Below are 121,896 nucleotides of genomic sequence, written 5' to 3'. Positions count from 1 at the left end.
TGTCACGTTCTAAGAGTGATCAGACGTGCTCTGCAGTGGGGCTAGCTAGGGGCACGCCTATGACAGAAGCGCTTCCCCTATGCTGTCAGTGCAGCCACTGTTCGATTTGCAGAGGCTCCCTCTAGTCACCCCAGGGCTCCTGGGCTCGCGATGGAACCGGGCCTCGCGGAGTTGTTCTTCTGCTCCTCATTGGCGGGATCGAGAGGCGTGGCGCACGGCCCCGACCAATGGGAAGTGGTCTGCGGTGGCACGTGTGCGGGGGGCTGGCCCGGGAGCTGGTGGACCAGGATTGTTGTGTGCAAGGACTCAGGTAGAGCAGCTGCCCAGAGCTGCACTTCTGCCGGGCGAAACGACTCTCAGCGGGCCGCCCTCGCTCTCCTCGCTCTCTCGGTGCTCGCCGCCGCCATGTGGGGCGCGCTGAGGTCATCTCTGCGGCCCTGCGCTCGGGCCGCTATCTCCCGGTCGCGCGCCTATCACGGGGACTCGGTGGCCCGACTAGGCACCCAGCCTGACTCGGGCTCCTCCACCTACCAGGTAGGTTGCGAGAGCATCCAGGTGGCCCTGCTTGCTCGTCTGGCCCCGAGTCGCCTGCGGCCGGAGGGTGGGCACGCTTGGATCTCTGCTTTTCTTTCCTTTACAGCTCAATGCATCATTCTGGGAGGCAATGGGGTCTTATGAAGTTTGCAGAAGAAAATCGTCCTGGTGAGATATTAGTTCACTCTTAGAACCGGCACTGGCCTTTTGTGTCCCTAAAATCAGTGATTCTAAAAACCCCTCTCAGCATTGCCTCTTGGGAAGCTTGCAGATGCTTGAGCCCGGTTTGGCAACTTCGGGGTCTCGAAGGTGGAGTCCTCATGTTTGCATAACCAACATATTCCTTAGGGGTCTTGCGGCAGCCACCTTTTCGCTGGGCCTTGTTCACACGCATTTGTTAAATAAGTATGTTAACAATAAATACATATCCTACCTACCTTTAAATAGCTTTTCTTGGACTTGGGAGGCTTCCTCAGACCAAAGACGCAACTCGTAACTTGTGAAATATCAAAGCTGGAAAATTTCAGTCTGTTCCATGGCTTCTAAGCCTTTAAAGATAACATCTAAATTCTTCGCAGAACCAGCAGTTTTTGTCAGGAAAGAAGTTAACTTAGAAACACCAAATTGTTTGCGCAGTTTTTAAGTATTTGACATGAATGTGTAGGAACGGAACTCATTTTGGGCTGGGAGATGTGAAAAAGAAGTCAGATCACTGTGAGGCTATGCGGTAACTAGTTTCCTACCCTGAAAGGCTGAACGCACATGAAGTTATGGGTGAAACGGAGTTAGGTTAGGAAAGACCTGGCAGTACAAGTTGAAAGATGGAGGCTAGACTGAAAACCAAGAGAATGTGGATACCTTTGCCCTTTAAAATTAACATGAATTAGCTGGGATTAAAGGTGTGCATCACCACTGCTCAGCTCTCACCATTTTCTTGAATACACTTATTTTACTATTTTTAGGAATCTTATTTATTTTTGACAGTTTCATACACAAATACAGTATATATATTTTGTTTGTTTGTTTAAATTTTTGAAACAAAGTTTTTCTTTGTAGTTCCTGGGTGTCCTGGAACTGACTTGGTCAATGAAGCTGGAACTTGGTGGTCACCCATCTTTGCCTTTGGGATTAAAGACTTGTGTGCTACCATGCCCTGCTGGTGTTTCTAAATGTTATCTGTTCCCAGCTTCGCCTCCCAATCTCCGTAGACACTTCCCAATGTGCCCTGCCCTCCCATATTCCTGTCCCTTCAGTTACCGCCCCTCTTAAAAAGACTCACTGAGACCTACTGTTGATGGATCTCGTTGGCTTGACCTGGTGTGGGTCTTGTTTGGGTAGCCACAATTGCATTGAGCTTCTGAGCACAATAGCTGTGTTGGATCCAGAAGGCAGCACTCCTTACAGTCCTTCCACCCCCTCCTGTATGCTGGTCCCTGAGTCTTGTGTGCTGTTGTGGGTGATGTAGATGACTCGTTTAAGGCTGAGCACTTCACAGTTACTTATCCTCCGCGCTTTGACAGTTAGGAGTCTCTGCAGTAACTGCTGCCCACTCTACAGAAGATTCTTTGACCGAGGTTGAGAGCAGTGCTCATATGTGTGTATAGACATAAATGTTTAGAAACAGACAGTTAATTTGACAACATGTCCGTTCAGCAGGGCAGCAGTAGTACTTTCCTCCCCTAGAGCCCATGACTTCCCAAGCCAAGGACTTTTGACCAGGTTCACAGTGCCAGGCGTGAATTCCATTTTGTGGAATAGACATCAAACTCCAACCAGAATGTGGTTGGTTATCTCCTACCAGTTATGCCACTATTGCACCAGTGGGGACATCTTGCCTAGGAGATTGGTCTTGCAATGTGCAGGGCCCAGCAATGAGTAAGATCATTGATTTTTTTTTTCTCTCCCTGTGACCTGCACAACACTTCTGGGACTATCCAGTGGGTCAATTCCAGCTTGATTTTCTATCAAAGTATTGGATATAGGTACGCTAAACTTAGGATATTAAAGTGTAAACCAGGCATGGTGTTGCACACATAATTCTAGCAGTCTGGAGCCTTGAGTGGGAGCACCTCTTAAGAGTAGGGGTCTGAGGTCAGCCAAGGCAATACATGACCCTGTTTCAAAACAAGTGCCAGTGCTAGAGAGATAGCTCAGTGGTTTGGTGGATGAGAGAGATGGTATTTGCTAGTGGGTTTGTATGAACCATCTGCATTAGGGTGTGTGTTAGGACAATTATCAGCCACTCAAAACAGCAAATATGACTTCTTTTTCCCATCATCCATTAATGGCTTTGTTAAACGGCAAAGTTACATTAGTTTAATTTAAATATCTTTATGACTTCATTTACTTGTGATTCTTGAGTCAGGACATTTTAGGGTATTTTTTTTTTGTCTACTTTTGCATAGACAGTTTTTCCTTCTTTTCCACTTCTAACTTCTACATGTCCTTAGATATAAAATGAGTCATAGACAGTGTAAATTGAGATGTTTCAACATTTTATTTTTTATTTTAAAGATACAAGTGTTTGCCTGCCTGTTTTCATATGTACCGTGTCTGTGCTTGGTGTCTTTGGAAACCATAAGAGGGCGTTAGATCCCCTGGAACTGGAGTTATGAATTAGCTGTGGGTATCTGTGTCAGCCTTCCTAATGCTGCCACCCTTTGCCACAGCTCCTCCTGTTGTGCTGACCCCAACCAGAAAGGTATTTGTATTGCTACTTCATAACTAATTATTGTACTGTTATGAAACATAATATCTGATATGCAGGGTATCTGATACGCAGCCCTGTGAAAGGGTTGTTCATTCCCAAAGGGGACGAGACTCACAGGTTGAGAACTATTGCTCTATGTGGTTTCTGAGAACTGAACCAATGTCCTTGCAAGAGCAGCAAGTGCTCTTGACTACTGAGCTGACTCTCTAGCCCCCCCCCCCCCCTTTTTAAATGTAGTTTCACAGTATGGCCACACTTGGCCTCAAACGTTCATTTCTCCTGAAGAACTTTCATTCTCCTCTGAGTACTAAGGTTATAGACACGTGCCATCATACCCAGCTCTGAGTCATGTTTTTTAAATTTTATTTATTTTGCTCTGTAACTCTTTTGTGAGAGGTGGAGTCTTGTCATGCTGCTCCCCAGACTGATCCTGAACCCCTAGACTCCCGAAATCCTCCTGCCTTGGTTGTTAGCCTCCTGAGCAGGAACTGCAGGATTGGGCCGCCACACAAGGCCTAACAAAGCCCTCTGAAGTGAACTGAATCATCCAACTGGAGTCATCCGCATGCAGCAACTCTAATGCTTTCTGAAAATTTGTTTTATGTTTTAAGTGTGTGTGTGTGTGTGTGTGTGTGTGTGTGCGCGCGCGCATGCGCGCATGTACGAGAGTGGATGCCCAAAGAGTCCAGAAAAGTGTCATTTTTGGCTATAGAAGTCTTTGACAGATTTATTAAACCTTCCCTTTCTTTCCTCCAATTCTTCTCATGTTACCCTACTCCCTCTCAAATTCATGACTTTTTAACTGTTGTTATACACACATGTGCACGCTTGCGCACACGTGTGCACACACACACACTTAAATACAGCCTCATAAATCCATTTAGTGTTGGTTGTATGTGTTGGGCTCACCTCCAGACTGATTCTCCCTCTCTCGGTAGCTATTAATTGCCTATAGCTCTTCATCTAGGGGTAGACCCTTGTGAGATTTCCCCATCCATGTTGGCATGTCATCTAGTGTTGTCATTATGTGGATCTTATTTAGGGGACCCTATTGTTAAGACTTTGTGGGTGCAGCCTCGGTGTCATGTGTGGGAGACAGTATCCCTGCAGCAGACGCCCTGGTCCTCTGATCCTTGCGCCCCTTCTGTCCACCCTGCCTGCCTTCCCTTTCTAGCCTTACCCTCAGGACTTATTCTCAGATTGTCCCTATGATCCTGATTTTTCTTTAAATCTGTTTTCCTGTTTTTCTTTGGCTCTTGAGACATTTTACAAGTAGTTTTACGGTGTTTGTCTGATAAATCTTATGGGTGTGTTTTCTCGGGGGCATTTTCTACCACATTATTTACCATGTGGGCTGTCTTCTGGTTCCTTCAGGCACTTTGTTGGTTTTATTGTTGACAACTGAACATTTGAAATCATAGCCATCTCTTTCATCTTTCAGCCTTCCCCTGACTCCCTAAGTCTGTGGTCATGTTTTGTGATTTGGAATGGTCCCTTCGGTCTTTTCTCACCATGCATTTTACCTGGGCTTATACATGGCTGTTCAGTTCCCCTGGATACACACTGCCTTCCTTAAATGTCTTCATTTTCCCAAGAATTGTCCAGCCAGTTGGGTCTTGATCTCTTCCTTCTTCCTTTCCCTTCCTTCCCCTTCCCTTCTCTTCTCCCCTCCTCTTCTTCAGATCTGTGGTTTCAGGTATGCCAAATTGGGAGACCTGATGCTTTCTTAAGCCAAGCTCCTAGTTTCTATATATCTGGTTTCGAGTTAAGCAAAGCAAAGGTCTGCCATTCATGCAGCCTTTAGCCAGACTACATTATAAAGAAAGTCTAAGTGTTTTTAAATAAATACTTTATACATATTATATATGTTTATATTTATATACATACATATATGTGTCTATAATTTTTATTTTATGTGTATGAGTGGTATGTTGGTACCATGTGCTTGCCTGATGCCAGAGGAGGCCCAGCAGGGAGTGTTGAGTCCCCTAAGACTGGAGTTACAGACCCTCGTGAGCCACCATATGGGTGCTGGGAATTGAACTCAGGTCTTCTGGAAGAGTGATCAGTTAACTGCTGAACCATCTCTCCAGCCCAGAAGGTCTGTTTTCCCTCTAGGTTGGGAGCAGGAACTGAGAGCTGAGAGTGCTACCTCCTTCAGCCCCACAGTGTATGTGGGGCCTGGACAAAAGTGAGCAGAGGCTCCCCAAGGCTCCCTACTGTGTGAGTGGCTTTTCCGTGATTCAGTGGTTTTCAGACCTGCTGCCCTCCTTCCTCAGCCCTGTGTGCTGGGCAGGCATTGTGTCACTGTGCCCTGTGCCGTGGTTTTAAAGCTAGTTTTCTTTCTCGCTGGGCAGTGGTGGCGCACGCTTTTAATCCCAGCACTTGGGAGGCAGAGGCGGGCGGATCTCTGTGAGTTCAAGGCCAGCCTGGTCTGCAAGAGCTGGTTCCAGGACCCAGGAGAGACTCCAAAGCTACAGAGAAACCCTCTCGAAAAACCAAAAACAAAGCTAGTTTTCGTTCTTATTTTTCCCTTTGGTGTATGTGTGTATGTCAGTAGCAGGATGAGCCCACTGTGTTGCTGATATCAGCCTCAAACTGCTGATTTATTTATTTAAAATGGCCATTATTATTTGTGGTGTGTGTGTGTGTGTGTGTGTGTGTGTGTGTGTGTGTGGTGTGTGCTTGTGCAGGTCAGAGGACAGCTGTGTGGAGTTAGTGCTCACTACCCACCTTTAGGAGGGTCCCGTGCATAGAACTCAGGTCATCAAGCTTGCACAGAAAGCCCCTTTACCTGTTGGGCCTTATCACTCACCCTGAACTGCTGTTTTTGATGGGCGTGATTAAATAGGTAGAAGCTAGAATGGTCCTGAGAATTACTTTCTTCTCTATGGTTTATTTGCTAATTCCTAGTCTAGTGTGTGTGGCTGTAATTAGAGCAGGGAAGTCGCTGGGGTGTGGAGGCCAAGTGGGAGCCTAGCATGTCATGTGTGCTTAAACTGACATAGCACATTTCCATGGGGGACGCCGGAGGGAAGTCCGCTAAAATGTTAACAGTCACCCTGGCAGTGATGGGGAGAGGCAATAGTGTGTTGACCGTTTAGAACAGTATCAGGGATGTATCTTGGGAAACGTTAGCTTTGCTTCTGCAGGAGGCCCGTGAATCACTGCCAGTGCTATAGCCTTATCTGTGGTCCCCGAGAACTTCCGGCGTTTTCAGGTACTTAGGATCAATAAGAACGGGCTTTGCCGACACTTCTGTAGCATCCTAGCTGTGTGGAGGAAAGCACACACGGACTTCTCCAGGAGTGAGACGGAATGTGTGGATCTTTGCTTTGCAGCACCCTCGCCAGTATAAGGCTCCAGATGGTTCTTGGGACAGCAGACATGAAGGATGGGATGTGCGCCCGAGTTCTGACTGCGAAGGGCCTGGCCCCTAGAGAGCTGGCTGCCTCAGGGGCCTTCATGTTTGAGGACAGCACGCAAAGACCACTGGTGACTTGTCTGACTGCGTACATCCAAGAAGAAACAAGCCTTCAGGCCTTCCCAGTCATAAATAGTTTGTACACCTCAGAAAACCATAGTTGTTGCCGCTCTTTGTCTCCTCGAGGTCATCTCAAGGTCATCTCACTGTGGCTGACCAGTAATGTGTTTCTGGCGACCCCATATCTCAAGGCCACATGAACTAGTATGTATTTACTTGGGCTCCTGGTTCTGTGGGTGGGTATGGCAGTTTTGTGGGAAGCGACAACGGGTCTGCTTGCTTTTCTTTTGCTCCAAGACCAGGTTGAAGGGGCACCGGCTCCAGGGACAGTCTAGAATATTCAGTCCTGTTAAAGCCTTTGCTTGGAAATGGCACAGTGACTTTGCCTACATCCCCTGGATGGATTCAAAGACCATAGGATGCTGTTAGTGTCCATGACTTTTTTTTAAGGGGCCTTGGTAGAAATCGGACCTAACAACTTTAGTTTGGTTAAAGTTAGTAACATGCTCTCACCTGTCTACAAAAGGAAGTTAGGCTTTGTTACCATTTCATGAGGCTTATTGTCATCTGGGATATATTAGGATTCAAACATCGAGGAAGAAGGAGAGAATGGATGTGGGCAAATGGCTGGCAGGGTGTGTCTACCTTGGTAGTAAGTATGGAAATCATGGTGGCCACTGCTTAAGATGTGTTAGCGGGCCAAGAGATTGGACAGAGTTCTTAAAAGAAGAAAGACAGATGGCCAATAATATTTTTTAAATGTTCAACATCCTTAGCTATCAGGGACATGAAAATCAAAAATGCTTTGAGACTCTTTCTCACATTGCCAGGATGGCTGTTGTCAAGAACACCTGTAACAGCAAAGTCTGATGAGATTGTGGGGAAGGGGAGCCTTCTTTATTGATGGTGGGCTGTGGAAATCGGTGTGGAGGATCCTCAAATTGATAAAAATGGAACTTCCATATGATGTGGCTACATCACTCCTGGTCACATACCTGAAGGGAACTCCATAACCTGGTCTACAAGAGCTAGTTCCAGGACAGGCTCCAAAGCTACAGAGAAACCCTGTCTCGAGAAACAAAACAAAAACTTGCTGTTCAGTTCTGAGCACCTACACGGTGGTCCACAGCCAGGCCATAAGTAACTCCAGTTCTGGGAGCTCTTACACCCTCTTCTGATCTACGAGGATACCAGGCAGGCCTATGGGTCATGTGCCTGCATGCGTCTCACACAAAAGAAATAAGCACATAAATCTAAAAGAAACCAAAACAACAGCAAAACAATGAGCAATGTCTTATCTCCTGGGACCTCCACTTAGAAGCAGCAACTCTGATGCAAACACACCCATGAAAGGGAGACAATAGAGGCCTGCCGAGGGCAAGAGATGCACACACGTTGCATAATATTTCCACGCTCTGGCCTCGGTCCACACTCTGGCCTCGGTCCATGCTCTCTGCCCCGTTTTCTTCACACAGCAGACGTCTGTCCTTCCTGCTTTCACGTCCCTCACTACCAAGCACTTCAGAAGGCCCTGGCAAAGAATGAGTTTCCCTTATTCTTTAAACTGAGATTTTTTTTTCCAGGCAAGTTTTCATGATGTAGCCCAGGCTGGCCCTGAATTTATCTTGCCTCAGCATCCCCAGCACCATGTGCCACTATGCCTGCCCCCTTCCCTGTTTCTTAATGAGAGACTGACTGAGCTTGGGTCAAGATGGAGAACGGTGGTTTTCAACTTTCCTAATACCGTGACCCTTTAATACAGTTCCTAATGTTGTGGTGACCCCAACCATAAAATTATTTCCATTGCTACTTCATAACTTTAACTTTTCTACTGTTATGAACCCTATCTGTGTATAAATATCTGTGTTTTCCGATGGTGTTAGGTAACCCCCGTGAAAGGGTCATTCGACCCCCAAAGGAGTCATGACTCAGAGACTGAGAGCCTCTGATTTAAAGGCTATCTACCTTTAGTGTCGATTGACTCTGCTCTAGATTGGCAGCATGTTGGTACAGAGATTGTGCCTCAGGTCTGGGGCTCTCTGGCGGAGGACACGTGGTTTCTCTGGACGTGTGTGAGCTGTTCTCATCAGCTCTGCACTCTAGTGTTTGTGGTTTGCAAGAAGCCTGAGAGATCAGGAGTTAGCTGGGCGGTGGTGGTGCACACCTTTAATCCCAGCATTCAGGAAGCAGAGGCGGGTGGATCTCTGTGGGTTCGAGGCCAGCCTGGTCTACAGAGCAAGTTCCAGGACAGCTAGGACCGTTATACAGAGAAACCCTGTCTTGAAAAACAAGTCAGGATCAGGAGTATGTATATGGAGCAGGGCAGGGTGGTCAACTAAATCTCTCTTTGATGGGACAAACAATTACAGACAACAACAGAACCCCAGTAACCCTGAAGGCACAGCAGAGTTTCTACAGGAAGAAGAGCAAGTTCAAGGACCCCAGGATTCATTCATGGAAACATCTACAAGCAGAACATCCGAGAAAATGATGGGAAGAGATTACAACAACACACCGAACAATTGGAAACATAGAACTTGCTACCTGTGGTAGGTTTTCTTCAGGATAAATAAAATACAGAATCTGAAAACAAAAAAACAAACTAAAAAAAGAAGACGAAAGAAACAACTTTGGCCATGTGTGGGTTCCTCTAGTCTTAACTGTTGCGTCTGAAGATCTCCACCAAAGTTAAGTTAGCAACAATGGGGACAAACTACAGGGGTGCCAGAACTGCTCGTGGGATCCCGATGGTGTGATCTGTGGAGATGTGTCTCTTCTGCTCCCCCAGAACTGCTGGCTAAGCGGGACTGGACAGGACTGAATCTCATCATCCTCCACTGCCCACTGACGTGCCTTCTACAGTTTGTCTCCTGAAATCATTGGGTGAAAAAGTCGAGGAAAAAAGCTTATATTTTAAATAACTGCCATGTCCCATGAGTTATAATTTTCACTTTATTATTGTTATTGTCTACTGTGCCTAACTTAAAAGATTAAACTTCATTTTAGGCATGTGTGTGGGGGAACATTTCGTTACTGCCCGTGGCCTCAGGTGTCTGTGGACTGAATGAGACACAGCCCCTGAGGTTACGGGGTCACTGCTGCGGATGTACTGAGTGGAGAAATCATGTTACATATGGCAGCTGGAAAGACCCTTTCTCCTTTCTCCCTATCAACTCTAATATATATGCATATTAACTTTTGTTTATTACTGTTATGTGTGTCGACACACGGGGTAGGGAGCGTGTTGTGGTGCGTGTGTGGCGGTCAGAGGACAACTTTGTGGAGTCGGCTCCTTTCTTTCTCCCCTGGGATTGAACTTGGGGTGTCAGCAATACTTTACCCACTGAGCCATCCCCCCACCCCAGTTCTTCAATTTTAAACAGATAGAGGAGTGTTCTTTGGTGTACGTGCCCCTTGCCAAGGTATGTAGTGTGTGGGTTTTATGCAGAGTACTGTTCCTTTTGTTGAACTTGGGGAACGAATTCAACCCTAAACTTGGAAACACCCAACGTCTTTTCCAGTAGTACATGTTTTCAGGGCGCCTTTTTACCCCAACTGTTTGAAGCTGAACAGACACAAGGGTTGATGGTTTGAGCGAAACTTCTTCCTAGAACTTCCTTAAACTCAGAGTGAGTGTGTGGATTGCAGAAACTGCTATCTTGAGAGTGGCAGAGAGGGAAAGTGGAATCTCAAACCCTGGGCTGTTGAAGACGACTTGCTACCCTCATGATGCCCATTTCCGACTCATAGGACGTCATCCTCTCTTCGGTTAACTTTTGAAATCTACACAGAAATCACTGTTCGTAGGATGCCATGTGGCGTTTCAGTCCATGCCTGTACTACGAGGTGCTCTATCCAAGTAGCGCTCCTCGGACATTTATTTTGGTTTGCTTGTTTGTGACCAAGTGTTCCTGGGTAGCCCAGCTTGGCCTCCAACTGCCTAGCCTTTTGTTTCTGCCTCTGGAACGCCGGGAGTATAGGTGTGCACCGTGATCTATCCAGCCTAATATTTACAATTTGTGGTGAAAATATATTAAATTCATCTTCTGTTTCAGAATATGCAGCACAATGTTTTTGTGTCATCACTGCATCAGAACTATTTCTCTCATCTAATTACAAATGACTGTTGGCATACCTTTCCCATCCCACCCTCTCCACGTGAGAAAGAAACCTTAAGATGAAGTTGTGTTTTGTTTTTGTTTAATATTTCGGCACTAATTAGGTGGGTTTAGCCCTGTAGTGGAAGAGAAATAAGAATGGTTCATAGGTGCCAGCAAGGTGGTTCGGTGTGTAAAGAAGCTGATAATGGAGAGAACTGGCCTCCATACTTGTGCTGTGATGTGTGAATGTGTATGTGTGTCACACGCTCAAATAAATAAATGTAAGGAAAAAATGAAACAGAATGGACCTTAGGTGCACAACTGAACCAAAGTGTGTCTGCGCCTCTGCAGTGAAGCAGTTTCCTCCACCTAGCAGCATGCTGAGCTGGCGAACAGGAGCAGTGCAGGGCCGCGCAGGGGCTGAGCTGGGCTGGTGCTTCAGTCCCTGAGCTGCTCTCTGGTGGATGCAGCCTGAGACTGTGATGAGAGCTTTCAGGGGAGAAATGAGACTCCACAACCGATGTGGAGACTGCCTTTGGCAGCACTGCCCCAAGCCCCTGTCTGCCACTGTCTGGTTTATGCACACGAGGCTTGTCCTATGCCAGGGCTCTCTCGGATGACAGAGGAGCCCAGGACAGTTCCAGACAGTTCCTGACTCAGGAGCTTCTGAAAAGCTTCATGCATGTCCGGTGACACTGCTCTGGTGCCACCTCCTGGCCACTGGTGGAACAGACATGCTCTGGGGATTCAGTTTCTTGCCAGGCAGCAGCTTCCGTCTTGCTGGTGTGGGAATAAAGGCAATCTCCTGGGTTTAATAGTAGCAGAGCAGCCAGGCAGTGGTGGTGCGTGCCTTTAATCCTAGCACCCGAGGGGGATCACTGCGAGTTTGAGGCCAGTCTGGTCTACAGAGTGAGTTTCAGAACAATCAGAGCTGTTACACAGAGAAACTCTTCTCTAAAAACCAAAGCCAGTAAAAATAAATATAATAATAGTGGAGCTTCTGCTTGGATTTCCCTGCCTCGTATTACTGCCAGCATGTACTAGACAGTCAAGAGTCCTATGGGAAAGAGGATTTGCCACACACTAACCTCCCAGTAGCCTCCGTGAGTCAAACCTCAGAACTGTGATATTGTCAGTGTTTCTTCCATTCGAGTTGCCGGTTAGGATCACCCGAGGAACTTCAAAGTTCTGAACACTCAGACTAGACTTGTAACCCCCATCAGACTGTGGGAGCAGGACCAGGCATCAGTATTCATCGTCTGTCCGTCCATCCATCCATCCACCCATCTACCCATCTATCCATTTTCTAGAAGCTTTCCAATAAGCCCACAGTAGGAGTCAGGGGAGGAGACTATGTTCCAGATAGCTTCTTCAGCGAAGTTCCCACAGGCCTGTAGGGTGCAGGGCGTGGGCTTGGAAGGGAGACAGTGTTCAGGGCTGTTGGGTAGAGAAGGCCCTGGGCTTACATCCTACCCGCTGTAAAGCTGGGAAGCCAGCTAGCATTCTAGCACTATGAAGAACTGACCAGACATGGAAATCGCATCATGGGGAGCAAAACAACTAGCTGTGTAAATATTGTCCTAAAGTAGTATGTTGAATGAACAAAATTTGAAAATTCAGGAGGCTGAAAAATGTCCTGTTGGGGAATATTACTTTAACTAGGCAAAGATGTGTTACATTTGTTTATGCTGCATTTGTTTAATTATGAAAAGATGTGTTGCTATTGCACCTTGCCTGCCTAAGGCACCTGATTGGTCTAATAAAGAGCTGAATGGGCAATAGGTAGGCAGTGGAGGGACAGGCAGAGCTGGTGGGCAGACAGTAAACGGGAGCAGGAATCTAGGCTCGGGAGAGAAGAGTGAAGAGAATCAGGGAGAAAGAGAGAGACAAGCCCAGGGCCAGCAGCCACGCAGCAGTCAGCCAGACACAGAAGAAACAGGAAAATCAGACATACAGAATGAGAGCAAGGTAAAAAGGCCTGAGGTAAAACACAGATAAAGAGAAACAAGAGCTAAGATAAGGACAAGCATCCATAATAAGTCTGTCATGATTTTGGAGCTGGTTGGTGCCCCCACCAGCTTATTAATGTCTCTTTTACCTTTTCCTGCTTTTAAGATTAATGTTTTCATCTGAGCCACACAAGAGGATATGTAAGCTTGGACAAGCATATAGTTTTGTTCTTATTGTTACTTTTTTAGAACTTTTCAATTTAATTTTTTGTTTTTTGCGACAAGATCTCATATAGCTCAGGATGGCTTCAAACTGACTGTAGCTGAGGAAGACTTAAACTCTGGATTCTCTTCTACCCCTCAGATTGTTCTTAGAATGTAAGACATGACATCCCTTCCTCCTGCTTCTCCTACCTCTTCCTGGTTTCTCCTCCCTCCCAGCCCACCCTCCTCCTCCCCACTCCTGCCATTGAACTTTATTTTTAAGTCCCCTTATCAACAATCAACTATTTTTGCATTGGTTAGAATCTCAGGATAGTGACTGATGATGGTACAGACAAGATAGGTGGTCAACAAGACAGATGGCTTCTGATCCTTCAAAAGTAGTTATCAAAGCACGGTGTGGTGGACACAGCTGCAATATTTGCCTTTGGGTGGTAGAGGTTGGAGGGTCTGAAACTGAGTGTCATTCTCAGCACATAATGAGTTTAGGCCGGCCTGGGCTATGTGAGACTCTGTCCAAAACAACAACAACAAAACCAGTTCCTTAAATGGGAAAGTAACCCCTCCTGAGAGTTGGGAAAGTGTGGGCGGCGGTGGCACACGCCTTTAATCTCTGCACTTGGGAGGCAGAAGCAGGTAGATCTCTGAGTTTCAGGCCAGCCAGGGCTACACAGAGGAAACACTGTTTTGAAAATAACAAATAAGGGGGAGGGGGACAGCAAGTTTTTACCAGTTAAATTCAATAGCTGTTTAAAGAAGAGAGTATGGGTGGCCCAGACTGGCGCTGAAATGAAATAACGTGATTAGGACTTAAAACGGGGCCCAGACTCGGAGAGGGTGAGTCAGAGGGGCTGGTGGGCCTAAAACAGCTGTACAAGTGGGCAGAAATTGATCTTTCTACAAGATCAATAAAGAGTGGCCACATAGATGGGGTGATGGTGGCCCTGTGTGGAGTTCACACACAGCTGGCATATGTTGGTCCTTTTCTTTCCTGTTTTGCAGTATGCGATTGCATCACATGTACTAGGCAGGTTCTCCACCTCTGCCACACTCTCAGACTTTGATTGTTTTTTTTAATATGTATACATTTATTATTGTTATGTGTATAGGTGTGTGCTTGACTAAATTTATATGCCCTGTGCTTGTAGGTACCTATTGAGGCCAGAAGATAGTGTTGGCTCTTCTGGAGTTACAGGTGGTTGTGAGCTGCCTGTGGGTGCTGGGAACTGAGGCTGAGTCCTCTGCGAGAGTGTTGGTGCTCTAAACATCTGCGCCACCTCTCCAGCTCCCCTTCTGTGTTTCCTGACTCTGGCTTTGGCCTAAGGATAAAGACTTTCTAACATTCCGGTCTCCCTCCCTCTGTGCTTCTGTTTCAGGAGAACTATGAGCAGATGAAAGATCTAGTGAGTCAACTTCATGAACGAGCCCAGTACATAAGACTAGGTAAGGCCCGTGTCTGTCTGTCTGTCTGTCTAATAGCCTGCTACGTACCCCAGGCTGGTCTTGAACTCCTGATTCTCTTGCCACAATCTCCAAAACACTGAGATTACAGTCATGTGCTACTACTCCCAGCTACAAAGTAAGATTCTCAGTCTATTGCAGGTCCCTACTGTGGGAGGAGCAATGTGAATTCTCTAGTGAAAAACTGTTCCCCCCAATGTCATCATTGGTAGAGTCTGCTTCACTGTACCTGTGCTCAGAAAGTATTGTTGCATTCTTAGGTAGTGCTGTGTTTAGAAGACAGCTTTCCTCTGTTGGAGTAATTAGAGAAGTAGAAATATAAGAAACATTCTATGTATTTGTTTTCTTTAAGGAGTTTATTCAAGGTGTGGCATGCAAACAGAGAGGCCACCTAAAGGTACTGTGTTAGGGAAGAAAGGACCTCAATGTTGGTCCCGGAGAAAGTTTGGAGAAGTGTGCCAGAGGTTAGTTTTATTGCTAAGCACTTTGGTTATATTGTTTGTTTATTTCTGAGATTAGGCATCTTATAGCCAGGCTGGACTTGGACAATGACCCTGGACTTCTGATCCTCGCTGTTTCCACCTCCAAAGTGCTGAGATTACAGGCGTACCATCGTGCCCAGTTGATGTGGGGTGGGGGGGATGAAGCCAGTGTTCCGCTAACTCCACTACATCCTGCTCCCTTTAAATCACTTAACTCTTCTAAAAAAAAAGCCTTTTGTTTTCTAGTTTATATCTAAGTTTTATATGTAACCTTAGGAGTGAGTCTGTGAATTATAAGTACTTATAACTACACATTTCCATCTTCTTTTAAATTAATAGATTATACAGAATTGGCAAAAGGGAACCGACAATAGAAGCAAATAAAATAGAGGTATTTAAATGTATTGATCTCTCTCTTTTTACTGTAGCAGTGTAGTCAAAATGAGTAAAATTTTTTTTCCGCAAAGATAGCTGTAATTCACACTCTTGAGAAGCTACGGAAATGAGCCAACCTCAGCCTTCTATGGACCACGACAGCCACAAGTGTGGCCCATCACAAATTATAATAAACTTACTTAAAATATGAGGGAAGTTTTGGTGACTCAGTTTACATATTGTCGAGTAACTCTGTGGATGATAGCTTTGTGCCACAATGTCAAAAACACTTTGAAAGAAGCAGGGCTGTGGCTCAGTGGTGCTGCGCATGCCTTAGCATAGCACTCGCTCTGAGTTCAGTTCCCAGCATATCCACCTCTCTACCTGGTGTGGGAGAATTGTCTGTATCTGTCAATCATATTTTAATAAAATGCTGATTGGCCAGGCAGACAGTATAGGCAGGAAAGCCAGACAGGAAGTAGGGATGGAGCAATGAGAACAGGAGAATTCTGGGAAGCAGGGAGGTTCCTAAGCCATTCCTGCGCAGACCACCGAAGAGGCAACATGTAAGCTGTCACACTGAGAAAGGTACTGAGCCCATGTGGCTAACATAGATAAGGATAATGGGGTAACATAAGTTATAAGAGCTAATAAGTAGCCTGACCTAATAGACCAATCAGCTTTATAACTTATAGAGATCTCTGTGTGATTGATTTTCCTTGGGAGTTGCCGGCTGCGGGGTACTGGGTGGGGCAGAACCCCAACAAGCCGGCCCCTCGTGTTACATCTACCTCCAAAGAATAAACAAATGCATAGGTTAGTACACTGTCTCTAGAAGAAGAACCCACACACTTGCCAAAATAAGAGCCTGTTTTGTTGGAAGAGGTAACTCCATGGTTATGCTGATCATCAGTTTGGTTTGATCAGTGGAGGGTTTTATGTTAATTATTAAACCATATTAAAATAGACTTACGAAAAATTTGGGAAAATGAAAAAGTATCAAGAAAAAAATCACCCATGTAATCCCTCTAAACATACATTTTTAGCGCATCTTTGGATGACTCCTCTATCACGTTAGTCGCAAAATGTATTTGTGTTTTTGTGCTGTTTGGGGCTTTTGTGCACGTGAGTCTGGACATTTCCCCAGAGTTTGACTCTGGAGTTTGACTCGGTCTGTTAGAGCAGCTAGTGATATTCTGGTTTCACAGGTGAGTCATTTATGAAGCTCTCCTTGTGTGCAATTCATTAAATCACATTGGTTCTACAATTCGCAAATGTTCACACGTTAGCATCCCTGAAACCGGGAAACCAGGATTCCAGCATCTTCCAAAGGCTGTATGCCAGAGACCAGTCAGGACCTGCTCACTGTCCACTGATGTCTCATTGCTGTCACTTCAACCATGGGATACTCATTGCTCATCACCGTGAATGGAGTTTGTCTTCCATTTTTGAATGCATTAAAAAACAAAACAACAGAAACAAGCCCCCACCTCAACCACCAAAGCCATCTGTAGATGTTTACTTCATGAAGATATCCCCCAGGATAAAAACAAATCACTTCTAAATTTATCAAAACACTCGCAGCCCTACGATTAACGTGTGTTAATCAAAATACTTGGTTCTGGCTATTGTGAAAGCACCGCGGGGATAATCCATTCTCTGTCTACAGAAGGGAGTCGCTGTGATCAGCTTGGCTGAGCAGGTTTAAAAAAGTTGGGTAGGGGCGGGAGGTGGGGGAGTGTTGAGGAGGGGACAGGGACGGGGTCAGAGACAGCAAAGCCAGAGAAGAAACCTTCGAGGATGGGAGCAGAGGTGAGAAAATGGGAAAGAGGCCAAGAGTCACCCAATGCCCAGTCTCGTAAGTGTCACATTCTCAATAACGTAAAACTTCAAGGGGTACCTTAGAGAAACGCCAAACACCTGCCCCTCCTCCTGTCTGAAAACTCTATCAGAAACTGCATTCATTTAAAAATCAGAAGTCTCAATTCTACAATGAGGAAAAAAAGAAAAGAAAAGAAAAAAGTACAATGGACAAGTAACTATCTATCAACTAGACTGTCCTAAGTTCCCTTTCTGTCTCCCTCTCTGTCACCGTCCTCCCACCTGTGGCTCTTAAACTGCTGGCCCCTTAATGAGCGCTTGGGTCTCCTCCTCTCCAAAGCCCTTTGCCCCAGCCTTGCTCTATTTAAAAATCACATGGACAGTCCTTTTGTTTGTTTTTAGATACTGAAGTAAATTAGTGTACAGGAATCTGCACTAAAGTGTGTTGTTGCATGCATTTTGACCCATTTACCAACACCGGAATGAAGGCAGCATCCTCTAGATGATGGTAGCATCCTGTAGAAGTTCTGCTCATCATAACGCCTCATCCCTTTTCCCCACCCCTAAACACACCTCGTTAGGAACTTGGCCAGGAGTGGGGAGGAGGGAGAAGACAATTTTAACCATACTGTCTTGCAGCTAACTCATTTTGAAAGAAGAAATAATTTATGATATAGTTTTCTTGGTGGCCTAAAAGTAGATTTACTCTTAAGAATTTCCTGGGTACCTCTTAAGAAAAAAATATTCCTCTTGCAGCCAAGATCCCTGACTTGAAAAATAATGCTGTATTTAGAAGCTTGTTTAAATGAGTATGAACATAATTTCTTATCTTTATCAACAAAGAAATGTCGCTCTTAAATTGATAACTACTTTGTTAGGCAGAGGCTCTGTTAAGATATATTTATGGGCAACAGTTAAAAGCATTTTCTGGTAGCTTGATGCGTCTCCCACTCCTGCTGTGACTTCCTCAGAGCCGTGGGTGGATGGACACTCGAGTCCCCGAGTGTTTGCAGGTTGGGTGGTAAGGCCTGGGTACTCCTTTGGCCTCAAGAAGCCTAACTGGAGTAGCTGACCTGCCCTTGGCTAGTGTAATTTTTGTCAAGATTTGGGTAACGTTGCAAACCACAGAAGACCATCTCTTCTGTCCACATATTACCAAGGGGGGCCTGCTAATCACTATGGAAGGATTTCGGCTTTCTCATGTGCGGACCTAATGGCACCTTTCGGCAAGATTGCACGTGCCAAGCACGGAGGGGATTTCCAAAGCTAGACTTTTACCTGTTACAGATACAGAGTAGGGCTGTTCCCATGTGCAGGGTGGTGCATGTACATGTGATAGTGTTCGGTACATGTGGGGCAATGAGATGCTATTGTAGTGTGAGAATTTTAATGGAAACAGCATGCCATCTCTTTAGACAGCTATTGGTGAATTCAGAACATGTATGATTAGATAGTCTAGGATAAGGGATAGATTAGTGTTTGTATGTGTGTGTATCACTTGTACATGTGGTGTCTGTGTGTGTAGGGAGGAGCACATGCATATCTGTGTGTGGAGGCCAGAGGCTAACATCGTCTCTATCTCTGACACTCTCCACCTTAGCTTTGAGACAGGGTTTCACCCCGGACCTGGAGTTCATAGTTCAGATAGGTTCTCTTGCCAGTGAACTCCGAGGTGTGTCGGCCTGATGGTGCTGGGATTAGAGGTCATGCTACTGTGCCTGGCTTTTAGACACGTGCTGGGGATCCAAACTCGGGTCCTCACGTCTGCACGACAGGAACTTACTGATTGAACCATCTCCCCAGACCCGAGTGTGTGTGTGCGTGCGTGCATGTGTGTATGTGTGTGTGTGTGTTTGTGTATTTATGCATATGCCAGTTAAAAAAAGCCTCAGTTTATTTACTGTAGAAAACTGAGATCTGATATATCAAGCGATTAAAAAAAATAATAGCCCTTTTTCACGGGGAACACTGAAACTTTTATTTTTCTTTTTGTTAATTATACATTTAATTGGCTTTTTGAGACAGGGTTTCTCTGGGTAGCTCTGACTGTCCTGGAACTCACTCTGTAGACCAGGATGGCCCCAAACTCAGAGGTCCAACTGCTTCTACCTCTCAAATGCAGGGATAAAAGGAGTGCGCCACCGCCTGGCCCACTGAACCTTTTCTAAAGCACCATGTTTGGGGTAGAGCCCTGTATGTGAGTGCATTAAGTGAGAGAGAAGCCTAGTGCATGTCTATCTGCTCTAATCTAATCATGCCTTTATTGCAGGAGGCAGCGAGAAAGCCCGGGCCCGGCACACGTCAAGAGGAAAGCTGTTACCCAGAGACAGAATCGACAATCTCATAGACCCAGGGTTGGTACTAGCGCCTGTTGCCTCAGCGTGTCCTGTTCTGCTGGGCAGTCCATCACCAAATGCTTTTAAATTCTATTTATTTATTTATTGAAAGAAAACAAACTATCTTTATTTCAGCATACATACCACATCTAAGTTCCCACTCCCTCCTCTCCTCCCATTTCTTCTATCTACCTTTCCACCCCACCTCCCATCCACTTTCCAAAGAAGGTTAGGTACACTGCCCTGGGGAAGGGAAGGTCCAAGGCCCTCCCCACTATATCTAGGCTGAACAAGGTATCCATCCAAAGAGCACAGGCTCCTAAAAAGCCAGCACAAGCAGCAGGGACAAATCCTGGTGTCCATTCCAGTGGTTCCCTCAGTCTGCCCCAGCCAGGCAACTGTCAACCACATTCTGAGGGACTGGTTTCATCCCATGTTGGTTCCTTCGCTGTCTGGCTGGTGTTGGTGAACCCCCATTAGCTCAGGTAGGCAGTTTCAGGAGGTGTCCCCATCATGGCCTTGACCACTTTGCCCATATTCTCTCATTCTTCGACCGGACGTTGGGAGCTCAAGAGCACCACACATTTAATAGGAATGGGACGAATGGAACAGGGAATGACATGGGCAGACTCCAGACTCCTCTGCCCTGCTGGAGTTCCCGTAAGGCCAGAGGGAGACAGGAAATAAGCGGCAAGCGTCTTGAACTGTGTAACGTACTAGAATGAGGCCAGGGTTGAGGGGAGCAGAAACACCAGAGCCAAAGCTCTGCAGCGGAGTGCCAGGTGTGTTTGAGCAGTGTCCAGGGACCAGTGGAGCTGAAGGGGGCAGTGTGGAGGGGAGGACAGTAGGGGTGGGCTCTGAGTCTGAGGACCTGTGGGCTGTTGGTTCTGACTCTCAGAAGAAGAGCGAGCTGCTGTCGGGATTCAACAGGACTTGTTGAGTTTCCAAGTCACGTGTCGCGTGATGACAGTTACTGTACTAGACCCATAAGATTGGACTCCTGGTGACACTGCACTCTCTTAGTTTGTGTTCATACAGTTTTGTTACTTTTCGTGGAAGTGACAGAGTCTCCCCACAGCATCTACTCTCTGGATTATATCTTGAAGTGTGACATTTGACTGTTTTTAAAGACACTGCTCTTCTGGCTGCTGTGCTGGGCATGGACTGAGCGGCGGGTGTGGCTTAGGTGTAAGGATGGAGGGGCAAGGGTGTCAATCTTTAGATGTTTTATAAACAGTAGAGCATTGACCTGGTATATCTCCCGAAGGATGGGGTACAAGGGAAAAGGTGGGTGTACGTATGGGGTATTTTTTTTCTTTCTTTTCCTTTTTGACTTTTGTGTTTTAAGATAGAGTCTCATGTAGCTGCCTTCAAAATCACTGTATGGCTGAGAACCTTGAGGCCCCTTCCCTATTTTGAAAGCACTGCAGATTAAACCTAGGGCTTCTCTCAAGTTAGGCAAGAACACTGTCACTGAGATACAACCTCAGCCCATCCATGAACTTCTGACCCTCCTGCCCCTATCTCCCTCGGAATGGGACGACATAAAGGTGTGCACCACCACACTTGATTTGCGTGGTGCTGGGCATTGGCCCTAGGGCTTTGTGCCTGCAAGGTAAGACCTGCCACAGCTGGGCTGTGCCTCTTGCCCACCATGTTCTTCTGACATCCATATTTGTATGAGAACACGCATGGGTGAGCGTGGTGGCCTGCGTGTCATGGCACATGTGTGGGGGTCAGGAGTCAGTTTTCTACTACCTTATATGATCCAGGGATCAACCCCAAGTTGCCAGGCCTGTATGCAAGTGTCGACGGACCTTCTTACAGCCCCTAGCACACATTCCTTTAGCCCATTTTTGTGCAGATGTGTATGGGGCACCTGCATCAGAAAAGCAAAACAAAAGGCAGTCATACCAGCTCGAGCATTCTAGGCCTCCCCCCACACACCAGGTGTGTCTCGAGCACACCTGTGAGTGAAGGTGGACAGTACGGTGAGCGCTGGAGAAGAGCCTGGCACGGGGACAGCCTGCTTCTGGAAATCCGCAACTGGGTTCTGATTTCCCCGTTAACAAAGTGTTTATGAAGCCCACAGAAGAGAGCCAGGCACATGGTAAACACTCCCTGCTGTCCCCTTTCTCTGGTATATATACATTTGCATTGCACTTGACCAGTAAGTTCCAGTATTCTGCTGTAGCCCGCTACCTGGTTATACCACGTAAATTCTTGTGGTATGTTTGTCAGGTCTTATTTTAGAAGTCTTTTTGTAGATTTTTATGCTCAACATGCATATTTGAAATGCTTCTCTGTTTTAAAAAAATCTTTCTATTCTTATGTGTAACTTTTTAAATACAGATATTTAACTTCGACAACATCCTTTCTTCCTCTTAGGTCTCCCTTTCTGGAATTCTCCCAGTTTGCAGGTTACCAGTTATATGGTGACGAGGAAGTCCCTGCAGGTGGCATCATTACGGGCATTGGACGAGTGTCAGGGTGAGTATTCTGCCTGTGCTCAGTTGTGACGGGCAGGAATTGTGAATGCAGGCGCCTGCCACCCACCCTGCATGTTGGCAGGCAAGCTTTGTGCTCGTAAGACTTGAGCATCTCAGATATGTATCAGGCTCCTCTCTGGAGCTCTAGAGACCACAAACTGAAGGGAGAAAAATAAAAATTAGCCAGTTTCTGGATCTAGTTTAGACTTCCCCATTTCTCCCAGGTGTGGGCTTTTTAATTTTTTATTAAAAGTTTTTTTCCACAATATATTTTGATCGTATTCTTTCCCCTTCCTCCAGTCCCACCCAGGTTCTCCCCACTTCTCTATCTATACAACTTCATGGTTTTTTCTCTCTCTCTCTAAAAAAAAAAGAGAGAGAAAAGAAAAAGAAAAGAGGAGAAAATAAACAGATAAACTAAAACAAAAAACAAAAACACAATCATTAAAGCCATGTGGTGAGGCACACCTTTAATCCCAGCACTCAGGAGGCAGAGACAGGCAGATCTCTTGAGTTGAGTTCCAGGACAGCCTGGGCTATGTAGAGAAACCCCTTCTCAAAAATCAAAAAGAAAAGAGAAGAAAAAGAAAATCAGTAGCACAAAAATCTATTTGGAAGGGAGGCAGAAAAGATTGTGTGAGCCAGAGGTGGTGGATGAGTCCAAGGAAACAGCTTCTTCCAGGCACAACGGAACTGATCCACATAGGAACTCACAGAGACTGGCAGCATGCACAAGACCTACACATGTTTAAACCAAATAAAACCCCAGCACTGAGAATGTCCTGCCCCTAACCAAGAAACTATTTGCAATTGATACCTGCTAAAAAAAAATAAAATAAAACAAGTCTTCTCCGTTGGCATGCTGAGTTTTAGGAGCTCTCCGTCTAAACTCTTGCACAGCTGGTGACCACAGCTGTTTTAGGAGCAGGTGTCCGTTGTGTCCCCAGGCAGCCTCGCTATGACCTTCTTTTCTGCCCAGTTTGGGCGTGGCTAGGGCTCAGAGCTCAGACAGTTAGCACAGCTCTTCCTGGCTTTGCCCGGCTGTGTTGGCTCTCACATCAGAGGCTGAGGTGGATGCAGGTAGATGCAGGTGACTGCTGGCTTATGGGCAATGAACTTTCAAGCTGCAGCCAGCAGAGGGCTTGGGGTTTGTGCTAGCCTGCTGGCTGCTCTGCTGCAGGAGGATCACTGAGGAGGGAGGCCCGGTTTGTGTGCTCACTCGCTTCTTACTCTGTGGGGTGCTCTGTTTGAACCAAGTGGCTTAAAAACAAAAGCAGGCTCTTTTACCCGTCAGCGTGGACCACGCTTGCACCAAGACTATGAAGAAGGTGACACATGTCATCCTCGAGAAGCACTGCACGTACCTGGGTAATGACTTCCACGCCAGCAAGCTGCAAGGAGAGCGCCATTATCTCCAGCGAGAAACTCCGCAACAAGATAGCCGGCTGTGTCCCGCATCTGATGAAGAGGATTCAGAGAGATCCTGTGAGAAGGAGCCTTTATCAAGCTGCAGGACGAAGAGAGAGAAAGGAGAGAGAATTATGTTCCTGAGGTCTCAGCCCTGGATCAGGAGACCATTGAGGTCGTTCCTGACACCAAGGAAATGCCGGAGCTTCTGGACCTCTGCACTCTCTCCAACCTGAAGGTCATTCAGTCTAAAGTTGGGCTTAATTTAAAAACACCACATGGAGCTGTCTGAGTCTATTCTGTCATATTTTCAATAAATCTGAACATAACTTTGAGAAAAAAAACCCAGAAGCAGTTATTGAAAGAAAGTTTATGGTATTGGCATAAGAACAGACAGGAGGACCAATGGAACCGAATAGAAGACCGGGATATCAATCCACACATCTTCGAACATCTGATTTTTTTTATAAAGAAGCAAAAAATATCAAATGGAAAAAAGAAAGCATATTTAACAAGTGGTGCTGGCATAACTGGATATCAATATGTAGAAGAATGAAAATAGACCCATATCTATCACCATGCACAAAACTCAAGTCTAAATGAATAAAAGACCTCAGCATAAAACCAGCCACACTGAACCTTATAGAAGAGAAAGTGGGAAGTACACTTGAACGCATTGGCACAGGGAACAATTTCCTAAATATAACCCCAGCAGCACAGACACTGAGAGAAACAATTAATAAATGGGACCTCCTGAAACTGAAAAGCTTCTGTAAAGCAAAGGACACGGTCAACAAGACAAAACGACAGCCTACAGAATGGGAAAAGATCTTCACTAACCCCACATCAGACAGAGGTCTGATCTTCAAAATATACAAAAAAACTCAAGAAATTGGACACCAAAAGATCACATAATCCAATAAAAAAATGGAGTATAGACCTAAACAGAGAACTCTCAACAGAGGAATCTAAAATGGCTAAAAGACATTTAAGGAAATGTTCAACATCCTTAGTCATCAGAGAAATGCAACTCAAAACAACTCTGAGATTCCATCTTACACCTGAAAAATGGCCAAGATCAAAAACATGATGACAACTTATTCTGGAGAGGTTGTGGGGTAAAGGGAACACTTCTGCATTGCTGGTGGGAATGCAAGCTGGTACAACTCCTTTGGATGTCAGTGTGGCGATTTCTCAGAAAATTAGGAAACAACCTTCCTCAAGACCCAGCAATACCACTTTTGGGTATATATCCAAAGGATGCTCAATCATGCCACAAGGACATGTGCTCAAGTATATTCATAGCAGCATTGTTTGTCATAGCCAGAACCTTTAAACAACCTAAATGCCCCTCTACCAAAGAATGGATAAGGAAAATGTGGTACATTTACACAATAGAGTACTACACAGCAGAAAAAAATAACAGCTTGAATTTTGCAGGCAAATGGATGGAGCTAGAAAATATTATTTAGAGTGAGGTAACCCAGAAACAGAAAGACAATTATCACATGTACTCATAGGTGGTTTTTAAATATAAAGCAAAGAAAGCCAGCCTATAAACCACAATCCCAGAGAACTTAGACAACAATGCGGACACTAAGAGAGACTTACTTAGATCTAATCTACATGGGAAGTAGAAAGTAGAAAAAGACAAGATTTCCTGAGTAAACTGGGAGCATGGGGACCTTGAGGGAGGGCTGAAGGTGGGAGGGAAGAGGCATTGAGGGGAGCAGAGAAAAATGTAGAGCTCAATAAATTTCAATAAAAAAAGAAAGAAAAGAAAGTTTAGTTCTTTAACTAAATAATGGGTGATGATGGGCAAAGTCATGCAAATGCGCATCACAGTATTTTTGTAAACTGAGTTGATTTCTCTTTCTATAGCATGTCTGTGGGGGATTGATTATGGACATATGCCACTATGCCAGGTGTATGTGACACTGGAAATTGAACGTAGGCCTTCAAGTGTAACATGCGATACTCTCCTAGCTGATCTATATACACAGCCCTTTATGCTGTGCTGTTTAACATTTGTATTTATTGTGGCTTCAAATAACACAAATTTATTTTAGAAAGTGTGTGTGTGTGTGTGTGTGTGTGTGTGTGTGTGTGTGTGTGTGGTTTGTTTGTTTCCTATGGATGAAGTAGTAAAAAACATTGTTTTTCTTTTTTCTTGTGGTACTGGAATTTGAACTCTGTGATGTGTGTATTCAGGGCAAGTGTCTACTGAGTTCTGTCCTCAGACCTTGTTTTTTAAAGACAGGGTCTTACTCTTTTGCCCAGGCTGGCCTTGAACTCACTGTATAATTGATTTCAAACTTTGGATCCTTCTGCCCCTACTTCTTAAGTGCTAGGATTATAAATACCACTCCATACAGCTATTAAATCACTTTTGAGAATCTGAAAAACATATCTTAGTACGACTTGCAGTTTATTCTCATTTTTTCTACTTTTTAAAATTTTACTTTTTGATTAAAGACGTGAGTGTTTTTGTCTGAATGTATGTCTGTGCACTATGTGTGTGCCAGTGCCTAGGGAGGTCAGATAAAGATGATGGATTCCTTGAAACTGGAGTTACAGATGCTTGTGAGCCGCCATGTGGGTGCTGGAATCAAACCTGAGTCCTCTCAGACAGCAGGCAGTGTTCTTAATTGCTGAGCCATTTCTCTAGCCCCATTTAGTTTCTTTCTTTAAAGGACACTTTATAATTTATTTATTTTTGTTTTATGTGCATTGGTATTTTACCTGCATGTATGTCTTTCCGAGGTGTCAGGTCTTCTGGGGCTGGAGTTCCAGACAGGTGTGAGCTGCCATGTGGGCTGGGAATTGACTGCTTTCTACAAAAACTGTCAGTGCTCTTAACCACTGAGCCATCTCTCCACCTCCTTAAAAGGACACCTTAAAGATTTATCATAAGAGAGCTCCTTGCCCTAGAGAGTTGAATTTTCAGAAAGACATCATCGTCTTTTTCGGATCCTTTCATTTTAAGAACCATACATAGCGAGTGCTGGAGAGATGGCTCAGTGGTTAGAACACTGCCTGCTCTTCCAGAGGACTGGGATTCAGTTCCCAGCACCTGTGTGCAGCTAATAATTGTCTGTAACCCCAGTTCCAGAGGACCCAGCACTTTCTTCTGACCTCCCTTTGTCCTACACATATGTGGTGCACAGATATACATGTAGGCAAATGTCTCTCTCTCTCTCTCTCTGTGTATAAAATCCATATAATAAAAATACATACAATCTTTAAAAAAACGAACCTGAAGAACTTTACAGAACAGTGGTTTAGGTTAACGCCTCAAAACTAATAAAGGACTAATGACTCTTTCAAAATCAAATGTGAGTGTGTAATCTTATTAAAAGTAATTATTTTCTGTTGGATTAGTGAATGTGAACCTTGATTAAAGCTTGCGTTTACAGCGTGAGGTCATTGACTAGTGCATGGCCGTAGTGACTTGCACCAGAAGTTGAAGACTGCCTTGCAAGCTCTCGTTATAATGAGCTGAGCTGCCCTTAATTTTGCAGAAATCTCATAGTCTCTTTCAATGGAACTTCTGCCTTTCAGAGTAGAATGCATGATCGTGGCCAACGATGCCACTGTCAAAGGAGGCACCTACTACCCAGTGACGGTGAAGAAGCACTTGCGGGCCCAAGAGATCGCCCTGCAGAACAGGCTCCCGTGCATCTACCTGGGCAAGTCACAGTGCGCTGGGAACTGTTTTAGCTGGGAAAATGGGAGACTGTGGAAGGCTGTGTGGGTGACGTCATTACTGGGTGTTTGAAAATACTGCTGGCTCCTCCTGCAGTTAGAAAGGAATACAGTGTTTGCTGAAGACTGTGGGCGAAGGTAACTAAGGACTGCCCGTAGTACCACACAGGGAAATTAGCGGTTTGTTGTGTGCTGGCTTTTCCCCTGGGCATCTTATTTTTCTGTTAACTATAATTACTCCAACTATTAAAAAATAGCTAGTATTTATGGATCTCTTGAGAGTCAGGCACTGTATTAAGTCCTTGGCTATTACATAATTTGAATAGGTTGTAATTTAAGATACAGTTGATTTCCAAAGAAAGCCAGTCTTCCTTTGAAAGTAAACTACATTTGCATTAAAGGCTATTTTGAACAGAATCTTAAAGCAGAGCAATTTAGAACTGGCGGCTTCTGGATAGTGGTGTAGCTTGCCAAAACGCTCGCCTACGTTATTCATTTGTAAACATTGGAACAGGTCGTAATAGAGATGTTTTTTTCTTTTTCTGGAAAAGTGCATTTGCCTGGTTGACTCAGTCTTTTGAACGTCTTTGAACATAGAAAACAGCAAATGCAGCCGAACTGCCTGCAGGCTCCTGCCAGTCTCTAGAGGGCCAGCTCTACTGAAGAATATTGGCGTTGTCTCTCTTCAGAGAGGTCATCTTTAATGGCAGACAGGATGCAGACTATTAAATAATAAAAGACAGTGGTTGTAGGCAATAGTAGTAGGTGTAGGATTAATTTCTAATTCTTTCTCTCTTTTTTTTTTTGAGACATGGTCTATGTAGCCTTGGCTAGCTTCGAGCTCACAGAGCTCCTCCACCTTCCCAAGTGCTAGGATTATAAAGATGGGCACTGTCACACACAGCTCTTATTTTTCTTTTTAACATATTCATAATTTTATGTCCTCATAACCCCATGAAATCATTCATTTTATAGCTAAGGAAGTTTGAGGTGTTTAGAATGGCCTGGAAACACGTTTGATCTTATCATCACACCCCTATGAAGTGAGGAGCTCTGTTTTCAGACAAAAATCTCCCGGTGTAGCCCAAGCTGGCTTCACACGCTTGGTCATCCCGAGTGGGCAGGCACGGCCGCCCGTTTTGTCGGTTTGTAGTAAATCTTGGTGCTTAGGAAGCCGAGGCAGGAGGATCACAGCATCAGCCATACAGCCAAACCACTTAAACAGAATAAGAACTGTATAATAGTTTGAACATGTAAAATAAAATGACTTTGAAACAATGTAAAAAAAAAAATAAATAAAATAAAATAAAAATAAAAACAAGAGAGCTATTACAAGAAAGCAACACCCAAATTACCCATTAATCCTTTAGTGGTTCTTGTATTGGTCTAGGAAGATGCAGCTTCAGTTCTCCTGGCGAATTCATGGTGTTTCTGGGTCTTTGGCTGCTCTGTAAGGGACAGTGTCCTGAGAAGTTTATGTGGAGTTTTGACTGAAGGTTGGAAAGCCTAATGTGTTGGGAGGAAAGCTTTGGTTGTGTTTGGGGGTCTGGGACTCTGGATTCTACACACTGGTGGGGGGTGGGAGGAGTGTTTGTGACTGAGGTGAAGACCTAGTTATCCTAGGCCCTAATGGATCTGATTAACTGTGGCCATTTGCTGAGCTGTGCCCATTTCTCTCCCTTTCCTCATACAGTTGACTCAGGCGGGGCCAACTTACCGCGGCAAGCAGACACCTTTCCAGATCGAGACCACTTTGGCCGCATATTCTATAATCAGGCTGTTATGTCTTCTAAAAATATCACACAGGTAATTTCTCATTAGTCAAATATGGGTTTTGTTTGTCTGTTTAGAAAACAACTCCAAATGTCATTTCTATCATGAAATCCCGATGAATTAAAAATAAAGCCGAATTTAGTCGGGCGAGGTGGCTCAGAGAAGTAAATACTCCTGCCACCAAGCCTGTGACTTGAGTCTCACCTCTGGGATCTGCAGGTAGAAGGGAGAGCAGACTCTTTCTTGAGGGTTCATCTCTGACCTGCACATGCACAGGGTGGAAGCTTACCCCCTGTTGCACACGAAATAAGTAAATAGACATAATAAAAGCCAGAATTGAATATGTAATGTAAGAAAGTTTTGTATTCTGTCTTCAGTGTGAACTTTTACTAATGGCAGGCATGTTCCTGGATTATAACAAATGTTTGTTGCTGAAGGAAAACCAGTTTGAAACGAAAATCTTTTAAGGACTGATCTATTAGTGCAGAGGAAACTTTAGTGTACAGGTAAAGAGCTACATAGAGATAAGTGTATACTACCATTGCTTATTAGAGCAAAGGATGATGAACTGATGGGTATCATTAGAAGATTCATAATGGTGTTTGGCTGTTCAAACCGATGAACTAGAATGCATGCGCCAATAAATAAACCCCAAAGCTGTGTTGAGAATAAGCTGTTAGGCAAATGTAGAGCCAGTGCCCATGGTTGTGACAGTTGGGTGCTTGAAACCTTATTGTGCTTGTGTGTAAGCGTGCTTGGAGAAGGGCACACTCAGCTGTGAACAGTGTAGCCACTGAGGAAGGAAGGAGGAAGATGCAGTCATTCAAGAGGATTATGGGTACTTAAGTTATAAATCTGAAATATTTCACTTCCTTGACATTCTCAGAGTCTGTGACTAGAAAGCCATGTTAAAGGTCTTGTTAGACGTAACAGCCCTAAGGACTGTGAGGTGAGCTGGGTTGCTGCTAGACTCCCTAGATGGGCCTGAAATCAGTGGTAAGTGTCCTGTAGAGACAGGATAGACACAGACAGCCAGCGAACTGCTCACGATACCCTCATACATCAGCGCACACAGCCTTCTTAGGGGTGGCCAGAGACCGGGGGGTTTCATTCCTGGCCCCACTCCCTGCTAAGCTTTCTCACCCCAGAGGCCTCTCACTGTGTAGCTCCTTTTGTGTCACCTCTTGTTTCTTTCCCCAAATTCTTCAGACTCTCACTGAGTTCTCTTATTCCTCCTCCTTTTATTCTGTCCTCCTGATCCCACCAAGAACCTGTCCTCAGTGACTGAATAAAGTTTCAAGTCATTGCTTGTCCCTGGTCCACATCTCTGTCTCCAAGCATCAGGGTTCTTCTATCTCTGTAGGTTTTCTGCTAATGCCTCAGTGTGAAATAGAAATGTGTGTGTGGTTCCTGCCGCTGGTTCCTGGTTAGGAAAAGCCTGGGTTCCCGTGTTTGGTATCCGTTCCTAAGACAGAACTCCTAAGACCTTGGTAGATAGGGATGCCAAGAACATCCTTTATTTTAACGTTTGGCCTTTGATTCCTGGTGCAAAGCTGCTAAATCCTTTCCTGGGCAATTGGAACATCCTTTCTTCTAATGAGGCAACTCCTGATAGAGGTTGGCAACCAGAAAGACCAAGCCGTGATGAGAAGCTTGGCACCTCCAGCACCGCCTGCCTCTGACCTTCTAGAGGAGAGGGGCTGGGAATAAAAATGGTCTCTCATGCTTGTGTGATTCTGCCGCCATGTAAATCCCCCCTGCAAAGCCCTAGGGGGCTTTCAAGAGTCCTGGGAGGGCGGCAGATCCTAGCTCCATAGAGACGGAGGCTCCTGCACTCAGTGCCCTCCCAGGCCCTGTCTGTGTACCATCCCTAAGCTGTTTTCTGTGGCCTTTTTAACCAGCAGGTAGAAGGGAAGCATTTGCTTGAGTTCTGCGGGCCATTCTAGCATATTAAATGCAAGGAGAGGGGGTGGTGAGAGCTCCAGATTATGGCTAGGCGGCCTAAATTAAAGCTGGTACTTCTGCCTGTGTTTGGCATTTGAAGTGGGGGCAGTCTGGCAGGGCCTGGTGCTCTCTCCAACTAGTGTCAAAACTGAATTGGATAAGGGGACACCCAGCTGGTATCCAGGTGAGGACTGATTACTTGGTGTGGGAAGAACACCCTCCTTCATCTAATGACAGGAGCGGACAACTCTATGAGAGAGCAGGCGAAATAGTTTTCTGGGCTCTCTTGGCTCAACCAGACCTGAGCACATTACCATCCCCTGCTTGCCTGCTTGGTGCTGTCTTCCAGTTATATTATGTGTGTGAGTGCCTGCATGTGTCTGTGTGTACCACCTGTGTGTCTGGTGCCTGTGGAGGTTAGAGAAAGGTGTCGAATCTCTAGGAACTAGTGTTACAGGTGGCTGTGGGCTGCCATCTGAGTGCCAGGAACCAAACGCAGGCTCTCCTCAAGAGCAGCATGTGTTCTTACCCTGGAGCCGTCTCTCAGGTTCCGATCTTCCTTTCCTGTTGTGGGATTGGTTCTTTGGTGTCAGCCTTGAGTCTTTGCTTTTCCCCTTACTTAAACTTTTTTAGGTTCAAAATATTTACCTTTTTCATTCTTTGAATTTCCATGGCTATTCTTATCTCTTCTTTCTAGGCAGGTCCTGACTGATTTCTTGTACCTTATTGTTGGTCCTTGGTGATTAAAGCAATAACAGATGAATTTTTTGTTTTGTTTATTTTTTTGTTTTTATTTTTGAGCGGGGGCCATTGAGGCAGGGTTTCTCTGCAGCTTTGGAACCTGTCCTGAAACTAATTTTTGTAGACCAGGCTGCCCTCGAACTCACAGAGATAAGCCTGCCTCTGCCTCCCGAGTGTTGAGATTAAAGGCATGCGGCCACCCCTGCCTGTCATCATATGAATTTTTGTATCTTCACAAATTTCCCTGAGGTAGGACATGTTAATATTTATTTTAAAAAAATGGTCTTTCTGTAACTGTTAAAGCAAATGCTAACACATTAACTGATTTTATTTTCTCTCCCCATCTCTTTCCATCTCACCTTTCCCAGTACTAAGGAGCAAAACCACATCCTCAGGCCGGACCACTGAACCACATCCCTAGCCCCTTTCTTATATTTTGTCATTTAAAATTAGAGTGATTAAAAGCATCTTTAATCATGTATTATATAAGTCAGCCATCTGCAATGCTATGCCTTGGATATGGCTTGTCCACTGAAGGATTTTTCTGGAAGCCTAGTCTTCGAAGTAACAGTACTGGAGTGGTGGCTCTTTAAGAGGTGGGTCTAGTGAAGGTGGGGCGGCCGTGGAGCGCTGCCCCCAAAAGGGTCGATTCCTTCAAGAAGGAGTTTTATATTTTATATTATTAAAGTACGAGTGTGGATCCCTCTGATCTCTTGTGTCCTAGCTTGTCATGTGACCTTTCTTCCTGTCACATGTTTCTGCCATGTTGCCACCTGACATACTGTGATGTAGTTAGAAGGTCCTCACCAGGTGCTGGAGAGATGGCTCGGAAGTTAAGAGCACTGATTGCTCTTCCAGAGGACCTGGGTTCGGTTCCCAGCACCCACATGGCAGCTCACAACTGTCTGTAACTCCAGTTCCAGGGAACCCAACACCCTCACACAGACATGCATACAGGCAAAAGACTAATGCACATAAAATAAATAAAGATTGTAAAAGAGGGTGCCTGATCTTTCACCCTCTGAAACTTTGACTCAAATAAACCATTTTTTTTTTTTTCTGTGTAAAATTTTCAGTCTCAGGCATTGTGTTTGAACAGCACAGAACAGACTAAGATATAACTCTGGCTATGTTGTTTATGCATTTTGACAATGATCGATAGTTACCTCACTCCTATTTTCTACCCCAATATTGTATTTTACTTAACGTCACTAACCTTGCCCATTGTAGATCTATTTATCCACTTAGCTCTAAGAATGTATCTCTTACAATCTTATCTTTGTAATTTCTGTATATTTTCAGAAGTAAAACTGATGTTGACAGATATCTAGACCTTTCATTTGAACTTTGCTTCGAAAGGAAAGAGACTTTTTTAGGTCAAAATGTTTATCTTTTTTATTCTTGGAATTTCCACGGCTGTTCTTCACTCTTCTTTCTAGACAGGTCCTGGCTGATTTCTCATACTCTATTGTTGGTTCTTTGTGATTAGAGGACTATTAGATGAACTTTTATAGCTTTACATATTTCCCTGAGATGAGACATGTTATCGTGGTCTCCTGTAACTGTTAAGGCAAATGCCCACACACTGACAGGGTGCAATAGGCCCTCACCCTCATAGCCTCTTGCTTCCTTATCGCATGGTGGGCCGGGGGACCCCCTCATCTACTTGAGTTTAAAGACCTCAGAGATTGGGGTCCAACCTTCCTGAGCTCCTGTCTGAGGCCTCCCCGCAGCCTTGTACACACTCAGGCTGGCCCCTGCTGGCCCATGCAGTCTGCTTTCTTCTCATGTATGGGCTTCATAATCTTCAGCCTCACTCCCCTGCTACCTTTTGTTGCCAGCTGTAGTCCCCTGCCGCATCTTGCTCTTTGTTTTTTTTTTCTTTTTTTTTTTGGTTTTTCTTTTTTTTTTTAATATTTATTTATTTATTATGTATACAATATTCTGTCTACGTACATGCCTAAAGAGGGCACAAGGCCTCATTACAGATGGTTGTGAACCACCATGTGGTTGCTGGGAATTGAACTCCAGACCTTTGGAAGAGCAGGCAATGCTCTTAACCTCTGAGCCATCTCTCCAGCCCCCGCATCTTGCTCTTTGAAAGCCTCTTCTTTCACCCGAGTGCCTCAACAGCCAGCAAGGTGTTTTTGCTTTGACTAGAAGCTAGTCTCTGTTGAAAGAGGCTTTATTTACTAGCTGTGTGAAAGTGCATTTTCTTGGCTGTCCCATTTCCCTCCTCCCAATTTGCTCTAAATTTCGAAGATGTTTAGATGATTACCAGCGGTCCCTCTTGTATCTTCCCTCCACCATCTGTTCTCCTTGACTTAGCTCAGTATTTTTTTTAAGTTTTTATCGATCTATATAATTTTATATGCTCTCCTCCATACCTCCCCTCTCTCTTTCTACTCTCTCCCATGATCCCCACACTCCCAATTTACTCAGGAGATCTTGTCTTTTTCTATTTCCCATGTAGATTAGACCAATGTATATCTCTCTTAGGGTCCTCTTTGTTGTCTAGGTTCTCTGGGATTGTGTATCATTATTTTTGAAGTTGACCTCATTGACTGCCTTTGTTTCAAGCATCTATGATCATCCTGAGTGGGTTAAATGAGCTGATGTCATTGTTTTTAAAATGGATTTCAATAAAGATGAGTAGAAGCTGGGAGAGACGAAAGCGATGTATCTGGTGACATCAGGCTCTCGGGTGAAAAGGTTGAGGAGGAGGCATTCTGGGGAAGATGGACTTCTTGCATTCTGTGTGCCCTTCAACCCTGTTGGTGCAGGGGAGCCTGAGTACCTCAGAGTTAACAGTGTTGATCCAGCAATGTGAGTGACAGTGATCTGAACTTCTGGCCAGCCATTCAGCTGGGATGCACCTTGTGACTTTTATTTCTAATGGAGGTTCTTCATGTAAAGACAGGACCAATACGATACAGACAGTGTCTGCTTTTCACAATTACTTTGAAAAAGGAAGCAAGATGCGAGGCTGGAAAGGAAACACATTTTGAGTGGTTTTTCTATCCAGCCCTAGGACTCTTCCCTTCTCTGTTGCATTTATCCCCAGTCTCTGTTGCACTATCCCAGTCTCTGTTGCATTTATCCTGGTCTCTGTTGCATTTATCCCCGATCTCTGTTGCATTATCGCGATCTCTGTTGTATTTATCCTGGTCTCTGTTATATTATCCTGGTCTCTGTTGCATTTATCCTGGTCTCTGTTATATTATCCTGGTCTCTGTTGTATTTATCCCGGTCTCTGTTATATTATTCTGGTCTCTGTTGCAGTTATCCCCAGTCTCTGTTGTATTTATCCCGGTCTCTGTTGCATTATCCCGGTCTTTGTTGCATTATCCTGGTCTCTGTTGTATTTATCTTAGAATGTGTTGAAGTGGAAAATGGTCTCCAGCTCTGTGATGTGTGTGTGTGTGTGTGTGTGTGTGTGTGTGTGTGTGTGTGTATGTATGTGTGGGTGGGCATGGGGTACAGGAGGTCCAGAGTTCATACCATCTTTCAGAATGAGGCATACGACCTCCCTGGCAAGTCTTCCCCTTTCCACTGAATGGCCTATTGGTCTATGTTTGTAATTCATTTTGCTATAATGAGAACCAGTTTCTGTTGGCCCGGGCAAGACCTGGAGGGTAATGGATTTATCTGCTGAGTCCCATGTGGTTGTCTGTGGTTTGCAGTACCTTATTTCTATTACACAGAAACCATGCTGTGGAAGAGACAACAGTAGTCATTTCAGTGGGTTACATGTCACCCGTGGGTCATCTGTGGCCTCCTCCTCCTTTCTTGCTTGTAAGTCATACAATCATGCCTGGCTTCCTTCTTTCCTTTATCTCTGCCACACAGCAGGTTCCCTCTCCTGTGGTGGGGGGATTGGTGCCTCTCGGAGTTTGTGGAGTTCATCTTTGTTCTTCATGTCCCTTTCGGCATAGTACTGAAGATGTGCTTACAACCCAAGCCAAGTCTACTCCTCATGGTGTAGCCATGCATTTGATGGCATTTTAGTTCTTCGTGGAGAGTGGAGCAGAATTCTCTACAGTTTCAATACTTTGGATCCCAGAGTGGCCTTGCATAGGATTTGCACAAGGGCACACTTTGGGCCAGGAACACTTGTCAGTGTCATTACATCCCTGGGTCCTGTGAGCAGAAGACGCAGAGAAGATGCAGTGGCAGGATGCTTCTGTACGTCCTCCCATGTCCTGTTGTGGGTGACAAGCAACTCAGAATTGAATGATGAGATGAGACTGTGTGATGCTGACTGGTTTAGCTGATGACTTCTCTGTGTTGTGTTCTTTTCATCTTTATTGCTATTATCAGCATCTCTCTGCTTGCATAGCATTAAAATCTTATTTCAATACTTGTGATTAGGCGGCTGGAAAGATGGGTCAGCCATCTCTCACCACCAGTAACATCTGTTCCAGGGGCTCTAGTCCTCTTTTCTGGTCTCCTTAGACTCTTGCGTACACACGGTGCACATAAAACTCACACCAGCACACACATACGCATAAATATAAATAAATGAGTGGGTGGTTCACACCTTTAATCTCAGCCTTTGATTCAAAGGCAGAGACAGGTGGGAAGTCCATGAGTTTGAGACTAGCCTGATCTATATATTGAATTTTTATCCAGCTAGGGCTGCATAGTAAGAGCCCATCTCAATAAATAAATAACTATCTCTTAAAAGTAAATAAAAAATACTTGTGACTAGAAAGGCTTTCTGGGGGCTGGAGAGATGGCTCAGTGGTTAAGAGCATTGCCTGCTCTTCCAAAGGTCCTGAGTTCAATTCCCAGCAACCACATGGTGGCTCACAACCATCTGTAATGAGGTCTGGTGCCCTTTTCTGGCCTTCAGGCATACACACGGGGAGAATTATATATATATAATAAATAAATATTAAAAAAAGAAAGGCTTTCTTTGTTATTGATGAAAGATTTGAGAATTTTGATTCCTATGGACATAGTAACTACACCTCTTTTTTTTTTTTTTTTTTTTGCAAATCTGACTGACTAGCCAGCAGAAAATTTCTTTATTTAGACAGATTTCGAAGACATTTATGGTTATCTCAGGAGATATAGATCACATCATTTTGTCCTGGGCATACTTCTTTTTTTTTTTTTTTTGAAAGTAATTTTATTAAATTATAAAAGTTTCTATTTCCGCCCCTCTTCCCACCACCCTCCCTCCTCCTCCCTCTCCATCCCTAAGAGCAGTCAGGGTTTCCTGCCCTGTGGAAAGTTCAAGTTCCTCCCCCCTCCCTCCAGGTCCAGGAAGGTGAGTGTCCAGACAGACTGGATCCGCAAAATCCAGTATATGCAGAGGAAACAAGTCCCGGTGTCATTGTCAATGGCTTTTCAGAAAGACTCCGGGCCAGCCACATTCAGAGAATCCAGCCACATTCAGAGAATCTGGTTGGATCATGTCCTCGTTCAGTCCCAGTCCAACTGGCCTTGGTAAACTCTCATTAGATCCGTCCCCTTGTATCAGTGGGTGATCGCATCCCTCGCAGTCCTTATTTCCTTTATCATTTTCTTCCTCCTTCTGCTCCTCATTTGGACCTTGGGGGGCTCAGTCCGGTGCTCCAATGTGGGTCTCCGTCTGTATGGCCATCCATCGTCGGATGAAGGTTCTCTCTGGTCTTGCCTTCTTTGCTCACGTTCTCTTTCCTTCTGCTTCTCGTTTGGACCTAGGGAGTTAAGTCCAGTGTTCCAATGTGGGTCTCTGTCTCTATCTCCATCCATCGCCCGATGAAGGTTCTATGGTGATAAGCAAAATATTCATCAGTATGGTTATGGGCCTAGGCCGTTTCAGGCACCCTCTCTTCTGTCCAGAGAACAATCTGGGGATCTCTCCTTGGACCTGGAATCCCATTTATAATCAAGTCTCCTGTAAACCCTAAAATGACTCCCTTAGTTGAAATATATTCTTCCCTGATCCCATATCCATCCTTCCTCCCTCCCCCCCATCCCAGTCCACCGAGCTTTCCCCATTCCTGCCCTACTCCATTCTCTCTAACCCTCTCCCCTTCCAACAACCCTCCCACCCCCCCCCCCCCATGCACCGGAGGTTACCTGGGACTCTTGTCTATTTCCAATCTCCAGGCAGATAACTACATGATTTTCATCAGGTTCACCTTCTTATTTAGCTTCTCTAGGATCACGAATAATAGGCTCAAAGACCTTTAATTATGGTTAGAATCCACATATGAGTAAATACATACCATATTCCTCTTTTTGGGTCTGGCTTACCTCACTCAGTAAAGCGTTTTCTATTTCCATCCATTTGCATGCAAAATTCAAGATGTCATTGTTTTTTACCGCTGAGTAAAACTCTAATGTGTATATGTTCCACACCTTTTTTAACCATTCTTCTATTGAGGGGCACCTAGGTTGTTTCCAGGTTCTGGCTATTACAAATAGTGCTGCTATGAACATAGTTGAACAAATGCTTTTGTAGTATGATAGGGTATCTCTTGGGTATATTCCCAAGAGTGGAATTGCTGGGTCCTGAGGGAGGTTGACTCCCAGTTTCCTGAGAAACCGCCACACTGATTTCCACAGTGGCTGCACAAGTTTGCATTCCCACCAACAATGGATGAGTGTTCCCCTCATTCCACATCCTCTCCAGCATAGGCTATCATTGGTGTTTTTGAGTTTGGCTATTCTGACAGGTGTAAGATTATATCTCAAAGTTGTTTTGATTTGCATTTCCCTGATCGCTAAGGAGGTTGAGCATGACCTTAAGTGCCTTTTGGCCATTCGAAGTTCATCTGTTGTGAATTCTCTGTTCAGTTCAGTATCCCATTTTTTAATTGGGTTAATTAGAGTTTTAGTGTCTAATTTCTTGAGTTCTTTGTATATTTTGGAGATCAGACCTTTGTCTGATGAGGGGTTTGTGAAGATCTTCTCCCAGTCGGAAGGTAGCCTTTTTGTCTTAGTGACAGTGTCCTTTGCTTTACAGAAGCTTCTCAGTTTCAGTAGGTCCCATTTATTCATTGATTCTCTTATTGTCTGCGCTCCTGGGGTTCTGCTTAGGAAGTGGTCTCCTGTGCCTATACCTTGTAGACTACTTCCCACTTTCTCTTCTATCAGGTTCAAAGTGGTCGGATTAATGTTGATGTCTTTAATCCATTTGGACCTGAGTTTTGTGCATGGTGATAGATATGGATCTATTTTCATTCTTCTACAGGTTGACATCCAGTTATGCCAGCACCATTTGTTAAAGATGCTTTCCTTCTTCCATTGTATACCTTTAGTTCCCTTGTCAAATATCAGGTGTTCATACGTTTGTGGGTTAATACCCGGGTCTTCTATTCAATTCCATAGGTCGACTTCTCTGTTGTTATGCCAATACCAAGCTGTTTTCAATACTGTTGTTCTGTAATAGAGTTTGACGTCAGGGATGGTAATGCCTCCAGAAGTTCCTTTATTGTATAAGATTGTTTTGGCTATCCTGGGTTTTTTTGTTTTTCCATATAAACTTGATTATTGTTCTCTCAAGGTCTGTGAAGAAGTTTGATGGGAATTGCATTGAATCTATAGATTGCTTTTGGTAGAATTGCCATTTTTACTATGTTGATTCTCCCAATCCAAGAGCAAGGGAGGTCTTTTCATTTTCTGGTATCCTCCTCAATTTCTTTCCTCAAGGACTTAAAGTTCTTGTCAAATAAGTCTTTCACTTCCTTGGTTAGAGTAACCCCAGGATATTTTATGCTATTTGTGGCTATCATGAAAGGTGATGTTTCTCTGTTTTCCCTCTCTGCTTCTTTATCCTTTGTGTATAGGAGGGCAACCGATTTTTTGGAGTTGATCTTGCATCCTGCCACATTACTAAAGGTGTTTATCAACTGTAGGAGTTCTTTGGTAGAGTTTTTGGGGTCGCTTATGTACACTATCATATCGTCTGCAAATAACGAAAGTTTAACTTCATCCTTTCCAATTCGAATCCCCTTGATCCCCTTATGTTGTCTTATTGCTATTGCTAGAACTTCAAGCACTATATTGAAGAGGTATGGAGAGAGTGGACAGCCTTGTCGTGTTCCTGATTTTAGTGGAATGGCTTTGAGTTTCTCTCCGTTCAATTTGATGTTAGCTGTCGGCTTACTATATATTGCTTTTATTATATTTAGGTATGATCCTCGTATACCCAATCTTTCCAACACCTTTATCATAGAGGGGTGTTGAATTTTGTCAAATGCTTTTTCAGCATCCAATGAAATGATCATATGTTTTTTTCTTTCATTTTATTTCTATGATGGATTACATTGATAGATTTGCGTATGTTGAACCAGCCCTGCATCTCTGGGATGAAGCCCACTTGATCATATGGATAATTTTTCTAATGTATTCTTGGATTCGGTTTGCCAGTATTTTATTGAGTATTTTAGCGTCAATGTTCATGAGTGAGATTGGTCTGTAATTCTCTTTCTTGGTTGTATCTTTGTGTGGTTTTGGTATCAGGGTAACTGTAGCTTCATAAAAAGAATTTGGCAATGATTCTTCTGTTTCTATATTGTGAAATACATTAAAGAGTATAGGTATTAGCTCTTCCTGGAAGTTCTGGTAGAATTCTGCATTGGAACCATCTGGTCCTGGGCTTTTTTTGGTAGGGAAATTTTTGATAACAGCTTCTAATTCTTCGCGACTGACAGGTCTATTTAGATTGTTCACCTGGTCTTGGTTCAACTTTGGTATATGGTACTTATCTAAAAAAAATGTCCATTTCTTTAATATTTTCCAACTTTGTGGAATATAAACTTTCGTAGTAAGATCTAATGATTCTCTGAATTTCCTCTGTGTCTGTGGTTATGTCCGCCTTTTCATTTCTGATCTTATTAATTTGCATGTTCTCTCTCTGCCGTTTGATTAATTTGGATAGGGGTTTGTCAATCTTGTTGATTTTCTCCAAGAACCAGGTTTTTGATTCATTGATTCTTTGGATTGTTTTCTCTGTTTCTATTTTGTTGATATCAGCCCTCAGTTTGATTATTTCCAGTCTTCTAGACCTCCTGGGTGAATCAGCTTCTTTTTTTTCTAGGGCTTTCAAGTGTGCTGTTAAGTCTCCAATGTGTGCTTTCTCCGTTTTCTTTAATTGGGCACTTAGTGCTATGAACTTTCCTCTTAGCACCTTTTTCATAGTGTCCCATAGGTTTGAGTATGTTGTGTCTTTATTTTCATTAAATTCAAGGAAGACTTTAATTTCTCTCTTTATTTCTTCCTTGACCCAGGGGTGATTCAGTAGTTGACTGTTCAACTTCCATGAGTTTGTTGGTTTCCTGGGGGTAGCACTGTTGTTGAATTCTAACTTTAATCCATGGTGGTCTGACAAGACACAGGTGGTTACTAATATTTTTTTGTATCTGTGGAAGTTTGCTTTGTTACCGAGTATGTGGTCAATTTTCGAGAAGGTTCCATGAGCTGCAGAGAAGAAGGTATATTCTTTCCTATTTGGGTGGAATGTTCTATAGATGTCTGTTAAGTCCATTTGATTCAATACCTCCAATAATTCTCTTATTTCTCTGTTAGGTTTCTGTCTGATTGGTGACACCTGTCCATTGGTGAGAGAGGAGTGTTGAAGTCTCCTACTATTAGTGTCTGTGGTTTGATGACTGCCTTGAGTTTTAGAAGTGTTTCTTTTACATAAGTAGGAGGCTTTATATTAGGGGCATAGATATTCAGGATTGAGACTTCCTCCTTTTGAATTGTTCCTGTTATGAGTATAAAATGTCCGTCTCCATCTCTTCTGATTGATTTTAGTTTGAAGTCAATTTTGTTGGAAATTAGAATGGTCACACCTGCTTGTTTCTTAGGTCCGTTTGCTTGAAAAACCTTTTCCCAATCCTTTACTCTGAGTAGATGTCTGTCTTTGTGGTCGAGGTGTGTTTCTTGTAAACAGCAGAGTGTTGGATCCTGTTTTCGTATCCAATCTCTTAGTCTGTGCCTTTTTATAGGTGAATTGAGTCCATTAATATTAAGTGATATTAATGACCAGTGGTTGTTGACTCCGGTTATTATTATTTTTTGTTTGTTTGTTTAATAGAGTTTGTATGTGTCCCTTCTTTGAGTTGTGCTTGTGAAGGGTCGCTAGATGTCTGAGTTATTGTAGGCAGTGTTGGCAATGTTGAATTCCTTGGGTTGCGATTTTCCTTCTATTACTTTCTGTAAGGCTGGGTTTGTGGCTACGAATTGTTTAAATTTGTTCTTATCCTGGAATATTTTGTTTTCTCCATTGATAGTGAATGATAGCTTGGCTGGGTATAGTAGTCTGGGTTTGCATCCACGGTCTCTTAGTTTCTGCAGTACCTCTATCCAGGACCTTCTGGCTTTCATGGTTTCCATAGAGAAGTCCGGTGTAAGTCTGATAGGTTTACCTTTATAAGTTACTTGACCTTTTTCCTTTGCAGCTCTTAATATTCTTTCTTTAATCTGTATGTTTTGTGTTTTGATTATTATATGGCGAGGGGATTTTTTTTTTGATCAAGTCTATTCGGTGTTCTGTATGCTTCTTGAACCTTCATAGGAATATCATTCTTTAGGTTGAGAAAGTTTTCTTCTATAATTTTGTTGAATATATATTCTGGGCCTTTGATCTGCAGTTCTTCTCCTTCTTCAATCCCTATTATTCTTAGATTTGTTTTTTTTATTGTGTCCCAAATTTCTTGAATGTTTTGTGATGAGAATTTGTTGGATTTGCTGTTTTCTTTTATCAGAGCGTTTATTTTCTCTATGGTATCTTCAGACTCTGAGATTCGTTCTTCCATCTCTTTTATCCTATTGGTTATGCTTGATTCTGTAGTCTCTGTTCGTTTACCTAGATTTTCCATATCCAGCCGGCCCTCGTTTTGTGTTTTCTTCATTGCCTCCATTTCAGTTTTCAATTCTTGAACTGTTTCCATTACCTGTTTGATTGATTTTTCTTGGTTTCCCAGTGTATCATTCACGGATTTACTCATTTCTTCAAACATTTTGTTATACTTCTCATCCATTTCTTTACTCATTTCTTCAATCTTTTTGTTGTATTTCTCATCCAGTTCTTTAAGGGAGTTATTCATATCCTGTTTAAGGGACTCTATTGCTTTCATAATGGCACTTTTTTCCAATTCTTCTGAATTAAGAGGTTCAGGTCCTTCTATTGTAGGGTCGTTGGGATCTGGTGATTTCATGTTGTTTTTTAGATTGTTGGAGGAGTTCTTGCCTTGGCGTCTGCCCATCTCTTCCTTCAAATGCTCTATATTGGATCTTCTGGTACCAGGTCAGGTTCCCTTATTGGTCAGGGACTTCACTGACAGAAGGTCTACCTTTCCTCAGGCAGTCTATTGAAACACAGGGACTCCCTCCTGCCGGGTTGCACTCACAGCCCAGGCCCAGCGCGCAAGGGAGCTGCTCTGGGGAGATCTTGTGACCCCAGGGGGAAAGGGGGAAGAGAGGAAGGTGTACCTGGATGAAGGCTGGGATGGGATTCGGGAGAGCTCCGCAGGGTGGATCCACCACTGCAGGGTGACCAGAAAGTCGAGGGGGGCGGGGAAAGTCTGAATTCCTCCTAGCCGAAGCCCTCGGGCCAGGAGCAAACTCAGCCCTCCTCCAATGGATGTCTGCTAGATGTTCACTGTCCCTTGCTGACCAGGAATGTGGCTGAGCTGACATAGAGCCTGCCTGTACTCAGGCAGGCTCTCAAAGCATAGGAACTGCCCCTGCTGGGCTGAGCCCACAACCCAGGCTCAGCGTGCAAGGGAGCAGCTCTGGGGAGATCTTGTGACCCCAGGGGGATGGGGGGAAGAGAGGGTAACTACACCTCTTACAGGGGTTTTTGCGCTTTTAAAATTTTTATTTATTTACCTAATTATTTATTTTATATACATGAGTGTTTTGTCTGCGTGTGTGTCTGTATCATGTATGTGCCTAGTACTCTCAGAGGCCAGAAGTGGGTGTCTGACACCCCTCCCAAACCCGTGTTTTTAAATTATGTAGCAGCATTACGAAAATACAGCTCATCCATTAACTGAAACTTTTCTTGTGTTTTGGGTATCACTGAATTGGATCAAGCTTATTATATCTTTATCTTCTCATTAGCAATCACTCTCTGTTCCTGCCCAGTCCTCCCAGCCACAGATCTCCTTTGACTCTATGGGCTGGTCTGTTGTGAACATAGTCTGTAACTTTGTCTCCTTCATTTACTATGGTGGCTGCATCACTCTCTGGGGCAGAGCAGAATTCTACTTGGCCTTCATCCTCCATGTCTACCGTAGATTAATAGTTTAGAGGTGGATGGAGTCTTTGAAGAGTGGAATAGAAAGTTCTAGTCATTCTCTCCATCATGACGTTTTGGTTAATGGTAAACTTCACAGATGAAGGTGGTCCTGAGGTTGTATTACAGACGGCTTAGCCTTCTGTTTGTGGAATTCTACTCTTTACTATTTGCCCTATGATGAAATTGTCTAACTTTGCATTTTCCATAATTTGTCCATGCTGTTAACCAACACTCAGCTATACTACTAAAGTCAGTTGTGCCTCCATTGTATTTACGTGAGACAGAGGGTTGTTTTGTTGTTATTGTTGTTTGTTTGTTTTCAGTGCTGGGATTGAAACTAGAGTCTGTTTCATAGTAGACAAGTCACTACCATAGAGCCACATGCCTTGACCAAGGTAAATGGTTTATCTATTGCTCTAGAACATACTATCTGCAAACTTGGCAATGTAGAACAATGTATGTTTATTATCTTGTTCTGAGGGTTGGAGTCGAGGCCTACCTTGGGGTCTCACCGGTCCAGTGGCCTGAGAGTTTGATGTGAAGGCTCACTTCCTAGCGCCCTCATGTGGTTGTTGACTGAACTGGTTCTTTCCAGGATTCCCTCAGTTCATCTTGGCTTTTGGCTGGAGGTCCATCCTTCGTCCCTTGCCACGTGAAATCCCAGAGCATTTCACAGCTTGCTACTTGGCTCCATCAGAGCAAGAAAGGGAGACAAAAGAGGGACCGCAAGTGAGAGGGTTACAAGGAGTGGTTTCAGTCTACCGTACTCCCAGGGCTGGCACTGGGGACACCAGGAGCAGTGTTTACTAATTCAAAGTTTGCCACGCCAACCTGCCTTTCCCCGAGCATGTGCTAGCTGGTGTTGGGAGGGTGCACTGTTGATTTCCTTGGTTGCAGAGGAACTGTCGAGAAGATGCATCTGCAATGCCCTAGGAAATATGGCGGAAGTCCCTGAGCTCAGGTGCTCGTACTTGGTCAGTTACTCACTTTGCTGTGAGTCCTCTCCTTCCTCCGTAGCTCTGCTCCCTCGGTAGCTCTCCTCACCCACCCTTCCACCAGGATGGTGGACGTAGCAATTAGGATAGACTGGGTAGTGTGAGCATTTCTTTCTAACGACTCTGGAGGCTGTAGGGCCCCACAGATCTGAGTGCATGGTTGGTTTGGGCTCAGGACTTGGGAAGGGCCTCCTCTTGGCTTTGTCCTCACTTGTTGGATAGAGAGATTTTTGTGTCTATTTACAGAGACCCTGATGACATCGTGGGCTCCACCCTCATGACCGTATAACCTTAGTTGCAGCTCCGAGGCTTCACCTCCAGATCACACTGGGGATTAAAACTTTACCATGAGTTTAGGAGGGGACGCAAGCACTCCTTCCATAGCAGATGTCTCCTCCCGCCTCCCGCCCCCACCCTCATCCTCGTACCCAGCCCTTGCTGACAGTTGCTATTCTTTCCTCTCCTCTTTCCTCTCCTCTGTTCTCTAGTTGTTTTCCTGGAACTCCGCTCTGCCTGCTGGGTTTTTTTTAGGTCTTATTTTTGAAAACTGTTCTCTTTTTGAATCTTACATCACCGCCGCGACTCTGCTCTAAGTTCCTTAAGCCTTTTCCTTCTGGAGCGCGCAGATAGTTTGAGCTGAACCAGTGTTGTCATGGAGAATACAGGGGTCTGAGGTAAAACTATCTTCTGTTCGCTTAGAAGAATGGTTCTCCACCTCCCTGCTGCTGCGACCCTTTAATACCTCGTGCTGTGCTGACCCCACCATAATAAAATTGTTGTTGCTACTTCCTAACTGTAATTTTGCTAACGTTATGAATCATGATGTAAATACCTGTGTTTTCCCAGGGTTTTAAGTGACCCCCATGGAAGAGTTGTTGAACTCCAAAGGGGTCATGACCCACATATTGAACTTCACAAAAGGCCCAGAGTTTTTCAGATATTCATAAAGTGCAGAGATAGTTAAATACTCAGGCATACCACACAGATTTAGGACGTTGGTATCTTATTTTATTATTATTTTGCCTCACTGTAAAGGAAGGCATTTAGATAGTAACAATGAATCTATCCACGGTTCATTTATCCCTCAGACCTGGTAGGCCACTGGGGTCTGTCTGCTGTTGTAAACTTGGATACAATGGGTGTTGCCTTGTGTGTATGAGGGAGGATTTTTGAAGCTGTAGATGTCTTGAAAGCATACTTCTGGGTGATTGTTAAACCAAACGATAAGGAAAGCCACTGCTTTATTAGGTTAACAGTTAAATGCTGAAGACAGTTTAATAACAAACAGAAAGCGTTTAGTAAGTGGAAAAAGCCTTTTTGTGCTGGCCACGTAGTTGGGAAATTGTTAGCTCACAGTACAACCCTTTGAGCTTAATATTAGTGTGGTGTACGGTTCACCGAAGCAGCGTCTGTGCGGATATAAGACAAGTTGATGGAACGCTGGGATCAGAAACACAAGCTGTTTTCATGTGGTACCTTAAAAAATTCAAGATATTCTATTTTTCTTTGGTAATATTTTTCTTACTGTTAATGGGCATTTAGCTAAACTCTTATGTGTTATTCTTTATGGCATGTTCATCTTCAAACAAGGATTTTATTAAGCTTTTTCTAAAATGGGAAGCTTTTGAACACTCACATGTAAAATTATTGTTGACTTCTTGTATCACCCAGCTTCAACATAATTCACTTTCGTCTTTAGATTTTAAAAGTTGTATTTATTATTTGTGTGTGTGTGTGTGCGCGCGCGCGCATGCTTGTGTGCGCGCGCATGCTTGTGTGCGCGCGCATGCTTGTGTGCGCTACAAGGTCAGCTTTCAACAGGTCAGAGAAACAGAGAGGAGGCGTGGCATCAGCACAACTGCATATGTACACAGGAGATGGTTTTTCTGAGGGCCAAAACTGAATTCTTCATTTTATTTTTCTTTCTGTTGCTTGTTCTTACTCTCATCTTTTTCTGTTCTGTTCTTCTACCCTGACATTTTCTTCATTTCTGACCTCTCCTTCTTTTTCCTTCTTTCTTTTCTTCCTTCCTCCTTTACTTCCTTTCTTCCCAGTTATTCTCCTTCTATGTCTTTCCTGCAGTTTTCCTTCTATTATGTCTCTCATTTCTCTCTTATCCCTTTTATACCTCCTAAGACAAAAACTTCTTTGCAAGAAAGGATTACCTCACAACCACAAGTTACATATTTTCCTTTCAAGTCCACAGTCATTAAACATTTCTCTTCACCCAAGAGCAATGATTCTTTTATAATTGATTAACAAAATTTTAAACAAGCTAAATGTATTTCAGCCCGTTCCTTTTGCACTGGGGGGCAGCAGTCTGCAGTTTTAGCATAGCAGATTCATGTCCTGCTTCTGCTCTGCAAAACCTTTAAACAAGTGGTCTAACTAACCATCTATTTTTCTTTACACACAATAGGGTCATTTAATTTTCTTGTACAACTTTGTTTTTCAAGGTGCGTACCGGAGCCTGTGATTAATTCTGTAAATTACATGACCAAGGAACTCAGGCCTAACCTCAGGTGTAGGGACGTAATTGCTTTCTTTAATCATTGGCCTGGTTTCCCACAGGCAGAATTCATGGGTCTATAATACATGAAACTTCCTTGTTCTTATTTTCCATCTTCTGCAGTTCTCACAGGGGAAGGTGACTTCTACCTAATTTTACCCTTGAATAACCTAAAGCATTTCCCTGATCATCTTTACTGCCTTAACCACCTTTGTCTTTTAGGCCGACCCTGAAAGTCCGGTTAAATCGCAGATCTAACTAAGCACCATTGTTCATAAAACTTGTCTCCATTATTATCTGTAGGATGCCCAGTGCGGAGTGGAATTTTCCTATGAAACAATCACACGATACTAGATACAGTGGGGTCCTTGCACATAGTAACCACACCATGCCAAGCACAGCAGGAACACAGCAACAGCAAGCAGGAGGGAGCACAGCCGACGCAAGGGACCTTCTGGAAACAATCTCCCTCCAGGGCGGGGCTTTCGAGAACAGAGCCATCATAACTTTTGTATCTGCTGGGTGTGTTCCATCAGCTCCATTGCTGACTGCAGGTCCCTGATGGCTACTGATATTCATGTGTGGTGTGTGGGTGTCCACTCATGTACGCAAGAGTGCTTGAATGTGTAGAGGCCAGAGGTTAATATTAGGTCATTCTCCATCCACCTTATTTATTTCTTTCTATTTATTTACTATTTGTGTGTGTGTGTGTGTGTGTGTGTGTGTGTGTGGTGTCTTGAGACAGGATCTTTTACTTACTAACTGGGAAACTGCCAAGCACACCATTTTAGCTACGCTCTCTGGCCAGCAAGTTCTTGGGATCCACTTCTCTATGCTGGGGTTATACACATCTGTAGCTATGCCTGGCTGTTCACATGGTGCTGAGAATTCAGTTTTAGCAGCGAGCGCTCTCAACAGCGGACCATCTCCCTAATCCTTCCACCTTATTTTCTTGAGGCAAAGTGTTTTGCTTTCATTGAATTTACCAATTTGACTAGACCAGGGAGCCGTGAAATCCAGGGACCCAGCTTTCTCTGCCTCTCTAGCACTAGGATTACAGGTATTCAGACTGTGCCCAACTGTTTTACATGGTTATTGGGGATCACTTTGCCAACTCAGCCATTTGAGGAACTTTTTCAATGCAAATGTTAGCATTAGTTTTGAAGTTAGAAGATTATATTTGTGCTAGCACAAAATATTAATAACATTCATTCAAAGAATTATTTCAATGCCCCCAAGAGCTATTTATTTATATAAAGTGATTATTTAGAGGGTGCAGTATTATCAGTTCCCCTCTGAGGAAGTTTTATTGAAGTGAGTATATGGTAGGTTTCTTTTCGCAGACTAGTGGTTTACCAGACCAGTATTGTCCTAATAGACTCTTCATCTACATGTTCTGTAAGAGTGAAACATAAGCCCTGCAAAATAGTTTCATACAAGAGGTCAAGACACGATTCCAGGAGACAGGAGAGCTAGCTCAGTGGTTAAGAGCACTTGCCGCTCTTCCAGAGAACCTGAGTCCGGCTCCTTGCACTCGTACCAGGGTGCTCACAAATTTTAAGTACAGTTCCTAGGGGTCAGATCAGACGCCCTCTTCCTATCTCTGTGGGTATGTGCTCACAAACTTTGGATATATACAGACAGACACATACATATAAGTTAAAACAATAACAAAAGAGATTTTTTTTTTTCCTAGTCACAAGGATGGTATATGCCTAGAGGCTCTGTCTTCAGGAGTTGGGAGGATCATGGGTCCTAGGCTAGTCTAGGCTACACAATAAGAACCATCATCTCAGGACTCCATTTCTAAAGTGAGGTCCAGGGATCAGCCCTTAGTATCAGCTAGGCACTGCAGTGTTTGTAGGGACGTTATGCCACTGCCATGTGTTTCCTGTTGGAGTCTCACCTCCTGGCTTGCCTGTGCCTTCTTTGCAGATAGCTGTGGTCATGGGCTCCTGTACAGCGGGAGGTGCATATGTGCCTGCAATGGCGGATGAAAACATCATCGTACAAAAGCAGGGTACTATCTTCTTAGGTGGACCACCCTTGGTAAGAATATTATCTTGGTTGAATGATTTTTGATTCATTAGAGTTAAATATAGACACATAAGCTATTATAAGCTTTAAAAATGTGGTAAGTATAATGCATCACAGAAATTTACTGTCTAATAAATCTGAATTATTTGTTTCAATGGCATTAAACATATTTGTATTATCATGTAGATGTTGCCATATCAAGCCCTAGAACTTTTTATCTTCTGTTGTTGCCTTGACAACCACCCTTCTATTTTTCTCTTTTCTTCCTTCCTTTCTTTCTTTCTTTCTTTTTTTCTTTCTTTCTTTTTTTTTTTTATTTGAGAGACGGGGATACACTGTTTAGCTCTGGCTGGCCTAGAATTCACTATGTAGATCAATCAGGCCTTGAACTCACAGAGATCCTCCTGTCTCTGCTAGTATTAAAGGTATGTGCCATGTCTAGTGCCACCATTCTCTTTGTTGAGTCTTGAGTCTTAAGAATTTGGCCACTCTAGGTTATATATAGTATTAATTTTGGGTAAAATGTTGGGAAATATGCTTTTTGTATCTCCATGTACATAATGAAATTTTGGAAAAGACAGAATAAATGTAGAGTGTAAGAAACATGAAATACTTTTGGCTTTTTGAGAATTTTGGAATGCCTAGCATATTCTAGAAGGTGTTTTGAGCTGGATATCATAGTACACACTGTATTCCTAACAGTTAGAAAGTAGAGGCAGGATGATCAGAAGCGATAAAACGTTATTCAAACATAGAAAGGAATGAAGTTCTTCACAATATGGATGGGAAACATGTGAAGCACACACAGAAATATGATTCCATGTTTGTGAATATTTAAGGGAGCCAAATTCATGGCGATAGAAAGTAGAATAGTGGCTGTCAGGATCTAGGAGGGAGAGTAATGGGAATGGCCACAGCTGAGTGGGAGTTTCCCCTGGGAGTGATGGAATGTTCTGGAATGATGATGACTGCACAATTTTGTGATTACCAGAAAAACCTCTGAAATGTATGGTTTAAAATGGCAGACCTCAAGGCGTGTCAGTTGCTAGTAAGAACTCATGCAAAGTAAATGTTTCCCATGTGATTTCTAACAAGTATGGAAGATGAGGTAGATCAGAAGGAGCTTGTGCTATAACTGTGGCAACTCTCCAGTGCTGTTTAGGGTGCTAGTGTTCTCGGGATGTTTGTGATACGCTCTCATCGGCTCACGCGCAGAAAATGTGCTCCACTTTTACCTGTGCACTGTGAGAGTACAAACTTTCACAGATAAAGGTATGAGTGACATTTGAAAAGATCTGTGGGGAGAATTTGTGGCACGTAGTGCTGGGATAACACCTGGTGTTTTAGAAGCATTCATCTAGGTTGACTCATGGATTCAGATTTAACTTACCCAGCAAACCCGAAGTCCTCCAGATCTGACCGCTGTCAGTGGTCCATGAGAGACGACTGTGTTTAGGGAGGGAGGAAGAATCTGAAGCTTCATAGATCATCTGAGCATCCAGTGTCCTCACCCTTGTTTGTTGGCAGTTGAGAAAAGGCTTTGAAGAAGGAGATTCAGGTGCTGTTAGTTCACGTAGCTTACTGTGGTTGAAGCAAATGGGGGTTTGAGGGACTTTTTGTTCTCCTGGCTCCTTTCCCACCCTAACTTGCTGTTTGCTACAATGACAACCTTTCACTGTTCTTACTTTGGTCATCTTTGCACCTGTCAGGGCATCAAACATGTTGTGGGTGTTCAATAAATATTAACTGATGACAGCCATATCCCCCTCCCCCGGAAATTAGTCAGATCCTTGAGAGTAAATATAGTATATCTGTTGTTTATCTTTCTTTATGACTTTAAATATTCAGACGCTTCTTATAATTAGTTATTGTCTGGAGTGAAAGCTGTTTAGCACTGATTTTTTTTTTTTTTGGAAAGAGAAACAATAATTGACTTCTGAGGGTGGAATAATTGGAGGTGAAATTTTTAATTGCCTCTCTGTGGAAAGATATTTTATTTAAAGCAGAGGTTTCGATACAGTGAAAAATAACCATCTCTGTGCTGTATTTTAGATTAATTCTCGTTATTTTAATAAAGTCTTTTTATTTCTATCTCAAGAAACAAATTAGTCAACCCGGTGAAATAGGACTCAGCAAACAGTTCCTACTAGATGAGGTTGGCGTTTAGTCCTAAGGGATTTTTTAAAAAAAATTTTCTTGTTGTAGTTAATTGGGCTGTAATTAAGTCATTCTTGATTTATTATCTGATTTTTTTTCTTTCTGTTTTGGCTCCATCCTGTTAAACCTTAGATTTGAGTAACTTCTACAAGCAATTTTTTTTAACACCTTAAAATAACTGGATTTTATAGCCTTGGTTATTGAATATTTGAAAATGAATGAATCACAGCCTCACCCCTGAGGAACCCATAATATAGAGCTGGTAAGAGAAACATGTACAGATTGCTGAAATACAGATTGGAGAGTAGCATGTAAACGTGTAAGTGGAATTCTTATCATGGATAGGCCAGTATCTTAGTTAGGGTTTCCATTGCTCTGAAGAGGCACTATGACCACAGCAACTCTTATAAAGGAAAATATTTAATTGGGTGACTTGCTTCCAGTTCAGAGGTTGAGCCCATTATCATCATGGTGGGGAGCTTGGCAGCGTGCAGGCAGACATGATGCTGGAGCTGATAGTGCTACATCTTGCAGGCAACAGGAAATGGTCTGAGTGTCACTCTGAGCAAAGCTTGAGCACAGGAGACCTCCGAGCCTGCCCCCTCAGTGACACACTTCCTCCCACAAGGCTGTACCTCCTTCAACAAAACCATATCTAAAAGTGCCACTCCCTTTGGGGGACATTTTCTTTCCAACCACCACCACCAGCATTGCTTGGTTAATATCCTAGGGTGTCATCACCAAGAGGACTCCTGCAGGCCAATGTGAACTCTGTTGGGTGAAAGAAGGGATCCCAGGCAGTCAGGGACGTGCTCACAACTCCAAGGCTTTAAGGTGTGTTGGGTAGCATCACAAAGAGCAGGGTGAACATCCAGGCTGCATCATTTGTCCAGGAGCTGTGAGTAACTCTTAGTGGGTTAGATTTCCCATCTGTAGACTGGGATAATATTCGCCCAGTTTGCCTGGAGGTGGAATGAGAAAGTACAGTCATCTTCAGCTCTGTGGAAGGAAGAGCGCAGTGGAGTCAGGCTAGGCGATATGCTTGTTAGTACCGCAGTTCATGTCTTCAGTGAACCAGTCTCACCGTGGTTTTATCCTCGTAGGTGAAGGCAGCTACCGGAGAGGAGGTGTCTGCTGAGGATCTTGGAGGTGCTGACCTTCACTGCAGGTAAGGCAGGAGCCGTATTTCCCTTCCAGGATCAATGATCATTTTGTTTGTTTAAAGGAAATTTTACATTATTATTATTATTATTATTATTATTATTATTATTTTACCTTGGGTTTAGTTCTCTGGACTATAGAATTGTGTTTCAAGTGAGAGTGTCAGCTGCTGAAAAGAAAGAGAGAGAGGGAGAGAGGGAGGGAGAGAGGGAGGGAAGAAGGAAAACTTCATGTGTGTTTGTGCACCTGCTTATGTGGATACACTCGTGCATGTGGCTGTGCACATGCCATGGGGGATATACGGAAGTCTGAGGACAGCCCGTGAGAGTCAAGTCTCCCCCTCTGCCATGTGGGTTCTGGAAATTGATTCAAGGGTTTAGGCTCAGCAGCAGGCATCCTTATCTTCTGAGCCACCTTATCAGCCCCAGTGTCAGCACAGGGGCCATGCTAACCTCCTCTGGATTGTTCCATTTTTAGTATACGTGTTGCCAAAGCGAGCACAGTACCTCGGCTTTTCAGTGAAGCCTGAGAGGCAGTTTCTCATTAACCCCACAAACCTTGCTTGGATGCCTGTTATACTCCAGGCATGGTTTTATTTTCCAGGTACGACTGAGGTTCTTGATAGATGGCCTGTAAAGGGTGCAGAGAGGAGATGGTGAAGACGATGGCAGGAAATGATTTCATCCCCTGACATTGAGACAGTGGAGTGGAGGGAGGAGATCTGAAACCGGAGTAAGAGGAATCAAACGTTCTTGTAGGCCTGAGGAGTTAGGCGTGTTTGGGAGCTTGCTCAGCAGCAGGCTGTGAGGGGTCAGAATCTTGTGGGAAGGAGCTGCATAGAGGTGGCACTTAATTCAAACTGCACAGTTCACCGTACCCTGAATGCATACAGAGAAGGTCTGCACAGGGTCTAGCTCTGGCTTCTAAAGAGCGGGTAGACCTGACCATCTGACACAGGAAGCCCTCTGCTCTGTGCCTTCATAACCCCAAGGAGCCCTGAGACTATGGAAGGAGTCCGGGGCAAGAGACAAGATGGGTTCTTTCCTGCCATACCTGTTGGCTAGCTTAAGGAGCCTTCATCTCTGTTTTTCACTCATTCCTCCCTCGCTCAGCACTTGTTGAGGGTTGATTGATTGTATTGTTATTAGTGATACAGAAAAAAAACTCAGACTAGTTCTTGCACTCAAGAATGTACCGTTTAATTAAGCAGGTAAGAGAAATCAACGAATTAAACATTTACAAAGTAAGTGTGCAGACAAGCGTTCAGTCTTATCTAAAGGTTGAAAGAAAGATGGTTTTAGACAACCTAGGGTGGATTGGCGTTGTCAGCAGTGTTTAGAGACCTGCGCTGCCTGAGTTGGGGCAGACACTCAGAGCTTCAGGGAGCTCAGCTTTCGGAGCTCAGGGTGGTGCTGCAGACCCTCTGCCCAATTTCTGACTCTTGCATGAGACTGACTGGTGATCTGCTTGGTTGGGTGATGCTCCTATCTGGAGAGACCTGGCCGAAGGAAGAATAAGGGTGAGTTAGGGCATATGACAAAATGGATTTCTGTTTGTTGGCAGGAGAAAGAGAGAAAGATAGTATTCAGGGATCATTAATTTTTGTAAAATTTTGGCAGTTTTAAAGGGGAGAAACTGTAGGTAGTCTATCGAGTTTCAGGGTATGGACCCTGGAACTGAGCTTCTGTTTGTCTCTCTGACCACTCTGTGACTTAAACGAGGTGACTAACCTGTTTGAGGCCCGACTTCTCGTGTGTAAGGTAAAGATTGGAATAGAACCTTCGCTAGCATTACTTTTTGATGGCTCAGCAAGTGTTAGAGCTTGTCTTGCAAGCCTGACAGCCTCAGTTCGAGCCCTAGAACTATCGTGGAGAAAGAACAGACTCCCGAAAGTTAAAATTGTTTTCTGGTCTCTGCTTTTGGGCCTTGGCATAAGTGCTTTTGTGTACACACACACACACACACGCGCACACACACGCACACACACACACGCGCGCACACACACACACACACACGCACGCACACACACACACACACACGCACACACACACACACACACACACACTAATAATAATGAATAAATAAATAAAATCCACAAGACCAGTGTTAAATCTGTGCGCACCTGTAATCCCAGGACTTAGGAGGCTAAGGAGGATTAATTGCCTGTCTCAATTTAAGAAGAAACACAAGGCCAGTCACAAACTGCTTTGAGTTCTCTGCCGTCTTAAATGCACATTCATACCTGCTTAGTCATCATTAAGAGTTAATTTTAAACAAAGATTTATGTAGTGTCTCATCCAAAATGTCTCTTTCCTGTTAGGGCAAATTTCAGGCATTTTTTTTTATAGGAAAGCATTGCATTTTAAAGTTGGGCTAAATTAGAATCTTCCTGCTGCTTCCGTTTCTACTGAATCACGGAGCAGCTAGAAGCCAGCCGCTACAGCTGCCGTTATCTGTGAAGCGCTGTCAACAAATTAGGGTTGTAAAATATGTGTAGGAGCTGAAGGGGCTGCTGTGTGTGCTCTAGAGGAGTAAGCGCTGTCTCTGCTCTTATTTAGGACACCAGAATGACTCCCGAAAGTGGGACAGATTCTCTAGGCAAGACATCAAAACAGTTGTAGTGGTTTACACATAAAATGAACCAAAATTCTGTGGGCTTTTGTATATTTTTTGTCTGTCTTTACTGTTTTTGGCTTTTGGGTTTTTTTTGGTTTTGGTTTTTTTGAGACAAGGTCTCTCCATTATGTAGCCCTGGCTTGTCCTGGCACTCACTGTATAGAACAGGTTGGCCTCAGACTCAGAGATCCACCTGCCTCTGCCATTAAGGTGTGTGCCACCACACCCAGCTATTTTTAAAAGTGTTTTATTAACAAGTCTCTATTCCTCCTTTGAATGCATGTTTTCCCACATGTATGTGTGTGAATGCCGTCACGTGTGCATGATGAATATGTAGGGCCGAGAGAACAACTTTGAGTGCTGATCCTCGCCTTCTGACATGTTTACGGGTCCCTTTGTTGTTTTTCTCTTTATCTGCCAGGCTGGCCGGTATATTCTTCCAGGGATTCTCCTGTCTCTGCCCCCTGAGTCTCTTAGTAGGAGCATTGGGAATATAGATGTTTGTACTGTATGCCTTGATTTTATGTGCCTGCTGGAGATTTGAACTCAGGTCCTTACGCTTGTATGGCAAGCGCTTTTACGCACTGACCCATCTCTTCAGCCTGCAACTGTCTTTTGGGAAACCCCCACCCACACTTAGTGTATTCAAGCCTTTTTGTTTACTGGAAGAGGGAGCTGACTCTCGTGTCTGACTTGAAGGAAGTCTCCGAGAGAGATAATTGAGACTTCTCACAGCCTTCCTTGTTAAGTGGAGGCCATGGTGGTCCTCCAAAGCCTAGTGGTCAGTGACGCAGTCTCCGAGAGGAGAGACCACTGTGGGCACCTGCACCAAAGGCTCAGCGGGCTCCCACTGTGTCGCGTAACTACACCGTGAAAGCATGCTAGCTGTGGTTGGGCGTCACATATAATTCTGTTCAAGGGACACAGACTGAGCCTTAGTAGTCCTGAGAACAAGCCATGGAGTGCTGAAGAAGGCCAGAGTGAGAAGTCCAAGGCGTGAGCCTTCCCGTGCAGCTTTCTCTGGTCCTAGGGCAGGGCACTTAGTCTCTGCACCTCTGACTTTCCTCTCTGTAAGACGAGGTTGATGCTCTTTTACCAGGGACACTATGAAAATCAAGTAAGATGGCGTTAATTAAGGCGTTTAAGCAGTTAAGGTGCCTAGTCATTCTTAGACTGGGGGTATGTGGGACTTAGGGTATTTAATGACTCCGTTTCCAGCCTTTGCTCACTAGCGTGTGCTTCACTCTGCAGGAAGTCTGGCGTCACTGACCACTACGCTTTGGATGACCACCATGCCCTCCACTTAACAAGGAAGGTTGTGAGGAGTCTCAATTATCAGAAGAAACTGGATGTGAGTAGGAAATCTTCCATCTTTCCTTTCCCCGTGGAGAGCTTCGGCCTGTACTCCCGAATCCTGTCTTTAAACAGTCTATTTGTCCTGTCTGTAGGTTACCGTCGAGCCTTCTGAGGAGCCTTTGTTCCCGGCCGATGAACTGTACGGGATAGTCGGTGCAAACCTTAAGAGAAGCTTTGATGTCCGGGAGGTGTGTGGGGAGCGAGATCCAAGCCCTGAGTCCAGCAGCCACCCTTAGGGTTTGTGTTCGTGCAGAGGGACACGTGTGGGTCTCAGTAAGGAGCCATGTCATCCAGGAGCACTGTCTTGGTGTAGTACCTGGTCTCTGGTCTGCAGTAAATGTAAGGGAGGAAGGCCTCTCTGTGACTGGGGCGGTCTCACTGTACCGCAAGGATGCTAGGTTTGTTCACGGATGGGACTTGATGGTACTGTGCGCCGTGAGGAAGATTGAGGGCAATCGCGCCATTTCCAACTGTTTTTCCTCAGTGTTCTTATTTTGAAAAATAGACAAAATGTCAGTAAGTTGTTGGAAGAGAAAAACATGCCTTTTCAGATCAGCATGACATTAGCAGAGTAGACGATTATAGTTGGAGACGTTGCTATGGTGACAGGTTGTGACACAGCCTTCTGTAATCCAGAGTGACAGTTTTCAGTGTTTGCTTAGAGTGTGTAGGCTTTGATTTTCTTCAGGTCTCCATAGCTGGCAGAATAAATTTTAAATTTAGGAAATCATCTTAATGAGATTCTATGCCAGCGGTTTAATATCTTAAAGTACTTCCCCCTTGACTATAAGACTATTTAGTATTTTTTATGGGGCAGGGGGAGGGTAGCAAGCACGGAAAATAAAATAGAATTGCTTGTTCTATCATTCAGAAAGAACAGCTAATATTTTGATATTTGCCTTGATCTGTTTATATAGTTTATTTAACTCTTTATGTCTGGGGGTTCTGTGTACACGAACTCCACCAACCACACCTCAGAAACCCTTGAAAGGGGTATTTTGTCTGCACTGCCCACATACGGTTGTTTTTCTTCTTGTCATTATCCCCTAAACAGCACAGTACGGCAGCTGTTCAGGTGAAGCGTTTGTCTTCTGTTACTTTGTATAAGTAATCTAGAGATGACTCAGAGTTTACAGGAATATGTACCTAAGTTATGTGCAAATAGTAAGGCATTCAGTACAAGGGACTTCAGCATCTATGGATTTGGGTACGGGACATAGAACAAGTCCTCATGGATGAGGCCTAGCTATATACATTTATATATATAGTCTACATGATGTATTTTTGGTGTATGTATGTGGTGTACACATATGTTTAATTTCCCCTGTGCATATAATCCTTTTAAAATTCTACTTTTTCTCATGTAAATTACATATATCGTTCCTTATCCTTAAAAAATCTCTCCAGTAACCACTACTCTATGGCTAACTCCCCGTTCTCACAATGGTGTCTGGCCACATGGTAGGCAGACTGTTTTTCTTTTCTTTTTGCGTGAGTTGTTGAGGGTGTTGTGCTGTAGAGATATCTACAGGTAGTTAAGCAATAGTTTGTTACTACCGCTAAGTCTTGGATTCCAGAGAAATTCCTCTGGTTCTTCACTTTGGCAACATGACTTTAGAATTAGCTTTTAGCCCGGCTTTCAGTTAAATGCAGACAAAGCAAAGCATGGCACTCACCATCCGCCGAGATGGCTGAGAACCATCTTTTTAGAATAGCCACTTCTTCACTTAGCATTTCCTGTGTACATATTCCAAACACCAGAGGTGTGGAAGTGAATAGCAGGCACCAGCCCCTGCCTCATGTACTTTTTATTGCGTTTTAGTGGAATTTTGTAGCTTTTGCTGCTTCTTGCTGGTCATTTGGTCTGTTTTCATTTTTCCTATAGTAAATAAGCCTCACAGAGGCCTCGATAGCCCGTGGAGATGCTGTGATGCCGGATTTTGAGCTGCAAAAGCTGGGCTTTGGGTCTTATTCTCTCAGTCAGATGCAGTGGGGACCTGACCTTTCTGAGTGTTGCTTTCTCCTGCTAGAATTGAGAATATTATCCTATTAATTCTGTTCCTGATGTTTGAGTTCTTAAGTTCTTGAAGGTAATTAATGTACTTTATGGATAAGAGTGGTATTAATTATAAAGCCAGTCAGAGGTGGTTTTATACTGTGACCCAGAAGAACGGCTGTGATGTGTTGATTGCTTGTCAAAAGGTTCCCTTGAAGAGATTTGCAGCACCAAAAGTTGTTTTGCTCCCATATTTAGGAAAATAACTAACAAGTAATTTAAAGTAAGCTTTTGCTGTCTGCAGAGAGAAAGATGCTGGGATGAGCCCCTCTTTTTCAGGGAAGGAAGCTTGAATGTTAGGGGGTAATACACACCCTCTCACATGGGTTCTGGGGAAGTGTGGAGTAGGCTTTGTGTCTAAGAGTCTTCTATTTTGGTACTAGGATTGAAGTCAGAGCCTCAAGCGTGCTGAGCACAGCTCTACTGAAAGACTTGTGTGGCGGAGGCTCAAGGATAAACTCTCTAGAAATTTCTGCTCCTTTCAGATGAGCAATATATGTAGCTAGTCCATCAACTGACTCATATTAAGAATAAATGTCTATTGAGGCTTAATAGTAATAAGTTATTTTTTAATCAGACGGTGTGCTTTAGCTGTGACTTTAAAAGTTATCCTCTGCGGAGAGTGGGGTCACGAGCAGACGCAGGGGATGTTATAGACTATTTGGAGGAGGGAGGCAATGCTAAGGGTAGAACCCAGGGCTTTGAACATGCTCATCAAGTACCGTGCCCCTGAGCTGCATCCCCAGGTCTCTCATGGTTTCGTGATTAGTTTCCTTGTGGTAGAGCTGGAGTCAGAGCCCCTGCTTGTCTCAGCATCGTTTTCACAGGTCCCTTTCCTACCAGTTCATCTCTTTCCCAGCTGTCAGACCCCTTCTTCATCTAGTTGTTTTTTTAATAAGTAACTTACCCTGGAACCAACCAATATTCTGCGCTCCAAGCCCTTAGCTATGCTCTGGGTTTTTATGGACCCTTTGAATCCCTGCCAAGGCACTGAACCAGCCGCTTCAGAGCTCTCGGCCTAGCTGCCAGCCTCCAGATCTCTGCAGTTCTCTTATGTGCAGTCTCACTGTGGAGTTTATTCTGTATCACAGTGAGGGGTGACTTGGGGCACTAACCATGCATGTCAAGAGAAATTCAAGAGGTTTTCTATGTGGCAGGGGATTGGAAGTGACATCACTGTGAATTGCCTTCCTTATGAATAACTTCAACTGCACCCTCTGAGTGTGGCTGACAATGGGGGCCGACTGAGAAGCCAACGATAATGGCACTGGGATTTGTCTCTACTGCATGTACTGGCTTTTTGAGATCCTATTGTCTTTGGATGCACTGGGATTTGTCTCTACTGCATGTACTGGCTTTTTGAGATCCTATTGTCTTTGGATGCATACCTTCCTAAGCCTAAGTGGCGGCAGGGGGGTGGGGGAGGCTTGGACCTCCCACAGGGCAGGGTGCCTTGCCTTCTCTTAGGACTGGAGGGGGATGAGGAGGAGGGTGTGGGGGGGAGTGGGAGGGAAGTGGGAGGAGGGGAGGAAGTGGGAGTTTTGATTGGTATTATTTATAAAGTAATAAAAAGAGGAAAAATGAAATAAACACGGTACATTCAGTATTCACTGGGTTGCCCTCCCGGCACGAAAATAAATAAATAAACTAATTAATTAATTAATTAATAATAACTTCAATGCAGAAATGCTTTCGTGATGTGATTTCTCAGTAGCCTTGTTACTTTTCCTCTTAGGTCATTGCTAGAATTGTGGATGGAAGCAGATTCAATGAGTTCAAGGCCTTATATGGAGACACACTAGTTACAGGTACTAAAGCGAAGCGGTGAAAACACGAACGTTTTCTGTTGCTTCTGAGTAAGTCGTCACTCGTCTCAAGGCTCCGTGCACCTGGCATGAGCTTTGTTATCCTGAAAGGCATAGATGTGTGAGTCAGCGGTCACAGACGCTGCTTCAGACGGATGGTTTGTACCTGAATGGTTTCCAGCATCCAAAGAGCTTAAAATGACGGTGGCCAGATGCTGTTGCGTGGACTCTGTGCTCTGTGACTTTGTGGCCTCGCAGTAACAGGACCAGAGAGCCTTTGTCATGCTTTTGTTCTCTGAGTAGCAGGTATTTCCACGTATTCAGCCTTGTCTCCTTGCTGTTTTACGCTGGTGCAGCTGGGGTTTGTGAAATGGGTGGCTTCACAGAAGGCTGTAGAGTGAGTTCAGTTTTTCCACAGCCTCCTTGTGGATAATTTTTGTTTTCTAAGTTTTATTTATTTTTTAATGGTGTGAACGTTTGCCTACATATGTTTCTGTATACCATGTACGTGCCTGGTGACCGTGGAGGCATAGGGCATCGGTTGTGAGCAACCTGATGTGGGTGCTTGGAATTGAACCCATGTCCTCTGCAAGAGCAGTAAGCATTCTTAACCTCAGAGCCAGCTCTCTCTTAAGGGATGCAGTCAAACACTAGATTGAGAACGCAGGACAGTGTGCCCTGTCAGGAAGAACAGTGTGTGTGTACAAGTTAGTTCTGTAGTTTAAGGTGTTGACCCTTTGAAGGTCAGCATTTGAAGGAAACTGTTCCAAACAGGTGCTAGACTAGGAGTAACCTTCCAGTGGAAATGGCAGAACAATTATTTTTTTGTGAATTTTATTAGACTGTAAAAAGCCTGAAAATGCAGTAGTCACTCTGAATAAAACTTACCAGAACAGGAAAAGAGAAGCTACAAAAATCCAAACTGCAGCTGTACGTGGAGGCTTAGCCCTAAATCTTGGCAATTTCTCCTAGCTCAATTTATGAGTGAGAGAAAGGTTCACGCGGAAGGGGAATTTATGCTTTTCTCTTTAGGTATTTAAGTGATTAAGAGCTTTTTGTTTGATAGATAGACGGGATTTGTCCGCCGATGGTGCAGGATGTAGTCCTGAAACAAGCCAGGGCTTCTCTACTTCCCCCAAGATGGATGGGTTGTCGCTGTCACCTCCTTTAATGTGTCTGCCTGGTCCCTGCTGAAAGACTGACCCTCTTGTATCCCTGCCTCAGTGACACAGCCAGTTCACCCATCTCTGCTCCACTGTACGGAATCCAAGTGAGGTTGGGGTCCGGGAGGGAAGGTTGAGTCGGCTTGAAGCGGGAGAGTGGGCACCAGATGTCAAGATGCTCAGGTGTCTCTGCAAGCGCTTTAAGTTTCCTCCAGCCTCCATACTCATGTGGAGGCCCAGAAGGTTTCTATGACATCTTGCTTTTTGGTTTGGGTCAGTAGTAAAGGCTCTTCCTCCATGGAGAGGCTGGAACAAGTGGGAGTGTGTGCCCTACTTAGCCCGTGTACCTGTGCCTCGGCCCCCACTCCCAACCCCACAGGATGTAGGGAGGGCTGAGCATGGAAGTGTTGGAGAGCCTGCAGGGATAGCGTCGGGGGCTAGATTTCCATCCCTTTGTTGGCAGGGCAGGACTCAGGGTGGATCGCTACACAAACCATTCGGGAGCTTATCCCTCTTCCAGTGCTTCTAAAGAGTCAATACACTCAGAACGTTTTTCATACGTAGGCCTCCGGCTGGGCCTTTAGGCCTGAAAGCACAGAGAATCCTACTATGTGGCCATCAAAGCTATACATATCGTATTGTGTTCTATCACAATAAAAAAAAATGGCAATTAAAAAAAAAATCCAGGCAAGCCTAGAGTAAAGAACAAGAGCCTTTCATTCAAAATTCAGCATTCTGACCCAGTTTATATGCAGACATTATGTATCTATCTGTCTGTCTGTCTATCTATCTACCTATCTCCGCTATCTGTCCATCCATCCATCCATCCATCCATCCATCCATCCATCCATCCATCCATCTATCTATCTATCTATCTATCTATCTATCTATCTATCTATCTATCGTGTGTGTGTGTGTGTGTGTGTGTGTGAGAGAGAGAGAGAGAGAGAGAGAGAGAGAGAGAGAGAGAGATGAGATATGAGATGAGATGAGATATGCTTGGAGTTCCTGCTTTGTGGTGGGTAGCCTAGCTGTGTACTGGAGCCTAGAGGCTGGTCCAGGTGGAGGGCTTTGTCTTAAGATGCCTTTGACTCACTGTCCATGTATAGCCAGTAAGTTCCTGGGCTCTGAGCACTTGATACCTATTTCCAGATAGACTCAGACTTGATGGAAAGGGGAAAGAATTTATCTCTAATCAAGTTTGTCTGGTTTGCAAAATAATTAGCTTTTTCTGAAATCATCTTAAGCACCTGTCTCACAAAATGACAGGGTATGTTTTCCCCCTTCCCCGTATGTGCATGCATATGGTGTATGTGTGTGTGTGTATGGGGGGGTTGGTATTCTAATGGAAGCGTTGTCGGTGATAGAGAGATGGTGCCCAGGAACAAAGAAGAAAAGATCAAAATATTCTTTTTAAAGAATCAAACTTTAAATAAGTATTAAAATATTTAATTTTATTTAATTTAAATTTAAATATTTAAATAAATATTTAAAAAGAAATCTGTCGGAACACCCTGGTCTCTGGTACATTGGGGGCATTCACATGTGTGTTACATGCATATTTTGAATGAGTCATTTAATCAGACTGAGTAAACATAGATAACCCTACCTAGAGCAAGGGTTTTCAAGAAGCATAAACGAAACAAGAAAGCTTTGGAATAAAGAACTGTGACATGCGTTGCTTTATACTACAGGCGACCCCTTTTCCCATTCCCTCGTTGATCTCAAATTAAAGAGTGTGTAGTATGTCTCTGTTGCAAACAAAAAAACCCCTGAAAAGCGTAACTTTTGTGTGTGTGTTTTCTCTTGAGGATTTGCACGAATATTTGGATACCCCGTAGGCATCATTGGAAACAATGGAGTTTTGTTTTCTGAATCTGCAAAAAAGGCAAGTGCTGTTAAATGCAGGAAGACGTTATGCCTTAACATAGTTAATTTTGAGGGTCACATAATAAATGAAAATGTCCTTTATGAGAGCTTTATCGTGTTACCCAGATTTCTTAGCAAGCAGAATACCCGTGTATGCTTGTTCACGAGTGCTAGCGCTGGACACGGTTTCTATGGTAGCTTACGTCAACGAGGTGTGAGGAGCTGGGTGCAGCAACCCCAGGAGGGAGGTACGCTAAGAAGGCAGGGAATTCTTGCCCTGAGAGCATCTCATTCTACAGGCCCTCCATGCTGGAGAGGTACTGATATCCTATGTAGGTGGTTCTGAGATGTGACCTCTTGGGCCACCCTTTAACTTTATTTTTCTTTTGGGGAATGTTCAGGTAGTCGGTAATTGTCACTGCAGTTGCGGCATTGAATGGTGAACTCCCTAGTGCTCAGTTTAGGGTTTGGTTTCACGTTGATTGTCTCAGATTCGCCTAAGCTTGTGGAAATGTAACTCGTGCACTGAACATTGTAACAGCAACAAAAAAGGTTTGTCTTCCCTTTTCAGTAAACAAAGCAGTTTCCCTTATTGATAGAGGAACAGGCTTGCAAGGTCTTAGGTTAATTGGGGATGAATTTGCCTTTAAAGAAATGCTTTAGCAATAAAACTAATTTTTATATTCTGCTATTTATATAGTTTCCTCAACTCAATAATAAAATGAAAACAAGCTCAAAAGAAAATAGAAATTAGCCAAGCCAAGTAAACAGTAGTTTACTCTTGTAATCCTACATGTGGGAGGCCGAGGTAAGAGAGTAGGTAGTTCAAGGCCAGCCTGAGCTATGTGGAGAGACCCTGCCTCAAAAAATTACCCATAATCACATTACAAAGGACCCTTAAGAGGTATTTTGGTGTTTTAAAAGATACCAAATATTCTTGAAATATCAGCTTAAAGAACACACACACACATACATGTGCGCGCAGTATGTAGTGTCTCCGAGTAGCGTGGTAGGATACCTGGTAGGAGTTCGTTTGTTTTAAAGAAAGGGTGTTTTTATGCTGTGATTACAGGGCGCTCACTTTGTCCAGCTGTGCTGCCAGAGAAATATCCCCCTGCTGTTCCTGCAGAACATCACCGGTGAGGAGACGTTCTTTTGCTCATGTGCATCTGGTCCAGAACTGCCCTGTCCACTGGGGCTCATGTGTTAATGTAGAGAGTATTCACGAATACGGAGTCGTCTGGGATCATCGTATGAGTCCTGAGTGAAGCAGTTTCCGAATTTTGTGTATCACAAACTTTCAAATGGCTTCTCTTGACTCCTGTCCACCTCTCAACCAGGGAGCAGCAGGGTGCCTCCTGTCTTATCTGACACACTGTCTCAGTATCCTAGTGATTCCAAGCACATGCTATGGGCTTCTCTTTACCTTTGGCCATACAGTTAATTCTGTCTGAAATAACATCAATCATCTATTCTTGGGGGGGGGGGTGTGCATGTACACATTAGAAGGCAGTGGTCAGCTTCAATTGTTGTCCCTTAGGAGCTGTCCACCTTGTTTTTTGAGATAGGGTCTCTAGACTGACTGACTGGTGATCTCTTTGGATCCTCCTATCCTGTCGTCCCAACACTGGGAATACACATGTACCCCATGCCACCGGGCATTCTATGAGAGTGCCGGGATGAAAATCTGGTCCTTGTGCCTCATGGAAAGCCCTTTATTGGCTGAACCATCTCCCCAGTCTTGAAGAGATGTCTTTTGAAAATATTTGTTTGCATTGAAGCCTGGGGGTTTGCATTCTTTTAAAGAGTGGCGTGACCTGTGTCCAGAGTGAGCTCCTCTATGCCTCTGAACGTTCCGTTCCGTAGATGATTGTAAGCTGGAGTGGGTTGATTTCAGGGGCCTCTTGCTGTAGGGTTTCGAGCTTCTGTGCTCTGCCATTTTGTGTGTTGTATGGTGTTAATGTAGACACGCATCTCAGATACACTGGCTACTAAAGAACTGCCTTTCTTTGGGACAAAGAGACTTTATTTTTTTAGACTGGGTTTTACTGGGTAGCCTAGGCTGGCCTTGAACAGACTAACTAGACCAGATTAGCCTCGAACTCACAGAGATCCGCCTGGCTCCTCTGCCTTCTGGGTTCTAGGATAAAAGACATGCCCCACCACACCCAGCACCAGAGAGCCCTTTAATTAGTTGTCACCATGTATACCATCCAGGCCGCTCAACTTTGAGCAGGTCCTTTTATTGTAATGGTGCAAAATTCATTCGGTGTTATGCTCAAGTTCAAGGTAGATTAAATGGTGTGTGTGTGTGTGTCTGTGTGTGTGTCTGTGTGTCTGCGTGTGTGTATGTTGTTTTGTTTTCCAGTGTTGGGGGTAAAACCCAGGGCCTTAAGCATGCTAGATAAGTGCCTGTCCTGACCTCATCCCCAGCCCTTGATGAACTTCAACAGGAATTAGTTCCGGATGGTGGCCTCAGAGTTCCCTGCATGGTGACCTGCTAAGAACGGACAGAAATGTCTCTGAAGTTCACTGCTTTCAGGGACCTCATTTCCGACAGTGACTCATCACCAGGAAGTTAAACATTTGCTTAGACAATTTTCTCATTTTCGTTTAGTTTTGCTTTGCTTGTGCTGTTTTTGGAGCAAAAGCTGAGTTTTGTTTTGTGGCATTGCATTTAAGGGACCTGTGAGATGCTGGCGTGCGGCTGGATGGATGCTGTGCCCCTGAATAAATCTGGGGCTCGAGAGAGGCATCTTAGCTAGGGATGGAAGTGTAAGTTTGGTCAGACTGAATAGAGAAGGCTCAGCACAGCCTTCAAGTAGCTCTGGTTTTTCTCTCCCAGTCCCCCTCCTTTTTCTGTCAAGCAAACAGATTTTTTTTTATGGGGGGGAATCTAAGAACTCCCAAGAGTGGGAAGGGCTCTTAGGGAAGAATTCTACCATTTTATTTTGTTTTTGTTTTTGTTTTCTACAGAGTTAAGATATGAGGAGATAGAAAGCATGGCTGTACAGTTTTTTTTTTGTGTTTGTGTGTTTGTTTGGTTTGTGTGTGTGCATGTATGAGTGCATGCATGCCTGTGTGTGCATGTTTACATGGTAGGAAGGAAGATTTGAGAAAACCAGATGAAGTGGCTTTTTCTCTTCTTTTGGAGGCAGATTGTATGCAGAGTTGGTAAGGTGAGGGCTTGAAGAGAGCTGATTCATGGGGGCAGCTGTGATAAAATGTTCTGGAGAGTCCAGATGCATCTATAAAGCAGTTCTGAACTGCTCCAAAGAGAGGCTGGAGTGAAAGACCTCAGCAAAGGCAAGGGGCCTGCTGTGGTACCTCCAGTGTTCCAGCACATCCCGCTGTGGTCTTCCCAGTGTCCCAACGCATCCTGCTATGGTCTCCCCAATGTCCCAGAGCATCCCGCTGTGGTCCCTTCAGTGTCCCAGTGCATCCCGCTGTGGTCTCCCCTGTGTCCCAGTGCATCCTGCTGTGGTCTCCCCAGTGTCCCAGCGCATCCCACTGTGGTCCCTCCCTCAGGATGTTGGACTGAATTTGATGACACGATGCCGGGGGTGCACCCACCAAGGACAGAGTCAGTCAGACAAGGAAGTCTACTTATGTAGGGGAAAGAACTGCCTCCCCCAGAGCCTCAGGCTGGGAGGAAGAAAGACTGAAACCTGTCTTCGTGGTTCTCAGAGAGAAGAATGGCCCCTGTCGTGGAATGCACGCTATAGCTGCAGAGCGCTTTCCTCTGAGCTGGAGCTTGAGGAAACAGAGGAATTCTGTAATTACCAAGGAAAACCATTTTTAAAATTTTGCTGTTGAGCCCCTGGCAGGGACTCGGCCTCCCCATGAAACATTAATCTTCATTTCATCAAAGTTTTAAGCAGTACTGCCAAAGGAGCAGTCTTTGTTTTAAACCAGGTCAGTGGATATGGAAACCTTCCAGGCTGGCTGGCCGGGTGGGACCTTTCCTGTGGCCATGTCATGGTCTCTCCTGTCAAGCCTCAGCTTTGAGATGCGTTCCGGATGACGGATTGCTTCCGTCTGTTGCTCGAAGATCTGTGTGTATTAAAACAAAGTGTCTTAAGGACATCTGAGAAGTGAGGGGAGGAATTTCTATTTCCACCCTTTCAAGCACACGTTGGGTATGTACTTCTCACATGACTATTTTGTTAGTGTCAGAAGCTTCATAGTATCGTTGGTTTAAGCCAGGACTTGACCATGCCGTGGTGGAATTGATTCCTGCGTGTGCACCCATTGCTCAAGGCTGTGTTTTTGTTCTCTCTCCTAGGTTTCATGGTTGGTAGAGACTATGAAGCTGAAGGGATTGCTAAAGATGGTGCCAAGATGGTGGCTGCTGTGGCCTGTGCCAAAGTGCCTAAGATAACTGTCATTATTGGGGGATCCTATGGGGCTGGAAACTACGGCATGTGTGGCAGAGCATATAGGTGGGTGGGCAACACAGCCTTCTTTGAAAGAAAGAGATTTGTTTCATGTGTAATCGCAAAGGGTCATGCTAATGCCAGGCAGTGGTGGCACATGCCTGTAATCCTAGCTCTTAGCGGGTGGAGGTAGGGGGATCGAGAGTTCAAGGCCAGCCTTGCTATATAGCAAATTCGACTCCTGCTTGGGCTACAGAAGACCCTGTATGAAAACAAAACAAAAATAAACGATCAGTTTATTTTTCAGACCTGGGGTCTGAAATGACACTCGGCACACTCAGCCTTTAATCTGGAGTGTGCTCGGCTTACAGGCCTTTGCCACCATGCCTGACTGCACTGGACAAGCATAATGATTCCCTTTTTTCCCCCCAGCCCAAGATTTCTCTACATGTGGCCAAATGCACGTATCTCGGTGATGGGCGGAGAGCAGGCAGCCACCGTGCTAGCCACCGTGGCAAGAGACCAGAAGGCACGGGAAGGAAAGCAGGTGGGTGACTCCCTTCCTCGTGTGAGTCTGGCTGTCACCGGCAGAGCACCCAGGCTACCTGTGCATTCTCCGGGAGGGTGTTGAGGCTCCACTCCCCAGTCTTAAGCGTGCAGGGCAAGCACGGGACCACCAGCCTGTACCTGCAGCCCGAGAAATTCCCCAGTACCGGACACAGACACACTGGCTTCTTACTCTTTTGCGGGTGAGATCTCAGGAAATCCATTTACTCTTTTTTGGCCCAAAGCAGCAGACCTCTCTGTTTGCTGCTTTAGTTTTGCATTGTTGGTGAGGGTCCCGATGGAGATTCAGTTACCTGCGGAGAGCTGAATAGCATTGGTGTTAGTAGGAAAATGGAAGTGGGAAACGGGAGGCTGGAAAGAAGAGAGTGCAGTGTGGTGAAAGGCCGATCAGGATGGCGGTGTTAAGACCGGCTCTTTGTGTTAGAGTCTTCAGAACTTTTGTTTGAGCATTTCGTTCTGACTTTTAATGGCTTTGTTTGAGCACCAGGGCCTGAAACGTAAGCCATGTGTTCTTGCTGTGGCTTATGTGCACCATTGTCTCATCAGAGGAAAGGAATGGGACACCTCTTGTGAGCCTTCAGGGAGTCTCCTGTCTCCCCTCTCATCTCCCCAGAGAAGTGCTGGGATTGCAATTTGTGCTGCATGTCCAGCTGTTACATGGGATTCTAGGGATTGAATTCAGGTCCTCGTGGTTTTTGCGGCATGAACTCTCTCCCCAGCCTGCCTCTTTGTTTTGACCTGGCAGCAGGAATTCTGTAGACTTAAGTTGGTGTCTTAAATTCACTTTAGTGCCAGCTAAAGCAAAGTGGTAGCTTTGCTTTGTGCCTGTGCCTAGGTGGAGGAGGCCAAAGTGGGTGCTGTTGCTACTGTGTAAGTCCGCCTGATGTTTTGAAGGAATGTTTGAACTTGAGCAAACAAAACAGTCCCTTGCTAAGTAACCAGTCTTTGGCTCATGTGATGTTTAGATATTTAAATCATTCCTTTTCATATATGCAAATGCAGTGTCAGAGGGTCTCCCTCCAGTGGCTATTCACATCTACACTTAAGTGTGTGTGTGAGAAAGGGTGAGGTTTGCGTGAAATTTAAGTATAACTGTTTATTTGCTTATTTATTTTGGTACCGGGGTTGAAGCCAAATGCTAGGCAAGTGGTGTACCACCCTACATTCCTAACCCAAGAATATTTCAAAGTTGAAAAATGTATTCTCCTATAAAGATCTAGAATTAAAGGTGTGCTCTACTATGCCTGGTCTTCTCCATCTTGTTGGTTTCTCTGTGTTGCCCTGGCTGTTCTGGAACTTGCTCTGTAGATCACAGAGATCCACCTGCCTCTGCCTCCCAAGTGTGCCATACTTAAAGGCATGCACCACCACACCGGCCCTTCTTTTTAGGTTGAGATTGTTAAAGCGTTTTAATTCTATAATATGACTCACATCCACCATTGTACCCTGGAGGAACAGAGTGATGTGGTACATCTTGGTTTTAGCTTTGTGTTGTATGGCCTCAGTGTGCTGTCTTTGATGACAGTTAAACCTTGTCCTAGGAAAGATCATGTATGTTAAAGCATCATTTACTGTCTATCTCTGTGCAAACGTAAGTTGCACCCTAATGGTTCACAGAGCGCATCTTTACCCAGAGGAGTCAGTCCCATGGACGCTGACTTCCTGTCTCTTTTCTTTCAGTTCTCCAGTGCTGAGGAGGCAGCTTTGAAAGAGCCTATCATTAAGAGGTTTGAAGAGGAAGGAAACCCTTACTACTCCAGTGCAAGGTGGGCACAGACCTTCTCTCTGCCCCTGAGGGGACTCCTGGCATCCGGGGCAGCAGCTTCACAGAGACCTGAGCTCTTGGGATGGTTGACCTTCAGAGGGCATTAATGTAGTGTCTGGGTAGGCGTGATGGTGCAAACCAGATATCCTAGCATTTGGGCATCTCTGGCAGGAGAATTGAGGCTTGAAGTCTGCCTGTGCTGCAAAAAAGACCTTGTTTAAATAACAAAACTATTGCCTGGACAAACAGGTTACTCTTATGCTATCATTCGTTCATACTAAACTGCCACCCCCCTCCCAGGCTTCCTTGCGCTATAGCTCCACCCCACAGCCCACCCCAGTTAGGGTATCTACAGAGTGGTGTGGCCCTGTAGCCAGAGGTGGACCTTGTAAGGAGCTGAGACTAAGGGTCCCGGTCCTTACATATTCCGGAGCTGCTCCTAATCTCTGCTTAAGCACATGGATTTCTGTGTGGCCCTCCTTCTGGTTGTTTGGCTGCCCTCTTGCTTTAAGCAGGAGACGGACTGATCACCTATTGGTACTGGTTAACAAGTGTGATTGCATGCTCAGAAGGTGATTAGTCACAGCCTGGGTCCACATGGCAGTGCCAAGTAATTACCTCAGACACCACTGTGGCGGCTGTTGGCTGTTTGTTTTCTGCGTGGCATAATCATAATGAGGTAATAAATTCTCGCTGTCTGTCCCAGCTGGAGACTGCTGCTACGTGCTTTCAGATGGTTTTTCCAATAACTGTAATGTTCAGCGTTATGAAGACTAATCTAAGCCATGTCTTCTGTCTTCCCTTGGGCAGAAGGAGAAAAGAATAAATACCAGTGTCTTCTAAAATTAGGTTATGCCTTGAATCATGCCCTTTACTGGTAAGGGCAGACTGGAGAGAAGGGAGGAAGAAAATAAGAAGCTTAGAATCCATTTCAGTCATTGGAATTCATCCCCGTGGCCAGCATTGCTCTTGGCCGTAGAGTACAAAGACGAAAGTGTATTGTTAATCAGTTTGAGTTCAAATAATAACATCTGAGATTTTATTGTTTGGCAAAAGGATTTCATTACCGCCCAGACTGGCTGAATAAGAACTGGCTAAGTGTCAGGATGATCTTGAACTCCTGAGCCCCCTCCCTGCCTCCACCTCTGGAATATTGGGATGACAGGTGTCGCTCAGGTGTCCCCAGCACCGTTTCTGCAGTGCTGGCCGTGGGGTCGAACCCAGGGCCTCTAGCATGGTAGATCAGCACTCTACCGTCTGAGCTACGCCCTGAGCATATTTGTGAATTCCCAAAAAGCCTATTTGTCTTCATGCTATTTGTGTGTATGTGTTTTCTCCCCCACAGGCAGATATTGTGAAGGTCATTGGTTCATTTAATTAGCAACAAAGTACTTCATAATCTTTGGTTTGAGCAACAAAGATGCACCTCACTTTGCCATAGTGCAAACAGACATTCAGTGATAGCAGCCAGTAGAGGCAGAGGAGCTATAGGGAGCCATGTAAGAGATCTAAAATAAACACAAAGCACTTAGATAGGCTCACTGGCAGTGCTTCCCAGGAAGGTTTGGCTGAAATGCTCAGGGGTGGTTGAACTTGAAAGACAGAGACTTTTATATGAGCCACGAACTTGTTTTTTGATGCCTAAGATAAGTCATCTTTTGGGAAGGATTGCGCCCATTATTATTGTCATGCTAACATAAATATTTGTTTATGGATTACATTGAAGGCATCAGTGAGCATGGCTAAATAGATATATCTTTGGGAATAAATTAGAAAGTCGGGAGGGTTTGTCTATTAATCGTGCTGTTGAAACAGCTGTTGGTCTGGAGACAGCAACCGTCTCCTAAAGGTCATCTCCAAGCTGCTTGGAATGTTCTCGTGTTTGGTCAATCCCAGATTAACAGTTGTTCCCTGGCTTCCTTAGACTTGAGCATGGTAGAAGCCAGCTGTCTGGTTTATCTTCTATTATTAGAACCTCTGTTCATTGCCTGTTTTTCTGGGGCGCTTCTTTGCTCAGCGCCAGCCCTGGTGCTCACTTTACGGCACACAGGACATTGCTCAAGTGTTGCACTCCAACTTTCCCAGGCCTTTGATTGAACCTCTTCCTTGGGCAGTCCTTAGTGGCTGTCACTCCCAAGGCCTTCCCGCATTGCTTGGAGGATTCTGTTACTCTCATGCTCCCAAGGGATAACCAGTCTACCTACCTGTTCACAGTCCCCAAAAACAGCCTTCTGTTCGTTGGCCATTGATACACAGGGTCCCTGTGATGAATGTTTTATGAGCAAAGATGCAGTTCCTGGCTGCCTGTGTTTAATAATCGCTGTGACATCCAGACGCTAGAAATGTCTGTGTAGAGAAGGGAAAACTGCCGCTCACTAATAACCCCCACAAGGTGGCATTCCTCACTTGGCCAGGGCCTCACATCTACAGAAGGCTGAGGCAGGAGGATCACCACAAGTTCCAGGCAAACCTGACCTATAGAGTGAGACCTATCTTTTCAAAAAAAAAATTTTTAACAAAGAACTAAAAAAAAAGTCAAAAAAGTATTATTTTTCATTTGTTTTTCTTTATACATTTGAGAATGCCAATGAGAACAAACTAAAGTTTTTACTCAATCGTTTTTCTTTCAGGCAGCTTAAGGGTTTTTAAAAATTTTTTTCTGTTGTAACACAAAAATGAAGAATGGCATTTTAAATTATTTATTAAATTAATAAGATGTAGCAAGGCTTATGCAGTGATTTTTCGAATTGCTAAGAGTTTTGGGTAATGTGCTTTTTGCTGTAAGGTCACTGGGTTGTGTTTATGGGACTCTCCACGTTAAAGACAAAAGTAGATCAGCATGATTGCTACATTTCTGTGAGTAGCAAAGGAACAGGAAGTTTATAAAGAAAAGCCTGAAGCTCCGCCTGGCATCCCTGGATGTGAGTGAGCACTGTCTTTCTTAGTTCCGTGCTCAAACTTGACTTCTGGTTGGCGACTCCAATAAGCAGGCGCTAGTCAAGGGCTCTCTCTCTGTATGTGTGTGTGTGTGTGGGGGGGGATCCTCTCAGTGATTCTGAGCATGACAAGGAGGGATGGCTGAGTCACAGTGACCCTTCTCCTCTTTCCACAGGCTGTGGGATGATGGGATTATTGATCCTGTGGACACCAGGCTGGTTCTGGGACTTAGCATCAGTGCAGCCCTCAACGCGCCCATCCAGAAGACTGACTTCGGCATCTTCAGAATGTAACACAGATACAGAACGTGTTGCCACAATGTACACGTGCCACACGTGCAAAAATTAACACATGTAACTAAGCCTTAAAACTTGGGATTTACTGGACATGTAACTGTCACAGGAATTCTTTTCTTAACAGTATGTTGCACTTTTTAATTGTAAAAATCAATGAGAACATGTACTTGATGAGCTTTGATTTTTTTAAGATTTTCCTTGAAGATATTTTCCGTGGCTCATTTTTATCACCCATGAAATGAAGAGAGTAATTTGCAATTATCCTCGAGTACCACAGATATGAAAATAAAACTCTAATCTATCTATTCCAGGGTTGTTGAGATGATTAATATAAAATTGTATTACCCCTGAAGTGATTGTTCTATTAATTATATTTGATATTTCATCTCCCTTGTGTGTATGTGCACGTGTGTGTTTGTGTGTGTGTGTGTGCACGTGTGTGTTTGTGGTTGTGTGTACATGTAGTCATCAAAGACCAACTTTAGGCATTGTGGCATTGTTTCTTGGAAGCTATCCGTACTGTTTTTAAGATTCATTTTATTTTTGTTCATGTGTATATATTCTAAGTGTGTGTTTTGGGGTAGGAGGACAGCAGCATGGGTTGTCCTGGAGCTGCAGTCACAGGGAGCTCTGAACCTCTTAGTGTGGGTGCTGGGGACCGAACTCAGGTCCCTAGGATGATGAGAAGCAAGTACTCTTAACCTCTGAGCCGCCTCTCCAGCCCCACGCACCTCGTTCTTTGAAACAGGTTCTCACTGAGTCTGGAGTTAACTGCTTCAGAGAGGCTGACTTGCCAGGGAACCCCTGGATTCCTCCTGCCTCTGCTCCCTGCTGCTGCAAGTGTGCCTCACCACACCTGGCTTTGTGGGTTCTAGAGGTAAAATTGGGTTCCCATTCTTGCGTGGCAAACACAGTATCTACTGAGCCATCTCCTCAGCCTTCAACACACTCACTTTGAAGAAGCCACCATCCCATCTCCTGTAGGAGTCAAACCTGCCACTGCATGCACCCCAGGCTGCTTTCCATTCCATTCTCCCCTTGGTCATTTCCAGGTCTACTGCCCACAGCCTTCCCCAAGGTCACCTGACCTCCATGTTGCCGACACACAGCAGTAGGTTCTTTTTCCTGCCCTCACCAGATGATGGGACTCGGTAGCATCCCAGTTGGTTGAACACTGCCCTCTGAAATGCTGTCCTTAGCCTTGATGGTGACCCTGAGTTTTCTACCAACCTCATTAGCTCCCTTTGTAAGGTGTTTCCCCTTGAGATCCATTCTCCCTCATTTTATCTTGATTTTCATTCTTATGCTAAACTATACAAACAGCACAAATATTCTTTTTGATTATGATAAGATAAAGTGTATAACTTTGGCTACTTTTCTTTGGTGAATAGTTTGGTGGCATTAAGTGCCTTTACTTTACCGCGCAACCATTCCCATCATCCATCTCTAGGACCTCATCGTCTCCAGCCGACTGCCTGTACTAAGTAAACAGTGGGCTCCCATTTCCCTCTCCCCTCAGCTTCCGGCTGATCTTGTTTTTTTGAAGTGTTTTTTTTTTTTTAATTTTATGTGCATTGCTGTTTTGTCAGCATTCATGTCTGTGTGAGGGTGTTGGATCCTCTGGAACTGGAGTTACAGACAGGTGTGAGCTGCCATGTGGGTGTTGGGAACTGAACCCTGGTCCTCTGGAAGAGCAGCCAGTGCTGAGCCATCTCACCAGCCCTCATCTTATCTTTAAACAGATTTGTTTCTCGTGTCTATGGATCCTACTGGTCTCTTCCAGTCTCGTGATGCTATCTAGGAACCACCTGCAGTTCTTACCCCACCTGTCCTCTGAGTTCGGATTTGCACATATCCAGCAGTTTACTGGGTATCGAGGGAGGCCGTGTACTCATCACTAAGTCTTGGGTTTTGCCTCCTCCCCTGGCTCTTGGACCAGCCCAGTCATTTCTGCCTTGAGCCACCATTGGCCTTAGAAGTGGTCCTGCCACTTCTGGTCCTTTGTCCAGCCTGTCTGCTGTGGAGTGAGAATGGCCATCCTTACCAGGCCATGTAGGAGATTGAGTCTTTACAAGGGAGCAGTGGCTGAGGAGCCCGTACTCCAGGGCTACCCATGAGCCTGCTAATCACATTCTAGCCTCATCTTTCAATCTCCTCATGGGGGAATGGCTACCCCAATTTCAGACATCTGGTTCTTTGAACCTACTCAGTCCTTCCCACCTATGGTTTACAAGGCTCCATCTGACTATATCATTCTACTCTTAGTTTTCCAGTGTTTAACCATTTAGCATAAACTGTTGATTCTTCCTGATGTCTGTTACTTTCCCAGGCTAGACTGGCATTGTACTGTATGCACTTATGGAATATGATGTAACTGGGGGTTTCTCTCCTGCCCGCCAGTTCCTGAATAACCACTCTGAGGCTTAATAGTAATTACAAACTGTTTGACCTATTAGCTCAGGCTTGTTATTAACTAGCTTTTACAACTTAAATTAGCTCATTTTTATTATTTTGTATTTTTACCATGATTCCCGTGGCTTGTTACCTCACATCTTGCTTCTCCGGAGGCCACTGGCATCTCTGCTCTTTCTCTCCCTGTATCTCTGTTTGGATTCCCCACCTGGCTCTATTCTGCCTGACTATTGGCCAAGTCCGCTTCTTTATTAACCAGTGGTAATAAAACATACTCATAGCATATGGAGAAACACTCCACATCAATATAACCTAGTTCCTTTCCCACAAATTAATCAGTTAACCATAAATATTCTTTTGTTTTGTCCACCTGCTAGAATGTAAACTCTATGAGAGCAAGGATCCCATTTACCTGTGTCTCCAATTGCCTGGCACTTGAAAGTACTCAGTATTTGTTGAAAGAATGGGGGAAAATAAATCCGTCCTGTAATGATGTCATCAGGCCACATAGTTTTCACGTCAAGTGACTGATTATATGACCAATTGCAATTATCAAGCATTTTCCTAATAAAATTTCAGAAGGAAAGTTCAGGAAGTCAAATTAATTTGGGGGAGAGAGGCATAGAAATAGAAGATCATAATCCTGAGATAGCTTGCATTTTCACATTAAAGATGTGTAGGTGGCACCAGCCTTTAATCCCACGGCTTGGGAGGCAGAGGCAGGTGGATCTCTGTGAGTTCGAGACCAGCTGGTCTACAAAGTAAGTTCTCATACAGGCACCAAAGCTACACAGAGAACCCCTGTCTCAACAAAGAAAAAGTGTATGTGCACATATGTATGTTTGCGTATGATATGTATGGTGCAGGTGTGTGCATGCTAATAGACATGGGTGGGCAGAAGACAACTATTATGAAGTTGGTTCTCTCCTTCTATCATGGGATCTGGGGTCCAACTCGGGGTGTCAGTTGTGTGGTTTGTGCTTTTACATGCCGAGCCATGTAACTGGCCTGGGAACACAATTTTTAAAAGTAAGAGCACAGATCTGTTTTTATCACTGTCCATTAAATTCTCGAGGGGACAGCATCAAAAAGATTCGGTGTCCGGTGTCCTCAAGTAAGGCTGCCTTGGAATTTGGCACGAGCCGTTCCTAGGTCACAGATCATCTCTCTCAGATGACTGCTTCTGCTAGCTGCTGTCAGGAGTTGCTGATTATCTGGTTTCCTGTGCAATCTGCGAATCTCTCAACAAAGGAGCATCCACTTTCATCTTGGGTATCAGCATCTTCAACTTTAGGAAGAGATGTGTGCTCCAGAGACCTACATCCAGCCGGCAGAAACAACCGTGCTCTCCAGCCTTCCAGACATTTCTGCCTTTCGGGGTGGTGGGTAAACTGTATTAAGCTTTTTCAAATTAGTTAATAAAATAAGTGAACTTGCATTTAGATCAGAAAGCAAAATGGATTTCCTGTCAGGGCTGTGCAGTGGTCCCTTGTAAGAGCTGTCAATAGCGAAGTTTTCCGGGTGTTCATGGGTGTGTTTGCCTTTGAGGCAAACTCAAAATCACTAAACCCACATCTAAAAGATCTAACTGGGGAGATGGCCATCCAACTGTGAGGACCTGAGTTTGTTCCCCACATAGAGCCTGACACAGCAGTGTGTGTCTGCAATTGCTGGATAGATGAGAGATGGAGCCCACAGAAGCTCCTGGACCAGCCAGTCTGGTGTGAGCAGGACTGAACAACAAAGACCTTGTCCCAAGCAAAGTGGAAGATGGCATCCAAAGATACCTCAGGATGTTCTCTGACCTCCATGTCTATGACATGGCACACATGCAAACTATAATTTAACGAGTATAATTTTTATCAAAATTTATATTTTATTTTTGCAGTGTGACTTATAAATTTTGGTAACGGTATGAACTGTGTGAACCATGAAATACAGAGTTAATTAGTCTCCGAATCTGCCTCTCAGTTCTTAGAGAATAGACGGACTCAAGATTATCTCCCCCCGCCCCAGTTCCAAGAAATATGTTTTCTAATTAGAATATGTCTAAATACAGCAAACTAATCATAGCCTGGTGTTCTTTATAACAGCTCTCTAAAAATGTTACAAATGAAGTCCACGTACTATGTAATGATGACATGTGGGTTTGCATTGTTCTAACAAAAGTCTTTTCCCACAAAATGCAGTTAGCTCATCTTTATTTCGGGGATCTAGACCAGAACACGGAGGACACAGTGCTTTTCTCTAGTTTTACCTTTAGGTAAATGTGTATTCCATACGCCAGCCTTGTGTCAAAGGCAGAGATGTGATTCATCATCCACCTGGCACACTCGGAGAGTGGCAGGTCCTTACTAATCTCACCGGGAACATGATCTTGAGACTGGGATGTGTGGTCACTCTGCAGCTCGTCCTTGTGGATCAGGTACCATGGCTTCAAGTTAGCTTTGCATACTTCTCACAAGCCAGTATTCAGGGGATCTGCTTTGTGATTTCAAATGTAGATTTCAGTAGACTGGGAATTTTATTTATTTATTTTAAAAAAGTATCCCCATACTAGAGACAGACCAAGGGAAGGGTTACCAAGGGGCAGAGGTGATGTTAGGTTTCCAAACTGGTGGTCAATGGTCTAGTTTCTGAGGTCTCTCTGTCGTAGAGAGGACCTGAATCACAGGTTCACATTTATTTTAAGGGAGAGAAGGGAGTATCTCTGTGAGAGAACAAGAGTTTAGGGGGTGAGGATCTCAGAGTGAAGCTGCTTGAGAGAAAGCATGCCACGTCCACCTACAAGTCAGCTGGAGAAGGAAATCTCAGGGGAGCATTCAGTGAGAAGAGAGCTCAGAAGCAAAGCAGGTGGCATTTTGGGGTGCTGAGACCTAAAAGGCAAGAGGTCTCTGTAGGAAACCAGTAAACACTTTTAAATCACAGCTCTGTCAACTACATTCCCATATCTATAGGATTATGAGAAATAACCAGGTCGAGGGGCTAGAGAGAAAAGTGGTGGAGAACGCTCCCTGCTCTTCTAGAGGATCCAACTGATGGGCTCACAACGACCTGTGTTTCTAGCCCCAGGGCATCTGATGCCCTCTTGTGGCGTCTGAGGGCACCTTCACGCACTTGGCAAACAGTCGAACATACACAAAGCAAAAATAAATAACTTTTTCTGAAGTTGTTTGTCATTTAAAATCTACGAAGGTCAAAAACTTGGGAAGTCAAAAGTAGAGTGGGAAAAAACTCCACAATCCACTTTCCTGGAAATGATTGCTGCTGTTATTATTTTTTGCATGCTCTTTTATTCTCTCTGCAAGATTTGTTTTGCAAAAAGGGCTGGAGAGATGGTTCAGTGGTTAAGAGCATTGCCTGTTCTTCCAAAGGTCCTGAGTTCAATTCCCAGCAACCACATGGTGGCTCACAACCATCTGTAATGAGGTCTGGTGCCCTCTTAGGGCCTGCAGGCATACATGTAGACAGAATATTGTGTACAGAATAAATAAATATTTTAAAAAACTACATAAATATTTTAAAAAAAGATTTGTTTTGCAAAAATGATGCCTTTCCTCTTACTCTGTGACCTGTGCCTTGCCCTGATGTGATGTAACTATTCTGATATGTTTACAAGTAGCTAATTTCTTCTGTTGCAGTTTCGATATGTGAAATTGTACAGATGCTGTTGGATGTATTGGCTCCCCCGCTGTTAGACTTGAAGTATTTCTGAGTTTCTACTATGGTAATGCTACAATGAGCAGCTGTTTAAGTCTCTGTGCATACACATGATTGTTTTCTATAATAAATCCCTCGAAGTGCTCAGACTCACAGGACATGTTGCTCAACTTTGTTCTGGACGTGTGTTTTTATTGTATCTCATTTTTTATTGTCCTGGCATGATGACAGCCAGAAACTTATTCCCAATAGAATTAAATTGTTCGGTGTGAGGTTATGTTTGCTTTCATTGGTTAACAGTTGTGTCTGAATGACCGTGTCCTACCAGCAAGTTAAGAAGACTCAGCGTGAGTGCGGGGCAGTCGTGGTCGGGGAAAGAACACGGCTGAGAAGCCCAAGCTGGTCCTGTGCTGGCGCTGGCAGGTCGTGGGCACCAGAAGAAAGCAGGAGAGGACCAGAATGAGCCAGCCAAGAAGTTATTTCCCTTCCTTCTTTCTAGACACTCAAGTCTCCATCCTCCAGATCCCCCTTCTCTCTCCTAACCAGTGACTTTGGGTTGAGTGGGCTGAGTTGGGGACCTGGGGGGTGGGGTACATGTGAAGAACTTTGTAATGTCACACACAGATTTACCAGAGGGTTTGGTGGACTCGTGGTGGAAAACACACGAGTTTATTTCGTTCTAATGAGCAAACTTTTAGCAAGGCAGACTTTGTGCCAGACTTTGGGGCTAAGACAAGTATGGAGTGGTACCTGCCCTTTCACAACATATAATTAGTAACTTCTGAAGGTGTTCACTTGCTCGGTATCCTCCATCTTTTGATGAGTGTGTCCTCATCCCTTGGGTGGTACCTTTCTCTTGTTCTGTGCAGTCTTGGTGACTGTGTCCTGGTCTTTCACTCCCACTTACTGAGTCTCCATCAGGTGGACTGTCCCCAACACCTTGACCTGCACTAAAGGCAAAGATGGAAGACTGGTCTGGAATCGTTCCAGTGGCCCCCAGGTTTACTCTGGGCTCCCTAGAACTGCTCTGGCTACTATGACTATACAAGTCTGAGACACCTTCCATTACCCCAGTACTACTCACAGAATTCGCCAGCATCAGGTTTCGATTCTTTAACAACAAACTCTAAATGGTAGGGTGTCTTGTAAGTCAAAGATTCCAGTGACTCTTGTTTCTAAACTTGATGAAACGTTTTCTGTCTTCATACCTGCCCCCATCCCAAGCTTGGCATCAAACTCTTGATGGACCTGCCTTCCGTTCCTAAGTGCTGGGATTGCAGGCTGTGGGCACATACCACCATGCCCAGCTCCCTGGCATCTGCATGAACCTTTTCAAAAAGAAACCACTAGAACTAAGTTTGTGTGCTTTGTTTTGTCTTTTAATGATGCAGACAGCGGTAGACTGTGGGTGTTGATCTTCAGCACAGGAAGCATTCACAAAAGGAGGCTCAGCCATCACCAGTGAGGGCCAATAGGGTGCTCAGCTTGTCACCAAGGAAACAGTTTGCTGTCCTGTCACTGAAGTATATCACTGGACAAGGATTTAGTTACCTTTAATTGGAAATGAGGCTTTAAAGATTCCGAATGTCTCCCATTGGGGATAATTTAAAGACGGTTAAGAGACAGAGGGTAGGACCAAGTGAATTCTCAGGTAGATTTTAGTGATCTCCGAAGAGCTTTAAGGCCTCAGGGAAGGTCTTAGATGAAGGGTAAAAGGTTACCCACAATTCCTTTGGAATGGATGTGTTGCTTTCATTGTGTAGCTGTTGGGAATCATTTAGGAGACCTTCTGCTTTTGTTTTGGTGTTACTGGTATTTTTAACTTTCTTTTTTTTTTTCTTTTTTTGTCTTGGTTTTAAACACAGCCCATCTTCCATTCCTCTCTCTCTTGAAACCATAAACAACAGAATTAGCTTCCTGGAACTGGACACTGAAAATAAAGACACAATGAAGTCTTCGACAAGAATTATGTTAAATCTCCACTAGAGCAGATTTAGCATCTTATTAGAGTTAACGATTAGAAGTGCTTACTAGAAAGAGAACTCAATATGGAGTCAAGAGATCTGGGTTCTTTGCTAGGACAGGGATCTAACCATGGGAAGGGCCCCTTTCTCACTATTATTGTTATTATTATTATTATTATGTGTGTGAGAGAGAGAGGAGGGAGTGAGGGAGAACGTGCTCACACGGGTTCCGTGTGGATGTGTGACCATCTCTCCCTTTACCTTGGGTAGGTATCACACTCAGGTGTTCAGGCTACCCCACTGGGCCAGCTCTCTGCCCTCCTTATCTCTTCAATGTAAAGGTGAGACTAGTTTAGAGGTCTCCCGTCTTGGTTTCTCATTAAAATCAGCTATGGAGGTTTAAAACTATGCTTGAAGAAGAATCTTTGTGGTGTAATGGAATATTTTTTTAAAACTCTTAACTGTTTAAGAATAATGAATCTCAAACTTCAACTTAGATCAGTACTAAAGGCCTCCAACAGGCCCAAGTATGGCAAACACAGGCCTGAGCATAGCAAACATGGCAGACAGGCTTTGCCCTTTCACTCCTTTTCCCTCTCCCTGCCTAAAAATAAGTTACATTCCTAAAACTATTTCCTTATTGGTCATTCCCTTATTTGACCACTGACTCATTCCTGAGACAAAACACTGAGGTCCAACAATCAAAATCCATTATTTAGCTAATATGTCCAATCAGGATTTATCAACTCACCCTAGCACAGATTCCAGATCCTCCTGACCCCTCTTTTCCCCTGAAAACCCCATTCCTGCAGAAACACCCCTCTCTTGCTTCTCTTGTCTTTCTTGCTTCCTTGTTTGCTTGTGTTTGCTGCTTCTGCCGCCTTTGCAGCTCTTCCCCCACACCCCCTTTCTGCACTAAATCTTTGTGCTGAAAATTTGGTGTCTTGGTGTGTCCTGTATGGATTCAGGGCGGGAGGAAGGGAGAAGGGTCTCTTTCAAGTATCATCTTAAAATTGTTTTATTTTTTTGTCCTTGTTATTTATTTATTTAGAAAGATAGATAGATAGATAGATAGATAGATAGATAGATAGATAGATAGATAGATAGATAGATAGATAGAGGCTCACTACATAGCCACCATTGACCCAGACCCTCTATGCTGGTCTAGAACTTGCTTCAGTGTCCTGAGAACTGGGATAGCAGGCAGGCCTGTGTGTGGCCAAGCCTAGCGGGAAGGCTTCTTAACATGCAGGTTGCTAGGCGACAGGCAGGTTTCTTAATCCTAGGTCTGCAGAGGGCCCCAGCGTGTTCATCCCTGGCATGCTTCCTGATCGCATTGATTCTGCTGGACAGAAGGAGCAGATAACTTTAATCCCCTTTCTAGTACTTCATTTTCGGACTCCAGGAGACTTTTGCCATGGGAAAATCACTCCCATATTCTTCCTGTTACATAATTGTGCATTTCTCTCCTTGAGTTATGGGACAGGTTAAATTTGTCTTAACATCTCTGCAAATATTAATTAAAATCAGACACTTGGGCCTGTGAAGGTGTTGGCTGCATAAACCTAATTACCCAAGTTTGACACCTGGAACCCATGTAAAGATGGAACAAGAGAACTAACTTCCTGAAGTTGTCCTCTGACCTTAACTGGGCTTGGTGGCAACTCCCCTGCCCCATGCCATCATATACACCCACAACCATAAATACATAAAAAGGTCAAGCTTTCATATCCCAAGCATATGTGAGACTCACTGAGGAACTTCCATTGAGGAAAAACCTATGGGCCTGGAGAGACGGCAACGGCTAAGAGAGCATGCTCTTCCAGAGGACCTGGACTCATTTCCCAGTGTGGTGCGAGATTACTAGAACTCCAGCCCAGGAGATCCCCTGCTGTCTGGCCTCTTGTCAAATACACACGCACACACACACACACACACACACACAGAGAGAGAGAGAGAGAGAGAGAGAGAGAGAGAGAGAGAGAGAGAGAGAGAGATCTTCTTTAAAAACAAAACTATAAAAGAGAAAATAAGACTGCTGCTTTCCTGTAATAAATTGAATATTTTCTCAGGTTGGAACCCATAATTTTTCAAGCATATTAAGCGGCTAATATCCAGTCAACACCAACACTGGGAGACATTACCCAGAAGAACAGCTGCCTCAGGAGCTTTCAAGCGGTGGCTGATGTTGAAGACCCCTCCATGAATTTAAAATTGTAAATTTCAGATCTTGCACAAATTAGGGGCTCACAGCCCCAGTAAAGTTCGGCCTTATTTTGCCTCCCTAGCCCATTTCTGGCTCTCTGCTAAAAGTGAGTAGCAAGGGCTAGAAATTTCTTAGATTTCTCCACAAGTGATGGGTGGAAACAAGCGCAGAGTCAAAGCGAGTGTTTTATGTAACAGGCCCTAACAGCAGCAGACACGTCACTTCCCTGGATAGCTCTGAGTCATCTCTCTGCGCTGGTGCCTGTGTTTCAACTTCTCTGTGGGTTAAACAGGGGTTTAGGTCTCCACGGATTCCTACCAGTTCCTCATTTCCAGTTGACTGAGTAGACGCTTTGGAAAGGGAAGATTCATTATCCACGTGGTTGGTGATTTGAGATCATTATTTTTGAGAACCTGTATTCTGGAAAAATGTGCACAACGTAAGAGTCACCATTGCAATAATCTTGAGTTCCGGAGCTTGGTGTGCCTTCATGTTGTGCGAGCGTCACAGCCGCCCATGTCTAGATATCACCACAGGGAAACTGAGGAAAGTCTGTCTGCGAAGCAGGAATTCCTTCAGCCCCTAGTGGCCACCACTCTTCTTTGTGGGGTTCTATTCCAGAGGTTTCAGGACGTGGGACCATATAGTATCCATCTTTCTGTGTCTTGCTTATTTGGTTTAGTTTAATGTCAGCCAGGGACGATCTTTGCCAGGTGTGGCTGCAGTGACGTGAGTACAATCAGGCTGTATTCTCCTAGGTGCCCGTCCAGAAACGTGGGTGTCTCTTTGTGATCTATCCCCTGTTTTCCTCTGATGTTCAATTGACCAATAAATCATACTGATCCTACCTTTCAAGAAGCTCCCTAAATCCCCTTTCTTTATCTCTGAACCTGCTTCAACTTGGCCTTTGTGATTACTTCAGCACCAGAGCTCCTAGCCAGTCCCCCTGACTATCTGCCATTACTCATTATTTCCCTCATTCATTCACCAGAGACTTAGCATGAACATTTCTTGTCCGGCATGGAGCTGTCTTCTTAGATGACTAAGCATTCCATGTAACTGTTTGAGCCATTTAGAAAAAAGATGGAGAGAGAGAGAGAGAGAGAGAGAATGAGAGAGAAAGAGAGAGAGAGAGAGAGAGAGAGAGAGAGAGAGAGAGAGAGAGAGAGAAGAATCTGATTTTATCCAAGAGTGTCAAACTCCAGGGCCTTGTTTTTCCTGACCCACTCATCGCCTCTCAATAAAGGACTGAAATGACGTTCGAAACTCTTGATAAATGAAGGTTCCAAGCAGCATGAAAACTGAGAGTAATGAGTACAGGAAAATAAAGAGCTGATGTACAGAACTGCGAAGTCTTGTTTTGCAGTCATAGTTGATATGGAAAAACACAAAGATTTAGGAATGCTTGTTATCACTATGCTTGAGAGTGTGTCAGGGGACCCTTTAAGAGCAATCTGATTTAAAGCCGGAGCATGGACTGTAATAATGCCTATTGTTTGGACTGACCCCTGTCTTCTGTTCTATGCACTGGGTTCTATGGATATTAACTTACTAGAGGGATGTGCAAGGCAGCAATTCTGAGGCCTGATCATTGGACCCTGGCCATACTCGGGAACATGCAAATACAACTACATGAACGACTTTGTCACTAAAAACCCAGCTCAATGCCTGATGAAAGCAATGTTCTTGCTAGGCATCTGGTGAATGGATTTGTGGTGTAATGAGTTTTCAGGTGATTTGGGTGCCTGTCTTTACATATTAGTTTGGATACCACTGATCTGAAAGAGGAAAGTTGTCTTAAAAAATGTCTTGGGATGGAGAGATGACTCAGCCTTTAAAAGACCCAAGTTTGATTCCCAGCACCCATATGGTGTTTCATAACTTGCCAGAATCTCACTCAGTTCCAGGAGATTTGACAACCTCTTCTGACTACCATGGGCATATACATGTGGTACACATACATGAAATGAGATTGAATTGAAATTTGTGCCCTGACAATGCTGAAGCATGCATGGGCAGCCTGTATAGTGGTTCTGTTGAACTGGTCCATATTGGATTTCATGGTCTAAGTCGATGAGGATGACTGACCAGGTCTTTTCCTCAAGAGGTCATCAGATCTCATTACAGATAGCTGTGAGCTTCCATGTGGTTGCTTGGAATTGAACTCAGGACCTTTGGAAGAGCAGACAGTGCTCTTAACCACTGAGCCATCTCTCCAGCCTGGGTACACATACATACAAAATGAGAGGCAGAAGGAAAGAGAACGTGAGCAAAGACGGCAAGATCAGAGAGAACCTTCATCCCACGATGGATGGCGATACAGATGGAGACCCACATTGGAGCACCGGACTGAGCTCCCCAAGGTACAAATGAGGAGCAGAAGGAGGAAGAAAATGAAAAAGGAAATAAGGACTGCGAGGGATGTGATCACCCACTGATACAAGGGGACGGATCTAATGAGAGTTTACCAAGGCCAGTTGGACTGGGACTGAACGAGGACACAATCCAACCAGATTCTCTGAATGTGGCCGGATTCTCTGAATGTGGCTGGCCCGGAGTCTTTCTGAAAAGCCATTGACAATGACACTGGGACTTGTTTCCTCTGCATATACTGGATTTTGCGGATCCAGTCTGTCTGGACACTTACCTTCCTGGACCTGGAGGGAGGCGGGAGGAACTTGAACTTCCCACTGGGCAGGAAACCCTGACTGCTCTTAGGGATGGAGAGGGAGGAGGAGAGGGAGTGGGAGGAGTGGGAGGGTGGTGGGAGGAGGGGCAGAAATGGAAACTTTTATAATTTAATAAAATTACAAAAAAAATAAATCTATAAAAAGAGAAGTAGTTCTTTAGTTTGGAGATAGAGGACTGGGACCTCAAGACCCGAAAACCTGCCACGTGTGTGTAGAGATGGCAGAAGAAGAGGAGCATTAAAATGAGGTGGGCCATCACCATTTCCTGACCTACTCAGTTCATCCTTCCCTATCCGAGAGGAAGGCACATTTAACCATTTCTCTATTTTATCCTTTGATAATTGCCACATCCATGTATAAATGCTTGTATTACTATTCCACTGCCTTTCAACTTTAGGAATTATCTATTTTATTATGATATATATAAAATAAAATGTAGTTGTTATTGCATGAACTCAATCAACACCATTACCTCTCCTTTCTTCCTCAATACAGTTATATTACCATGGGTTAATAATATCTAAGCTACACTTAAAATATTTTTAAATTATAGAGCTGGAGAGATGGCTCAGTGGCTAAGAGCACTGGCTGCTCTTTCCAGAGATCCTGAGTTCAATTCCCAGCAACCACATGGTGGCTCACAACCATCTGTAATGAGATCAGGTGCCCTCTTCTGGCTGCAGACATACAGGCAGACAGAGTACTCATACCTAGAAAAATACATACATAAATAAAATTGGAAAAAGTTTAATTATCAAGTAGGGAGAAGTGTGTGTGTGTGTGTGTGTGTGTGTGTGTGTGTGTGTGTGTGGTGCTGAAACCCATTTGTGTGTCAAATTTAATCTGTGTGTGATGTCTCATATAGTTAGTTGTTAAGCATTGTGAAGGCAAGCGCCCATGGAGAATAAGTCGCTACCTCACTTGACCATTGTGTCAGTAATGATGGCCACAAAGCGTGCTATTCTGGGTGGATCCTTTTGGAGTACCCTGGGACACTTACAGGAAGAAAATCATCAGCTTAGATTAAGTTCTCAGCTCTAGGCTCAGAGGATGAGGGAGCTTTTAACCTAGAGAGCTTTAAAAATAGCCTCTTCTCATAGCCACAATGTCAGTCCTACCAAAGAAGAAACACAAATTTTATCTGAATTCACAGTCCTTCTCTGCTTCTCTTGGGAATGTCAATGTCAATCTAAGATGCTGACTGAGGAGGAAAGGGATGTTAAGATATGGAAATGGGAGCTGGTGTTAACAGTACTTACTATTCTTGCAGAGGACCCAGGTTTGGTTCCCAGCATCCATGTGGTGGATTACAACTACCCATACCTCTGGGCCTAGGGGATCTGATTTTCTCTGCTGGGTTTTGTGGACATTAGGAACTCACATGGTGCATGTACATACATTTGGGAAAAACATTCATACCCATAAAATGAAACAAATCTAAAAGATATATTTAAAAATAAAAAGGTATAGAACAGGGCCACCTGACAGGCTCGGATGGAAGTCCAGCATCTTGGATCGCTGAGTCCATATGAGTTTCCCTTGGGTGGAGGCAGACGACACTTCTGTGTTCTAGCCTTTCTCAAATTTGAAGACTGTAATCATCTTTCTTGGGACAGTTGCCTCGCAAGAGAATGTGGCGCATCTTCAAGACACACTCCAGCTTCCGCATGGTCCACATAACTAAATAACTAAAGGGACTAACAGAAGCCCGACGTGGGAGGGAGGGGCTGGCCCTGTGGTGGTTGCAGGACCAGAGCTGGAGATGCAGGGTGCTGATACGCACCACCTCCTCATCCAACTCACCTTCTCAGAAGCCATAGGAGTCTTGGGGAAGGACCATGAGCAGTTGTAAACTGAACTCTAACCTCTGCCATGTTTGCCAGAACAAAGCGATATTTTGCTGGCTTTGCCTATGGACATGGAAATGCTTTTTCCCCTGCATTTCCAAACGCAAGCAACCATTTTTTGCTAGTTAGAACTAATGGTCTATTTCCAGTCTTTCTTCAGAACAACATTAGCTGTCCTGTCTTGTCCTAACACAGTTCAGAAAAGCCTTGGGCATTTAAACATTCTATTCACCATTACAGAAGACCACGGCTTCCATTTGTTCATTAGACCTGACTAGCAGAAAGTGGCAAGTTCTTAACCAATATCCTATTTTTATGTATAAAAATGCTTTGCCTGCATGTATATATACCATATGCATGCCTTTGGAGGTCAGATGAGGGTGTTGGATCTCCTGGAAGTAGAATCACCAATAATCGTGAGCTCCATGTGTGTACTAGGAATTGAACTCAGGTCTTCGGCAAGACCGTAAGTGTTCTTAACCTCTGACCCATCCTTCCAGTCCAGGTTCTTGACTGATATCTTAATAGTTGCCTCTGAGTCGAAGGGCAGGTGACAAATCCCGTGACAGTTTAGGAGTCGATCTCCTCAGTGAAGTTTCTTTTTTCCCCCAATATTTTTACTACATTTTATTTATTTGTTTGTTTGTGGTGTGTGTCTGTGTCTCTGTGTGTGTATCCACATGCATGCACGCACACACACACACACAGAGTCATGAAGGTATGTATCATCCTCTCACAGTCAGACTGTGGAAATCAGAGGACAATTTTTAGCAATCGATGGTTTCCTTCTACTATGTGTGTCCCGGGAACCCAGGTCATCAGGCTTTGCAATACTGAGCCTTTACCACCGAAACATCTCCCAGTTCCCTCAGGAAGATTTTTAGGCTTGACCCCCGATGGCTCCTGAAGGGTAAATGAGGCGGCATTCAGTTGCCTCTTTATTAGGCTCTTGGAGGCAACCCATTTGAATATGTCACTCTAAGGTTTTACTTTGCAACTTTTCAATGTGGGACAGGAAAGAGCAAGAAGAGGACCGCTGTTGGTTTTTAACCTTCTGCACACAGGGCTGCAGGATGCCATTAACCTGTGCCCTGAGTGTCTGTGGAGTCACGTCCCGTGTCCCCTTGCTGTTCCTCACTCATTCTAGTCACTGAATTTAGAGCTGATTGTAGCAGAAGCTGTCATGCCAGGCACCACACCCCTGCAGCCCACCTAAGAACTGCTTCGTATCCTAGGTCCCTAGCTCATTGATTCTTTGCTTGGAGTCTTTCTCCTGGGTTGAGGAAACCTTGTTCAACACATAAGCAGGCTTGGAAGACCAGGGAATTTCATGTCTCTGGGGGAAAGTTATCCAGGGTGGATGGGAAGTTTTTGGTCTCCATGTGAGACAGCTCAGAAGTGAGTTCTGTGTTTCCTAGTGACTCGCTGACCATAGCAACAGTAATCATTGTAGTAACTCTTTCTCTTTTGCTGGCTTTCTTCCATCTCTGTTTGTCCACACATTGAGGATGCTTTTTGGGGATCACCTCCCAAATAAGTCACCTGGACAACCCCAAGCTTAGAGGTCTGTCCATAGCACTCTCTGCAGACATTGGCTCCTGTGGTTGTTTGAATGAGATTGACCCCCAAAGACTCATATGTTTGAATACTCGGTTCCCAGTTGATAGAACTATTTGAGAAGGAGTAGGAAGTATGGACTTATTGGAGGAAGTATATCACTGGGGGCGGGCTCTGAGATTTCAAAAGAGCACATTCCTAGTGTGCTTTTTTGCTTCCCGTGTGTGGATCAAGATGTGAGCTCTCAGCAGCTGCTCTAGTTTCATGCCTGCCTGCTCCCATGCTGCCCACCATGGTAGTGATGGGGTTCTATCCCTCCAGAGCTGTAAGCCCCAAATAGACTTTTCCTACTACAAGTTGCCTTGGTGTTTTTCACAGCAATAGAAAAGCGGCAAATACAGCTTCCGAGTTCCTGTTCCACGTGTTCACACCCTTCCCAGTGTTTTCTGCTAGATGATTGATTTTATACCTCGTAACAACTTCCCTCCTTACACTCCATGTTTTGTTGACTTACTCTTTTTGTGCTCCCTCTGTCATTGTATTTCTGTGTAGAGTATGAAAAAACACAGCTTAGTCAGCCTTCCATCAAAGCCTGCCTGCTGTCTCATGTGATACCCCTCCCTTTCACAGCCCCACAACCACAGAAGACCTCCATCGCTTTCCTTTCTTTACGTCCTTGGATGTGCCCCTCCCCTATTCAGAATCTTATTCTCCTCACAGTAAACTCCTAATTTTCCCTCAAAATTTGCTTCAAGTGTTAGCTCTTCTGTTGAATTGCCTCTAATGTGTTACCCCTCTCTTCAAGCTCTTAATAATCATGAGTTCAGTATGCACTTCCTCTTTAGGCTTACATGTCCTGTCAATGCAAGGTCTCTTAATTGATAGGGGCAGAGAGGAGCACTTCACATTCCATATTGTAAGAGCACACTTGCTTTTCATTTGTAAACGTAACATATACATAGTGCTTATGATTGGTCTGTTCTGTGTTGACCTTTGACCTAGATGTAATTCAGATGGATTCAGGAAGGATACAAAACTCGGTGACACTGGTGTCTGTGAAAGTCCCTCTATAAAAAGAGAGGGAGCTATATGGTAAGAATCTCTGTTATCATGACCAGTTATTCCCAGATTCCTATAACCTTGCTGGAAAGAATTGAAGAGTTGTACACGAATAACAAACCAGTGAAGGGTTTTATTCAGAAGGAAAGCGAAAGCATGGGCTAAATACAAGAGGCTCTGGGCAACAGTGCAGCTCACAAGAGTCTGATTATTCTGGGAGGAGGTAAAGGGCAGGCTTCCTTTTGAGGGTGTAGGAGGAGGAGCTGGTTAGTAGGGGTGGAATATGCATGGCTTTGATTGACAGGTATTGGTTCTGTAAAGTCCTGTTCATTGTGCATGTCTTTTCCCATGACGCACAAGGGATCTTTCCTGCTTTACCCAAGGACAGTTTGCCTTACTGCACATGTGCCTAAAACCAGCTGAGACTGGACTGGTGCACTACCCCCGGTTCTAGGACATGCTTCGGGTGTGTTTTGTCACAGGAGGGAGTTATTGAGGGTTGGTTGCTAGGAAGCTGTAGGTCAAATGATTGGCTGCTTTGTTTGGAGAGGAGTGAATGTTGAGTCAGGAGTTCTGGGTTGCTAGGGACTAAGAAATATACGTATGTGTGCCTCAAGTCAAGTAGGGTTCCAGATTGCTTGCCTACTTTAATACCAGCAGTATAATCTCAGTGACAAGATTGAGCATCTGACCAGATGGGCAAGACCTGACTTTGGAATGAATGCCTCCTCCCTGTACAATTTTCTGGCTGAAGATAAGATATAATGGTTTAAAGACGCTAACCTGCTGTCTTCTCAGATTGGTGGCTCTCTATGTAGAACATTTTGCAATTTAGTTCTTGTCTCTGCTCTTTGGCTTCTAAAATAGGAAGTAAGGACTGAACTGTGACTTCTTATCTCACCGTTTTTGCATTGACATATAATGCACACAGAATGGACAGTTGCTAAATGAACAGATGAGCACATTTGTTAGAGATGAGAAATTTGAATTAGGTTGCTATGTCAGTACCTAGAACAGACCTGGAACACAGACTGAACTCCAAGAGTGACCACAGGGGAGCTATCTCCAACTACACTTTGGGACACATGCTTTTCCCAGTGGACATCTGGCATAGTCAATGGGAGGCTGTGCTGGCAGATAAGGCGGTAGGAACATAAAGAAAGCTTTGCTGTTTGGTATTGAGCTATAGTTTTTGACTATTTGCATTCTTATGATATGGATACAACATATTCCCCAAAGGCTGTGAATTGAGGGCTTGGTCCTCAAGGCAGCAAGGTTCAGAGGACTTTGGAAAGTTGTTATATCATGAAGGCCCTGAACAAATCAGTGGGTCAATCTGTTGATTAATTCATGATTTGATGGACCATTGAAGGGCGATAAAAACGTAGAGGGTGGAACTTAGTTGAAGATAGTGGGTCCTTAGGTTCTTGGGGGGTATAACTGTAAGAGTTACTCCCCAGCCCTGTTCACCAGGTGAGTAGCAGCTTTGCTCCATCCCCACCAGACACAATGGAGCCAAGAGAACATGACCTGAAACCTGTGAAACCATGGACCCAAAATAAATATTTTTTTTTGTCTGTTGCCCAAGACTGTATGATGTGCAGGCTAAGAGCTGGGTTGTAAACTTTGAACTCCGTCTCTTGCTAGTTTTGTCATTTTAAAGTTCCTTGAACTCTCTTTTGCAGTCTCCTCACCTGTTGTAAAAGCCAAGGAAATATATATTCTGCATTGTTATGTATCTTACATATGCGTTGTGTATGACCACTTTGAGTCTGTGAATGTCACATCTAAATCCTACGTGTCACCTATGGTCAGTACAGCCACCATAGCAGACTAGTACAAGGTTTTTAGATGCTTAAGTAGCTTGCTCCAAGTCACTGAGGCGACGTGCAGTGACCTGGACAGGGGTAAGGAGTGACACATTTTGAGATTCGAGGACTGTTTGAAAAGCTCCATCTCCCAGAGATGCAGTGCTGACTACACCTCACTAAGCACAGAGACTTGTCACAGACTTAGCTCAGTGCCTGGATCTAAGCAACAGGATGCGTGATTCAGAAAGTCTGTTTGGCTTCCATCACTGAACCTTTGACGTGTGTCTGCCGTCAACAGTTGTGAGTCCCTGAAGGACTTACTAAAGCCCAAGTTACAGTGGTTTTCTGTCTGTCTGTCTGTCTGTCTGTCTGTCTGTCTGTCTGTCTGTCTGTCTCTGTGGGTGTATAGACGTGGAAAGGAACCAAATCCCTAAAAAATTGATCCCTTGGTATTGAAAAATGCCAAAGCATGCATCCCTTGGTTTCTAACACATCAAATTGCAATAAAAAGGGATCTAAAAAGACCTCTTCAGCGGTGATGCTATCCAGGTGAAAAGAGAGGTGGTCAGCATCAGAGCTTGGGATCTGTGATGCCCTGGCCAGGCTACGGTTGGCAAGGAAGCTTGGAGTTCACACTCTAGGTCCCTCTAGCTGCTTAGGATTACTTGCTTGTGTCCAGATCCGTTCAAGTGATCTTGGGGATTCCACATCTTCAACATGAAGGGTAAATCAAGGTACTGGAGTAGAAGCAAAGTGTGTGAAGGTGTTTTTATTGCTGGAACAGCAGCCGGTGGGGTGCGGGGTACTGGAGAAGTCGGGTGCTCTGCCTTCCTTTGTGCAGATCTGTGCTCTGGAATAGCTTTCCCTGGGCCAGAAGAAGTTGTGCACGCATGTGCACGCACACACACACACACACACACACACACACACACACACACACACACACATCCTGGCTCCATCGCATAGAAGATTAAAGAACTTGTCTAGTGTGATTTATTTATTTTGTTTTAGGCATGTGTATGTGTGCAATGTCCTTTGTGGCCAGAAAGCAGCATTGGAGACCCTGAGACTGGAGTTACAGGTAGTTATGAGCTGCCTGATGTGGATCCTGGAAACTGAACTTAGGTCCTCTACAAGAGCAACAAGTACTTTAAACCCTTAAGCCACCCCTCTAGCTCAAGAACTCGCTTTGACTTTGTTAAACATTTATTTGTGCATGCGTGCTCACAAATGTGGGGCCACAGTCCATGATGGAGGTCAAAGGGCAGCTTTGGGGATTGGTTTTTCTCCTACAATGTGGTCTCAGGGATTGAACTGAGCTTGTCTGGCTTGGTGGCAAGTGACCTTACTTGCTGAGCCATCTCCTGCCACAGAAGAACTTTCTTTAACACTTCTCAGTGGTGTAAATCAGTCAGCAATAAGTTCATTTTTCTTTGAAAATGTCTTTATTTCACCTTATCTTCTAAGAGACAAATATAAATATGTGATAAAATATTTGCAACTGTTAAATAACACAGGAGTAAATACAAAGACATCTGCTGGACATTAAGAGGCAAACAGCTGCTGATATTTCTCTAGAAAAATTATGGGTCACAGTATTCCTGGGAAGGGAAGCAATGCAGGCCTAGGAAATGTCTTTTGGCTTATTAGAATTTCCTGAAGTCACTCAGATGTGCCTTCACAAATTTTTGTATGAAAGTGTAATTTGTTTGTTTTTTCCCTTCTAATATTCTCACACTGTTGAGATGCATATCTTAAAATAAACATCACCTCAGCCAGGCAGTGGTGGCACATACCGTTAACTGCAACACTCAGGAGACAGACAGGTGGATCTCTGTGAGTTCGAGGCCAGCCTAGTTTACATAGTGATTTTCAAGCTATCTAGAGCTGCATAGCAAGACTCTGTCTCAAAGTAAATAAATAATTAATAAATAAGTAAATAACTAAATAGGAGGCTAGAGAGACAGCTCTGTGGTTACAGCACTTGTGTGTGTAGAAGAACAGAGTTTAGTTCCCAGCACCCACGCAGTGACTCATAACTGTCTGGAACTCCAGCTCCAGGGGCTCCCGCATCCTCTTCTGACCCTCATGGGCACCAGGCACACACATGGTACAAAGACATACATGCAGGCAAAACACTCATCCACACAATAAAATAAATTTAAAACACCTTTTAAAATGGTCATTTATATTTTCTATTAGTGATACAAATGTCAGCTTATAGGATTAATGTTAAAGCACTTTTATGGATTCTGGGACTTCGAAAACACGAGTTAAAGGGAAAATGGGCAAATTGCTTAAGAATCTTGGGAAGCCATGTACTGGACAATGACATCATATACTCACTGACACAGCAGCATCACTGGGGGTCAAGTGCAGGTCATCTGGCTTGCACAGAAACCACCTCTATCCACCGGGTCGTCTCACTGAACCTCTTTAAATGCTTTTATCCCCACTACCTCCTTCCTGTGATCCCTGCTGTCCCGGCTGTTAGTCTACTCTGCATGACTTCTGTAGTCACGAGGCCATTCAGTCTGCCTGACTCTTTAGGTATGCAAGCCGTCTTTACTTTAGCTTGGGTCGTTTAAATAGCTCACGCCACCCTATCTTCTAAGTTCACAAAGTTTTTGATAGTGTCAGTTTTAGTTACGCTCACTCCATTTTTTTAGTTTCATATAAACATTTTCCTAACTATTGAGAATATGTTAAATTTTTTAAAAGTAGTTTTACTTATTTTCTTTTTAGTCATGTTTATAATACGCCTTTAAGTTTCTTGCCTGCAACCAGGTGGTGCGAATACCTTAAACATACTCTCTTAGCATTTTCAACTATAGAGTGATGTATCATTGTGAGTTATGATCACCACTGTGGGGGACCTAGTGGTGTGGGAGAATTGTCTGTATTCTGTCAACCATGTTTTAAATAAACACGGATTAGCCAGGCAAGAAGTATAGGCGGGAAAACCAGACAGGAAGTAGAGGTGATGCAATGAGAACAGGAGACTTCTGGGAAGAAGGAAGCTGATTCTTCCACTCCTGCCCAGACCATCAAAGCAACAGGATGTGATCTGCCCAACTGAAAAAGGTACTGAGCCACATGGCTAACATAGATCAGAACAATGGATTAATATAAGCTACAAGAGCTAATAAGGATCCTGACCTAATGGGCCAATCAGCTTTATAACTTATAGAGATCTCTGTGTGATTTTCTTTTGGGGCTAAACAGCTGTGGGGTACTGGGTGGGACAGAAACCCCAACAAGCAGATCCCCCTCATGTTACAACTAAGGAAGCCCTGAGTGAATGTGTAAGGAGTACATGAATCCTGAGTGAATGTGTGTTGTTGACATGAGTACAGCCATGTCAGGGACCTCAATGCCCCAGACCCATTGGAACTGGCAAAAGCCTTGCTCTGGGTCAGGCTCAGAGGGATGGCAAATCCTTCCTCTGGTATGAAGAAAGATTCACCAGAATGTGCAAAAACCAGCAACTGCTGCTTGCTTCTCCCAGAAGACTACAATCGAGTCCACTTGCCTACAGAGACTCCCTCTGAGACCTGTTAACTTCTTCCTGTGTTGTGCCTAAGAAACACTCTGAGCTTCTGGATTGTTACATAGTTGGTGGCATTCCAGCAGAGCAAGCAGAGGCCACCTTCTCTCAACTTTACTGTCTTCATTCTTTGGTTGCCCCACTGAAGTTTCCAGAACCAAGGTGTGTTGGGCAAGGCGATCACAGTATAGCCTCAGAATTCTGAATTGCCTATGCTTAAAGCCATGTTTGACTAGTTGGTTGATGCTCAGAATTGCCAAGATCCAGGAGAAACAAGGCTGAAAGATGAGGAGGGTTTAAGGTCAGCTGTGGGACAGGAGGCCCTAGGGTGCCAGCATTGCATGGTTGTTCCAGTCTTTCACACACCGGGTGACCTGGCTACTGCCAGTAGAGTCAGCTGGGAGTGGCCCTGCTTCTATCCAACTCTTGTCTGAAGAGTAGGAGTACCAGTTAGTCCCATTCTGTCACCTGCCTATGGCCCAGAGTCCAGATACCTTAGGGAACATGTGCTTGACGTTATTGGTTCTATGGAAGGAACTGGAATCCTGCCTTCCATCAAGACTTCCACAAGGATAAATTTTCTCAGCACAGGAAGAGTGGGTTTAGATATTGAAATGCTCTTCCAAGGACCAGGTACTTACTGCTGGGTTGGCTTCAAGTTGGATAATCTTCTAGATTTATATTTTAAAAGTAAAATAAATAGTTAATTGATTAATTAATTCAGGGTCTTGTGATGCTGTACAGACTGGCCTCTAACTTCTGGGCTCAGTGATCCTCCTGCCTCAGCCTCCAGAGTAGCGAGGACTGCAGGCAGACGCCTCTGGCTTTTTAAGTAGATAAGACACCAGAGGGAACCGCTAAATCTCTCCTATAGCCTTCTCCCGCTCTTTCCTCAGTGAGCCACTCTCAGGAGTTAGAAACAGCTTCCCCCGGTCTACTTAGAAATACTCCAACACAAGGCAAGTTCATATTAATAGTCAATATTTGGGATTAATATAATCTACGCATGCTTTTCAGGTTCGCATATACACTTTCTTCCACGAAAGCCACATTCCACTGCTTCCTGGATCTCTATATTTGATGCCATCTGTGCTGGTTAAGATCACCTCTAGGCTGAGTTTGAGTCTCATCTACAGCCTTGCTCATCATTTTCGCTGTGTGACCTTGGGGAAAGTTCCTGCCTTAATATCATAATAGCTCTGTTAAAAGTTCCTGTCTTATACCCTGATATCTTAATTTTCCCCCCAAGGAAGGGTGGATTCTAACAGTGTCTACTTTATTGTGTTGTTGGAAGGATTTATTGAGTTTAAGCACACAAAGCCTTTAGGACAGTGTGTGTCACGGGAACACTCAATAGCTGCCGTGTGTTGTTATCAAAGATGGTCCTGGCTTGTCACCTCTAAGGCAAAGGTGAATTGTTTCCACCCATCAGGAATATCTATTTCTAGGACCAAGACTGGGAACACTAACTTGAAAACGGGAACGTGGTCCAGTTCTTCTGTGTGAGCCCTTGATTGCTGTCATTATTAAAGTCACTCCTCTTAACCTTTTTATAGGATTCAGTCATATTACACTTCCATAGGGACAAGCGTTCAGGCCATTTCCTGTGTTCCTTTACTAAGAACAATCCCGCGGTCTTCATCCATATCCACAACTCTGTGTGTATCCGAAGTGTGGAATGAGTTGGTCTGAGATTTAATCAGGCTTGTTGAATATCAAAGCACCATATCATTCTCCCACGTACACAGTCATATGTAGAGACAAACGATGAATTCGGAGGGTGGCGATGATCCGTGGCTAATGGAGAAATTCCTCAGATGTGCTTTGTCCCCAAGAGAGAACAGTCATTCATAGGGGCCTTTGGGAAGGGAGGCATTAACATTCTCCCCACTCTGTAAATGAATCCACATTGAGCATTTAGCCAAACTCAATGAATATGAAAACAGGAAAGAAAAACAAGATTTATAGGGATGCTGTCAACACAAAGTTTTTATTCCATTAGAAAAGAGCTTTTAAAGTTATTTTTTTAAAATTTATTCAATGAACACTTAATCACAGACGTTTGTTCCGGCCTTAGGGAGTGGTGATTTGTGGGGCTGAACAGTACTGAGACAGTATTTCTTTTCAGTCTGACACAGTGAGTCGTATTAGCGAGCCCAAAACAATCTCGTTGCCTGTGTATCAAAGAGCTTCGGACGTTATTGGATGATGGGGTGGGGTGTTAGACAAGTGGGGAGTGTTTCAAGATGTCAAGTTGCCGAAGAACTGTCAAAGAGGAAGAGAAGGGACAATCAATGAAGAAGACAGAATATCACTGTGTTGGGGGTAAGGGGTAGGGCAGTAGGGACAGTCCTGAGAGGGTCAGGCTTAGCACCCAAGAGCAAGGATATCAGTTCTTCCGTGTGAAGTCTATCTCCGGGCTTGGACTCTATCTCTGTCACCCAGACCTTTCTGCAGCTGGGAGAAAGGCATCTGAGAGGCAGGGTTACCCTGCTTCTTCTTCAGGCAGGCTCTGGGAACCCCAAGGATAGCACCAAAGTCAGCCAAACTCCTGGGTGCTCTAATTTTACCTTCTGAGGTTGAGGGTGGAGCATGCATTTGGACTGCATCCCTTTCCCCTGGACTTCTCTTTCTGCCCATCCCTATCCTTCCAGACACGCCGCCGTGGGGTGTGGGGCCGATGGCTCCGGTGTCCTTGGTTGGGGGTTCTGGCACCAGTTTGCCTGATTTCAAAGTTCCAGCCTCAGGTCCCTTTTCTGCCTCTTAAGAAGAGATGCAGGAGGATGTTAGCGTCAGGGTGTGGGAAAGGGCTCAGCAGTAAAGTGAACACAGTGAGTTTGTAGAGGGAGAGCATTCTGATTGGATTCCAGAAGAAGAGGGAAAATGGCCTGTCTGCGACCCTGCTTCAGTCATCCATTAACACCAACCGTAACCTGAATCCTTAGTCTTTAAACTAGTTCAAGAGATACACAGGCATGGCCAACAGGAGGGACCTCAAGTTGCCCCAGAGAATCTCCTGGGAAGGACAGTGTCTAGGAACATAAGATGTTAGACTCCTAATTCCCCACACCCACGTGGTCAGACCCTGACTCCAGGCTGCTAGGAACTAGCTGGATCTTTAGCCCTACAAGTCGGTTCTTGCCTGTGTGTGCAGTGACATTTGGGAAGCTATCTTCAGTGACCTCAGGAGTAACCAGCCAGTCAGTGAAGGGGAAGCATCAAGAAACTTGCCTCAAAAGCACAGAGAAAGGCAAAGGAAACCGAATTGTGCTTTTAAATTTCCATAATGCAATTAAGGAAGTCGTGACTGATGGGTATTTTGTTCTGTGACCCAGTTATGATGAACCCCAAGGAGTTTCCTCTTCTCCCCATGGCTCTCTTGCTCATTCTGCACCCAGAATCCTCTTGCAGTCCCCATTGTGGTTGAGATCATTTCTACTCCCGGCAATAGGCAGGAACTAGATTGCTGGGGCCGCAGACATGTTTCCCACAGGAACTTTTGGCTTCAATTGCAGCATATTTTAGTTTCAAATAGCTCATTAAGGGAAAAAGGAGAAAGAAACAAGGTGGTGGCAAACCAATAGGAAGTACTGTAAAATATGAATTCCAAGCCACAGGTGAGAGACATAGCTCTCAGCACAATGAATAAAGGAGATGGTTTATTCTGGAGAAATATAGGAGTGGCTGTGGCCTGGAGACATAGGGTTAGGTTCCAGCAAGGTGGTAATTTCATGAACTTTGTATAGAAACAGGACAAAGCTTTCGTGAGCTGCTGCCCATGCTACGGTGGGCTTTGGTGATGCAGCTGTCTTTGAATCTGTAAGTAACTTTGCTTCTGTAAGTAACCCCTCGCCCACATTCCTGTGTGTAACCCCAATAAAACTCATTCGCCAAGTTGGTCTTTGGTGTCATCTGTACTTTAGAGGGCTCCCTATCTGACATGAATGTGTGTAGCCTCCCCCCAGAAAGAGTTTTGTCATACAACATACTGAGAACCGAATCTACGGTCTTGCACAGGCTAGGCAGGCACTCAGCTGCTGACCTACATCCCTGGCCCCCTTTCCACTTTTTATTTTGCGATAGGATCTCACAAAGTTACCTAGGGCAGACAGGAACTTGCAACTGTCCTGCTTCAGCCTCCAAATAACTGGGATTACAGGCTCGTGCATGTACAGACCCTGCATGTTTATTCAAATATGTCTCATGTTTTGATAAATGACTTAAAATAAATGTTTCCTGCAAAAACACAATTTTTTTCTGTTTTTTTTTTCTTTCAGAATGGAAAGGTAGGTAGTAGAAGTTCCATGGGCTTCAGACCTGGTTTGCTTCAGATTCTGCTTCTCGTGGACGCGGAGTAGTAGTTACTAGAGGGGCCTGTTTTCCAGTCTCTAACTCTCTGCAAGTCACTGTATCACATGCTGTGTGTGTGTGTGTGTGTGTGTGTGTGTGTGCTTGTTCACTCACATACACAGGAGAAAGACAGATACAGATGAAGGGAGAGAGAGAAAGAGGGAGAGAGGGGGAGAGAAAGCCTGCCTGCCTGAACTGTTCGGGTGTCTCTCAGGCGGGTTGAAATGATTGCCTACTAGCTTCACGAAATGTACCATAGACACTGTAGACTGCTCCTGCTGGCTTGTAGATGGGGACACAAGTCGTCGTTGGAGGCTCCTGAGCACTGCAAGCATTCTGGCCTTCCCTTAGTCTTAATAGAATTTCCATCATGACATTAACACTTATTTTGATCCCAGCATTGTATAAAAGGCTTTCATGAATCATCCGTAATTCTGACTGTCAAAGGTCTGATTCTTACCAAAATTTGCTGAATTCATTTTGCTTTTTGACATTTAAATAATTGCTATGTTCTTGGCTTTACTCTCTTGAGTTCAGCTCTGGGGTCATTGAGAATCCAGTGCAGCTGGTGAGCTGGTGGCAGGTTATAGCACTTGCCACACAGGTCTGGAGACCCGAGTTCAATGCCTAGAACCCACATAAAGGAGGAAGAAGACCGACTCCACGAAGTTGTCCTCTGACTCCCCCCCCCACACACACACAAATAGAATTAGGCTCAGCAGTAAAGATGTCACAAAAATGGACTCTATCATACAAATGTTTGAAAAAAATCTGTTGCAGTACAGAGATTACAAACTTGGCTTCAGAAAACAGATTGCTACCTGTAAACCCTGTAACATTCAGTAAGTTGAATTTTCATCTAGACAAAAAGATGAAAAATTTAATTAAAATAATATATCTTATGATTGCATGCATAACTACTAAGATACTATTATAGTTGCGGAAATGGCTCTATTGGTAAAGTGTTTGCTACACAAATGTGAGGATCGAAGTTAGATTCTCTAGACTTACATTAGTAAGTTGGGCATGGTAGGAGCCTAAATTCTGAGTTCCAGCTTCAGTGAGAGACCTTGTCTCTCCAGCTTCCCCTTTATCCACGTATAAGTCTTTCATCCCAGCACTCAGGAGGTAAAATCAGATGAATCTCTGTGAACTTGAGGCCAGCTCATCTATATATAGAGTTTCAGACTAGTCATGGTTATATAGTGAGCCTGTCTCAAAATACATACATACACACATACATACATACATACATACAAACACACATACACACATATACAAACAAACATACATACATACACAATACACATACACACATATACACATACATACATACATACACACACACACATACAAACATACATACATATAATAGACCTATCAACATTTCATCATGGAAAGGAGAAAGGTCTCATGAGGTCCCACCCCTCCTCTAGTGACTATCGACAATTAGTGGTGACTAGTTGAAGGGTCGGGGTGTTACTTTCTTCAGTGGTGTAGCAATGGTTAGGTTGCCCAGACTCTAGTAAATAGCCCCCACCCTTACCCATGCGAACAACACTAAGATCACTGGCTGACACATGTGCAAAACCATGGAAATAGGAGCGGGGAAGGGGTTCAGCAGGAGAGGGATATGCACACGGACACCCACGTGCATTGTCCCATGTGCATACAAAAGCACATGCATGAAAACGATGCTAGAAACAACTGCCAAAATAGTAGCCATTAAAATGTTTATTTATGTGTGCCATTTAGTTGCCTTTCGTCAGCTTGACACAAGCTAGGGACATCTGGGAAGAGGAAATCTCAGTTGAGACAATGCCTGCACCAGATTAGCTTGTAGGCAAGTCTGGGGGAGCGTTTTCTTGAATGATGACTGATGTGGGAGCCACCAGGGTGACAGAGGAAAGCAAACTGATCAAGCCATGGGGAACAAGCCATAAGCAGCACGCCTCTGTGGTTCCTGCTTCTTGCTCTTGCTTGAGACCCTGCCTGACTTTCCTCAATGGTGGACTGTGATCCAGATGTGCAAGCCGAATAAACCCTCTCCTCCCCAAGCTGCTTTTGGTCATAGTGTTGATCACAGCAACAGACACTGAAACTAGGCCAATATGTGCATTACGGTCCTGATACAGGTTTCTAAGTATCTATGGACAGTGCCTGACGCCTGTTAGACATTTGGTGATTGATAGACCATTTGCTGTTACTATTTTGCCAGGAAAGAAGCCGATGTTAGATTATATTAAACGTATTGATTAGACTCCACTCTGTCCATGGAGCTTTGAAACTGAGCTTTTTTTTTTTCTTGTTTTTAAAGTGCAATTCTTTGGGACTTGGTAAACATGGGATGACTAACGCTGAGTACCGTGAATGGGTCAAAGCCACGTCATCAGCTGTCTTGGGTGGGAGGCACTGGCTGGGAGCATTCGATGCCATGTGAGGAGATACAGGGAGGGGTTTGGGGGTCTGGGGCTGTCATCTTCCTGCTGTTAGTCTGTGCTGCTCTCACAGGTCATGATTTGGAGCACGGTGGCTGCTGTGGTGAGGCTGCCAGGATGCAGTGGGGCTGTCGGGGGTGATGGAGAGTGGGCAGGATGCAGTGGGGCTGTCGGGGGTGATGGAGAGTGGGCAGGATGCAGTGGGGCTGTCGGGGGTGATGGAGAGTGGGCAGGATGCAGTGGGGCTGTCGGGGGTGATGGAGAGTGGGCACATTTCGAGTTGTCTTCCTCCCTGGCTCACTCAGTCACCTGTCATAGGAAGAACTGACAGAACCATGTGGCAAAAGACTCAGGTCTTTCCATCCACGAGCTGTGTGACTGTGCAACTTTCCTGAACCTTTGTTTCTTCCTCTGAAAAATGTGTGACCAAATCCTTTAGCTGAGAAAGACCTGAGTCTAGGACTAATGGTGCACCTAGGAGGCAAAGGCAGGATGACAGTAAACATAAGACCAATCTAGGTGTACCAGGAGTTCAAGACCAGCCTGGCACACATAGTGAAACTGTCTCACAAAATAAACAGGTAAAAAAAAGTAAGGATTGCATTGGTGGTAACTCACTGTTATCAGTATAACCAGCAGTATACTGCTGCACATGCACGTGTGTGTGTATGTGCTTGTGTGTGGTTGTGTGTATATGTGCTTGTGTGTATGTGTGTGAGTACGTGAGTGTGTGTATGTATGTGTTGCTTGTAAGGCTGCACATGTGCTATGCTGGACCAGAAGCTCTGAGTCTGAGCTCATCTCGGGATGAGTTATTACGCTGTCCATCTCTTCACTATCCAATCATACAAGCTTTTCCCGGTTTCTTTAGTGCTGTGTATTTCAGGACTACAGTTTTCCAAGTGGACGCCTTTCTAAAGGAATAAGCTCTCTGACAGCAATGCCTGAGCTGAGTTCGGGGAAATGGTCCTTGAGATGCAATCAGTGGGTGTTAGCAAGACCGTTCAGCTCCATCTGATGAGCCTCAGTTAAAGAGGTCCTGGCCATTTCATCCCAGGCCATTAAACCAGAGTTCCCGGATGTTAGGATGAAGCTCTAGCTGTGTTGTATTGAAAGTCCAATGCCTGTGATGTCACCCAGTCACGCATAGGCACTCACTGGCTTGCCCATAGCTCTGGTTCCCCCCGGAATCCTGGTGGCAGTGGCAATGCCATTGCTAGGACTGACTTGCTGTGGATTTAGGTGGTGTCCCAGCTCCCTTGGGAAACAATGTGGGTATGAGGTAACAGGACGCAAATTTGTACCCTCAGAAAGTGATCTTGGGCAAACGGTGTGGTACCTCATCTGGAACTCTATGTCTGGACCGACAGAGAGGTAGGCTGAGGAAGGAGGTAGGGAGACAGAGGCCTTTTTTCCTCCCAGGCCATATTCACGGGCTTTTCTGGGGGTGGGGTGCAGCCAGGAACACAGCTGGAGAGGAGCCTTGAGATACTGCTGAGCGGCCCAGAGATTTATGGGACAGGGACGACCGGTTCTGTCTGGCCAAGGGTAACACAGCCCTAGTTTGAGAAGAGGGAGTCTGAGTCTGCCCTCCCCCCACCCCGCAAAGGCTGAGCCGCTCGTCTCATTCCGTGTACACTCTGGTACTGGCCTAGTCTGGCCAGATCCTCCCCCTCTATAAGTTTACAGCCTAAGGAGGAATTGCAGCATTTAAATTAAGTAACTGAACCAATTATGGAAGAACAAAGATACAGAAAATAAAATATAGGTATAAAAATAAAAATGAATCATTTCTGGAGGAATAAAGACTAAGAAAGGTTTTGAGCAGCTGGAGGAAGCCTCTTAGAGATGGCATCAGGCCAAAAGTCCTGAAAGAGTCGGGGATTAGCTTGGAAAAGAAGAGCAGAGTCCAACAGCCTGGGAAATAAGCGAGGAAAGGAGGAGGGGCAAGCGAGCCCCCCCCCCACCTCACCCTGTTCGCGTAGACCGCGTGCAAAGGGAGGCACTGGTTGGGGTGAGGGTGGGGTAGGAGGAGAGTCTGGAAAACTCAGTGCATGTTCCCAAAAGAGTCCCATGGCTGGGCATGGTGGCACATGCCTGTTAGGCCAGCACACGGGAGGCTGAGGCAGAAACACTGAGACTGGGGCAGGGGGCGGGGCTTGTACGAGCCACACAGTGAATCATAGACTGCCCTGGGCTTCATAACAAGACACTACACACACACACACAGGCACACATAAAAGCATCCATATGGCGCTGGAGCGGAATATGGAGTATGAAGAGGCTAGAACTTACATTTTTTAATTCAAATTACCTTTATCACTTTTATTTGTGTGTGTGTGTGTGTGTAAATGTGTATGTTTTATGTGTGTGTGTGTGTGTGTGCGCGCGCGCGTTAGGCATGCAGATATCATGACATACGGAGGACAATTGGAGGGAACCAATTCTCCTCTTCTGTTACGTGGGACTCAGGATCAAAGACAGATCATCAAGTTTTTCATCAGGTGCCTTTACCTGCTGAGCTGCCCCATTGGCTCCTTTTATAGTTCTGTCCCTCCTGTGATATTGACGTGGGTGTATGACTGTGTGTGATTGTGTGTATGTGTGCATGTACCTGTGTTTATGCATGCAGAAGCCAGAGAAAGACATCGGATGTCATGTCTTCCTTTCTGCCTCGAGAAAGGGTCTCTGACTGAACAAGAATCTCCTTGTTTGGACAAGACTGGCTGATCATTGAGTTCCTGGGATCATCCTGTCTCCACCCCTGCAATGTCGAGGGTAGAGGCATCAGAGGCCGCACTCCATTCTTTTCCATTGGTGCTGGAGCCTTGAACTCAGATCCTCGAGCTTGTGCGGCAAGCCTTGCTCTTACTGCACCCCCACCCAACTTTGGTTTAGGAGTTCAACACAGTAACAGGGATTATTTGGGGGAATGGACAAATACTCCCCTCCTTTTGCTTTCTTGGGTTTCCTTTAAGGTACTGGACCTGGTAGCACCACCCTAAGTGGTTCTAGGGATTCTTCTAGAGCCACGTTGCCTCTCTCAGCCATGGGATGTGACTCTATTCTCCCTGCAAACCAAGTCTCATGGAAGGTCAGTTAAAGATTCATGAAAACGAGAAATGGCCCCAAAGACTGCCCAGGTCGCTTGGGGCTAGTGCGGAGCAAGGTTTGCCAGACGTGGAGGTCAGTTCTGCAGGTGTGTTCCTTCCTTCCTTATTCTTGCCAGGTCTCCTGGGGCAGAGAGAGTCCAGGTCATTCTGGGATCTGGTGCTGGGAATACGGAGAGCCAAGGCTGTCCTCTGCACCTGCAAAGAGTCTGATGCCAACATTCTAAAACTGGGACGTTTCACATCAAAATCCAAGTTTCTGTCATCTTTTGAACAGCCCGAGTTCTAGCTCTTTCTGTTGGATCTGGTCCTCCGCATCTTTGTTGTCCTTGCTGGTGCCTGGAGGCGTATGAGTTGTAACCCGAAGGCTAAAGGAAAGCTAACTGACCCAAATGCCCAACCAATGTTCCCTGTGTAGGCCCCAGCAGGGCTGTGCTCACCGAGAAAGAAAAAGGAAGGAAAGAAGGAAGGAAGGAAGGAAGGAAGGAAGGAAGGAAGGAAGGAAGGAAGGAAGGAAGGAAGGAAAACAACAACCCAAAACAACAGCAGCAAAAACCTTCCAGCCTCCACCCAGGGAGTTTTTAAACCACCCTTGCCTGGGTTCCACCCTGCTGCCAAGTAGGTCAGGATTTGTAAGGATGGAGCCTGTATCACTGGAAAGCATCACAGGCAGTTTTACTCTGCAGCCAAATTAGGATCCTCCACGTTAGGGCTTCCCCTAAATAGCACCCGTGGCTTCAGTGTCAGATGAACGGGCTGCAGGAGCTTCGCATGGAACCAGCTGCTTTATTCCCCTCCAGCGTCTCACTCCTGGTGTTCATATGTAGCCTGTCTACCTTTCCTGCTGGGACTGTAGCCCCGAGAAGCGTTCTTACAAAGCTCTAGGTGGGGAGAGAGGAGAGGAGGAAGGAACAGATTTCCTTGGAAATACTTTGAGTGTCAGGATTCTTAGGGAACACGCAATGGTGTTTAGAAGGTTATTTATTTGTTTTTTTTCTGCACACCCTTCCTTCAAAAATGAAACGTGTGATATGAAATAAAGCAAACTTGACAGCTTCATCTGAAGTCTTTGTCATTCCTAGAGAAGAAGTTTCATCAGTGTGAACCGGGAGAGATTAGCTTCTGTGGATATCTAATGGCTGCCGTGGGCAAAGCTAGAATTGTTGTCTGTCTCCCATGATGGGATACTGGGAAAAGGCCGTGTCTCCAAGCGATGCCTTCAACCAGGGTCACCCGGGCCAAGAGTACAGACGGCAGAAAATGATATTTGCAGGCAGGCATAAAGCACTGTGAATGTCACAGCTGTGTACCCTCGGGCGTCTCTCCTCAGTCAGGTGTGGCGGGGTATGTGCCACATGGGCTGAGATCTTGGCGCTTACACCAGCTGAAACCCTTGAAGGGGCTCTCCTGCCTAGCCAGGGAGTTGATCTCTGATGAGCAACCAGGCAGTTTGTAGTGTCAGTTTTAAGATCTTCAGGTTAAAGTGGTCGGACCTGTTTAATGCTCAGGAAGGTGATGTTCACCCTTAGAAATGCAGCCTAACCCTGGTCCATAACCATACTGATGAATATTTTGTATATCACCATCGATCCTTCATCGGGCGATGGATGGAGGTAGAGATAGAGACACACATTGGAACACTGGACTTAACTCCCTAGGTCCAAATGAGAAGCAGAAGGAGGGAGAACGTGAGCAAGAAAGGCAGGACTAGAGGGAACCTTTTCCTGACGATAGATGGAGACAGAGACGGAGACCCACATTGGAGCACTGGACTGAGCCCCCAAGGTCCAAATGAGGAGCAGAAGGAGAGAGATTATGAAAAAGGAAATCAGAACCGTGTGGGATGCGTTCACCCTCGGATACAAGGGGACTGATCGAATGAGAGCTCACCAAGGCCAGCTGGACTGGGACTGAACGAGCATGTGATCAAACCGGAGTCTCTAAATGTGACTGACATGGGGGCTGACTGAGAAGCCATTGTCAATGGCACTGGGTCTTGTTTTGTCTGCATGTACTGGCTTTCTGGGATCCTAGTCTGTTTGGATGCTCACCTTCCTAGACCTGGAGGGAGAGGGGAGGAACTTGAACTTCCCACAGGGTAGGAAACCCTGACTGCTCTTAGGACTGGAGAGGAAGGAGAGGAAGGAGTGGGGGGGGGAGGAGAGGGAGTGGGGAGAATGTGAGGGTATGGGGAGGAGGGGAGGAAGTGGAAATTTTTATAAACAAATGAATTGATTAATAAAAAAGAAATGAATTACAAAAAAAAAAAAAAAAAAAGAAATGCAGCCTAACAAACCCCGAAGGAAAACAGCTGAGAATTCCTAGGGCTATCAGGTAGTAGTTTCTACAGTACTGTTTACTTCTTCAATGTCAAGATTTATTTTTCTTTGTCTTTTGGTCCCCCTGTTTTTTCATTGCTTTACAGATAATAAGATAAAACATAAAACTGATGCAGATTTTAAAAAACACGCAGTTTGGGGTGAAATGCTGTCTGTACAGGCAGGAAGGCATGAGTTCACCGCAGCATCCACATGGAAAACAGAACATGATGGCTTGCTTGTTATCCCAGTGGTGAGTGGTGAAGACAGGAGAATTCTGGCACTCACTGGCCAACTGGCTTAGCCAGTTGTAGAGCCCCAGATCCTAGTGAGGGACTCCTGAGGATTGAAGGTCAAGGTTGACCTCTGACCTCCACATGCAGTAGAAGAACTTGTGCACACACACACAGAAGAACTTATGCACACACACACACAAGAGAACTTGTGCGCACACACACAGAAGAACTTATGCACACACACACACACACACACACAAGAGAACTTGTGCGCACACACACATACACAGGAGAACTTGTGCATGCACACACATAGAAGAACTTGTGCACACATACACATGTTTATACCTAGACACGCAGCAATGCCCCCTCAACACAATCAGAAAGCAGCATCAGCAACTTGATCTTCAGGTGAGCTAGACCCAACCATTTGGGTGTTTTCCTCAGACCTGGTCCCCGCTGCTGAAATGATCTGTTTTGATCTGTTTTGTCATCGGCAGAATTAGTAGCTCAAGGTAAGTAGGAGTAAGCCATTCAGTAGAATTTGCCAACTTATTATGATTTAGGGCATGGCTTCACTCCATGACAGGCACTTTCGAGAAAACCACCAGGGCATATTCCTGACCACTTACTCAGATATGGGGACAATGGAAGTTTCTGGTGAGCTAGGGACGACTGGACTTTGCCCCTTTACACTGGCTTGGCCATGGAACTATTTGTATTTTGCAAGGGAAGTGTATTGGAATCCCAGAGAAACTTGATCGTGGAGACCTTTGAAGGACAACGTGCACTTCCTGGCTCTTGACTCGCTACCCTCATGAGATGACCAGAGCGTCTCCTGCAGCAGTGGAGCTCAACCAGGGTGTTATAGCGGTCATCTTAGAGTAGAGTCACTAGCGGGCACTTTCCACACTGTGCAAGCGGGATTCCTCTCCCCCACAGGGATTCCAGTGTCCCCTCAGATGTGGGGGGTGGAGCATAAGCACACTGTATTCTGCCCCACAAAATTTTCAGCTCATTTGCATGGTCAAGCTAGGAGTCAGTTTCTGAGGGCGACTATAGGGATGTTTAAATGCCTCACATTTAAGGCACTATAGTATACTGGGAACCACAGTCCTGGATAATGTCATCTGGCAGGTCTAGACTGGGTATGAGTGTGGCCTCAGCATTACTTTTTTACAGCGGCGGTGACACTGAAGAAGGAAGCCTCATCTCGGCTTGTCTTTTTTGCCAATGACATCACTCTTCTCTGCTCAAAAAATTCCACCCACCAAAGCCTGTAACGCCACTTACTTTTTTTAAAAAATGACTTACCTTTTTGATTGTGCCAGCTTGAAGCGCTTGCCTCCTCTGCACTTCTAATTCACTCACTGTCTGGATGATTTATTTAATTCAATTAGTGATCGATGCCCTCCCTTCTGTTGCAGATGAATGCAATTTGTCTTCTATTGCTGTTTAATTTTTTACTTACCTGTCTAGTGGCAATAGCAGTGTTCTGGGGTTTATTTCTAACTGTGCACCCCAGGCAAAGTGTTTAGCCTTCTTGGACCTCAAAGCTTCACTTACAAAACCCCCATGCTTCACCCTCTTGCCTTTGAGGTTTAGTTTCCTACATGATTCTCACTGACTTAGTATAGTTTGTTGGGTTGGTTGGTTTTTGATTTTTTGAGACAGGGTTTCACAGTGTAACAACAGCCTTAGCCGTCTTAGAACTAGCTCTGTAGACTACATGGACCATGAACTCATGGAAATTTCTCTGCCTCTGCCTACTGAATGCTGGGATTGAAGGCATGAGCCATCACAACTTGACTTATTGTAGGTTTCTTGAGACAACGATTGTGGTAGATGGTTTCCTGTTTGGGTCCAGGACACTTGTGTCCCAATATTTACACTCTTGTGTGTCCCAGCCCGAGTGTAGGATCGGCCCAGTGGATAGTACATGGGGAAATTGACGAGATGCAACTTCTGTGATTAGTTTAGAAGGCTGACTCCTGCCTGGCTAGTATTCGTTCCATTTTTTTCTTACACATTTGCTCCAGTGGAGAAAGCTACCTTGAGTGGACTTGGCAATGGCCCGGGTCAGGAGTCTCCAGGGGACTGGGACTCAAGTCACCAGTGACTGGTAACAAGGAGTGGCTCTTACCCTAGCAGAGCCACGATGTAATTGCAGACCCACTCAACGCTTTGTGACCACAGTCTGTGTCTCTAGGCTGGTGTCATGACAGTGGCCTCATGCCAGAGTCTAGAGAAGAAGATTCAGCTAGCCATGACAGGACTTCAGAGCCATAGAAATATAAGACATTAAATGTGTGTTGTTTTAAGTCACTAAGTTTGTAAAGTAACTTCTTATAAACAATTAATGTTATCTATGAGATGGGTTAACGGATACATGTCTTCCTGTGTTGGTCAAATTAAATTGTTCTACAGCAATAAATGACCCCCAAACCTCAGTGGATCATATCCCCAAAAGTTTATTCCTTATTTATGTTACAAGCCCATTGGCAGTTTGCTGTAGCTTTAGTATTTCCCCTGTATCATACTTCAGAACTAGACTGACAAGCTGCCCCTACCTGGAACATTGCAGACAATCCTGGGAGGAAGAGGGAAAGGCCAGTGCAATGTATTCTTTGGCTTTGGAAGCATTCCCATGGAAGGGCACTGCCCACGCATCCGGAACCATCTGGTGAATGATGGCCATCCACAGCTGTGCTTTGGGTTTTGAAGAAGTAACAAGCAAAAATACAAGGAACAAATAAATAAGAGATAGAAACAACAGATAGAAAAACATTGCGCTCACAAGAGGCAGTAGATGCGATTGGAGTAGCCTGAATGAGAGAGCAAACAGAGGTAACACCATCAAATCAGGAGGTTCCAAACATAACAAAGAAATCAATTGGGGAAGTTGAGGCAGTCAGTTGGAGTTTCCAACTGAGCTTTCTCTCCATGGACAGGCTTCCCATGACCGAACTTCAGCTTCTGGTTCCCTCTGTAGACTCTTTTACATCACGGGACAAGCAATAGCAGCCTCTGTTGGGAATGGTTTGCTTTCTGGTTGTTTTCAAGGATACGGCCTTGTTACTCTCCGGCTGTTTTGTTGTTTTCTTCCTTCTCTGTAGCATAGTTGGGGTGGGCAGCTCATCCCTATCACTAGACAAGAGGTCTTAGAGGATACCTTGAGACAAACATGCTTGGCTGTGAAGTGGAGGTGAGGGAGAGGGCAGGACAGCCCAGCTTCTCAGAAAGCCCAAACAGCTCACGATAATTTCCTGAAACAATGGACATTTCAATATGACTGCTTGCATTTTGTCAGCCAAAGCTAGCCCAGAGGAGTTCAATGGGGCCACCAAAATACAATCTCCTCCAGGGAAGCCACCAGGCACCAAGTATGATGGACCATATACTCCTGCTTTGGGTCAGAGGTGTGGTCATCACAGATGACCATGATGTACAAAGAGAAGGGCCAGCTCATGTTTCCTATGGACAGATGTAGAGGTCCCAGAGCCTAGGAGACTATGCCTGAAGAGCTAACTTTCCTAAAGAAGGGTCAAAAATTAAGAGGGCCCAAGGCAGTGGGGAAGTTGAGATTTCACCAACCCTATAATCTTCACTGTCACATCCCTGAGATAAAATGAAAGCAGGGATTCTCATGTCAGCGGCATCTTCAAGACACATCCCCTGGTACACCTTCTGATCGGCCAAATTGCTTTCCCTAAACCCTTTAAGCTTCTTCTGTATAGAAAGAAAAATCCCATTCATAAAGTTACACAGGGTTTTCCAACTGTCTCACAGCAATGAATTAGTAGCAGAAAAGAAACTCTAAGGACCTCGGGCAAGCCTGCAGTTATCCAGGCTTCCATCTTCTCAGCATCTGCTCTAATCCCACCTTCCTGAGGAATAAGCGCTGCCCCCAGGAGATTCCGGAAAATGTGGGAGGAGCCAAATGAATGGGTCCTAGTGCATTCATCCCAGAGGTCTTGTCATCCTGGCTCTGGAGAGGCCAGCTCTATGAGAAGAAATACAGAGATAGGAAAGCCAACACATCTGCATGCGGAGTGGAAGTCAGGACCCTTCTTAATCAGGTAAGTCAGTCCAACAGGATGAGTCCACTGCTAAAACCCGAGTCACACAACACTGCTGGTGTACAGCAGACATATGTCAAGGCCAAATCCCCTAAAATATGAAGGTGGCACTAGTTGGTAATCCCTTTTTCTATAAAATATCCTTTTGCCTGCAGGCCCTGTGTGATCTTTGCATCATGCCAGATGGTATCTGGCTTCTCTCAAGGTTATAGTTTATGTCAGAAGAAATAGACTTCGCTTAGATGAGTTCCGAAGGAAGCACAGGAAAATTCCAGAACTGTGGCCTTAACACGGGCCTCAGATGCTTCGGGAGCCTGACCTCTGCGTAGCACAGGAATGGCTTCTGTTGGGGCCATCAAAACAGTCTGGGGTTTGCTGCCAAGGATGATCTTGTGCTGGCTTTCTTCCCGTATTGTGCCACGGAGAGTGTGAGAGAAGCTGGGGCAGGCCTGGCATCCGTGAATCCCCCTGCCCCACAAACAAAGGAGTGTGAAGGAAAAGTGATGGAACAGAAGCTTGGAATGGGGCTGGAGCTCTTACTTCTCGGTGACAGCAATTTGTGCTCTAGGGAAAATATTTCAGTCTTAAAACTAAAATGCATTTAGTTATCAGAGGAATCACTAAGCGAAGCCATCATTATCTGTGCTCCCGAAGCTTTGCTGCGGAAATGGGCTAGCTGTTAAGCAATGTTAGCCCTTCTCCTGCATACTTTTCCTGCTCTAAGGTCAATAAGGCTGTTTCTAAATAGAAATATGGTGGTGCTTCCGAGCCCTGGGGCTCTTACTGGTGATGGCTCATTTAATCTCATCTCATCTCATCCTGTCTGCAGGCCACATTCCAGCTCCTAGCAGCCAACTTCGCCTGACACACCTGTGCTCCTGTGCTTTGGGCACGATCGTGAATACAGGGAATGCAGAGGCAGTTAGATGCAGTTAGATGCCATCTCTGCCTCCAAGGATCTCCTTGTCTAGCGAGTGAGTTAGGCTTACAGTGGCAGGAGGTGATACGTGAGATGTGTTAATAAATGTATATTCAGACATCTCTGTTATAGGCAAGGCAGAGTCAGTAGCGTGATGGAGCAGTTAATGAAGAAGAATTCAGGAATGATGTATCTTGACATATGTTTATTTTAAGTGTTCAAAGTATAGCAGGTACATGTGAGACACAGGCAGGGGTGCACAATAAGGCAGAGACACATGGTGACTATATTTTTGCATTCTGGGTACACGTTTTAAGGCCCCTTTACTTGAGTGAGGCCACCTGTCTACTTTGCACTGATGAGTAGGAGGCAAAATTGAAGAACCAGGATCAGTGAGATGGCCTAGTAAGTGAAGATGCCATCTCTTTACCACCAAATTTGAGGCCCACATGGTAGACGGTAGGAACCCTCTCTTACCAGTCCTCTGATCCCCAAATGCTCACTGTGGGACACACACACACACACACAGAGTGATAGATGATAAATAGATAGATACATACATAAATAAGTGCATAGATAATTTTTTGAAGTGAAGAATTACTTCTGAGCTATTTTAGCCCATCCAAGACTCTCCAGCATTTTCCTGAGACCCCCAAACCAAACCCAGCAATTTTTAGAGATGGTACATTGCTTGCATGACCACAATGAAGGAATAATCTACCAGCTACTGGAACACATGTCAGTTATACAAGTGAAAACATATTTGCATTTTTCCCAAGTCACTGATATTTGAATTTTCTTTTTAAAAGTTCTATTTTTCGAGCAGTATGACATAATCTGTTTATCAAATTCAGTGCAAAATTGGCTGATGGCCCTTCCTTATATCCACCAGGAGCAACTTTCCTTAGGCTAAACATTTTAGGTGTTAGCATTTGACAAGTGGAGATCTTTGGCTTACCTAGGCTCCTGCCTCCTGCTCACTGGATCTAAGTGAAGAACAGGAAAAACTTGTTTCATTGTTCAGAGCAGGGAATTAATGCAGTTCCCTGCAACTGGGAATCATACGCTGTTAACAGGTTGCTAGATGCATTGCTCAGAGTGGGATTTGTGCTTATAGAACACTAGAAAAGGGGTGCTTGCGTAGCCCATGCCAAATGAAGCCCCAGGCTACTAAGCAATTTCATAGGCTCATCTTCCTCACTTGAAGATTGTTTTCTTCCAGGTAGTGATAAAGAGGTTTATACAGAATATAAAAAATAACAGATCCTCTGGAAAGCTGTGAATTGATGGTTGGTAAAAGAGGATGAATGTCAATGACAATGAATCTGTTAGGGAAGCAGGAGCAGTGCAAAGGAGACAGTGCAGAAATAGAAATGGATGCCATCTTAGAGCTTGCACGGTGTTCCAGGGAGAACAAGGTGATGCTTGGAGAAAGAGAAGCTAATTCAATGAAAGACAAAGAAGTGTTAAGAAGTTAAGAAGATAAGGTTTTGTTGTTGATCATGGTTGGAAGAATGGGTGGAAAGAGGGCTAATGGATAACACGGTGGCCTGACATTTAAATGGTATGATGACCTAACAAGCCAGTGCTAGCCTGATATGTAAAGGAAGAGACAGCATTCAAAATTTAAGGGAGAGAAATACAGGAGCTTGGGGGAAAGGGGAGCTATGATTTTGGTATTTTGTTCCACCATGATGACCTCATTTCATCATTTGATCTCTGGGAACTGTGGGGCTCTCATTCAGTAATACCAGTTAGGCTATAAAAATTTTCTTCTTCTTCTTCTTCTTCTTCTTCTTCTTCTTCTTCTTCTTCTTCTTCTTCTTCTTCTTCTTCTTCTTCTTCTTCTTCTTCTTCTTCTTCAGAACCAAAATGTCAGGTACTCTGTTTTCTTTGCCATGTCACATTACAGATTAATCAATGTTAATTCTTGTTGATATTATTGAAAGAGGTTCAAAACTCTGAGAGATAGATATGAATGAGAAGTGCCTCATGTCTGACATTTTCCTCCCAGGAAGCAGCATGTCCGAAGTAGCTCTTCCTGACACTTCCTTGCTCTCTGCTGATGAGATTTTTGGACTTGAGGCTTTGGTGAGCAGACCTACAGGCCTACTCTATCTCAGGGTAAGAGAGATCAGCCCTATACCCCTCTGTAGACATGCTTTTCATTGCCTTTCTTTTGTGAGGTGACCCACTTTCTTTTTCTATATTTGGGATGAAAAATAATGATTAATTTCAATGATCACTTTAAAATTATTTAATAGACAAAGAACTACAGGCAACCAAAGCAAGAGTGGGGAAAATAGTTCTCCTCAAGGATGAGGCCCCTAAAACTAGTTATCCAATATTAAAGGGTCAGTCCTAAAGTCATATACTTACAAGTAACACTACATGGATTGAGCAGGTTGTATTTATATATTTAAGCATCTATAACTATAGCACCAAAAGAAAAAGAGGCTCTTATTTCAAAAGGAAGCCAAAGGAGGGTGTATAGAGGAGGGGTTAGGGAAAATAATGTAAATATGTTTTAATTAAAAATGAAATAATTTTTTTTAACCTCAGTCCACAAAGATTTCCTTCTGGAACTATTTTCTTCTAGAAGTGGTTTTTCTAGGAGTGTTATAGTTTTAGTTCTTAAATTGAGGTCTACAGTCTATTTCAAGGCAGTTTTTATGTATGATGTGAAGAATAAATGAGGTTAATTTATTTTATACACATCTGCGTTTGCTCCAGTACAGTTTAGACACAATCTTTTCTCTCTTTGGATTACTTTGGGCTGAGAAAGGAATTGGCTTATTATAGGAATAAAGAGGAAGTCAGTGTGGCCTGAATACAGGAGGGGAGGAAAGGAGTCCTGGGTGCTGATGCTGGAGAAGCATCTAAGATCCAAATCGTAACGCATTAGGAACCTTGAAAAGATGATTGCACTGTATTCTAATAATTTAATTGCTTCAAATATTTTAAGCAGAACATGTATGATCCAGTTTATCTTTTCTAGGTGTAAAGATTTCTTTTTTCTATTTTTGGTTTTTCAAGACAGGGTTTCTCTGCATGGCCCTGGCTGTTCTGGAACTTGCTCTGTAGACTAGGCTGGCCTTGAACTCAGAGAGATCCACCTGCCTCTGCTTCCTGAGTGCTTAGGTTAATGGTGTGTGCCACCACCTCTGTCCAGCCTAAAGATGTGTTTAACGAATCTGATAAACTCACTCTGATACTTACCATACAATTATTTTTAAAAGTATTATTATTGTGTGTTTGCACATGCATGATATCTATGTGGACACAAGTGTCATGATGTGCATGTAGAGGTCAGAAGGCAATGTTATAGAGTCATTTCTTTCCTTCTGCTTTTATGTAGGCTTCAGGGATTGAATTCAGGTCACCAGACTTTCTCGGTAAGTGCCTTTACCTGCCGAGCCACTTAACTAGCCCCAGCTATTACCACAATGCATAGCTTTTGGGTATCAAAAGTGGGCTTTACCCCTTTAATGGAATCATTAAAAAGCAGTCAGATCCATAAACTGTCCTGATGACATGATATAAAGGCTACAGAACATCTCATTCTTTGTTCCTTCTCTATGTCAGATGAACATAAATATTTTTGGGACGAACATTGCCCACACTTTACTACACAGCATTCTTCAAGATACTCTAGAACAGTGTTTCTCAACCCGTGGGTCATGACCCCTCTCAATCCATGAATGACCCTTTCACAAGTGTTACATACCAGATATTTATACTATAATTCATATCAGTAGCAAATCAGAGTTATAAAGTAGCCATGAAAATAATTTTGTGGTTGGGGATCACCATAACATGTGGAACTCTGTTAAGGGATCACAGCATTAGGAAGGTTAAGAATCACTTCTCTAGAAGGTCATTCTTTTCAAGAAGTAAAAGGCACTGTGGTTTGGAAATAACCTTGGTATGCTTGATTTGCTTTGCAGCATGGCTCAAGATTCCTCTCCCTAACCCTTCAGCTCCACATAGTGTTTTGCTTTTGTGAAGATGAGTGTCATCAGGCCTTGGCTCTTTGAGTTGCTTTCCTAACATAAATGGCACGTGTGGGAAAGCTAGTACTTACACTTAGGGACAAAATTCGAGAGATAGCGTCGCATCGGGGGTGCTCACAACCTTGAGGGAGGATGAGCTAAGCTGTTACTTGGAGTTATTTTTCTTCTGGAATGTGGACTATGTTTAAGGTCACTGGAGACTTCTTGCAGTGAGTGCCATTGCATCTGTTTAAGATTTAAAACAGTAAAATGAGTTGCGGTTGAAATTTCAGGCAGAATTAAAAAGGCATATGTGAAAAGCAGAACTTGGGGGAGGTGTTAGACACATTTTCAGGTTGGACTTAGCCCAAATAAAATATAAAAACATACTACCTATCAGAAGAGATGTTAGTTCTTGAATTTCACCCAAATATGTATTTGGGTGATAATTAAAGCCTTAATAATTGAAGAAAACAGATCCATATTCTGTATTAACTATTTCAGCGATCCACATCATGTGTTAATCAGTAAGGTTGTAGAAGAATAAATTGAAGGATGCCTGAGACTGAGTAGCCATAGATATTTACACATTGAGATTTATATCACAAGAAACAGTGGCCATTTAACAATGTAGGAAGACATTTCCTAGCAAGGTAAATGAAAGGCATCAAAATAGAAGGAAGATTGGCTAACTCGAGGACCAAGGAGGAGGTCAGCAAGAGCGGAGCGGCAGGACTTGTGGCAGGGAATGAGGTGCAGATAATGCAATAGTTCCTATAGCAGGATGGGGAATATAGCATCCCTCTGAGCAGTCATTATTTTGGGACACAACACTATGATGGCTGGTGAACTGTAGATTAGAGGATGGCAAGAGAAGGGGGCGGGGATTAAGAAACAGACTGTAGGCAGGCAGGGGCAGTTGACCAGGACTGCGGTTTGGTGATAGGGATGGGGAAGAATGGGTACACTCAGGAGCAGCTGAGAGGAAAGGGGCATGATGGAAGAAGCCAAGTCAACCAGCAGATGTGATTGCTTCTAGGTCCACGTGGAGAAGCATCATTTCCACGGGAGCTGTTGTTTGCACTCAGGGTTCAAGGACCTTAACGTCACAAAGCCACTAACTACTGTGTGTCTTTCTAAGCCAGAGGACCTGGCTGACCATTGACTTCTGATCTCTTGAGATCTTTCCAGAATCAGGGTGCTGCAGTTTTTCACACTTTCATTTGGATTCTTGGGTACCAGAGACAATGGGAAGGAGGAGTTCTGTGAATGGCTAAGTTTGCTCTGACTTAAAAGTTGAGGCAGGGCACACACCATTCTTGGATGGCTTCACAGTTCTAAGCGAAGGGACCTGGAGGCTTAGTGTTTATTGTGGCAAGGGCAAGGAACTGTGCGCACAGGAGCTATCCTTCCACACTTCCCGTGGCTATGAGATATATTCTTTCAATTTCAGTTTTGCAAGAGAAAAGTAGAAGTTCAGAGAGTTTCTTTAAGAACATATTACTTTAGTTTTAGTCATGTGTATATGTGTAGGTACCTGCGGGGGTGGCGCTGGGAACTGAACTCAGGCCTTTCAAAGCCATTGAGCCATCTATCAGGCCCCTCTGTGAGGTCCACTTCGTTCTAAGGCATTCAGTTCGGAAGTGCTGGGCCAGGACTCGAACCAGTGTCGGGTTCTTTGGCTCCTGCTCAGCTCTTGAGCTGGGTTACTCTCCTTTCCAGGTTATTAACATCACTTATTTTCCACAGAGCCCCTGGTGCGGGAGGACACATCTCCCTTTGTGTAGTATGCCGGTTGTCTCCCTCACTCGCCTAGCTTGCCTAGGATTGTGCTCAGCAAAAGAGCCTGCTGGAGGCAACACATCCTTCTTGCAGCCACAGCCCGGGCTTGGGGGATGAGAGAAGCAAGGTAGAGCCTAAAAGGAAGACTGTGGCGCATCCACCACCGCTAAGCTAAGGGAAGCAACTCTTCTGCCTGTTCATTGCCCCGAAGGCATTTTCCATTTCACGGGCCCTCCCGCTTCCAATCCCTCACCCTTCACCCCTCAGTTTCAGCTCTGGCCCCTTAGGGAGCGTCCCTGGCCGCGGGGCTGACAGCATTTGGGGCACGGGGTCTTGTTCTCTGCGCTCTATCCCATCTGTGCGCAGAGCCTCGTTCCCGGGCTCCCGGAGCCCGGCGGGCATTGACGTCAAACGGCAGCGGAGCGCTGCCTACAGACGGCTGACCCGGGCCCTCCTCCACACCCCCGTCCTTCCTCGCCCCCTCCCTCTTCCCGGCACCGGGTTCAGCCGGCTATAAGAAGCAGGAGAGCACGGTGCCCCAGCAACGACGAGGTCCAGCACCATGGAGAGCTCCCGCCTGCGGCTGCTGCCCCTCCTGGGCGCCGCCCTGCTGCTATTGCTACCTTTGCTGGGTGTCCGTGCCCAGGAGGATGCCGAGCTGCAGCCCCGAGCCCTGGACATCTACTCTGCCGTGGAGGATGCGTCCCATGAAAAGGAACTGGTCAGTATTCCCCTTGCCTCGGGATCCCCCTGGGCTGCCGCGGGGCCCTTCCTTTGCATGCGTCCCTCCTTCTCTCCTGTCCCACCAGGAGGGCTGAGTCCCTGGAGCCGGGTTTAAAAAATAAAGCCCTGGTACTCGCTATCAGACAAAGATATCTGAGTCCACGGGCTACGGGTTGCATGTCGAGCGAATCCCTGGTTGTGACTGTTCTGGGCACTGTGCACCTTGGAGGCTCTGGGGGTTGAGGTCAGGACTAGGGACTTCGCCCGCAGGGCTTCCTCTCCAACACCATCTATCCCCCACTCCACCCCCTACTTGTCCGTCCTCCGAGTCCCGCCACCCTACGGTTGTGTGTCTTGGGCTCCTTATAACTGGGCTGAAAGTGAGCACCTGCGCTGGGCTCGCAGCCAAGGCGGCAACTTCGGGCTCCCGGCGCTGTGTTGCAGATTGAAGCGCTGCAGGAAGTCCTGAAGAAGCTCAAGAGTAAACGCATTCCGATCTATGAGAAGAAGTACGGCCAAGTCCCCATGGTAAGGCTCTGGGTCACCCTTCCCTTACTTTTCCAGGAGAAAGGACTGCCATCTTACACACGGTCTTTACTCTAGCAGGTGGCGGAGCAGCTCAGGTGATGCTTTGCTTCTGCCCTCGCCCTTTGTTCCCTGGTCCCTAAGAGCAAGGGAACACAGGCTGTGAGAGCCAGAAAACAGTCCCGTGATGTGAGTGGGAGTATTTCCTGAAACATCGTAGTTGGATGAGCCCTTAAATCTACGCAGTTGTCCCTTAATTTCTCCTAGAGCATGGCAGGGCTTTTCTTTATCATTTCGTTATTGTTTTGCTTCTTAAATTCCGTGATAAAAAGTTTTCGGAACGGGTCACCTTTGTGGGAACAGTTCTAGGTAAAATCTCTCTCTCTCTCTCTCTCTCTCTCTCTCTCTCTCTCTCACACACACACACACACACACCCCTTCTGCTTTCCTTCTTTGGGTGAGAAAGTGAGAAAGTAGAAACAAGGTTTTGGGAAAGTGTGTTGCGTATTTCTTAGATGCAAGTGTCTAGGTGATTCTTCCCTCTTTAAATTGACAAGAAAAGGAAGCTGAAAATGCAGTCTCTCCCAAAGGCAGAACAATGCAGAAGGATCAACCATTTAATTTTCTTCCTTTAAATGTCCTCTTTCTGAAATTATAAGCCTGTGGCTTCAGGCTCTCCGGACGTCGGATCTGACTGTACTTAGAGGTGATGGTAGCGGTCTAGCCGTTCTTCTCAAGAGACCGCTCCTTTGGGACCCGCATAACCACCGGTTGTGTTGTTGACAGTGTGACGCCGGAGAGCAGTGCGCAGTGCGGAAAGGGGCCAGGATCGGAAAGCTGTGTGACTGTCCCCGAGGAACTTCCTGCAACTCCTTCCTCTTGAAGTGCTTATGAAGGGTCGGCAACCTCCACCTTAAGTTCCCACACTCCTTCTTTTCCCCAAAGGAGCACTCCTTTATCCCTGGAGCCTGGCTTTAGCAACAATAAAGTTTGCATCCCCCTCCGAGGGTGAATGGGCTCTTTCTCTGCTGTTTCAAAATAAAAGAACGCATTTGATGCTACTGTGTGAAGGACAATGCCTTGCATGGTGTTGGCATGTGTGTAGACTATTCTTTCCGCGTTTTATTTATCTGACACGTTCTTGAGAACCTTTCTGGGAAGAAGAGGAACTTTGCTTTAAAACTGTATTTTTGTATGTGGCATGTCAGAATGAAAATTAGATCTAG

At 44.6% G+C, this 121,896-nt stretch overlaps 2 protein-coding genes, 1 non-coding gene and 1 pseudogene across 5 annotated transcripts; 3 read left to right on the top strand and 1 right to left on the bottom strand.

Moving 5' to 3' along the window:
* The first annotated feature begins 271 nt into the window (after window positions 1-271).
* Mccc2 (methylcrotonyl-CoA carboxylase subunit 2) lies at window positions 272-73,750 on the top strand. 2 transcript variants are annotated; one of them, XM_087896824.1, is made up of 17 exons: window positions 274-534; window positions 14,376-14,442; window positions 19,408-19,492; window positions 21,863-21,964; window positions 26,932-27,059; window positions 28,769-28,881; window positions 49,220-49,333; window positions 52,582-52,646; window positions 56,507-56,606; window positions 56,704-56,799; window positions 60,403-60,475; window positions 63,447-63,523; window positions 64,577-64,643; window positions 67,790-67,946; window positions 68,313-68,427; window positions 70,128-70,213; window positions 73,325-73,750. In XM_087896824.1, exons 1-17 carry the CDS (start codon window positions 406-408, stop codon window positions 73,440-73,442), a joined length of 1,692 nt encoding a protein of 563 aa, XP_087752950.1. In that variant the 5' UTR covers window positions 274-405; the 3' UTR covers window positions 73,443-73,750. The 2 variants fall into 2 exon arrangements, with proteins under 2 accessions (XP_087752951.1, XP_087752950.1); XM_087896825.1 differs by lacking the exons at window positions 63,447-63,523; window positions 64,577-64,643 and having other exon boundaries at window positions 272-534.
* LOC125405132 (small ribosomal subunit protein eS17 pseudogene) lies at window positions 23,265-23,662 on the top strand (annotated as a pseudogene).
* Window positions 53,039-53,140, bottom strand: LOC125405193 (U6 spliceosomal RNA). The gene has a single exon (XR_007233496.2). It is a non-coding gene; the product is annotated as a U6 spliceosomal RNA (small nuclear RNA).
* Window positions 73,751-119,951: 46,201 nt separating the features above from the next.
* Cartpt (CART prepropeptide) lies at window positions 119,952-121,746 on the top strand. Of its 2 annotated transcripts, none has more exons than XM_085676780.2 (3): window positions 119,952-120,143; window positions 120,551-120,673; window positions 121,457-121,746. In XM_085676780.2, exons 1-3 carry the CDS (start codon window positions 119,985-119,987, stop codon window positions 121,562-121,564), a joined length of 390 nt encoding a protein of 129 aa, XP_085532906.1. In that variant the 5' UTR covers window positions 119,952-119,984; the 3' UTR covers window positions 121,565-121,746. The 2 variants fall into 2 exon arrangements, with proteins under 2 accessions (XP_085532906.1, XP_048297442.2); XM_048441485.3 differs by having other exon boundaries at window positions 119,953-120,143; window positions 120,590-120,673.
* Window positions 121,747-121,896: the final 150 nt, after the last annotated feature.

This window comes from Myodes glareolus, chromosome 15, assembly GCF_982192425.1.
Source record: "Myodes glareolus chromosome 15, mMyoGla1.1, whole genome shotgun sequence".
Taxonomy (NCBI): Eukaryota; Metazoa; Chordata; class Mammalia; order Rodentia; family Cricetidae; genus Myodes; species Myodes glareolus.
Note: the sequence above shows the minus strand (reverse complement) of the source record. Positions and strands in the feature narration are given on the sequence as shown.

Coding starts and splice junctions, on each gene's coding strand:
- Mccc2 (XM_087896824.1), top strand. CDS start 406: ATGTGGGGCGCGCTGAGGTCATCTCTGCGGCCCTGCGCTCGGGCCGCT. Junction 64,644..67,789: donor GTTCCTGCAGAACATCACCG/GTGAGGAGACGT, acceptor TCTCTCTCCTAG/GTTTCATGGTTGGTAGAGAC. Junction 70,214..73,324: donor CCTTACTACTCCAGTGCAAG/GTGGGCACAGAC, acceptor CTCTTTCCACAG/GCTGTGGGATGATGGGATTA.
- Cartpt (XM_085676780.2), top strand. CDS start 119,985: ATGGAGAGCTCCCGCCTGCGGCTGCTGCCCCTCCTGGGCGCCGCCCTG. Junction 120,144..120,550: donor CGTCCCATGAAAAGGAACTG/GTCAGTATTCCC, acceptor CTGGGCTCGCAG/CCAAGGCGGCAACTTCGGGC. Junction 120,674..121,456: donor AGTACGGCCAAGTCCCCATG/GTAAGGCTCTGG, acceptor TGTTGTTGACAG/TGTGACGCCGGAGAGCAGTG.